The sequence below is a fragment of the Papio anubis genome, chromosome 13, assembly GCF_008728515.1.
Source record: "Papio anubis isolate 15944 chromosome 13, Panubis1.0, whole genome shotgun sequence".
Classification (NCBI taxonomy): domain Eukaryota; kingdom Metazoa; phylum Chordata; class Mammalia; order Primates; family Cercopithecidae; genus Papio; species Papio anubis.
In genome coordinates, this window is record NC_044988.1 from 50,318,975 (window position 1) to 50,440,870 (window position 121,896).

At 39.3% G+C, this 121,896-nt stretch overlaps 1 protein-coding gene and 1 long non-coding RNA gene across 8 annotated transcripts; one reads left to right on the top strand and one right to left on the bottom strand.

Moving 5' to 3' along the window:
- Positions 1 to 52,807: 52,807 nt before the first annotated feature.
- On the bottom strand, positions 52,808 to 62,318 carry LOC103878293. Of its 2 annotated transcripts, none has more exons than XR_638430.4 (3): positions 60,721 to 62,318; positions 58,072 to 58,154; positions 52,808 to 54,202 (listed from the first exon to the last, which is right to left on the bottom strand). It is a non-coding gene; the product is annotated as an uncharacterized LOC103878293 (long non-coding RNA). The 2 variants fall into 2 exon arrangements; XR_002517561.2 differs by having other exon boundaries at positions 52,808 to 54,364.
- A 53-nt stretch (positions 62,319 to 62,371) lies between these two features.
- Positions 62,372 to 112,567, top strand: MTAP (methylthioadenosine phosphorylase). Of its 6 annotated transcripts, XR_002517558.2 has the most exons (10): positions 62,376 to 62,517; positions 71,426 to 71,512; positions 72,700 to 72,758; positions 74,011 to 74,178; positions 86,901 to 87,003; positions 98,962 to 99,045; positions 103,846 to 104,085; positions 108,588 to 108,710; positions 109,336 to 109,504; positions 111,250 to 111,337. XR_002517558.2 is itself a non-coding variant. In XM_017949820.3 (9 exons), exons 1-9 carry the CDS (start codon positions 62,485 to 62,487, stop codon positions 111,286 to 111,288), a joined length of 936 nt encoding a protein of 311 aa, XP_017805309.2. In that variant the 5' UTR covers positions 62,376 to 62,484; the 3' UTR covers positions 111,289 to 112,567. The 6 variants fall into 6 exon arrangements, 4 of the variants coding, with proteins under 4 accessions (XP_003911701.2, XP_017805309.2, XP_017805311.2 ...); XR_002517559.2 differs by lacking the exon at positions 98,962 to 99,045 and having other exon boundaries at positions 62,372 to 62,517; XM_017949820.3 differs by lacking the exon at positions 109,336 to 109,504 and having other exon boundaries at positions 111,250 to 112,567.
- The last annotated feature ends 9,329 nt before the right edge of the window (positions 112,568 to 121,896 follow it).

Sequence of the window (121,896 nt, forward strand, 5' to 3'; positions counted from 1 at the left end):
CTAACATACAGACTTCTGCTTAGGGAAATCACAGTTTTACCTACATCTTACTCACATGCTATTGCATTGTCAGGGATGGTTTCTTCTCAGTTTCTCTAGATCTAAATCAGATGCCCAGTGTTTAATACCACCTTTGAATCAGTGCCATCAGTGACCAGTTGATTGCTTAGTACAAAAATAGTTCTCCAAAGACAGAGATATGGCTAAATCCATTTAAATTTTAAACTCATTGTCTTTCATGATCTGATTAAAGCCATTAATCTAACCATCCAACTCATAAATGCATTGCAGAGATGGGACGACAGGGTGCAGATGGACTAGTATAATTTCTCCCACAAGTGTTCCTGAGTGTTTGTTGTCCTGCTCTAGAATACCACACTGGACCTTCCCACACCACATCATGTCATATTCAGTCAGTTTCCTTGCTAGTCCAGGGGAGATGGGAGGAAGCTTATTTTAATCTCTGGCTTTATTCCAAAATAAATATTCACTTCAGGTGTCTTAATTGCAGTGGGAAGTAACTCTTGTCTGAAAGGCATTCAATTTAGCGGGCATTTGTTGAGAGCCTACTATACGTCCAGCACAATCCTAGGCACTTTGGATACAACAATGAACATAAACAAAAAGTCCCTGTCCTCATGAAGCCTATGTTCCAGAGGAAGAAGAAAGATGTTTTAAAAAATACTTAGAATAGGTCAAGTATATAAAATGATGACCAGAGTAATGAAAATAAAGTAGAAAAAGGAGTATCAGGGAGACAGGTAGGGGTCAGTTTTAAATAAGGTGGTCAAGGAAAACTTTATAGAAAAGAAGTCAGCATTTGAGCAACAACCTGAAGAAGGTGAGGGAAAGGGTTGCATGGAGATCAGGGAGGCCAGTATAGCTGGAGCATAGAGAGGAGCTCAAAGAGATAAACAGGAGCCACTGCTTTGTTGAAATTAACTGCAAGGAGGCAAAGGCAGAGGCAGAGAATTCAGTCAGGAGTCATTGCAATGACCCAAATGAGAGATGATGGTGACTTGGGCCAAAAGAGAAGCAGCTAAGTGATGAGAAATGGTCAAATTTCAAATATATTTTTCAGCTAAAGCTGACAGGATATGCTGATAGATAGGACATAGCATGGAAGAGAATAAAAGGAATAAAGCTGGATCCTGATGCTTTTGGACCGAGAAACTGTAGGACTGTAAGTAGAATCACCTAGCAAAGAAACTAAGGCAGATACAAGATGGATTTATACATTTATGCTCACATGCAAACGGAAGGTGACATGTGGCTATTTTCTTACGTCTTTCATACATCAGCATGAATTAACTACTGGAGTGTGTCATTTAAAGGACAGGATATGGTCTGCACACATTTAAGTTTAACAACAGTAAATATTATTCCTGTCTGGTTAATTGGGAGTTGACATCACCCTCAGTCAGACTGTGGTTGAGTTTTGCAGGGAAAATGTCACTGAGTTTTCTCAGTCTTAAAAAAATAATATATGCTTTTATCTGACCTAAAGTCAGGAACTATAAAAGAAGAAATGCAAACTTGGACGCATGAGCTGAAATGAAATAGCATAGCAGATTACTTTGAAGTTGAGGATTTAGTGCAAAAGTAAGTTTATCCTGTTGTAAAATTTTAGCCATAAGTATCTTTTTTTTCAGAGTGTGTTTTTTTTTTCTTCCTCACAGTTCTTGGCAGTTTTTTGCTCTCAAAATGTGGGCAAGGTAACAAAAATTTGGTTTAAAAATTTGGGCAAAAGTAACAAAATATATAAATTGTGTTATTCTTTTTTCCCCAACAATTAGCCTTATGCTTTTCAAAAACAATCCCAATGTTTATCTCTATTTCCAAGGAAATACAAATCTCTGAGAACTTCAAGGATCACTATTTTGCTTTACTGTTCTCATGTCCTTAGTTCCTTGTTGTAACTACCTGGTACAACAGTTTTGAAATCATGTGAAAGAGGTATGGAAAAGTAGGAAAAAACCCAACCTGAAGCAGGTCAGATTTGGAAGTGTAACCATGGGGAAGTGACTAGAACCCTTTAAGCCTCAATTTACATAAAGGATAGTAATAGATAATATTATTGGATAATTATGGATAATGATACCTGGTTGGGTTGTTGTAAGGGTCAAAATAATTAACATGTACAAACCACCTATGCAAAAATGTGGAATGAATATCAATAATTATTACTTTCAGCATTTTCAGGAGATATAGAAACAAACCTTCAGTGGACATTGCCAAATTTTTAAAGAAATACAATTTTGAGATTAGTCCAAATTTACAAAAACAATTTTACTGTATCATAAAATAAGGCCTAGCTTTTAAGAACAAATGAGTAGCATTATTCCATTTCTCCTGGGTTTTTCCCGCTCATTTTTAAGACCCACGCAGGACATCACATGTTTCACAAATGTAATCTGTCCATGCTTTGTTTCCTAGATCACAATGCCAAACACAGAAGTCTAGTCATCACTAATCATTTGATCAAGCCCTTGAATCTGACAATCTCAAACTATGTTATCATGCAGAAAATAAGCAGATGATTCTGTAACACTAAAGAAAAAAATAGTTTCTTTAAAAACTCTATTCTCCCCTAATGAAAGAAAGAACGTGGTGGACATTGTCTTAGCCTGCTAAGTGCGCCTGCCCTGTGTGCTTCCCCAGACAGACTCACCTGCCTCACTGATCAAAGGGTTGGGCACTGACAAACCGGTCACACTCCTTCCCCAGAATTTTTCAAAAGTTTTAAAAATTAGTTTGAGGGCATATTTGAGCTGAAGTCAAGGGACAGAGCTCACATTCATTGTGTAGATCAATGACACTCAAAGCATGGTCCCAAGCCAGCAGCATCAGCATCATCTAGAAACTTATTAAAAATGCAAATTTGGGGGCATCACCCTAAACCTAACTGTGTGGGAAATTCTGGGGACAGAGTCCAGGAATCTATTTTTAAAAACCTTTCAGGTGATGCTGGTGCACTTAACTTTGAAAACCCCCAGGGAAAACTAATCCTGATACGTAAGTCTTTTATCATATGAAATTTCTCTGTTGAAGAAAAATAATGGAACCCGTGGTATATCCAAATATTTGTAGCTCTACCACAACAAAGTCCTCTACTACTTGCTCATACATATGATTTATTAAACTACAGAAGGAAAATGTCTTGTATGTATGCTAGTTTCTCATTTTAAGGACCTTTAGAGTTACAGATTAAAGGATAATCATTTTCTTATGTCTGAAACCTCCAACTACCCAATTCTCCCTTCATAACTGAATTTTTTACAGATTTAGATCTTGCCTATATTTATAACTGCTGCATACAGTCCAACAAACATAATCCACACAATAAGTTTGAATCTGAACTCTTGTGCAAGTGTCCCTCTGCACTGTGACTTTTAATCAGGAAGTTACAAAACAGCCATTTTTAATAACAATGCTATGTGTTAAATGTGCCATGAGATGTAGTCTGTCAATGTGTTTGTTCCTGAGGCCTCAAGCTCAAATTTTCAGGCAGTTAACAAATGAGCAAAGCATGCTAAGTATGAGACAGTAGGCAATGGTGGGGACGGCAAGCTGGAATATGCCTGAATGCATTTAATCCAGAGATTATATTCAAAAATTGTGAAAATATGGTATAGGCCAAGTGAAATGTCAGTTATTGGATTCAAGTTACAGGCTGTATTTTATGAACTTTGGTTTATTCCTACTGCATTCTTGTAGTTGTACACTTTTGGACTTAGAAGTAAAGTGATCCCAGACCAATCACAGAAGCCACAAAGGACTGCTCTATGGAAAACAAGTGTGTTCCTTACTTCACTGCTTCTTATCCAGGTCAGTCCTATCTAAGAAGCAGGCTCAAAGTTTAGGTGAAATTTTCTTCTTTTTGTGGCAGTTTGATTGAGATATAATTCACATACTCTATGTTATAAGCTGAATTGTGTCCCTCTCCTCCCCACTCCATCAAATTTATATGCTAAAGTCCTAAGCCCCAGTAATTCAGAATGTAACTGTATTTGGAGATATGGTCTTTACAGAGGTAATTAAAATAGAATGAGGTTATTAGGGTGTTCTAATCCAATATGACTACTGTCCTTAGAAAAAAAGGAAATTTGAACACAGACATGTATAGAGAGAAGACAATGTGAAGGCAGGAAGAAGACAGCCAATGACAAGTCAAAAAGAAAGACCTGGAACAGGTCCTTCCCTCATAACCCTCAGAAGGAACCAACCTGGCCAACACCTAGATCTCAAAGTTCTAGCCTCCCATTCTGTGAGATAATACATTTCAGTTTTTTAATCCACCCACAGTCTATGGTACACTTTGTTATGGCAGCCCTTGCTAATGAATATGCCATACAATTTAACACCCCACTGTCAACATTAGACAGATCAACGAGACAGAAAGTTAACAAGGATATCCAGGTACTGAATTCAACTCTGCAGCAAGCAGACCTAATAGACATCTACAGAACTCTCCACCCCAAATCAACAGAATACACATTCTTCTCAGCACCACATCGCACTTATTCCAAAATTGACCACATAATTGGAAGTAAAGCACTCCTCAGCAAATGTACAAGAACAGAAATTATAACAAACTGTCTCTCAGACCACACTGCAATCAAACTAGAACTCAGGACTAAGAAACTCAATCAAAACTGCTCAATGACATGGAAATTGAACAACCTGCCCCTGAATGACTACTGGGTACATAACAAAATGAAGGCAGAAATAAAGATGTTCTTTGAAACCAATGAGAACAAAGATACAACATACCAGAATCTCTGGGACACATTTAAAGCAGTGTGTAGAGGGAAATTTATAGCACTAAATGCCCACAAGAGAAAGCAGGAAAGATCTAAAGTTGACACACTAACATCACAATTAAAAGAACTAGAGAAGCAAGAGCAAATACATTCAAAAGTTAGCAGAAGGCAAGAAATAACTAAGATCAGAGCAGAACTGAAGGAGATAGAGACACAGAAAAAAACCCTCCAAAAAATCAATGAATCCAGGAGCTGGTTTTTTGAAAAGATCAACAAAATTGATAGACTGCTAGCAAGACTAATAAAGAAGAAAAGAGAGAAGAATCAAATAGACGCAACAAAAAATGATAAAGGGGATATCACCACCGACCCCATGGAAATACAAACTACCATCAAAGAATACTATAAACACTTCTATGCAAATAAACTAGAAAACCTAGAAGAAATGGATAATTTCCTGGACACTTATACTCTCCCAAGACTAAACCAGGAAGAAGTTGAATCCCTGAATAGACTAATCGCGGGCTCTGAAATTGAGGCAATAATTAAGAGCCTACCAACCAAAAAAAGTCCAGGACCAGACAGATACACAGCCAAATTCTACCAGAGGTACAAGGAGGAGTTGGTACCATTCCTTCTGAAACTATTCCAATCAATAGAAAAAGAGGGAATCCTCCCTAACTCATTTTATGAGGCCAACATCATCCTGATACCAAAGCATGACAGAGATACAACAAAAAAAGAGAATTTTAGACCTATATCCCTGATGAACATCGATGCAAAAATCCTCAATAAAATACTGGCAAACCAAATCCAGCAGCACATCAAAAAGCTTATCCACCATGATCAAGTGGGCTTCATCCCTGGGATGCAAGGCTGGTTCAACATACGCAAATCAATAAACATAATCCAGCATATAAACAGAACCAAAGAAAAAAACCACATGATTATCTCAATAGATGCAGAAAAGGCCTTTGACAAATTCGACAGCCCTTCATGCTAAAAACTCTCAATAAATTCGGTATTGATGGAACGTATCTCAAAATAATAAGAGTTGTTTATGACAAACCCACAGGCAATATCATATTGAATGGGCAAAAACTGGAAGCATTCCCTTTGAAAACTGGCACAAGACAGGGATGACCTCTCTCACCACTCCTATTCAAAATAGTGTTGGAAGTTCTGGATAGGGTAATCGGCAAGAGAAAGAAATAAAGCGTATTCAGTTAGGAAAAGAAGAAGTCAAATTGTCCCTGTTTGCAGATGACATGATTGTATATTTAGAAAACCCCATTGTCTCAGTCCAAAATCTCCTTAAGCTGATAAGCAACTTCAGCAAAGGCTCAGGATACAAAATTAATGTGCAAAAATCACAAGCATTCTTATACACCAGTAACAGACAAACAGAGAGCCAAATCATGAATGAACTCCCATTCACAATAGCTTCAAAGAGAATAAAATACCTAGGAATCCAACTTACAAGGGATGTAAAGGACCTCTTCAAGGAGAACTACAAACCACTGCTCAGTGAAATAAAAAGAGGACAGAAACAAATGGAAGAACACACCATGCTCATGGATAGGAAGAATCAATATTGTGAAAATGGCCATACTGCCCAAGGTAATTTATAGATTCAATGCCATCCCCATTAAGCTACCAATGAGTTTCTTCACAGAATTGGAAAAAACTGCTTTAAAGTTCATATGGAACCAAAAAAGAGCCCGCATTGCCAAGACAATCCTAAGCCAAAAGAACAAAGCTGCACGCATCATGCTACCTGACTTCAAACTATACTACAAGGCTACAGTAACCAAAACAACATGGTACTGGTACCAAAACAGAGATATAGACCAATGGAACAGAACAGAGCCCTCAGAAATAATACCACACATCTACAGCCATCTGATCTTTGACAAACCTGACAAAAACAAGAAATGGTGAAATGATTCCCTATTTAATAAATGGTGCTGGGAAAATTGGCTAGCCATAAGTAGAAAGCTGAAACTGGATCCTTTCCTTACTCCTTATACGAAAATTAATTCAAGATGGATTAGAGACTTAAATGTTAGACCTAATACCATAAAAACCCTAGAAGAAAACCTAGGTAATACCATTCAGGACACAGGCATGGGCAAGGACTTCATGTCTAAAACACCAAAAGCAATGGCAACAAAAGCCAAAATTGACAAATAGGATCTCATTAAACTAAAGAGCTTCTGCACAGCAAAAGAAACTACCATCAGAGTGAACAGGCAACCTACAGAATGGGAGAACATTTTTGCAATCTACTTATCTGACAAAGGGCTAATATTCAGAACCTACAAAGAACTCAAACAAATTTACAAGAAAAAAACAAACAACCCCATCAAAAAGTGGGCAAAGGATATGAACAGACACTTCTCAAAAGAAGACATTCATACAGCCAACAAACACATGAAAAAAATGCTCATCATCACTCACCATCAGAGAAATGCAAATCAAAACCATAATGAGATACCATCTCACACCAGTTAGAATGGCAATCATTAAAAAATCAGGAAACAACAGGTGCTGGAGAGGATGTGGAGAAATAGGAACACTTTTACACTGATGGTGGGACTGTAAACTAGTTCAACCATTGTGGAAAACAGTGTGGTGATTCCTCAAGGATCTAGAACTAGAAATACCATTTGACCCAGCCATCCCATTACTGGGGATATACCCAAAGGATTATAAGTCATGCTGCTATAAAGACACATGCACACGTATGTTTATTGCGGCACTATTCACAATAGTAAAGACTTGGAATCAACCCAAATGTCCATCAGTGACAGACTGGATTAAGAAAATGTGGCACATATACACCATGGAATACTATGCAGCCATAAAAAAGGATGTGTTCGTGTCCTTTGTAGGGACATGGATGCAGCTGGAAACCATCATTCTCAGCAAACTCATAGGTGGGAATTGAACAATGAGATCACTTGGACACAGGAAGGGGAGCATCACACACTGGGTCCTATTGTGGGGAGGGGGTAGGGGGGAGGGATAGCATTAGGAGATATACCTAATGTAAATGACGAGTTAATGGGTGCAGTACACCAACATGGCACACGTATACATATGTAACAAACCTGCATGTTGTGCACATGTACCCTAGAACTTAAAGTATAATAAAACAAACAAACAAACAAAGTGTCTAATTCAATAGTTTTAGTATATTCACAAATAGGTGCAACCGTCACCATTAGTCAATTTTAGAACATTTTCATCACTCAAGAGAAAACCCTGTGCCTATAGCTATCAACATCCTATCACCCCATCCTTCCCAGCACTAGTCTAGTTTATTTTCTTTATAGATTTGCCTGTTCTGGTTCTGGATGTTTCATATAAATGGAATCATATAACGTGTGGTGTGTTCTTGGTTTTCTTCATTAGCGTGATTTCAGGATTCCTCATTGTCATCGTATGTATTAGTCAAGAAGTAATGCATTCCTTTTCATGCCCAATTACTACTCCATTGTATGAATATACCACATTTTGTTTATCCATTAATCGTTTAATGGATATTTAGGTTATCTCCACCTCTTGGCTATTATGAACAATGTTGCTATAAATATTCATGTAGAAAATTACTTTATAAAGAGAAAAGCTGTATGTTTTGAGGGGAAGCTAAAACCTGTACTAAAAGAACATAGTGATGAAAACTCCAATTTTTTTCAGTTGACTTCTGGCAAATTTCTACCTTTCTTATTTTCTCTGGGGCCCTTCCATCATTCTCACTTTAAACAAGCTATCATCATCTACACTTGCAGGCTGATTCATGACCTATTTGTTCAACAATTACATGGCACTGAGTTTACTGAAGGATATATGAGGACCCTCAGGGGAGAAGGAAAGGGTCATTGTAGATGTGGCATCACATCCATTATGAAGCTCAGGCTGGGAAAAGACATGGGTGAATGAGTGGGTGGGTGTGGGTATAAAGGGTTGAATTTGTGTTCAGAAGCATAAAAAGACTCCCCAGCTGTGGAGGGCTGGCCAAATTACGTTCAATTTGAATGTACTGGTGGAAGAGCTGCCAGACAAGAAGAGGTATTTCAGTGAGATACAGTAAACCTACCCCATTAGTTCATTAGGCTATTCTTCAGTGCTCACATAAAGGTGTGATTTACAAGAACTCTATTTTACAATTAGTTGTAATAAGAGGCAATAAAGAATGGGAGATTGGAAAAGTCATGGAAATCTTGATTGTTGCAAAATTATATCATGGAGAGTCTGAAAAAAGAAATTTGTGTGTACATTGATATAGCAGGTTGCCAAGTCGATGTCTCAACTAAGAGTTTCTCCCAATTAGTTTGGCATGGGAATGTAACTTCTAAAATAAAAGCATTCTCATAGTAATAATATACTGGTGGGAGTGTACATAGTGTGTGTATGGCAGCATTGTGAAAATAATAGTTTCATAGCGTTGGATCAGCAACTTACTATGTGCCAGATATGACACTAGAAGCTGGAGATGCTGTTGTGAAATAAGATAGACACGGTCCCTGCCCTCACATTGTCCCAGAAAAAATTATTTACCGACTTGTGGTTAGTGAATTGTTCCTGACATGCCTATTGGAAATTCCAGTCCCATAGAATGTGGTTAGATAGGTAATGTTTCTCTTGTGCCTTTGAATATTCTGATTCTTAAATAACAATGGAACAATCTGAGCACCCATATGTACCAGATATTACACTAGGCACAGCAAGTTCAAGAATCATTAAAATACTTGGCTCTTGCCTTCAAAGAACCAACAATGAAAGATGAACATATACCATATACATAATGAAAGATTCTGTAATAGAGGTATAAAAAAGTGAAAGCACAGAAGTTACTCATTCTTGCAAAGAGTATGGTTAGTCGCAGTCCAGAGGAAAAGGGTTGGGAATTTTTCACAGGAAAAAGTAAGGGTTGAGCCAGATCTTTAAGACTCAAAAGGATTTAGTCAGATAGTGAAACGAGCGAAAATAATTCCAGTAAAAGGGAATAGCTTGAGGAATGGCCCAGAGACATGACAGTGGTGTTTGGAGAAACAGCAATTAGACAGACATTCTGTCTACTCGTTTCCTTGTTACATCCCAAAGAGGAAAGACTCAGACCCAGAGACTGTTCTGGTTAAATGTTTCAGTGGAAAGTTAAGACCGGTCTACCGGTCTTAACTATCATTTGAACACCTGGAAAATCTCTAAGCATATCAAAGCATGCACGGCTTTCTGAGGCTTACCACATATTAAACTTGAATTTCTATAAAAGCAGATGACAAGTTTAATAGGCAAATAATCTTGACGTATAGGATCCCCCATGTCAACACTAAGTTGAGACTCAAGTTAAGGAAGTACAGTATGTCCTTTAGCAAAATTGATAGGCAGTTCTCAGTTTTACTGTGGATGACTTTAACTTGAGTATAACCAATAATGCTCATACCATGGATTTCTGTAAGATAGATTACTGCAGGTCAAGGGCAAACTATTTACATCTGATGGAGACAGCATAGAATAGTGATAAGCTCTGAAACAAAATTGTCTTGGTTTTGAACCCCAACTCTTTTACCTGTTAGGCTTGACCTTCCTGAGTCATACAAAGTCGTTTGGCCTCAATTGTGGATAACAACTGCACGTGCTCCAAGGGGCTGTCATAAGGATTAAATAGTATATGTAGTGTTCAGCCTGATGCATGTACAACATTGGCATTTGCAAGCTGTTGTCATAAAGTAATGGTGAAGAATTTGAGCTTCCTAGATCTTACCTAGATCTAAATCCTGCCTCTGTCAGATCTTTGACAATTTTCTCAGTTTCTGTGCCTTGATTTTCTTGTCTAAACCAAGAGAAAATAGCACAGAGTTATTGCAAAGATTAAATAAGAAAGTATATATGATATGATTACCACAATACCTAGCACATAGTAGGTCTTCAAAAAGGCAGTTCTTGTTAATATTATATAATTTACAATAAGAAAAATTTTGTTTTCTCATAGTCATATTTTCTAAGCTTTTTAAAATTAATTTTGAATACATTATTGGTATCTAATAAGAACCTATGGTTGGCCCTTTTGTATAGTAAATATACACTGATGACTATTCATTTGTATTAAAAATTTTCCCAGGTAGCTTCTGCTTGACTAAAGTATTTCCTCCTTTCTATTTTAGGATTTAGCCTTCATATAATTAATATCTATTAATACATGTGTTTGCTTTAGGGAAGTGTTGGGATTGGCCTCCCTGGAAAGCAGACCCTGTGATGTACCAAGAAATGTGAAAGGTATATTTATTGGGAAGTAAAATGAAAGAAAAGAAGGCAGGATTGGGCAGAGATAGCCATCAAACCTGTTGCAGGCTGACAAGGTCTAGGCCAAAGTGGAGATGTAGAGCAAGATTTGCTTGGTAATGTCATCAAGAGCTTGGTGGAAAAGGCTAAGTCCTTGTTACCCCTGCCTTGTTCAATTTCTGGCCAGAGCCATCCTGAGAAGTATAAAACCTTGGCCACCAATACCTTGCTTATTCCAGAGTTCCCCAGATGGATTTGCCCTTTACTTGAAAACTAAGATGGATTGTGAAGGTGATCATAGCTGAAGGCCTTCAGCTAATGGAGTTCATCATAGCAGCAAGTCCCTTCTTGAAGGGACATCCGAACAGTGGGTGTCTGTGTCTACTACAGAAGATTTCAGGAGGTAATGGTAGTAACGGACCTAATTTAGTACTTCCCTACATTTTCTTAGCCTCACCTGTCCCTGGACTTTAGCCACTTTCTCAATGAAGAGTCCCAGCCACCTTCAATACCCCTGTACCTCTTAACACTAGCAACTGCTTCAGCTCCCCTGGGATGAGATATAGGTTCATATTCAGCATTTACTGCACTCCCCATGGCAGAAATTGCAGCAGCTCTGATGCTCATCCTAGGCAGCCAAACTTACAAAGGCTTTGGTTCTTCACACTTCTGAGCTCAGATGAGGCCCATGCTACATCTGAGGACATGGGATCTGGCCAGGTAACACGACCTGCTAGAAGTAGAGGAGAGTTAATGTCCCACGGACTGAACTTTGATCAATGAGAAACAGAAGATAAGGATTAAGCAAAAAAAAAAAAAAAAAAAAAAAACCTCTTCTACTCCCTTGTGCTCAATGGACTGTCCCTGAATGCAGTGATTCCATATAGCCTACATGGATGAAGTCCCACAAGATTGAGCATTCATCTTTGTTTTCTTATGACATCATGGCCAGCTTAAAAACATACTATCTTGCATTTTCTTTACTTTTATCCCAACTTCATTTCTCTTTTATTCTTCTCTCTTGCTTCCCAGTTGCAAATAACTATGTTATATTTTAGTACACAAGCTGAGGTTTGGCTCATTTCCCTGGGACCTGGCCTAAGAAAACAATTAACAATTGTTCAGTGCCTACTATGTTTCCAGTACTGTTCTAGGAGCTTTAAATGTATCCTCTCATTGTCTTCTCCAAACAATCCAATGACCTAGGTATTCTTAGTATCTTCATTTCTGTTTTATAGATGATGTGAGAAACTAGGGCACAGAAATGTTGGGCAACTTTCATAGGCTTCTACAGCTAGTAATTAGCAGATCTAGGATTTGAACACAGACAGTCTTGACTCCAGAGCCCAGGCCCTATTCTGTTTCTGCAGTTGAATTTGATTCTCAAGTCTGTCTCTAAGTTAAATACGTATATATGGTGCAATTCCATGGCAAAAATGGAAGCCACATGTCATCCAATGGAAGTGCTGCTGAGCCAGACGTTATGTGAAAAATGTTTATCTAACCAGAAAAGTTGAGCCAAGTGAAGGAATATCAACCAAAAGTGAGATCTTTGGAGGAACAATTTGAAGGTCTGGATTCTCTCTGGCTTCCTCAGTTTAGTTAGCCATTTAAATTTGGGTAAAGCACATGATCATTCTATGCTTCAGTTTCCCTGGCTACAGTATGAAAATACAATTCCTAGGCTGCCTGTCTCTCATCACTTGTGTAAGAACTGAATACATTATGACTAGGAAAGCATTTCTAAATACTAAATTGTTATTATCATCTCCATAAGAGTAATTTTATTAATAAAAAGCTTACTAACTTTAATGTTACTAAAATTTAGATCAACTTTTACATCTCAGAAAAAAGGACTGAAGACACTAGACTGATATAACACGAATTTAAGACAATTAACAAAAGTAAGGCAAAGGGAAAAGAACAGTTGCAAAGCAAATACGTAGGGACAGATCAGTGCATAGCATAAACGCCATCCTTGCTAGTGATAGAACACACATTTTGTTCTATGCTTTCTGGCAGCTGACACAAGGAAAAAAACACCATCAGCTACTGGAGTTCCAGTATCCACAAATCGAAAATGAACCGATGGCCTGAAAATTTCTGAGACTGACAGCAGAGACAAATTTCACTATTGGTCTGCACAAAGAGGACATCACAAAAATAATGAATAATATCCTCAATAATATTCTAGCAATACATGCATTTTTCCCTCAGTATAGGCTGATGACAACACACCAGAGTGTGACTGTATAAAATAACCCTGAAAAGAGCCCACTCTGAAGCAGTCTGCGGCCTTCTGGCTCAATCCTGGGTTAGCTTTTAGAATTCCTAGACAAAACAGAAGCTTATACTAATAATAACAATAACAAAAATATTAATAGCTAATTCATTCATTTATTCAACTGATAGTGAGCAACTCCATGAGCTAGGCACTGAAGATACAACAGTGAACAAAACACATAAAAATCCCTGCTCCCATGGAGCTTCATTCTAGGCAGAGAAGATAGAAAATAACAAATAAATAAGTTAAATACACAGTACGTTGGTAATGATAAATAGAAAAGTGGAATATTTATCATTACCCATGTGGAAAAATAGAAAAGTGAGATAGAAAGGCAATACAAGAATTAAAAACAATTAAAGTCGTGGTATATGTTCTCATACAATATATACCCCAGAATGCATGCATAAACCTGAATCCTTTAGAGACTATAATATTATGAGGCATTAATGTTTTTTGTTTTTTCCAAGTGGCTTTCAATCAGTAACTGTATGTTAGCTATGTGAAGGTGAGTATACATATATATTGTGAAAGCAAAAATTGAATCTGACAAAGTTAAACAGCAAGGACAAACTTTATTCAAGGCAATTACAATAGGAGAGAGAGGCCAGAAATCAGCCTGCTCAACACCACTATAACAAGGGGTGGGAGGAACTTTGGGACTAGTATGAGCTAGTGGAAGGGAACTAGAGAACACTGGAGGATGGGGGCAGGTTGATCACTGGGGTGTGTGAAGCACACTGAGTTTGCAAAATACTTTTCTCTGTGATTAGGTCATCTCTGCTTGCTAATTGGCACCCACTGAAGTTAGGCTCCTACCCTCCCTTAGAGACTGGTAGACAGGGGTGCTATCTTTCATGATTATTACATTTCAAAGGGTTGGCTCACAGCTCCTTGAAAAAGACTTCCCTGAGTAGTACAACAGGCAAGAGGCTTTTAAAAATATTTACATCTCAAAAGGGTAGAGAAAGGATTTACAATTACAATTTTTTCTTGTGTAAATGCTCTAGAAAAAAAAGAGGTCAGGGGCTCAGAGTCTGGAAGAAGCCTGTCAAGTTTAGTCAAGCTGAGGGAAACATCAAGGCCTCCTTGATCAACAGGTATACACTCACATACACTTGCTTCTAATTTATCTTTAAAATATATGCTATGCTATCAGTGTTCAAAATGTTTTTTCTTTATTGTGCCATATTTATCTGACAGAACCTGCACAGTAAGCATTTTTAAAGTATGTTATAATTGCATGAAAATCACCTTACATCACAAATGATGATATAACCAACAGCAAAAATAATTCTTTGTACATAATCCATCATTGCTAATAGGATATAGGCAAGTCAATGGAAGTATGATACAGGTGTTCCATAAATGTATTTGTGTAGATTGATTATTGAAGTTTGCTTGATTTCATGCTCCATGCATTTCTTCTTAAAGTATCAGAATATGTTTATTAAATTATTTTTTGCATTTTAAGAGCTTCTGGGGAGTATGTCTGGATGTTCTTTTTTTTAAATTTATTTATTATTATTATACTTTAAGTTCTAGGTACATGTGCATAACGCAGGTTTGTTACATATGCATACTTGTGCTATGTTGTTGTGTTGCACTCCATCAACTCGTCAGCACCCATCAACTCGTCATTTATATCAGGTATAACTCCCAATGCAATCCCTCCCTCCCCTCCCCATGATGGTGCCCCCGCGTGATGTTCCCTTCCTGTCCGCTTATTCTCACTGTTCAGTTCCCACCTGTAAGTGAGAACATGCAGTGTTTGGTTTTCTGTTCTTGGTGGATAGTTTGCTAACAATGATGAGTTTCCCAGCTGCATCCATGTCCCTACAAAGGACACAAACTCATCCTTTTTATGGCTGCATAGTATTCCATGGTGTATATGTGCCACATTTTCTTAATCCAGTCTGTCAATGATGGACATTTGGGTTGATTCCAGTTCTTACAGGAACAGTGCCCAAACACAATGCCCTGTGAAGCATGATTTATAATCCTCAAAAGGCACCTCAGCAATGGATGGCTGGGTCATATGGTACATCTAGTTCTAGATCCTGGAGGAATCTTCTATACTGTTTTCCATAATGGTTGAACTAGTTTACAATCCCACCAACAATGTAAAAGTGTTCCTATTTCTCCACATCCTCTCCAGCACCTGTTGTTTCCTCGGACTTTTTAATGATCGCTTATTCTCAAACCAAGTATATGCACCCCACGTGTTTGACAAATTTCTATGCAAGCGGATGATGAGCATTTTTTTCACATGTGTCTGCCGCGTAAACGTTCTCCTCGGCGTTCCTGCCTCATATCCTTTGCCCACTTTTTTGATGGGGTTGTTTGTTTTTTCTCTTGTAAATTTGTTTGAGTTCTTGTAGGTTCTGGATATTAGCCCTCCGTCAGATGAGTAGATTGCAAGAATGTTCTCCCATTCTGTAGGTTGCCTGTTCACTCTGATGGTAGTTTCTTTGCTGTGCAGAAGCTCTTTAGTTTAATTAGATCCCATTTGTCAATTTTGGCTTTTGCTGGCCGTGTTGCTTTTGGTGTTTTAGACATGAAGTCTTTGCCCATGCCTATGTCCTGAATTTAGTTCTACCTAGGTTTGCTTTCTCTAGGTTTTATGGTATTAGGGTCTAACATTTAAGTCTCTAATCCATCTTGAATTAATTTTCGTGATAAGGAGTAAGGAAAAGGATCCAGTTTCAGCTTTCTACTTATGGCTAAAATAATTTTCCCAGCACTATTTATTAAATAGGGAATCCTTTTCCCACTTCTTGCCGCCTGTGGTTTGTCAAAGATCAGATGGCTGTAGATGTGTGGTATTATTTCTGAGGACTCTGTTCTGTTCCATTGGTCTTATTATCTCTTTGGTTTCTGTACCACAGTACCTGCTGCTGTTTTGGTTAGTGTAGCCTTGTAGTAGTCGAAGTCAGCATGATGTGTGCAGCTTTGTTCTTTGGCTTAGGGATTGTTTGGAGATGCGGGCTCTTTTTTGTTCCATATGAACTTTTGAAAGTTGCTTTTTCCAATTCTGTGGAAACTCATTGGTAGCTTGATGGGGATGGTAATTGAATCTATAAATAACCTTTGGGCAGTATGGCCATTTTCAATTTTATTATTGATTCTCCCAACCGCATACATGTCTACCTGGTTTCAGTCCCTTTGGCTCTCACCAAGCAAAGTGGCTTGTGGTTCTCCTTTGGAAAACCTTGACCTCTCGTCAGCTGGACTCCTAGGTATTTTATTGTCTTTAGCTAAATTGCATAAAGCCCATTCATGATTGGCTCTCTGCTTCGTTCTGTTACTTTAAAATGCTTTGTGACACTGCAGATGTCACATATGATTTAAAAATAATAATAATAATAATAGCCCTGAACATAACCCCCGTAGCCTAGAAAGAAATTTAATAGTATTTACATAGAAGTTATCTTGGCATCCATTTCTCTACCATGTGCAAGATTCAGTTTTCAATTCAAACTCAGTCTGGAAGCTTTTCTTCCTTCCAAAGGGAATAGAATTAACAATTCCCCCTAGTTCTACTATTACAGAGATTGTAGACAGAACAGACTGAATGAAAGATAGCAGTCAGATGATGCCCAACAGTGACAAAAAACAGTAGATCCAGACAAACAGAAAGGTAAATCATTCTGGAGGGGTCTTGAGGCCAACAGTGTGGGGGACCATCACCTTCCTTCAATACACTTCGAGATCTAAGTAAAATAATTCAATAACCAAGATTTTTTTTGCTATTACTAACAAACAGGTATAAAAAGAAATGATCATTTTAATGAAGGTCAGTTGGGAACAGCAAGAATCATAGAAATAAGTGGGCTATAGATAACAAATGAAAAGAAACACAAATGAAACCAAATTGGACATACACTTTGCTAACTGTTGGAAAGGAAGGATTACAAATTTTGACAGAAACCTACAATTATTTTACTTAGAGTTTATAAATAATTATGCTTAAGGTACTGTAACTTCTATACAGTTTCCATCCCAATGTGCTGTTTCAATTATTTCAACTAAAACTCCTGTATTGTTCATAAAGGCTAGAGTATAGGAGGTCCCTTTAGGCATCAAAGATGAGAATCCAAGTCAGAAAAATTCTAACTGACCCTTATGCTCAAGATTCCAGTGCTGAGCAGGACAGGGAAGATAAACAGAGCCATTTAAGCAAGTCTTATTCCTGTCTAGCATTGTTGCCATGACACAGTTTGGAAGGAGAAGGCCTATCAGCAACTTATTTCCCCTGTGTTTCAATGCGTGAAAGCATTTTCTCACAAGAAATACATGTGTAGTGTTTAAGGATCCTTGATAGAGCTCCTTGTAAACTGAACTCTCGGAGGTTGTCATTGGAGACCCACCATTTATTTTCTAAACAAAGGTCAAGATTAAACTTGAGGGATTTAGCCAAATCTCTAATACAAGAGAATTCAATTAAGACTAGAGTTCACATCCTTATGCCTAAACTTCACAAGAGAGAAAATCTTTCAGAGGCACTGGAGAGCAAGAGTGCCTGATTGATACACCCTTGTTATTTTAATATTGCCCTCTAGCACTTTTTGAAAATTAAGTCTCAGGAGGCAGTAAAACTCTCTTATTATTATTTTTTTTTTCTGTTTTCATTTACTTCAACCCAGGATCATCATGTGACTGAGATGATCAGGTTCAAAAGAGAAGGGGAAATGTGGTATGGGTTTGTATTAGTCCATTCTCACACTGCTATAAAGAACTACATGACACTGGGTAATTTATGAAGCAAAGAGGTTTAGTTGACTCACAGTTCTGCATGTTGTACAGGGAGCATGGCTGGGAGGCCTCAGGAAACCTACAATCATGGTGGAAGGGTGAAGAGGAAGCAAGCATGTACTACATGGAGGAGTAGGAGAGAGGGCACGAAAGAGTAAGTGCTACACAATTTTAAACAAATAGGTCTCATGAGAACTCACTCGCTGTCATGATAACAGCAAGGAGGAAATCCATCCCCATGATTCAATCACCTCCCACCAGGTTCCTCCCCAAACATTGGGAATTACAATTCTACATGAGATTTGGGTGGGGACACAGAACCAAGCCATATCAGGGTTTATGTTTCATTTTGTCTATCTGGCTTGATTGACCATTGTAGCAGGGATGGTATGTATATTGGAAAATGCATCAGGCAGGTGTAAGTAATCTCTATTTTCTTGGGATTTTAGTAGTTATTAAATAGAAGACATCATGCATCACTTTAGTCTGCAACAGTATTTTTTAAAGCAAAATGATCAGTTGAAAGTGGCACTAGGATTGTTCAAGTGTAGGTTCATTTATGGTTCATTTACAGTTTGTATGTAGTTTTGCCAATGTTTTGTATTCCTGACAGTCCCATGAGTCACTGACATCTTGTCAATTACAGTAGCCAACCTCCCTACCTGTATATCTGCAGAAAATTGGCTGAGATACAAATTTAGGAAATGTAAGGTGTCATTCTGTCAGTGAAAGTACAACAATGGCTCCAGGAAGTGGATAAAATTATCTCTCAAATGGAAAAAGGAGGTTTCAAGTTCCCTACCCCTCCTCCTTGGTTTTCATTATGTCCCCTCATTGTTTTTTATTTCAAACTTTGGATAGTGTGCAAGCTTCTTTACATCCAGGTTTTTAATCCTGCCAAGAAAACATTGTACTTTTGAGATAATCAAGCAGACAGCACTGCTCTTAATCTTGAGAAAAATAAAAGAAAAAAAAAATAAACCACAGAGCTGATGAGAAGACCCTAAAGGACTCAGAGCTTGTAATGAAACACATTATTTCCTTTAGTTTGAGTTTTTCCTTTCATGAGGAAAACTCTAAGATATACAAAAACAGTTCTTTATGGCTTGAGGCTCTTATATTGCTAATGGCTTTTGACAGTGGTATTACTGCTTGTTTAATCCAATTGAATTTGACTATTCATTCAGTAAGAAGATAAACTAGTTGACAGAGGAAATTTTTTTCAGTCACTGGTTCATATTAATGTCTGAAAATTCAATTGTCTAGAAAAGAAGAGATAGGGGTAGAAGAGAAGCCAGAGAGATGTAATTATAATCAAGGATTTTCCTGAAATTTGAACTTGACTATGAAGAAAGTATTGTTTGTGGGAAGAAATAATGTTAATTCCCTAAAACACAGGGTGAGAACTTTTTAATGGAGTACACATAACTCATCAAACTATATTATCAAATATGTCTAACCCACTTTACACACACACACACACACCACCCTATGCTGCAGGTATATCAATCTTTATTGTTAACTAAATATAACACATTTCCTCCTTCCCCACTTCCGTGCCTTTGCACATTGTATTCTTTGTATCCTTTTCCTAGAATGCTCTCCTTTAAATTGATAAACTTATGCTTCAAAATGCAACAAAATTACCACCTTTTCAATGAAGTCCTTCAGGATCCCCCCAGTGTCCCACAGAAATTTGTATATCCTCTTAATTCAATGTTCTGCAACCTTCTTTGCACATTAGCACCCCTGGGATTTGGCATGATCCTATCAGTTATGCTGTCTCAGTGGGGTTTTATATGAGAAGGGGCTTCCTATGGGTGAGGCAACAATGGTTCTCTCTTGTGAGGTTGAAATTTCCAGGGTATGAGTTTAACTTGAAACACCCACAACTCCCCTTCCCCACCCCTACCCCATCATAAACTCTGGTATATCCACTTCCTATTCCATGGACAATCACTGCTCCAGTTATTGCTGTTGTCATAACATCTTGTGAATATTTGTTTCAGCCTCTCTTTCTGATACTAGACGGTATTATTCATTTTTATGGTCAATGTTCTCCTTCTCACAGTAAAGTATTTCACATATAGGAGGTGCTCAGTAAACGTTTGTTCAAAGAACAAGGGCATGAATGAATGAGTAAATGCCTGAATAACAGAATGATTTCTAGGACACCAGAGGACTTGGCATCCTTAATTGGTGAAGAGATGAACCAAAATACAGTTATACTCTTGTGCATGGAGTGGTCTGGGTAGCTTTAATCTGTCAGTAACCCTCAGCCATATGTTGCTATTGTGCATATAAAGTGTGAATAATCTGAATTGAGATGTGCTGTGAGTGCAAAACTTCACACTGGATTTAGGAGATAGTACAAATATCTATATATATCTACATATATGTATAAAATACATCAGTATCAAAAAGCAAAACATCTCAATTTTATGTTGATTACTTGTTGAAATGATATTTTGATCTATTGAGTTGCAGTATATTAGTAAAATTAATTTCACCTGTTTCTTTTTATTTTTCTAATGTGAATGGTAAAAAAAAAAAAAAATGCATATGTAGCTGACATGGCATGCATTATATCTCTCTTGAACAGCACTGGTCTTAAGAAATGAATCTCAGGCCCTGAATGGTTGAGTCTAACTTTGGCCCACTCAGATGAAAGTGTCTGTGCAGGGAAAGGAAGGAAGTTGATATGCACACTTATTTCCTTGAAAGTGCGTTGATGCTATACTGAAGAGCACTGGGATCAACAGTAGTCTTTGAACAATTTCTGGTTCTCCATTACTTTCCAGGTATCTAATGTGATCCATACTTCTCACTGTGCCTTTCATTACTTATCATTAGGTATTAGTTGCGTGCACCCTTCACCCCAGTGCCAAGGCTGTGTTACCTTCACTCTTAAGGTCCTTCACCTACTAATAACTTTCCCTTTACCAGGACAACACAGATGCTGCCCAAGCTGCAGTCTTCCTATGCCCTACCCCCAAGTATCTTACTGAGGCACCCCTTGCTATGGGTTCCCACTGCACTGATAGCATTTTCCACATTACATTGTAATTTGCTGTGTGTCTCAGTAACTAGCCTGTAAGTTTTTTGAAGGCAGAGACTGTCACAATCAATATTTAAATGTTACACACCAAGAGAATGAATCAGTTCAGTGATTATCTAATTTGCCCATAAATTTCCATCAAACATCTGCCCTAGAGAAATCATACTTCTTTTTAAAAAAACATACAGTATCTGACATAAAGAAAATATATCAAAGCCCTACCTGGAATCAAGCTTGATGACTAAAATCTACTTAATCCCCAAAAAGCCTTGTGTCAGGACCCACCTTCTCCAAAAGCATTACAGTTTATTATGGAAAAGTGATTGCTAAAACATGTTGGCTTCCTTTTCCCCGTCAGGAGGGCTCATTGCCGTGTTAACCTGAGGAGCCTGTGTATATTTGCCTTTGTCCCAGAAATATGTGAGTGTTCCTGTGCTGTGGAGAATTAGGCACTGGGCAGTTAAGAGAGGGAGAGAGAGAGCCCAGGATTGGAGTCCCAGTCTTCTAAATGCAACCTATAGCTCGGAAATAAATTAGACTTTTAAAAACAGATATTTATTGGAGGTACTCCTAACAAATTTTTACCTACTCAAGAAACCTGAGTCATACTTCTCATATTCCATTCTGGTGTACCTAACCTCAGCACACTTATGTGAGTACTAAAAACTTTTTGATAGCAACAAAAAAAGAGTGGTAAAAAACTTAAAAACTTTTTTTAACTTAAAAACTTTTTAAAACTTAAAAACTTTCATTAACTTAAAAACTTTTTGATGACAACAAAAAAAAGTGGTAAAAAAAAAAAATGAGAAAACATTTACATTATAAATAAAATCCAAGACTGAGTGCAGTGGCTCATGCCTGTAATCCCAGCACTTTGGGAGGCCAAGGGGGGTGGATCACTTGAGGTCAGGAGTTTGAGAGCAGCTGGCCAACATGGTGAAACCCCATCTCTACTAAAAACACAAAAATTAGTCAGGCATGGTGGTGCACATCTGTATTCCCAGCTATTTGGGAGGCTGAGGCAGGAGAATCGCTTGAACCCAGAAGGCGGAGGTTGCAGTGAGCCAAGATTGCACCACTACACTCCAGCCTGGGCGACAGAGAGAGACTCCATCACAAAAAATAAATAAATAAAATAAAATAAAATCCAAAAATGGTTTATCATTTATTCCTTCACTCAGTTAACTCTAAAATTTATGTCTACACATGCCTCCCTAAGAAAGAGCTGATAAATCTTGACCACTGAGGTCAAGAAAATAGTTCTAGATTCATCTGTTCCCTCTTTTGCATAACCTAGTGTTTTCCTGTCTACACAGTCTAATCTGTGCTAGGTCACCCTCTTGTAATTCAGGAACCTTATTACTAATCACAGGTAGTTCTTGGCTTTTGTTTATGAACTTTCTCAAAGTATGGATTTAAAGAAGTGTGTTTTCTCAATGTATTTCTACAAGAGGCAAAAAAAATCATGTCAACAAGTTTTACAAATGGCTGCTTGCCCTTACTTGCCTTTACTGTGATGCTGCAGTTCTCTGATCTTCCCCTCTGTGAGGACATAGCAAGAAGGCACCTTCCACAAGCCAGGAGGAAATTCTTCACCAGAACCCAACTGCACTGGCACCGTGATCTTGAACTACCAGCCTCCAGAACTGTGAGAAAATACATTTCTGTTATTTAAGCCACCCAGTATAGGGTATTTTGTTATAGCAGGCCAGATAGCTTAATATAGCAGTTCATATTTGCAGAAGCTCCACCTAGATTATAGTGCTTGGACAAGAAAGAATAACTATGCTACCAAGATTTAACTACACCATTTCATTTCCTTTACACTTGATAGAATAGATTTCTAATTTAGGGCCCACCAGTGAATTTTAAGGGATCCCCTTTTTTTTCTGGGGAGAAGGTTTATTACATTTGTCAACTTTTCATAAGGGATCTCTGATCTAAACCTCTTTTTAAAAATTGCTGTATGAGATTTCCACTGGGAAACCCACAGCTCGTAAGCCAAATATCGGGATCAGGCTTCTGCTCCACAGACACATGATTAGACATCAGTAAATGAAGCATGAATATTTATCCCCTTCTACTTGTTTCTTTGGATACATTTCCCTTTCCAATACCAAGGTAAAAATCTTGCCTTTAATGTGGTCTCTAAATTGTATACCTTTCTTCAAGAGAACTACTAAAATCAGACATGAAAGCTGTATAAAATATGATAGCTAAAATAAAGCTCTAAAACAACCAATAGTGGAGAAAATATTTTGAATCCACTTTGAGTGGGTTAGTACTGAGTGATAGGAAGCATATCTTAGAAAAGCTCACTTGAACATCAAGGGGAGCAGTTCCTCTTTCATTAATTCACATGCTTTCAGCTATTCCCTATCCAGAGGGTCACCATGGTGAAAGGAAATCTGCTGAAAACAAGGACCAAGCACTCCCTACATGTAAAAAGCTGACAGAGCACATTCATTTCTAGCCACAGGACTCGCTTCTGCACTAGTCTCCAACCCTGAAAGGCACTTGTTTGTACTTCAGGGAGGTAAGGCTGGATGCCACCTGCAGATAGGTTCAGAGGGATAATTGTGTCTATTCAAGACGTCTGTCAGCCATCACCATTACTAGGACCCTGAGAATCTGTTTAAATATATATATATGTGTGTATTTATATCAACATAAATTTATATATATCAATATACATAGATATATAGATATGTCTATATAAATACATATATAGATATAAAATATATCATTGTACATAATGTATTTTACATACTATATATTATTATTTATATTATGACATATATAATTACATATAATATATTACACAATGTCTATATCTATATATCATGCATCCTACATGCTCCATTTTCCCAAGCAGATAGCCATCTTTTTCACTGCCTTAAAGGACTTTCAACAAGTTACTGTATATGTATATGTATACGTATATTTATATGTATATGTATTTGTGTATATGTATGTGTTTGTAGATATGTGTGTGTGTGTGTGTGTGTATATATATATATATATATATGCCAGCATTTTCTTGTACAGAGCAGTATTATGCCCATGTATTAGAGGAAACAAACTTTTAGAGGTAAGGTTTCATTGACAAACAATTTATTTAAAAAGCTTACGGAGAATTTCCCCGAAAACACTTCAGACTTTTTATTGTTTCATAAGGAATTAATGTTGTCCATCAGCAGGAAAAAAATGCAACACATTGCCTTAATTATTTAGAGGTTCCGCTTTTTTTGAGTAGTGGGAGGGATATGAATAAAACAAAAATATGCTTAAATTTTCCTAAATTTTTACCTTGGATTCCATTTACCACTACCTGTCAGAGAGACAGGTGGGAACGAGAGAGTGGCAGTGGTTGGGGTGGGGATGAAATGTGGGAACCAGGACTATGACTTTAGAGTTTTATTTCCACATCCAGTTTTCAAATCTGTCCTCGTTTTCATATTTTATTGGCAACTGGTTTGGAGTAAAGATGCTAAACATACCCATCTATGTGAAATACTTGAAAGACTATCAATTTAAATACAAAATCTGAAAGAAAACTGAAACAGTTCATCAATCTCAGAAAGTTTCAGGAATATCTAAATGCAATGAACATAATAAATTGATGACTGACTGGAGTTTTCTATTTTCTTCAAGACCATTGGAAATATTTTCATAAGAGCCTTTGAATTGTTTAAAGAGTCTATACTTCATATAGACTACTTACATAGTCTAAAAGTATATAACAAATTAAAAAGAAGTTATAAAATTATAACTGCTATATGCTCCGATATTAACAACCAATTCTTTTTCAAAAGTGTAGGTGATGTTCTTAAGCAGCTGTGGCCAGAGTAGGTATCTGTGTCAGTACTAGTCTGGATTTGCCCCTCCCTTGTGTCCTGAATTTTTATATTTCTAACCCTTGCTGTTGATTTTTACAATACCCTACACTGCTCTATACTTGACTAGTCAATTCTCTGGTAACAGGATAATCTAAGGTGAAGAGTTTTGTGCACTTTGCAACTGTTCTAAATTTGTAGCTGCAAATGCAAGCTTTCCATCTCAGCCATGCAGGCTTCATCAACTATATTTCTATTGCTCTTGTTATTTCTATCTGTTTTGAATTGCCCCTACCACAAGAAGCAGAGCTGTGATGACACTTTCATGTAACTAATGTCAAATCCACAAGGTTTCTTACCTGAATCATCATGAGTGAAAGTGTTGGGATATCATCGTGGCTTTCAGAATGAATAAACCCTGCTCTCATTCAGCTGTGGTTTTCAAAGTTGCTTTCGTGTTGAATTTTAAGTGGGATTCTTTCTGATTTTTCACTACAGACACAAGCTTGGTATTTTAAGCAGGTCATAATCCTCAACGGACGTTTTTGAAAGATGCTGATTAACTGCTCAAGGAGGAAAAATAGTCTACATACTCTCACTCGGCAAACATTCCCCAAGTTTTTCAGCCTCTTTAGATATAATTAAAAGAGATAATGATGGTAGGGTGTCAGAAGGCTCCCCTTTTCCCATTGAAACCAAGGGGATTCAGATGAGGCTCAAATCAGTACAAATGGGATTCAAGTTAAGTCTAAGAATCTAATTTCTGAACCTAAGCCTTTAAATCTGTTAGACTAGTAAAAGGTTTGTTGTCAAGAGATTTTAGAAAAGAGGAGATAATTTGCATACAGTATTTATTGAGAATCTGCTAAATACTAGATAACTAGAGCTGCTAAGACACTGTTTCTGCTCCCATGGAGCATGCAGTATTGAATCAGTCAGCTAATTAGAGAAGAAGTTATGACAAAGTTTGGGGTATATTATGACAGAGGAAATTCAGGATATTCTAGTATCAAGGAAAAGTAAAGAAAAGGACTTCTGGAAGAAGTGCTGCCTCAAAGGTACCCAAAGGGTGAGTTGGCATTAGTCATGAAAAGAAGGAGGTTTGAAGCACTCACCAAAGCGTTCATTTACTAGCGCAAATGAGAGCATGGTGGAAAAACATGGAACTGACAGCAACTTAGAATGGCTGGAATTCAAATGGAGAGAGTGAAATGATATGAGGTGAGTATGAAACCCAAGGTCATATTGGGGTGAAAATTGCAAGCCATGTTAAGGAATTCGTAATTTTTTTTCCCTAAGGAAAATATCCATTGAAGGTCTTCTTATTTTAGAAAGGACATCACTGGCAACGATTTGACCAATGAATTAGGGGCAAGTTAGGATGTAAGGAGACCAAGTAAGAGGCTAAGAAAAGTAGTTGCAACTTGTACTAGGATAGTAGCTGAGGAAACAGGGAAGACTGGATGGAGTTAGGAAATTTCTAAAGAGTCAATTACTGTAGATTGATTGAACGCAAACGGGAAGGAGAAAAAGGGAAGCTGGACAATGGATACAGGGGAATTAAGATGATAGCCTGAAAGTAAGGGAATTTACTGAAAATCAAAAATATAATCCAGGCTGGGCCTGGTGGCTCACGCCTATAATCTGAGCACTTTGGGAGGCTGAGGTGGGTAGATCACTTGAGCCTAGGAGTTCAAGGCCAGCCTGGGCAACAAAGTGAAATCCTGTCTCTACATAAAATACAAAGCTAGCCAGGCATAGTGGCATGCACCTGGAGTCCCAGATCCTTGAGAAGCTGAGGTGGAAGGATCACTTAAGCCGGGGAGATTGAGACTGCAGTGAGCCATGATGGTGCAACTGCACTCCAGCCTGAGCAACAGAGCAAGATGCTGTCTCAAAACAAAACAAAACAAAACAAACATGGTTCCAGGAATTTAAGCATAGAACTTTGTTTTTATCAAAGACTAAAAAATAAATCATTCAGAGTCTTTCTTGTTCAATGATTTTATAAGTATTAACTAGTCGTTCAGTGCTGAGAGGCCATTTAATTTTTTAAGTCACCTCCAGTTGTAAGCTCAATTCACAGTATTTTTTGTGAAATAACTATCTTCATTCAGAGTTTAGTTAGCCACCCCCACATGTAGGAAGAAATCCAAGGTTTATATATTTAATATTCTATAAAAGATCTGAGTATAAATATTAAACTCCTTAGCATAATTTGAAAAAGTTCAGATTCAGAAAATTTGAGTGCAAAGCAGTTTGAATTATACAGCAAAAGAATATACTCTATGTGACATACATTTTCTAAGAGGTATGAACAATTTATATATTTTATATAGTAAGAATTGAAACAAACAAAAAACTTAATGGATTTACATAGCTAAATTCTATCTTAAGAATTACCAAAAGAACATAGAATATTAATCTATTCATGGCATAGGAGAATTGTCTATGTTTATATGTGGTGCTTTAAAAATATGTAATATATGTTCTGTATCTATATAAATTATTGATAAGAGAAAGATAATGAAAAATGGTTCCATACCAACAATTCCTATCAGACCAATCTTACCTCATCATATAATGAATGTTACAGGGGATGAAAGGAAACAAAAATATTAAAAATGAATGTTGGAATTCTGTCCTGATCAGCATTAATATGCCAGGAATATATTTTAGAAACCCAACAGTACTAGGGGAAATGATAATGAATATGAAGCCCTAGTAATCAATACATTATTATGAAATACTATTTACAGTTTTGATTCATTTTTTCTAAAAATATTCAAAGCAAATCTACACTGAGTAGAGTTTGGCATCTGTCTTATTTATAGATCTACCCTAGATGTGTATGTGTAACACAATACAAATTTCTCACCTCTTCTGCCCCTAACCTTGTTTACCCTCCTATGTTCCCTGGGTCATTAATGGTTCGCCCTAGCTACTAGGCACCAAAACAAAATCTGGGAAGCATGCTAGACCTCACCCCTGACATCTAGTCAATCTCTGGATTCAGCCAATTGTAATTCCTAAATATTGCTCAAGTCCAAATTTTGTTATATAGATATATCTTCTAGCCCTTGATATCACTCAGCTGAATTATTGCAATGTTTCCCTAATTGGACTCTCTGAATTGAATTCTCACTTTTCTTTCAAATCATCATTCACCTTTCCACCAGACAGATGAATCTAAAACACTGTTCAGACCAGGTCACACTCTGTCTAAACCCCTTGATCATCATTCCTGCTTCTTTCAGTATATAGTTTTTATTCTTTCTTTGTAAAATTGTAATGGAAATTCAAATGTTATGATTGCAGAGACTTCCAGTATGACAGAATATCTTGTATCAGATGAACTCATCCTCAGAAAACAATTATAAATTGTGTACAAAGTACTTTAAAAACAAAAATTTAAAGGCACTAAAGAGTGATCAAAAGCAGACAGAAACTAGTGCTGAATTAATCCTGGAAATTAGAGAGTCACATGGGTTTTATAGTTTTTCCCCAAGAGGCCCTCTCTGGTCCCCGCAATGTTTAGAATATAGAACTAAAACAAAACAAAACTTGCCTTCTTATTGAAGTCAAATTAGGAATTTCCTTTTCAGGAAATGGAATCACAGAAGGGGAAGATGGAGTCACAGAAGGGGAAGCCTCAAAAGTTGCATAATAATATCCCCCTCAAATCCTTGGCTGACTGCTTGTGCATGGGGGAGACTCCAAGGAAGCTGGGAGGAAAACCACAGCTGAAACATTGAAAGGATGAAAAACCGATCATGTATTTCAGCTGCTACCTACTGCAGAGAAACAGTTTAGAGTTCAAGTTCAACTAAATTAGAGGGGCTTCAAAACACTGTAATTTTCCATTGAAATTCCAGAAAGGTTATACATATAAAGACAAGACTGCATTCCAGGACTAAGGGATTATTTGCTCTTCAACTCGAGGCAAAACTAAAACAGGTTTAATTTAGCAAATTATAAAACCAAACCCCACAAGTTCAAAATCATCTGCCTATAATTTAGCTATCTGCTAGAATAACACTACCTCTATTTAGCATGAGAGTTAGCAAACTAAAACCTATGGCCTCTTTTCGTATGACCCTCAAGATAAGAAAGGTTTTTACATTCTTAAAGGGTGGAGGAGGAAGAGGAAGGAAGGAGAGGAGGAAAGAGAAGAGGAAGAAGAAAAGAAAGAGGAAGGGTTGGGGAAGAAGAAAAGGAAGAGGAAGGGAAAGGCAAGAAATACCAATAACCAAAGGTGGCCTACAAGGCCTAAAATATTTACCCTTTATAGGTAAAATAATAATATATTAAATAATAAGAATATTATTATTATATTAAATAATATTATATTTAATAATAATATTTTATTATTTATATATTTATAAAATATATTTATAATATATGTATTATATATTACATGTATTATATATTACATATATTATATATTACATATATTACATATGTAATATATATTATATATATGTTATATTACATATATAATATATCACCTACAATGTATTATCTATGATATCCCAAATGCCATTAAAAATTACTGGTAATGTAAAGAAAAAGTAAATGTGTCCAAAAAATGAGAAAATTGGTTAACAGAAATAGGTCTACAATTGTGGTCAGTAAAAGAACCTTAAAATAATCATGACAATTATTTCAAATATGGTTTCAGTGGGCGAAAAGGGGAGAAATTCTAGGAGAGATTTGTAAACTGAAAAGAACAACAACAACAACCAAATGAAAAATTCTAGAACTGAAACAATTTAACATCTGAAATTTAAAAACCATTGAATTTGGTTTAAGTCTATCAGAAAATAACTTAAAACTGGAAACAAAATATGGATTTGTTGAGTTAAAGTGCTGTTTTCTGATGTGTACGGTATAAATTAGGTAGTTATATCTCTTTCAGTAAACTACTTCATAATAGTGTCTTTGGCATCATATAGCAGAGCTTTAGTGTTGATGCCAGATTCCTTAGGGGTGACAGACACATCACACTAGCATATTTCATGATAAGCCCCATGTGTGTTTTTGTTAAATATGACAGTAAAACCTCACCTGCATATTTTTAAAAGTTATTTCTGTGATAAATCCTTCACCAGGCAATGATCTACACTGAGACTAAAATTGCCTCAAGCACTTTCATTTTTAGTGCTTTGTTCCAGTGACTTTAATCTCTAGCTTACTTCATAAGCAAAGTATATACTGATAAATCCAATGAGGCCTAAGCCCTATTTGGCTGAATATACTATTCTATAGGGAAATTAAATGAAGTCAACTAGTAACACAAAAACTATGTTTAGCAATTTACTAATCTTATTTGTAAGGCAGTAGAGCAGAGAGCCAACACAACCACTGCCTTAATCCTTTGTTCCTTATCTTATTTCTACTGACAGGTAGCTTTTGTTTGTCTCCTAGGGCTAAGCTTAAGCGTCTGGCTGGGAAAGAGCTCTCACACCAACAGGTCTCCCCTCCACCTCTTACTCTGGAGCGACCCCAGTCCAGCAAATAAGCATTCAGGAACAGTCCTCTCATAGGTGCTCAGGCCATCTATTCAACTCTCTTAGTCACAGCCCTTCATTATTTTCCTGCCTTGGATGACTCAGAAATAATAAAGATATTTTTCTTCTTATATGTCTCCAGTAATTTTATGTGGACATCATGGTTATATAAGTTGCCTAGAGCCACAGTATTGCTGCATAAAAAATGATCCCCCAAACTCAGCATCTTACAACAACATTTATTCTTACACTTGTGGATCTGTAACTCATATGGTTTGGCTAATTGAAGCTGTCTTTCAAGCTGTGGGTTGGTTGGCCTTGGCTCTTGACTGCAGGTTCACTTCAAGTCTCCAAGTTTTTTGTTCAGGCTAGACTGCTGGGGAACCTGCCGTCCAGGGCAAGTGCTTCTCATGGTGAAATGCTTCAGCCCAGGAGACCAAGCAGAACCACTGAGGTACATTTCTGGTCTCTGTTTCACTAACATCCCAGTAGTCAAAGCAAGTTATATGTTTAAGCCCAAAGTCAAAGAGTAGGAAAAATACACTTCACTCACATGAGAGCAAGGCAAGAGAGGGAATAAGATAAACCTGTCATGGGACAATGAAGAATTGAGGCCAAAAATTCAATCTACAGTGGCCCATATCACAGAATAGATTAAGCTTCTTGGTGAACCAATTCCTGGAAGGAGTGAGGTAAAGGAGGGTGAAGAAAAAAAACTGCAGTTGGAAGAGCTATGAGTTCCCAGCAATAAATCAAATTAGGCAGTTCCAAATTTAGATCACATTAGATGGTTTTATTTGCCAGCATTTTTAATTCTTGCATTTTTAGCATAATTATAATACATTGGCACCTCCTTCTATCGTTATTCTCCTCATTTCCCACCTGTGTATATATTCTGCTACTAGTGAAGAATATATAAATTATGCTAGGTATAGAGTTTGAAAGACTTAGATTTAAATCACAGATCTGTAATGTACTTGCTAAGTAATCCTGAGCAAGTCCTTCAAAGTTTCTTGGCCTGTTTCCTCACCTTTAAATTACGACAATATCTGTGTGCAGAATTCTTGCAAATATTACATATTACACATGTAATACTGCTGGCACATAATAGTGGTCTGAAAACAATGGAAACTGATTTCCTTCTACACCCTTAGTCTTTCCCTTTCTCTCTGTCCTTTCACCCAGCATCCCGCCCTAGAAATGTTTCTATTTGTCTATTTAGAGCAGTCAGTAGGCATTAAGGGCATTTTGGAGCCATTACATTGGGGACTTTCTCATTGGTTGGCAAGTCCCTGACTTTGTCCTCATTCCTCTTCTTCAACTCAGTATTCTGTGCTATAGCATAAAGGAAATTGAAGTAAGAAATTTTGAGCATGTCAGTGTCTAATTGTACAATCAGTTTCCAACTAGGCTATGAAGAAAGAGATTTCACCCCCTGCCAGAGTGCTTTAGGTCAATAGGATTGAGAAGCTTTAAATATTACTAAGAAAAGATCCCTTGAGGCTCTACATCTCACCTCAGATGGGATGTTACCCCACTTCAGTGTTTTCATACGGATTATAATTAAAATTTTCTGAAAAATTGTGTAATTATTGACTAGCATACAGTCTATTTCAAAAAGGTAGGATGCATCTCTCTTTTTCACCACTGGAATCTTAGCAGTTGGCATAGCAGATGCTCTATACATATCTGTCAAATAAATGAACAAAAGAATTATGGCTGAGCCTGAATTTTAGAGAAACTGAAAGACTTCCTAATTAAATACAAACTGAGCCCATTACTTTTACTTCTCAACTCAAAATTTATGTTTATTATGCTCTTACACATCATCTTTAGGTTGTTCTTCCACATAATTATCAGTCCTGAGCCTCAATATTTGAATTCTAATACACTACTCTTAGAGACTTACTGTGTAATAGCTGACTTTTCTACTTTATATGCATGCAGTATTTAGAGGTTAAAGAGGACGTCATTATAATCTAACCAGGAATATGTTTGAATTTATAAAACGAATGATAATGTTACAATGAAGCTCTCATCACTCCACAGTTTGACTTTTAAACACTAGGCCTTTAACTTTTTAATTCTCATAAATTGATATAATTGCACTTAGACTTATTTATCTTTATTGTGGTTTCTTTAGAACAAAAGCAAATGTTTGGCAATTATTTAAAGGAATCACCATAAAACACTCTTCAGAATTTGAACTGAAGTAGTAGTTCAAGTGCTGCCAAATAATTCACTAATCTATGAAATTATGTGTGTGCAGAAATAATATATACAATCCATTCTAATCTGTTACTTGATATAAATATATAATGCATAACTAAATATAATACTTTACATAGTTTTATATGCAATGCACATATAATGCAAGAATACAAATTAGTTTTAAACAATGCATAAAATGTTAGCATGCTCTTTTTATGGAAAGTTTCTAAATAACATGATTTTTATTCTAATTAAATTAATTTGAAAGTATTTATAAGACTATATGGAAGAAATAAAACCACCTACAATGGGATGTTCCTACAATCCTCACTGGTAGCATCCAGGAAAAAAGAAGCCCTATTAAATTTTTGAGTTGTTTTTTTCTTTGCGAATATATATATACAAAGAGAAAAAATTAATAAAACCAAAGTCATACTGCATAAACAATTGTGCTCTCTGATTTTTTCACTCAAAATACACACTATATAGTAAGCATCTCATACTATGTATTTACCCAGTCCTCTTATATTGGACATTCAAGATAATTTAAGTTTTCTAATATTATAAATAAGACAGTAATGATAGTCAGTTGCTAGGTATTCCATCCTACCCAAAAGCATGCTTCAGCCTAACTAGGTAATAATGCATGTTTTGGCCAGTTTCAAACTCAGTCGATAATCAAACTATAATAAACTGGTTGTTTTTTGGCCAGGTACCCATGCCTGATTGAACCAATCAGGGCCAACAAACCCTGGGTTGAAATGTTCACAGGATAGAAAATAGTGCTAATCAAAGTGTTGTACCTGGAGTGGCATTCAAAAGTAGGCAAGATGGTTTTAAGTGGCACATGAACACATGAATAGTTTCATGTTTGTTTTCAACGAATAATGAGGTAACATCAGTAAGGTAATCTCTTTTCATGAATATTAACATCAGTTTTAGTGATAACATTTTATTAATTTATTGAACAAATACGTACTGAGGATCTCTCATGTAAGCATTGGGGATGCTACTATAAGCAAGACATAAAATTTCTAACCTCAGGAGGCTTACATTCTAGCAAGAGAAACAAATAATAAAGTAAACAAATAAATATTTAAGTTCAAGTACCAATGAGAATTATGGAGGAAATATCAGAAAGTAAGAGAATATAAAATGGGCGGCCTTAGCTTCACTTTAGATAATTGGAGATCTTCTAAGAAATAAGGGAATAAGCTGTGTAAGGATCAAGTACAAAGACCCAAAAGATGGAGCAAGCTTGGTGCCCTCCAGGAAGCAAATTCAGCCAGCCTGGAGTAAGGGAGGGCTGGTAGAGATGACATCAGGTAGAAAGGACCTCACACACCAGGGCCTGCTGTGGGGTGGGGGGAGGGGGGAGGGATAGCATTAAGAGATATACCTAATGTAAATGACGAGTTAATGGGTACAGCACACCAACATGGCACATATATACATATGTAACAAACCTGCACGTTGTGCACATGTACCCTAGAACTTAAAGTATAATAATAATAATAATAATAAAGAAAGGTGGGTCAGGGGCCAGATCACAAACAGCCTTGTGAGCATTAGTAAGGACTTACCCTGTTCTCAGTGTAACAGCAAACTATGGGATGGTTTAAGCCAGGTTAATTGAACAAATTTATATTTTGAAAACAATCTGCTGCCGTGTGAAGAATTGATTGAAAGGATGCAAGAACAGAAATAGGAAGACACGTTAGGAGATTAACACAACCGTCAGATATAATAATAGTGTGGACCAAAATGATAGAGGTGGAGACAGTGAGAATTCTCGAATTCAAGGCACTTTAAGTAGAGGTGACAAGACTTCTTGATGATAGAAATGCCAAATGTGAGCCAGGCAGCATGGCTCTTTCTTGCCTATGATCCCAGCACTTACAAAGGCTGAGGCAGGAAGATTGCTTGAGCCCAGGAGTTCAAGACCAGCCCAGGCAACACAGCAAGACACCCCATCTCTAAAATAGAAAATGGGGTGTTTCTATTTTAGAGACACCCCATCTCTAAAATAGAAAAAAATAACCAGGTGTGGTGGTGCATACCTGTAGTCTCAGCTACTTGGGAGTCTGACGTGGGAGGATTGCTTGAGCCCAGGAAGATAAAGCTGCAGTGGGCCATTACCATGCTACTGCACTCCACACTGGGTAACAAAGTAAAAGCCTTAAGAAAAAAAAAGAAAGAAAGAAGGGAGGGAGGGAAGGAAGGAAGGGAGGGAGGGAGGGAGGGAGGAAGAAAGGAAGGAAGGAAGGAAGGAAGGAAGGAAGGAAGGAAGGAAGGAAGGAAGGAAGGAAGGAAGGAAGGCAGGAAAAGAGAAGGAAAAAAGTCAAATTTGAGAAAATAAAGAAAAAGGATAGTGCCTAGATATTCGATTGTGCAATTTAGGGGATGGATATGCCAACAGGAATCCACATAAAGAGCAGATGTGAGAAGAAAAAAATAATTTTGGTTTTAACATGTTATGCTTTTTAGATAACACAAACGAATGTACCTACTAGGCAACTGGATATTTAAACCTAGAGCTTAGGAGAAAGGATGGAGGGGGATTATCACCAGCATGAAGATGCTATGTGAGGACATGTGCCTGGATGAAATGGTCTAGGAAGTGACTACAGGGAGTGAAGAAGGCAGGACCAAGCAAGAACATCAAGCGGGAGCGCTCTGATATTGAGAAAGGTAGAGTGTGCAAAGAAAACCAGGATGTAACAGCCGTGAGATGGAACAACAACTAGGAGATAGTGGTATCCAGAAGGGCTCGAGAAGAAAATGCTTCAGGGTGGATGATGATTGTGCCAAATCTGCTGTGAGGTTGCATAAAATGAAGATTGAAAATTAACTGGTGCTCTTAGCAACATGGAGATTGCTGGTGATTTTGACAGAGCAATTGCAGGAGAGTGATAAGGATTAAATCCCAACTGAAGTGGGCTAAAGAGATAAGTGAGAAAGTTAGAGTGAGTACAGAAAATTCTCAAGAAACTTGCTATGAAGAAAAGTTGAGGAATGCAACTGGAGCTAGAGTGCAACCGGAAGTCTAGGAAAGGATTGGGTTTGTTTTGCTGAGATGGGGGATCTATTTGTATGCTGATGGGAATGATCTACAGTAAGAGGGAAGAGTCATGTTCAGGAGAAAAAAGATGATTAGAGGAGTAAAGCCCTGGCACAGGTGGAAGGGGGTGAGGAGCCAGGCTGCAGGAGCTGTTTATCATCTGTGACCAAAGAGAAGATGGAGCACTTGGGTGAGGAGCAAGGAGGTTGATAGATTTGGTAAAGGGAAAGGGAAGTAGTTCTCTTCTGCTTACTTCTATTTTCTTATGAAATAAAAATCCAGGTTATCAGTTGAAAATGAAGACAAGGAGGGAATGTTGGAGGTTTAAAAAGGGGGGAAGATACCAAACAGTTATCTGGAAAAAGAACTGACCACAGAATTCTACAATAAAAAATTTCCTGAAGTGTTGAGGACCCACCAGAGATTTGTGGCCATAATGTAAAGTAAATGTGTGTGTTGTTCTCTTATCCCATTTAGCTGCTTGAATGCAGACATAGATTAAGCGAGTTAAATATAATCAGGGTTTGTATTTTGCTAGGCAAATATAATGGGGAGAGAGAAGGACAAAAGAGTTGAGGGTACCTGCAGAAGAGTTATAGTGACAAACCATGGAATCTAAGAAGAATAGGGAAAGAAGTAAAGACAAGCAAGGGAGATGATTAGGACAAAGGCTGGGAGTGAGTCCATAGATTACTGCAATGATGTACTTAAGTGAGGAGGCAGAAAGAGATGCTGTGAATATCTGAAAGTGGAATGATGAAAAACTAGATATTGGAGGTTACTGATAATGACAAACTCTAGGGTATGACTAGGGTGAACATGATGGGATTGGGGAAAGAAAGAGATATTGGAGTCAGAAGGTCAAATCATTGAAAAGGCTTACTGTAGAACTGATCTAAGTAAGTGGTGCTGAACCCTGCTGCATATTCAGATCATAGGAGTTGTGGGGTTTTTTGTTGTTTTGTTTTTTTAAAGCAAAACAAAATCTGGTGTCTAAATCCTACCTTGACTAAATTAAATCAGTACCTCTTTGGCTTGGGGGAGGAACTGAACACAGGTAGGATTTTTAAAACATCATGAGGTAACAAAAATGTGCAGTCAAATTTGAAAAATAATGACATACATAAATGTTGACATCATTAAATATAATGACAGGAGTTGTGGTACAAGGAAATGCAATGAGCCAGCTGCTAAAATCTTCCATCATTAAGTGGAATGGCTTGGAAAATAGGAGATGAAGGGTTTTTGAAAGAGGATAAACAATGAGAAACAAGGAGCATTCCTGTCCCCACCTCCAGGACCTGGAAGCATAGGGTGTGGGAGCAAAAACAACCACCCCTGAAAAGGCTGACGGTAAACAGGATATGGGTTGGGTTGGGTGGTGAGCCAGGGCTTAGAGCAAGAAGGTGAAGGTGTTGTTCAGAGAAGAGTTGGAAAATAAAAGAGTCTGTGCTTCCCAAGCCCTGAATTCCAGCAGCTGCATTGGAAGAGACTGCAGTTTTGGAAGGAATGGGAGATTGAGTCAGATCAAGGGATATACAGAAATATATGGAGGAGAGTTCCCGTGATGATCTGGAATGCTTGGACTTCTATGGTGACTGAGGCCAAAAGGAGTATGAAACATGATGATTAGTTCCATCACCACTGAAGGAAACGTGGAAAATTCATTCTAAGTATATCTTCCTTCTTGGGAATAGGATCCTTGGATGGTATGTGATGATGGAGCAGGTTGAGGAGCTAGGTGCTTGGGGTGGTGGGAAAGGAGACTGGGAGGTTCTGAAACCCTTTTAAGTCAAGCTGGGGGCAGTGTCAAAAGGGAGATAGGATAATAGCCCCGCTACTGTTAACTGTAAACTGTGAGTCTCCTTTAAAATCTTTGACAAAAGCAGTTAAATGGTCTGGTCCTTAAGATTTACCAAATTATGTTGCAATCAGTTTTCTGTATCTGTCTGCACTAGGCTTTAAATTGCCCCAGCAGAAACCTTTTCTTATTTATCTTTTAATTTTCAGCACCTAGATTAAGAAACATTTGATGTACTGAAGTTAACTGCTTAAAGAACCAAAGACAAGGTTTTGTTGTGCTAAAGTGAAGTAACCAAATAAGGAAAAATTTTTTGTTAGCATTTCTGGATTGTAATTTTACCAGGCCGGAAGTGTTACTAAATGCACTCATATTTTTAACCACAAACAGGACTTTCCTTTTTTACTAGTTCAAAGAATTAAAATAGTTTCTGCCAGGAATTGATGCAATAATATATGTGTTTAAGTGTTACATTAAGAAATCAATATTTCTAGCTTGCCCTAAGCACATTAAGCGTCCCTTAACTTAAAAGTGTGAACAGTGTGTTTGCTTGAGATTAATTTCATGAAAAGAAAAGATAAATTAGATCAGCTAACCTAAGCAGACAATGAGATGCCAGCATTGTCTTTAGTTCTAAACTCTGCTCTATTTGGGGCATAGATTTTTTTCCCTTTCTCAGAGCTTGTTGTTTGGATCAGGGAGATTTAAAGCAATGTGGAAAGTAAAGAGACCCTCTCTTCAAAAAATCTGCCTTCTGCTCTCAGCTTCAATAGTAAGTAGAATCCTGTTGTATTTCTCCCTTACTTATAATTATTATCTCATAAAACCAAATACCAGATGTTCGATGTGATGGTTTGCAGCAATGTTTTTTTTCAATCATTCTTATATGGTATATCACAATAAACCCCAAAGTTAACAATTTATTTATAAGAAAAAATAGAACAAGATAATTTTATCTAGATGAAACCAGATATAATAAAAAAGATTCAAAGACAAATTTTCAAATATGTAAAAATTTGAAAAATCACAATTATATAAATCAAAAAACTGCAATGGAAGGGAAAACCATTTCATCAGAAGTAAAAAAAAAAAAAAAGGATTCATATCTAAATTTAAGTGTATACGAAAATAATTCTGCCCAAGCCAGGTGGCTCACACCTTAATCTCCACACTTCGGGAAGCCAACCTGGGAGGATTACTTGGGCCCAGGAGTTCAAGACCAGCCTTGGCAATGTAGGGAGACCCCATCTCTACAGAAAATTTAAAAATTAGCTAGGTGTGGGTGCGCATGCCTGCAATCTCGGCCACCTGGAGGCTGAGGTGGGTGGATCGCCTGAACCCAGGAGATCAAGGCTGCAGTGATTCATGATTGCACCACTGCATTTCAGCCCAGATGACAGAGTGAGACTCTGTCTCAATATAAAAGAAAAGAAAAGAATTTCAAGAGTTTAGAGGTCAAATGATATGAACAAGACTTCACATAAGAAGAGATATAAACATTTGTTCATATCTATCAAATAATAACACAAATTCTAGTGAGGATATGCTGTAAAATATTCACATAATACTTATGATATTGTAACTTAGGGCAACCATTTTAGAAAGTTTTATTGAAATGTCATTCTTCTAAAAGTTCATATTTTATCTTTAGCAATTCTATTCCTTGAGCAAAAAATCAATAGAATTAATATAAATTTTCCAACATGTTCATTGTGATACTACTTTACAGTTATGAAATATAATTATATTTTGCCTCACTCAAAAACAAGGGTTAATCTGAGTGCTATCTCGCATATATAATAAAATAATAATAGGAACAACCTGTACATACTAAACAAAAGTATCATTATAATACTATAAAAGGTATGTGGCATTCTTGCACTATTGCAGGACATAATGACGCAACGACTTCATGGAGCTATTAAAAGTAACACTTATAAAGTCTATACAGCCACATCAAAAAGATATTTATGCAGAAAAAAGAAAAAATAAGTTTAAAATGGTATGCGTACTGAGATTACACCCCATAAACACATACAGAATTTGGACTAAGATTAAAAGGAGCTACATTCTTAATATATTCATTTCAAAATTGACAATAGTAGTAGCTAATATTTACTAAGCACTTACCATGTGTTAACACTGTTCTAAGTTCTTTGTATATTTAATCTAATATAATCCTGAAACAACCTCATTCGTTAGCTACTATTAATATCTCCATTTTATAGGTGAGGAAACTGAAGTGCAAAGAAGCTCAATAAATTCTTTCAAGTTCACTCAGCTACAAAAAGGGAATAGTGGAATTCAAACCTATGCAATGTGACCTCATGAAAGTAGAACTATAGATTATTTTTCTTTTTCATGCTGTCCTATATTATGATTGAAATATTGCTCAAATTATTTTTAAACAAAGGAATTTTCTGTCATCTTTTCCACTCCAAAAAAGCTAAATGTTTAGAAAACATATCTCTGTAGTGCTTTACCAAATTCTGTGGTGATTTCTCTAACTCTTTGAGGATTACTTAGTTTTAAAAGCACCTGGGAAAACAAGAATCAGCACTCCACATCCTAGTATCATTCCTAATAAACCAGTTTCAGCTATAACTTGATTAAAGAGAGTTAATGCCGGCAGCTTCCAGGAACAATCAGCTCTACCATGCCTGTTGGGACAAAGATTATTATCATATGTTCTCATTTACCTGGTGAACACACTGCACTCTACTGTAGGTGAACACTCCCACGCTAAAGAAACAACTACAATCAAATTATAGAAGATCATACTTTCCTTGATTGCAGAGGCACAGGTTAGAAAAAAATGTGTAATAACTTTTTTTTTTTTTTTTTTTACCTTTTCATAAGTAAAATCCTGCAGGGAATTCTCTAACTTGAGCATTGTTAACAGATGACATACCAATCTCTTTTGCTTTCACTCGAGAACAAAGGTAAATCTGAGTGTCATCGTGTATATACACTCAGTTTAGATTCCTTTTAGAGAAATAATATACTGGTTTGTCTTGCATAGCTTGGGGCCACTGGATTGTGGTGACATTTTCAGTAAACCCCAAATACTGATTAATCTCTCCAAATTAGTCCTCTTATCTAGCTCATTCCTAAGAATCAATATTCTTTAAAAAAAAATTCCAATATATAAACATTTAAATATTTTAGGGGCCTTTCCTACAAATCTTCAGCAATAATGAGAGAGACCTGAGACAGCAGAAGGAAACAACAAATACACAAAAACTAATTTCTACTTATGACAACTCCATTGATTTATCTTTGGAATAGAAACTGCTTTCATTCTCTTCAGAATGTGCTGAATTTTTTTTTTTCTTAGATTGTATCTCAGTGACCTGGGTCGTGTACAAGATATTCAGCAAGTTGTTCAGTAGGTAGAAGGAAGTCACTAATTTATCCCCTCTACCTATTGCCAAGCAAATTCACTTAGGGGTGAAGCTCCAGAAATGCTTTCTTCATGACTGACCAGCAGTTAGATGACATGGCTTCTGGGACAGAATGACGGTGTTAGCGGTCAGAGTCAGGGCTAAACTCTGTTAGTGCTTCTCACCTTTGCATAAGTCATTTCAACCAACAGTCTTGCTTTCACTTACTGTCCAGATGAAGAGAAGGGCAATGATTAAAACCTACTCCATGGCATATTTGTAAAACATTTTGAATTTCTCCTAATGGGATTTTTTTTTCTATGAAGTGCAAAACACTAGATTACATTAACCATCTTTAATGCTATGCTGAGAAAAATTATATATAATTTATAAAGGAATAATTTTAATATATTAAGAGGCATTGCTATGTTGGAGAAAATTTGTGTATTATATACATGACATTATATTTTATTTGATAATAGATATACATCTGCTAGTTGAGATTTCTCTTTAAGAAAACAGTGTTACAAATTTATTTTTAAGAAAGTGGGTCTACTTGGAAACGGCATAAAGAAAGATTTCATTGGGACACAGGATGTTTTTGTAAATAAAGTATGATTCAGCATCAAATTTATAACAATTTAAACAAAAATTTAGGAAAGATTTCACAGGTCTCAGCTTTAACAGCTGAAAGGGTTTTTTGTTGTTGTTTTTTGTTTGTTTGTTTTTGTTTTTTTCCCAGTCAGCTTTTTTGGCTTTCCTTAAAGTGATCATGATGTGAAATGACTAGGAAGTACCTGCTGTCTTTCATGGGAATAGAAATTTACTTCCTTAAACCTATAGAGGGTTTGCTAGGATTTAATTTCTATGTAAGGCAGAGGTTAGAATATATTCACCTTTAATTGGTCTGTCCGGCTGTAAGATCCCTTTTTAGGAATTATTTCTAGGACACACACAGAAAATTGGTGGGGAAAACTACATTCCCATTTATTTCTTCCCTAACACTGGTTGTTTAAACCCACCCACAAAGCAGAATTAAGTGCTTCTTCTCTGGGCCATAAACTTCCCACTTTGCCCCTTAAGTACACTCTCATGTCACTCTGCTTTGAATTAAAATTGTTTGCAGGTTGATTTCCTCCACTAGAGTATAAGCTCCTTAGAGGCCAAAATCTGTGTCTTATTCATTCAAGCGGACCCTACAGCTACGGTATCATATAATTTACTGTCCATCTTGGACAATAGCTACAAGTATACCTCTGGTCTCACACACACTTGGTCCAGACTTGATTCTTTTTTTTTTTTTTTTTTTTTATAAAGAAAAGGGGTTTATTTTGGTTCATCATTCTGCAGACAGTACAAGAAGCATGGCACCCACATCTGCTTCTGGTGAGGCCTCAAGATGCTTACAATCATGGCAGAAGTGAAGGGGGAGCAGGCATGTCACACGGTGTGAAAGGGAGCGCTAGAATTGGAGTAAGAGAGAGGAGAGGAGGTACCAGTCTCTTTTAAACAACTATAATAGCTCTCATGTGAACTAATAGAATGAGAACTCACTCATTACCCTGGGGAGGGCACCAAGCCGTTTATGAGAGAATCACTTCCCACAAGGCCCCACTTCCAACACTGGGGATCACATTTCAACATGAGATTTGGAGGGGACACACATCTGAATCATATAACCTGGCTAATTTTTTAATGTTATTTTTTTTTTTTTGTAGGACAGGGTTTTGCTATGTTGCTTAATTTGGTCTCAAATTCCTGTGCTTAAGCAATCTTTGTGCCTGGGCCTCCTAAAATGCTGGGATTCCAGGTATAAACCACTTTTATTAACCCTATTTTAAAAATATGTTAATTTATGCTAAATCCCAGACTTGATTCTGATCTCATCTGTACAATGGGCATAATATGAGTAGACATCTCATATTGCTTTGAGAAATAAAATAATTCATAAAATATACTTAGCTCTGTATCATGCCATTATATGTAGCAAGAATTTGGGGAGGAAAAGCTTGTTGAATCCTCCAATTGAATCAAACCTCTTCCTTTTCTTCCAATTTTTAAGCTTTTCTTTCTTTTTTTTTTTTTTTTTTTTGAGACGGAGTTTCGCTCTGTCGCCCAGGCTGGAGTGCAGTGGCCGGATCTCAGCTCACTACAAGCTCCGCCTCCCGGGTTCACGCCATTCTCCTGCCTCAGCCTCCCGAGTAGCTGGGACTACAGGCACTCGCCACCTCGCCCGGCTAGTTTTTTGTACTTTTTAGTAGAGACGGGGTTTCACCATATTAACCAGGATGGTCTCGATCTCCTGACCTCGTGATCCGCCCGTCTCGGCCTCCCAAAGTGCTGGGATTACAGGCTTGAGCCACCGCGCCCGGCAAGCTTTTCTTTCAACTGTTATTTCCCCTCTTATCTGAACTTCAGGTAACTTCTTTTCCTTTCTGTTTTTCTCTAGAATTGCTTGTAGGGCCTTGTGACTTTCGTCTTTCTGTTTTCTTTTCTTTTGGCAGGAGGAGAGGGATATCTTTCAATTCATTCATTCAATGAGCATCTGCAGAGGGCTTCTTGTATGCTCAAGGTGGTAATGGAAATGTGCCAAAAAGCCTTTTTTTTTTTTTTTTTACTTTATTTCTTACTGTACCTCCATCTTTATCAATCTCTAGTTTTTCCAATTCCTTCTCTAAGTACCTTGTTTTGAAGTCTGTATTTTCCACATATGATAGCCTGGAATTTATACAACTCTGACTCCCTTGAGTTGAATTCTTATGTTCTTGTTTGGAAATGGCCCCCAGATTGGCACAGCACCAGTAAGAGTGGGATGCCAGTTTAATCAGCTATGCATTTATCTGTGTGATCTGCATCCACAGTTATGAACAGCTGAGCTAACCAAATGTATATAATGTCATCCCTTCATAATTATTCTCTAATCATGACCTGGTCCTCTCCAGTCTCATGACCTTTGTGTCTCTGAGGATAAATGGAGATCTACTTGGGGGTAGAACTTGCTTTGGCTCACTTGCCCAAAACTCTAACAAAGTTACAGAGATACCAGTATCAGCTTTCCCGTTGTTATCTACCACTAGTGATAGTATGTGCAGGTACTATTAACTAGCAACCGATGGTCAAGTTAAAATAATAATGTCTACCTCAATCAAATCACAGGGTGAAGCAATGAATTCACCTTTGAAGGACTAAGATAAAGTATGTGATCCCCTTACCATCCCTTTTCCCATCTTATACAGACTAGAAAACCTATTGTGCATGTTTTTAATAAGGCATCAAAAACCATAAACTTTTCTTTTTCTTTTCACTGGACATCTGTGGACCAAATATAGGTATTCTGTAGAACACACACACGCCAGAGAATGCAGTGAGAGAAAAGCAACATGATGTTAGCCCAACCCACAAACTGGTGTGGGAGCCTATGGAAAAAGTAGAGCCTGTCACTTTCAGTTATCGAACTAAGAGACCATAACAAACATTTGAGCAGCTTTGAGTTTTCTGTTTTTGAACAAGACATTTCAGAGAGGTTGTGCAAAGTGTCTACTAAAATGCATGTATTTTAACTTGTCTAACATAATCTTGTGACTATTTTGGTGTAAAACACTCCTAGACTACTTGGGATTTTCTAAGAGTTGAACTTTGGAATTTTTAGAACATGGCTTAAAATTCAAAACTCAAAACTATAAATGGAGATTGCGGCATAAGGGATTGAAAAGGGTAAGAATCATTCTGAAATGTTTATAGTCATACCATCAGGATTCTAGATTTCAGGAACAGCACCTCATTTTTACCAAATAGTAGATAAATATGAAGCCTCACCTGCACCACAGACCTGCCCCATAGAGTCAGCTGGCCAGCTGACTATGGGGTACACCTGATTAAATGTTCCAATTTTCTGCCTCCAGTCTACCTTCAGACTCAAGGCTGCAACATCATGCCTGGTGCCATTTCCCTCACTCTGCCCCTCATCATAGTTTCTCACACCCCTTTTTACTTAGCAATGTGATAGAGAAGGAAGACAAAGAACTATTGTTGGTGACTTGTAATATATCAGAAATTGTTACATGTTTTATTCCATTAAATCCTGGGGCAATGCTGCTGCTGCTGCTGATGATGTTGATGATGGTTTTACAGATAAATATAAGGCTTAGACAGTTTGCAGATCTTGATAAAATGGAATCACCAATGAGTGTAGAAGTGTGAAAACTTGCACAAAGTCACACAGCCAAAACCGGTACTCTTGTCTCTACAACCCAGTGCCTTTCCACCATACTAAGTTGCTTCCCAGAGTGTCTGTCTGCATCTGTACTCTTCCTCCAATTTACAACAGCAAAAGACCTCCTAAAAGCAGAGAATAATTGGCAAAGAACTTTGCACATAGCAGGTTTTCCATGTTTGTTCAATGAGTATCAGATATAACGTGCAAGATAAAATTTGGTTTCTCAGAGACGGGCATAGCTCAGTAGCAGGGTCTTCCTCTCCTCTCCAGCCTAAATCATGCAGACCAGTCTGGACCCCAATGTGGTCATTAATTTTATGTATCATCTTGGCTAGGCTATGACAGTACTTTAGTTTGACCAGTACTTTGGTCAAACACCAGTCTAGATATTGTTGCAAAGGTTCTTTTTAGACATGATTAACATTTACATCAGTAGATTGAATAAAGCAGATTACCATCTATTACGTAAGTGGGCCTCATCCAATCAATTGAAGGCTTAAGAAAAAAGACTGAGGTCTCCTAAGAAAGCAGGAATTCTGCCACCAGACTGTCTTCAGACTCAAGACTGCAGCATCAACTCTTCCTGGAATCTCCAGACTGTAAACCTGCCCCACAATTTCAGACTTAGCTCCTACAACTATATAAATATAAATATATACATGCATATGTATATAAGTACATGCGTGTGACATATACTTACACACATACGTATGTATATGTGACATACACTTGACACATGCACACACACATCCTACTAGTTGTTTTTTTAGAGAATCCTGACTAATATAACCAGCATAACTTTCCTGCTAAAAACCAACCAGTGTTTTTACAGAAAGCCAGAGAATGAGTATAGGATTAGTTCATCCCCCTTCTCATAATTGACTTCCCTGTCCCCTTACTCCATGGATGGGAAAGGAAGTGGGTGTGAAATGATTCCTGAGGATGGGCATCATTCTGCATTCTGATGCAAGCATAGCTTCTTCTGCTGCCTTTGCTAACTTCACAGGGGCCTGACCCAAAAGCCAAAAAAGCCACGGGTTTATTTCATGTATCACTTCAATTTAAGTTATATGCCTTTCTTCCGGAAAGTCATGGAGTATCTGGAGATGAGAGGTTGTCTCTATTAGAAAAAGCAAGTTTTAGATAGCAAAACCCACTCTGCCAAAAATTCTTTGTTGCCTCTTGCTAACTGTTGTTTTGTACCAGTTCCTCCCCTATTGAAACGTATGCATTCCCTTTAGCCCTTTTCCAGGTATGTTAAGATTGGATTATATTTCATTATCAGTTCCAAGAGGACTATCTGTTGATCCTTCAAGGAGCTGCCAGAGAAGGATGGGCTTTCCTCTTAAAATTTTAGATCTTTTGCTTACTCTTGAAAATAAAAAGAATACAGGGTTGACTAGAAGATTGGTCAGTCTTCCATAAGAAGATTAAAGATTCCAATTTTCAAAGAACAGATTCTATTTTCTAAAGAAATTTAATAGTAAAATCCAATGATACTCAATTGCCCTCATATGTGTCCAGTCATTGCTTATGATAGAACTTTTGTTAAAAGATGAAAACAATTTAGCATCTTGTCCTTCAATCCCTCCTCCACACAAAAACATAAGTCAAATTACAGTAGAACCTCCTGCTTAAAACATTTCAATGCTCTGCATGCCCTGTAGAATAAAATCAGAAGTCTTTAGGGTGCTATGTAAAGGTCAGAAATACCAGTGCTCACAGGATTAGAGGCAAGGCTGGGACTGAATGTGAGAGGAAGAGGCCAGGGACAAACTGGGCAGTGCGCATGTCATCCACTGATACTGTGTTGGAATTAGAGAATGATATTGCAAGACACTCCAAATTTTCTAGAAAGCTTGGAAATTCCTATTTTTTTCACGTGGAGGTTCTAAGTTGTAAATGTTTACAGCTTATTTTTAAGAAACACTAGCCACACAGGGTGGCATATGTCTGTAATTCCAGCTACCTGGGAGGTTTACGTAGGAAGATTCCCAGAGCTCAGGAGTTTGAGGTCCCCCTGGGTAATACAGTGAGAACTTGTCTCTAATAAACAAATAAATTAATAATGAATGAGCCAAACAAACCTCATCTAATTTCCAAATTAACCCCTGGATTCCTGTTTCCAATGCTGGACTTTGACTTATGTCCACCCGAAGGGCTTCATCTTTCACTCTGCCCCCTTATACTCACACCCTGTGCTCTGACCATATTCCAAGAATGGCAGTTCTTTGAATGTACCACACTGGTTCCTACTTTGGTGCCCTTCAACATGTGTTGCCCAGCCCTGCCTTCACCACATGTCCAAAAGTCCTTCCTTGTTCCCTTTTCTTGCCTGCAAATACATATTGCACAGTTCCGCTGAAGGACCTTTCTTCAAGGCATCCCTCACCCCTACCCAGGCCAAACTCACCATACCCTCCCTTGTCACCCCCTATCCCAAAACTCTATATAACCTCCTTATTATATCTATAACATTTTGCTCTTATTTATTTTCTTGATTCCTCCTAAAAGACTCTAAGTTCCCCAAAGGCAGAGATGGTATCTTTTCAATCTCTGTATTCTCAGCACCTCATGCAGTAGCTAGTATACCATCATCATCATCATAATTAACACATTCAGTGCTTACCATGTTCCAAGTGCTTTACAAGTATTAACTTGAATTCTCACACAAACCCTGGATAATTACCCTAATTTTACAGATGAAGGAACTGAAGCAGAGTGTCATAAGCTTCAACACCAAATAGTGTAGAGTCAGAGAGTATGGGTCTAGACAATGTTTTCTCTCATATGGCACAGTGTTATTTTTTGGAAATAAAATTAAACCTAAGGGTCATTTCCTACTAGTTGATCACTTCAGTATTTCCAATCTCTTTCTTACGTATCTTTCCGTTGCTAACAAAATAGAAGGGCTCACAGATAGCTTTGCCAAGAAGAATTTTATTAAAATACTGGTGCTTAAAGACTCTAATCCCACCCAGCCCTCCTGAATTCATCTGGTCTTGATTCAGCGTTGGTGAAAACAGAGTGCAGTCTGACCCAGTGATAACCCCATTAGGCAGTTTCTTTTGATGCAAACAGCAATTTAAGCAAATATGCCCTTTTGTTTTTTCTAGTGCTCTTTGTTATTGTAGTAATATCCAAGCTGAGCTTCATGTGGGAAGTCAAAGAGTCAAAGACGGGGACTTTTCATTATACACAGAAATCCAACGGAATGCTTTTTATTCCTATTCAAGCAGTTACTACTTATCTGCATGACTAAGGCATGGAAGATCTAAAAAGAAACTAAGTGCTAGTCTGGTCTCTGCTCCTTCACCCACATGGAAGTTTCACAAGCATGTTTAAAGTTTTGGGTCAAGTGCTGTCACTCTCAAAAACCAGTGGGTCTGCATTTTCCTTTGCACTACAGGTACTCTACGGACATTGCTGCGGTTTTTATCTGATTAGAAATATCCAACTAAAGTAGTTAAATGTTGAGAAAAGGTAAATAACTGATAGTACATAAGAGAACCTGAAGTACTCTGTTGACACTTAAATTATACAGCCAAGGACAATGGAGGAAATCATTTAGTGCTATTAATCAGTAATCCAACAGTATTGTGTCTGTGTGCAACTGTCTTTCTTTTGGCTAATATCTGTGAATTAATTGGTCATTGAAAAATCTGATAAAGGAATATTCTAAAAGTACACAGTGAAATCCAAATTATTTCTATCAATTACAGCTCACCTTTTCTGAGGCTTAAACTTGACATTTAAAAACATTTTAGTTATTACTTTGTTTTAAAATGAACAATATACCTCTGGTTAAAATTCTACCTTTTAAAAATTAAGGTATTTGAGACCTGGAGGGCTTAATCCTCTACTTAATATTTATTTTACTTTAGTAGTTTTTGTACAGAAAGTTTGTGAAAGATTTCATCCCCTATATATAGTTTTTTTATCCTCCAAAATCTGGTCCTACACTATATTCCTTGACCCATGAGGTCAAGTGGTGCCATCTGCTGGTCATAAGAAGTGGTGTCATCTGTTGGTCATTGGTATATAACTGTATGAGAAAAACCACATGCACTGCTCTAGAAGTAACTTAAGTAAACTGCAGTAGAGTACACTTACCACTTTAGAATTAACCTTTAAGTTATAACTTCTCTCTTCCTCTTCCACCTTTCTCTCTCGTGTTTTCTCTTATGAAGCCAATATGACTCAAGCTTTAGACTATTTTAAACGGCAGATTTGAGAAAAAAAAAAAAAGCAAACTTTTGATGCCCCCTGGTGTTCAGATTCCTTAGTACTTCTGAACTTTCTCTTTTGCTAAAACTAAAAACATAATAATATGTTCTTCATTCATTCATTCATTCACTTATTTATTCATCTAATGAACATAACTATATCATGAATCTATGAATTACGCTCTATTTGAGATAACTGGATACCAAGTTGTGACCAACATGACAAGGAAAGAAAAAGGAAGAATCTCAAGACAAAGTTAAACTGAAATCTGTTTTTAAGTGTCCTTCGAGTTTCTCAGTTCAGTTGTACCAAATCTATGATGGCTGGCCTCATAAGCAACCTGAGGAAGAGAGGAAAAGAGGGTAGAAGGCGAAGGGGAGAGAGGGGAGGAAGGAGAGGGGGCGCTGGCTCAGTGAACGTGACATAATCCACTCATGACACACAGAACAGACAACTTGTTGCTTCCTCTTTAAGTGCATTATAAATGTAACACTTTTTATTTTTGGGGGAGGGAATTTCACTCTTGCTGCTCAGGCTGGAGTGCAATGACCCAGTCTCGGCTCACCGCAACCTCTGCCTCCCGTGTTCAAGCGATTCTCCTGCCTCAGCCTCCTGAGTAGCTCGGATTACCAGCATGTGCCACCACACCCAGCTAATTTTTGTATTTTTTAGTAGAGACGGGGTTTCTCCATGTTGGTCAGGTTGGTCTAGAACTCCCAACCTCAGGTGATCCACCTGCCTCGGCCTCCCAAAGTGTTGGGATTATAGGCGGGAGCCACCACGCCCGGCCAACACTTTTAAATAAAGAGATAAATGAGGTTAATGGGAATATATTACTTTACAAGCAAGATTTGTGTCTAATGCTTTAATTTAATTGTGGCAATTATTGTCAGATGGTCTAGGATAAAATTTTGTATCCAGTACATGACCTTTGGGAAGCTCTAGGAAGCCCTCAGCAACATCATATTTCCCTTCGCACACCTCTGCTCCATTAGCCAGCAAGAGAGATTTTCACGGTTGGATAAGAAGTTTCTTAGATGATCACCAATACTCCATGACTACTCATCAATCTAGCCACCTGAAACAATCACCAGTACAACAGGACTGCCATTATCTCCACGTGCCAGGAAAGTGGTGCACCCCAGCTGCATAGGAACAGAAGCTCCTGTGCTCAGGACCCTTCTAGGCCTCACTTTATGTATCTCTTTATCTGGATGTTTATTCATATCCTTTCAAATACCCTTTGTAATAAATCAGTAAACGTGTTTCCCTGAGTGCTGTGAGCCACTCTAGCAAATTAATCGAACCCAAAGAAGGGGTCATGGGAACCCCAACTTGAAGCCCGTCAGTCCGAAGTTCCAGAAGCCCGGACTTGCAACGCGGGGGAAGGAGGGGATAGTCTTGTGGGAGTAAGCTCCTAACCTGTGGGATCTGATGCTATATCTGGGCAGATAGTTGGAATTAAATTAGAGGACACCCAATTGGGTCCTGCTGCAAAATTGACTGCTTGCTTGCTGGAGGGGGAAAATAAGCACATATTTTGGGATCACAGAAGTCTCCTGTGCGATTGTTATGGTGTGAGAGCACAGGAAAAATGGTTTAAGAGTTTTTCCCAAACAACATGATATACATGTACCAAAATATTGCTGTATCCCACAATACATAAAATTATTTTGTGCCAACTAAAAAGAAAAGGAAAAACAAGAATTTAAAAATCCTAGAATGGTATTGGCATAGAAACAGACATATAGAACAGTGGAACACAACAGAAATTCCAGAAATAAACTCGTATTTGTGGTCAATTTAGTTTTGACAAAGATGTCAAGAACAAACAATAGGTACAATGACAGTCTCTTCAGTAAGTGGTGTTGGAAAAACTGGATATTCACCCACAGAAGAATGAAATTACACCCTCATCTCACTCCATATACAAAAATCAACTCAAAATAGATTGCAGATTTAAATGTAAAGCCCAAAACTGTAAAATTTATAAAAGAAAACATACAGGAAAAGCCCTGTGACACTGGTCTGGACGATGGTTTCTTGGATACACTCTGAAAAGCATAGGCAATAAAAGAAAAAATAGACAAATGGGACTGTATCAAACAGAAAAAGCTTCTGGACAGCAAAATAAATAATAAAGAAACAACCCATGAATTGGGATAAAATATTTGCAAACCTTACTTCTGATAAGGACCTAATATCCAAAATATATAAGGAACTAAAACAATTCAGTGGCAAGAAAACAAATAACCTGATTTTTAAAAATGGGCAAAGGACCAAAGCTGACATTTCTCAAAAGAAGACAAATGGCCAGCAGATACATGAAAAACTATTCAACATCATCAATCATCAGGGAAATGCAAATTAAAATCACAATGAGATATCAAATCATGTCTATTAGAATGGCTATTATCAAAAAGATGAAAGAGAACAAGTGTTGGAGGGGAATGCAGAGAAAAGGGAACCCTTGTACACAGTTGGTAGGAAGGTAAATTAGTACAACCACTTCAGAAAACAGTACAAAGTTTCCTCAAACAAATAAAAATACAATTACCATATGATCCAGAAATTCCACTTCTGGGCATATACCCAAAGAAAATGAAATGAGTATGTAAAGGAGATATGTGCACTTCCATGTTTATTGAAGCCTTATTCACAACAGCCAAGATATGAAAGCAACGTAAGTGTCCATTATGAATAAATGGATAAAGATGATACACATTGAATATTATTCAACCTTTAGAAAAAGAAAGAAATTCTGCCCTTTGTGACAATGAGGATGAACTGGGAGAAAATTATGCCTAAGTGGAATAGGCCATGTAGAGAAACACAAATACTGTACTGCATGATCTTACTTATACATGGAATCTAAAAAAGTCAAACTCACAGATGTAGAGAGTAGAAGAATGGTGCCTACCAGAGGCTGGGGATTTGGAGGTAGTGATTATTTAGATGGGGAAAGGGAAGATGTTGATCAAAGGGCACAAAGTTTCAGTTAACACAGAAGAAATAAGTCTGTGATCTATTGCACAGCATGGTGACTATAATTAAGAATAATGTTTTATATATTTCAAAATTGCTAAAAGAGATTTTAAATGTTCTTACATAAAGAAATGCTAAGGGCCGGGCTCGGTGGCTCAAGCCTGTAATCCCAGCACTTTGGGAGGCCGAGACGGGTGGATCACTTAGGTCAGGAGATCGAGACCATCCTGGTTAACACGGTGAAACCCCCGCCTCTACTAAAAATACAAAAACCAGCGTCATGTATGTGGCGGACTGTAGTCCCAGCTACCTCGGGAGGCTGAGGCGGAGAATGGCGCGAACCCGGAGGCATGGAGCTTGCAGTGAGCCGAGATCAGGCCACTGCACTCCAGCCTGGGAGACACAGCAAGACCACCTCAAAAAAAAAAAAAAAAAAAAAAAGAAATGCTAAGTATCTGAGGTAGAAAATATGTCACTTTGATGTAATTATTCTACAATGTGCATATATGTTCATATATATTATTACATCACACCTCCTGAGTATATACAATTATTTGTCAATTACAATAAATTAAGAAAAATACAGTAAGCAAAAACCCCTCTTCCACTTTCCCTCAGTACTTTACAAATCATTTCCCATTACATTCTTATGAAGTGCTAGTTTAGTAATTAGCAAGCCTCTGTACCACTTCACCCCTATTTTAAGTCACCCTTTCCATCTCTTTTCTTTTATTAAAATCTAGTCTATCCTTTTACTCCACAGCTTTCTCTTAAGGAAGTTGATATTCTTCCATTCCCTACATACTAGGGGACTGTGATGAAGGGTAGCATTCTCCTGGTTTCTCATTGCCAACTCCAGGTTGGCTTGCTTCCATGGCCTCTAGAAAAACAAATCTCTTAGAAGGCAGTCTCTTCCATCTAGCTCTACCATCCTCTGATCATCCCTGTGGCTTTGATTTACCAGTCCCTCCAACAGCTAGACCTTGTATCATGGTCTTGCCCTTACCCCAAGTCCTATCTGCCACAGTTCCAGGAGATGCAATATGAATGTAGACAATACATACACAGAGATTTAAAAAAACAAAAAAAAACCTTCCCCCTTTCACCCTATCTGACTAATTGAATTGCTCACTTCCTGGATCTTGCCATAACCTTTAGAACTTACTACTCTTCTAAAACCTTGAGCTCTGATATTTCCCTCCAGGACCTCCTCTCCTTCCCTCTTTCACATTCCTTCACCCTACCCTCATGGCTCTTAGACACCTTTAAGCCCTCCAGTCCCTTGATCCTCCACCCCCTTGATCCTCCACCTTCATCCATCATCCAGGTCCTTCATGGCTTCATTGTTCCCCACAGGGGCTGGATTTCTTTGATTGATAAGATAAACTCATACCTCCCCAACATCCTCAATTCCTTGAGGTCCTATCTGATCAGACAAGATTGAGGGGCTGTCAGAAAAAAATTATACACCCTTGCAGATTGGTACCATTTCTAATTCATGGTCCCTATTTCTCATATGGTCAAATCTTTGTCATCTTTTCTCAAACTCATTATGCAACCCTTATCTCTTATTTTATTGAGAAAATGATACCATCAAGAGTGGTCTTCCTTAGGTTCACAGCATCTATTCTTACATTATCTAGAGGCCCCATTCTTACCTCCTTTCTTCCAGCCCCATGTCTCCATTCTAATAGAGGACTATGATTTCTGTCAGAGCTTCTGATCCCATTCCTCTGGGATCTTGTGCCATTAGCTATATCTTTCTTAGTGTCTTCCATGTGAACTTCTTTTCACCTGCTGACAAACATGCTCAAAACTCTCTCACTAGTAAAAGAAAAAAAAATACCCCATTGATTACCTATCCTCTGCTGTTCATCTCCCAGTATCTCCTCCCTCTTCATCCAGACTTTATGAAGGACAGGTTTGTTGTTTATTTTCCTCATCCACAGGCTGCTCACCCTCTCTCCAATTTGCCAGAGTTTCGTTCTTGAGGCAATAGTCCATGTGAGTTTTGTATTGGATATTTGAAAAAAAAAAGTCCAGGGTAAAATAAGGGTGAGAGCTCTGTGTGTGAAGAAGTATTTAAAAGCTATTTGGGTTTTGAATTATATTAAAAGTCAGAAAATTTAAAAACAAGTCTTCCTTAAGCATTTCTGTTCAACTTACAAATCTTGTTATCCTGTTTACAAGTTGAGTACAATGAGAAATATCACCTTCACTTTTTTATTGATTACTGTATTAGCTATTTTTGGATTAACATTTCTATATTGAACAGAATAATTTTCCTCAGTACTTTAATTATATTCAATTAAATATTTTAAATAGTTTTTCAAAAATTTGACTTTAATTTTTAAGCATTTCAAATATCTGACAGGGCAAATTTATAATACCTATAAACAAAATGTTTCCAAGAACTCAGATAATGCTTGAAATAAAATTATTTATACTCAGGAAATATAACAAATCAAAGTATCTTATATAATCTGATAATATACAGAAACTTTGTCAAATTATTTTTGCCTTTTGGCTTAAAATCATACTTAAAATCAATTGCACATTCAACTGGACTTATGAGGATAACCTCTGAAATTCTATGTATTTTATATACTGTATAAAGTTTTAAATAAGAAACAGAGTTTTTCTTTAAATTTAGCACAAATGTATTAATGCTACGTTGGCTTTATTTCAACATTTCTATATTTAATTCAAAACCATCCTATGGTGGAAAAGCACTTACCTAGAGTGAGCATAAAATTTATTTTCTAAACTGGGACATATTTGAGAGGGAAAAGGGAAACACAAAAAATAATTAAAACTTGTTAATTGATCTTCAATAGGTATAAACCAGGACTATCCCAGCCAAACCAGGCTGATGGTCACTCCTTCCTGATCCAAGTGTAGGGAATCATTTATAATTTGGATGAGCAGAGCTTTGTGGTCAAGTGTTTATGCTCACACTATGGCTATATAGGTCAGAGATGTGAGCGAGACCAGATACAGGTCCTGAGAGTGATCTGCTTCCTCAGTGATTCCATCTGTGTTGCAAGGGGACCTCTGAGGTTTTTTATAACTGTTGCATCAACCAGGGACCTCAAGTTTATACCATCGAAGTGATTTTGTGATTCTTTCTCACTTTCTTTATTGCCTGATTTGGGTAGATACAAGTCACCACCACCAACATCATGGGTTGCTTTTAATGTTTCCAAGAGGTCACAACTCTAAAGTCATTTTAATGGCATCTCATTGGCTTTGGCATTTCCTTCATACTATTTTTCTGGCTCTGAAACAAATGCTTGTTTTCGCTCAGGATAAAGGTCACTAACTACTTCCTAATAATCAAATCTAATCAAATTTATTTTTCTTAATATTAATGGACCACATGATTAATTATCTAAATGCCTGTCTCCTACACTTCAATTTCCTTCATATCCAACTTCCCCGCCAGCAACACACACACACACCCCTCACCTTTCTAATTTCTTAGTTCATCCCTTAAGGCTCACTTTCTCCAGGAAAACTCTAAAAGGTGCCCAGCTCTGTGTTTTCACAGTATCTAACCTCACCCTTATCACATTGTTTTATAATATTTGACTTCTCTTTCTGACTCCTCTCACCAGATCAGGAGTTTATTAAGGGCTCAGAGAGTATATAGATCATACATCTTTCTCTCTTAGCACTAAGTTTAAGGACCAGCACATGACAGTGTAGAGAAACTTTCCCGTTGGAGAAAAGGCATAAAAATTTCACACGGAGCCTTCAGAATGAAGACCCAAAGATGCAGGGAAAATTTTCCATTTTTACGATTAGCTTTGTTAACCCAAAATATCTGAGACAGGTCTCAGTCAATTTCAAAAGATTATTTTGCCCAAGGTTAAGGATGCGCCAGTGACACAGCCTCAGGTCCATGATCAGCCTTCCACTGCATACACAATTTAGTCTGGTTCAATGAATTTGCATTTTTACATAAACAATAGGGCAGAGGAAGCAATCAGATATGCAGTTGTCTCAGGTGAGCCTCAGAGGGATGACTTTGAGTTCTGTCTGTCTTTCGTCCACAACGAATTTCCTTGGGCAAACCGTGAGGGAGGTATGTAGCTTCTTATATTTGTAGCTATCTTATCCAGGAATAAAATGGGAAGCAGGTTTTCCTAACATAGTTCCTGGCTTGGCTTTTCCCTTGGCTTACTCATTTTTTCCCTTGGCTAAATGATTTGTACTTCTTTCACAGGTTCAACAAAGTATGGACAGCCACGTAGAAATATGATTGGACAAAAAGGGGATGACATACTGCTAACAGACTGAGTAGGGAAACCCAGCAAAGCTGTCTGTCTAGATTCTTCTTGGCCTCTCTGTGTAGCATTCCTTCCTTATGGGTGTGGGGCAGGTCTCTCTCTGGAATGGGGGTCTTATAACCCACAGTCAAACAAGATAGGTCAGATAATTTCTTCATGGCCATATTTGCATATTTTTTGGTTCTTATCTTTTACACAGAAAGGCAGAGGGAAGGTTAGAGAAATATGTTTAAGTTTTATGGCTGGCTTTAGGGAAAAAGTCTTCTGGTTTCTATTATCCACCTTGGGGAAGAAGGATTCTAGTTTCTATGGTAGCATCAGGGGGAGAATGGGAGTGAAAGACAGGCAGGAGAAGGTCAGAGAAAAACTCTTGCTTCTGAGGCTGCTTCTGAGGCCTTCATTTTTGGGGTGTTATTTTCTGAATCTCAACACTGGAAAAAATAATAATTAATCAAGAGTTCAGACTTTGCAATTAGGACAGATTCAGGGCTGAATCTCAATTACTTTAGTTACATAAATTTGAGAAGACTTCTTAAATGCTCTGAGCCTCATGTTCCTCATGCAATGATAGTGATAATAAAACCTACACTTGTCCTTTCTCAAACATCACATCTGACTTAGAATTTTATCATCTCAGTTTAAGGCTTAATAGTGTAAAATTCATAAACCCCTGGGTGAGGTAACATTTTAAGCTGATTTTGGCAACTTAACAGGTTTGACAGGTTGGATTGGCATTTTGATGGGCTAGAGAGAGGGAAGTCCTGAAGATTCCAAACAGACAAGGAAGCTTTGGGGAGAGGCAAATAAGCAGAAAAGATGAAGTTATAGCAATTCAACTTATCTCTCTCCCCTCCTCTGTAAAATGGAAATTATAATAGCAACCACATTAATAGCTGTGAGGATTAAATGAAGAATATGTGGCTCTTAATAAGTATTAGCTGTTTTGTTGTTGCTATTGAAGATGCTGGGAAGACAAACATGACTTTGTTCCCGATTTGTTTTTAGGATTGTATGTACAGACGGCATATGGATTTGGCAGAGAAGAAAAGCAACGCTCTTAGATTTATTTCCTACATTTTAATGTTTTTCACTGTATACAGGTGTGCCTTAAGTTTTTAAAGTGGAATAAAGAGCAGTGGGTCACATAAGAGCTCATTATATGGGTCTCTCATCATAGCTTAGATCCTGACATGCTAAGGAGAGATTATGTTGCATCTGTGATATTAAAATACATCTGGGTATCTATTACTTTTTGGCCCTTTTCTATAAAAGGCACAGAAACTGAGAATCATATCTCTTTAGAGCAAGATTGAACATACTCTGTCTTTCACTGAGGGAGGTACAGGGTTCAGGGCTTAATCTTGCACTTTGCTTATCCTTAATAGAAATAATAAAACCTACCTTATAGGATGTGAAGATCCTGGGATTCCAGGGTAGATGGCCATTCTGTTGATCTGAATATGCTTTTAATGTGCAGAATTAATCTAAGAAAAGTGAAAAACTGGTAAGATTTTACTTCAAAAAATCCAAATTATATGCAACTGAAGTCATCTTCAGTAGAGTTTCAGAAATGATAGGGGAGATACAATTTGAAGTGAACTTTGAAAACAAGACAAGGTGACTTGCAATGAAGGCTATTTCTAGGGTAAAAGGGACTTCAAATAGAAGGAATGAATAAAGAAAACTGAAGGAGAACTTGATTCTATTGCAACAAGAAACATATGGGAAATTCCAACTATCTGGAGCAAACCAACTTTAAAGCAGACTGTCAAAACTGACCCTGCTTATCTCATTTTAAAGCATGGGGTTCTTTCCTCAACCAAAAACACAGATGCCAGGTTACACTTTATAATTTCCACTTTCATTAAAGGTCATTATAAGGACTTGCCACCTAAAATGTGACGTAAATATTTTTTGAGAAAGCTACTATATCACTTGTAATTCCCTCTATAAAGTACCTGCAATAAATGCATTTTTAAAATCAGATTTCAGTAATATTTTCTTCACCTGTGACATACTACTTATTTTGTTTATCATTATGATAATGGGAGAATGGAACACTTTTCTTTGTTTTTTGTTCTTATTTCCTTAAAATTTTAGAGTAATAGTCACGTACTAACCTATAAGAAATTTAGAAAGGTTCAATTAGTTAGGCTTTCTATGACAAAAATATCTAAGTCTCTAGTTACTAAAATGTTAATGTTTATGTGGCATCATGGTCTATACTGTAGAATCAGAGTAAAGACACATAGCTATATTTTTTAGATCAAGAATTTGTTCAGTTATTTACAATCAAGAGTGTTAAGAGAACTTGGATTGCAGACAAAATTATATTCTGCAATTATATTCAATTTTTTTCAGAATGTTACCTTAGGACTGGCCTGGTACATACTTGCACATCTTTTGCTTCTTATCTTAATAAACACTAGCCACTATTTTCTTTTCAGTACATTTTTTTTTTCCTTCTTGGGTGGGGTAAAGAGAAGTTGATTATTCTGATAATTGCCTGTGGAGAAGCTTCTCTGGACACAATTTTATTAAGGGCATTGAGTCTCTTTGGGGTTTTTTTCTTCCCAATGACCACACTGTGCACAATGGTGATGTTGTGAATTTTGAACCTGAATTTATACCAGTTCAGACATCTTTGGCTTCTCACGCTGACATAGGCTTGCCCGGCTGAGAATTTGAAGATGCAATAATTTTTAAAATGTCTTACCATCATTATTACAATTAGTTTACTTATTGTTCCCCCAGATATTTTTTCAACAATGTTCTGCTAAATCTAGAGTGGCTGCTTGCTAATAGAATTTTAGTTTTTTCACTAAGCTGCCAGGATGGGACTCTAATCCATTGTCAAAAGTAGTGGCCAAAATGTCCCTACTCATTGTGGCTGTGATACAGGTGTATTGTAAAAAGATCTGATTAACACATAATTGGGGATCTCTAAGTACACTTCCATGTTATTTAGAATTTTTATTTTGGCCCAAATATCTATAAGGTAGTGGGGAGCTATGTGAGTTTCTTAGGCCATGGAAACTTGCCAGCTTTAATACCTCCAGATGAGGATGGGTTACCAGCCAGCTTGGGCCCATTTTGTAGTACCCATCCAGGACAGACACAATGGCCAGGCGCAGAAATATAACAATTCAGTGGGAAAGCTGATGCAGTTGGTTGAGGTGATACATTTCATGCATTTGTATGAATACTTCCTCTTGAATATTTGATGATTCTGGAATGGTTTGGAGAAGACTTCAAAAATAACATGTTTAGTAAAAGGGAACTGTAGGACACTGAAGAACCATTGCTCAAGACCCAGTATAGTCAGCTACTGGTGATAACCATTTCAGTACTTTGTTGGCTAGGACCTAGAAGCTGGGAAGACATTTATGAGAGATTATCAAAAAGGGGAGAAGCTGTTGAAACCTTCATACTGTTTCATAATCAGAATTATTGTAAGATGACCTAGTTCTTTATAATTATCTTCAGAAAAGCAAGGGTACAGGTTAACAGAGGGGGATTTATAGGATAAGAACAGAAGGGCAGGGCAAAATCTATGCTCCTAGACAGACCGACTCTCCTTGTCTTGTTGACATAGTAATCAAAAAGGGAGACCACTGAAAATGTTTGCGTATTGAAAATTAATGAAAATTTTGTCTTCCTTTTTAGGACTTGTTAAGAAAAAACATGACCCAAAACTTGGAAATAAGGCAAAAATATTACCGCCTACCTTTTCAAAGATACTGCACTAAAGAAAGCACTGTCTCACAAGCCTGTCCAAGGGTTATCCAAGTCTGGGTAGCAAGGGGTCATGTGATTCAGGCACTACCCTGAGCAGAAAACAATGGCCCAAGACCTCAGCCAAACCCAGCTCTCCACCTGTTTTTGTACAACTTTGAACTGAGAATGCTTTTTTACAATCTTAAGTGGTTGGAAAAATATCAAAAGTAGAATAATATTTTGTCACATGTAAGTGTATATGAAACTCAAACTTTAGAAGAATTTCCTCTTCACAGACATCACATCTTCAAGAGCAAATGCTTGAGCCCTTACCTGCAAGTTATAGTAGAAAAGTCCAGAAGTCCAGCCTGGTCCTCTCCAAGTTTCCAACTCCTATGCCTAGGGGTATTTTAAGCTTACAAGCTCTAACTTGGTTACAGCGTCTAACTTTTAGCAGAGAGGCAGTGCTGAGTAGAAACTGGACTTGCTAATCATATTAAGTCACTTAAATTGGCTAGAACCCCCTACTTAGGTAGCAGCCATAAAGCCCAGGGCATCCTTGTGTCCTCAATGGTTCACTTCTGAGTGGTGGGCTTCCTGCCCCTCAATAGAGCAATCAGCAGAAAGGCCCCTAGAAAGCTACATTGTCTTCATCCACCAAGGACTCCCTGTCTCCTGTTTCTCAAAGGAGCATCCGAATTCTACTTTCATTCCTCTTTTACCATTGCATTTTATAACTTAAAATAAATAGATGATTGTAACAGAATAAAGAAAACTTTACATTGTGAGAAAATTTAGACCTAAAGCATATAGTAATAAGAGGACGAAAGTCTATACTGTTTAAGTAAACAGGTTCTATGAGGCTAACATCACACAGTGGTATTTTGAATTAAATTGTACTTGTGTTTCGTTTCCGTGTTTTGCTGCTGTAAGAGGAAAGCATCCCCTTTCTCGGCCCGCCTCCCACCTCCAGGCTAATTTGCAGCATTTCTACATCTCAGAGTCCACCCTTAAGATCCTTGTCAACCATTGTTTTGTTGCAGAACGCTTAATCCATCAAGGAAGGTTAAATTGGATTATCCCAGTAGGGAAGGGATGGGGGCTTTGAGCATGAGGGATTATCCCTGTAAAGGGTTGGTGGTGGTGGTGGTGTGTGTGTGTGTGTGTGTGTGTGTGTGTGTCCTGCTAGTGTTGAATGATGGAGACCTTAGTCTGGATTCTGAATCCAGGTGTACTGGATACCGCTCCGGCGTAGAAAGGGTTAAAGATGCCCCCAGTCGGGTAGAGCAGACTGGGAGTTGCGCACAGTCTCAAACGCCTTAAAGCCGCTCCTCACATTGAAGATAAGTAAATCATAGTTCGTAAATCAGAAAGATTATCCAGTAGTACGTTACTCTGTTTATTTCCCTTTCGTCATCCCTGAGTCTTGGGTCAAGTCCATCCCAGCTGTGTCCTCCAGGAATCAAGGGAAATACGCAAACCCCCGGTGGGTTCGCAGCCGTAGGAAGTGCAAACCACGCCCCCGCCACGGCAGCCGCCCCGCGTTAACTGCCTGAGAGAATCTCTGGCCGGCCAGTTCCGTCCTTGGTGAGGATTTTCCCTTGCGCGAGAACTTGTGGAACGCCGCCGGGCCAGATTTTGCTGCTGAGGCCTCTGACGCCACAAATATCGGGCCAAGCAGGGAGTGCTGCTGTTCCTTACAGGGTTTTTGTGAATGTTAAGTAAGCCAATTAAAGTCCAAAACACGCAGTCTGGAACAATACAGCGCTCGATAAATTGTCTCCATTATTATCATTATCCGTTAGTTACAACTGGGGATAAAAAAAAAAAAAACCGACAAAAACCCGGAGAACCGGAAAGGTCTGCAAAAGGGGCGGAACGCGGGAACTTCGATTTGGGGAAGGGGTGGCGGGGGAGATCCCACTCAAGCAGCCAATCCAGCTGTCCCGGGGAGGAAGAGGAGGAGTCAAGGCCCGCCCCGGGTCTCCGCACTGCTCAGTCCCGCTCTGTGAGGTTGGCACGGTTGCAGCTCTTCGGTCCCTTTGGTTCTCTTAGTCCCGAGCGCTCGCCCACTGCAGCTTCCTTTCCCGTGCAGATATGGCCTCTGGCACCACCACCACCGCCGTGAAGGTGAGATGAGCCCTCCCAGCCGCAGCGGTTCGCCCTGCCGGGTGCCTTCTCGCCCCCTCTTCGGCGTACCGCGCCTCCCGGGGCCATACGCCCGGCCCGCGCGCCCCTGCCGCGGCGGGGAGGGACTGGGGCTGGGCACTCGGGACTCACTTGCCGCTCGAGGAGAGGGTACGCTTGCGAATGATCCCCTCCCCGATACACACACACATACACATACACACACACACCACCTTTTGGCTCATCTGCACCCGCTGCCCGTAGGGCGTAGGCACCCCTTTAGAGAGAGGTGTCGTGGATGGGAGAGGCTGCGCCCAGGCCGCCACCATTCCTGAGCACCACTGTTCTCCCGAGAAAGACACCCGGCTAGAGCCAGCAGGTGTCCGGGCGCCTGCAGCTTCTGTGACCATCTCCTAGTGCCTTGCGGGACTCCAGCTTCCGCTCTCTGACTCTGCTTGCTGCCTGTGGCCCACGTGGGAGAACTGCTTACTTGCTCTTTTGCATGCTTCCGGCTTCTTCCTCCGAACGTAGGCCTCCGTGCTGAAGTTTTCCCCAGCAGCGCAATGCTGTAGGGGTTCTGAGACTTTCTTCGAAAAGTACAGGCGTCCCTTTTTAGGGCTGCACCGTTTGGAGGCGTCTGGCTTCAAACTGCTTTGTTTTGCAGCCTTGCAAGTTAGAGTTCAATTTCCTTGTGCCCTAGGCCCTGAGAGGTCTCGATACAAGGAATCATTGTGCGGTGGGAAGCTTTGTGCTGGAGAGGGCACAAGTTCTGAGAGTAGCAGCTGGCTTCCCTGGGGTTTTAAATACTTCTCTCCTGGTTAGTATTCCGAGAGAGAATTACAGCACATAAAGAAAAATTGATGCTAAAACTTAAGACCTCTTCTAGGGAGTTTATTACTGGCTAAGAACGCAGTTAACTTGTTTGATTTTTAGAAATTTTTGACCTATGGGATAGGAAGGTCTGCGATCTTCTCCAGAGCATCTCGATACCCTACACTCGACTGCAGTTTTCCCGGGAGAAGGCGAATCTCTGCGGTCAGTGTGTAATCAGCCAGATTAGTTTATTAAGCCCTTGCAGGTTTAAATGAGCCACTTAGAATGGGAGGAATGGTGAAGGGTGTTGCATCCAGACTTACATATGAAACTTATTTTGTCATTTTGAGAAGAATCTTGCATCCAGCAACTATAGAAGGCCTCGCCCCTGCCTTCATGGTTTGGCGGAAACAAGGCAGAAATGGTTTTCATGAAACTCGTGTGAAGTATGTGACTACTCTTGGGTGCTCATCTATAAACTGAGAATTTTACTGCCGAATTTGCTAGAACTAAATTGTCTATGTTGCACATGGTTGAAGCTTATTAAGTGGTAGTGCTTATAAGTGGGGGAACTGAGATTAATTTTGAATGACCTTTTCCCCAACAATTATTAAGTTATTGTGTTAGGTATCATTAGGCCACAACATTTCACCTTACCCTTGCAGGAATACACTTCGAATGCCATTAAAAATAGAGAGATGGTGTTTGAAACAGTCTTACTTCAATCTGATTAGCATTCTCCCTGCCACACGGTTTCCCTTCAAATTAATGCAGTGCATTTAAGTGCAGAATGGGCAGTGTGATTCTCAAAGACCTGATGTAAATATTGAATAATGTGTATTTTTGATCTTGGCAAGCTTCTGGATATAAAATTAAGAGATACATATGGTGCTAGGACTGCCTGCTGATTTCTCTTTCAGTTTAGAACAGATGACAGCTTTGCTGTTGAGATTCCATGATGCCAGCACCATATTCCCCAGACTTCTAAGGCAACATTCTGTACAGAAAATGTGAGGTGCCAGTGTCCAGAGCAAAATAGGTTAAAAAAAACCACATCCTATTCCCAAATTATAGAATAATGGGACTGGAAAATGTTCCTTCAAGACCATCCGTATAACCACACAAATCCCTTTTGCAGGTGTAAAGTTGAGACCCAGAAAGGTCAGCTAAGGTGTCCAGAATTACACAGCTGGACCTAGATAAGGACACAATTGGGCCTAGAGCCTGGCATTCCACCAACTAGATGTGAGGCATTTCTGAAATCTGAAGTGTGTTCTCTTTGCCCTGTTTTCTTGTGACTTAATGCACAATTAAAATGAGCACTTGATAGAATGTCCATCTTGAAGAGGGAGGCAGAGTGCGAGCAGAAAGCAGGCTGTCTCCAGTGCCCGCTGGACACCACCCAGATAGAGGTGTAGGAGGCACATGTGTGTCTGAGCCCCATTGGTGTCGCTGGCAGGTCCTTTGAGAGGTGGCTGGATTTAAATACAGTAACGTGTAACACATTCAGTCCAGTTCTAGGTACTCCTTTAATGTCAGCCCAAGTACCTCTCTTTTTAAAATAGAGATATGAACAGGGAATGGATCTTAAATTCATTCTCAATTTAAGAGGTGCAGTTAACTCATGCAAGTGAAAGATTCCACTGAGTTTCGGATTGACAGTATAATAGTTGGCGAATCTTTCAAATCTAGCCATCTACTGGTGGAATCCTATTGAAAAATATTTATTGAATACCTGCCAGACACTGGGGATGCATCTTTGAGTAAGCAAGGCCTTATTTTCTTCAAGTTTATATTCTAGTCAGGGCGGAAAACCAACTGACATGAAAGTGAAACAGCAATAAGATTCCATTGGGTGAGGAGTGTCGGAAAAGACTCCTAGGGAGGTGGATTTTAAGCTGTGCAGTAGTCTGCCTCCAAAATCTGTATGTTGAAACCTAATCGCCAATGTGATGGTATTAGAAGATGGGGCCTTTGGGCATGATTGGGTCATAAAGATGGAGCCCTCATGAATGGAATCAGTGCCCTAGAGAGCTGCCTTATTCCCTCCACTAAGTGAGAGGACACCATCTATGAGCCAAAACGTGGGCCTTCCCCAGACACTGAATCTGCTGTGACCTTAGACTTGCTAAGCCTCCAGACTGTGAGAAATTTCTGCTGTTTATAAGCCACGCAGTCCTAAGATACCTTGTTATAGCAGCCTGAATGGACTTAAACAAGCTGATAGTGAAAATAAGGATAAAGATCCAAGTGAAGACCTGAGGAGAGAGATGGGGGTAGGAGAGCAAAAACCAAGGTGTCGCAGCAGTGAGCTCAGTGTAGTGAGAATGGAAATTACGGATGCACAGTGAGAATTGGGTGGATGCAGCTCATAAGGCCATCCTTATAGACCACAATCAAGAATTTTGATTTTAAATGTTTTGGAAACTGTTGAAGAGCAGCAGGTGGCATTTGATTTACATTTTAAAATGGTTACCCTGGCTGTTGTGTACAGAATAGCCAGTGGGCAGGGGAAGAGCTAAGAGATCAGGCCAGAAGTCTTGGTGTTGGTGCTGAAGTCTAGGGTGGGAGCCATGGAGATGGTGAGGAATAATGAGATTGGGGATAGAATTTGCAGGTAAGATGTGGGGAGTGCGGGAAGAAGAACAGGATGATTTCTGCTTTTGACCTGGAAAAGCAAAAAGATGGTGGTACTGGTGGGTCATTTCAAAGTGGGCGATAAGGGGCCATGAGTGACTCCTTGGAGCCAAGGAGGGTGAGTGTAGGATTCCTTCCTCCCAGATACTGCTGGTTAGGGGGCCAGAGGCTGAGATGCTGAGGGGCCTCTTTGCTGTTGGAGCAGAGTGGGTGGCAGGTTGAGGGAAGGAGAAAACCACCTGGAGTGAGAGTAATTGAAACAGGCTTTTTTGTGGTTCACTGCAGTGAGAGGTGGTCCAGGCAGGGAGTAAGGCTATTACTTGGGGGGTAGCCATGGAGAGAGGCAGCAGGAGCCAGAGGCTATGGGATTAACACCGCTATTGTCTGAGAGGACCTCAGGGAGACATTGTCCTCCAGCATCAGCCAAGGGCAGGTAGTATTCCTGAGAGAGGGCCAAACTAGTCTTTGGCACCCAAATAGAGGGCATTCTGGAGGGCTCTAGCAGTGTACCATGACTCCCCTGGGCAGCCTCCCAGCTTTCACTCTGGGAGATTAAAAATAAGACTTGGCCAGGCGCAGCGGCTCATGCGTGTAATCCCAACACTTTGGGAGGCCCAGATGGGCAGATCACCTGAGCTCAGAAGTTCAGGACCAGCCTGGGCAACATGATGAAACCCCATCTCTACAAAAAATACAAAAATTAACTCGGCATGGTGCTGCACGCCTGTAATCCCAGCTACTCAGGCGGCCAAGGTGGGCGAATCCCTTAAACCCAGAAGGCAGAGGTTGCCGTGAGCAGAGATTGCGCCATTGCACTCCAGCCTGGGCGACAGGAGTAAGATCCTGCCTCAAAATAATAATGATAATAATAATAATAACAACAACTTGTTAATCATGGTTGCTGTGACAAGGAGGGGATATGGTCCCATTGTGGGTTGGTAGTGAGCTATAAACATAATGATATTAATGGAGATGGACAAGTCATGGTTTGTAGACTGTGGAACATGGGCCTTTACACTCTCCGCTTGGCTGTCTCGAGTGTGGCCTACAAGGGCCTTCAGCCTGAAAGTCCTAGTGTGGCCATCTGAAACTGAGGACAACCCGTAGGCCCCAGTTGAAAATCAGATGACCAACGAGCCTCCATTTTTTTGCCTAGGGACACAAGGGCATTTTGGGCAGGACAATTACTTCTTTTGTAGGACTGTCCCAAGCATTGCCGGACATGGAGTACAACCCTTAACCCCCTCCGCAGAAATGCCATTAGCACTCCCCGTAGTCATGACAACAGCCAGAAATAGCCCTGTTTCCAGACACCCCCAGGAGAGCTGTTTGACATTTAGTTGAGGACCCTAAGGCAAAATCACAAAAAGACTACCTGCCGAAGAGAGGTAGGAGCAGCCAGGTTTTGTACTGCTCAGCGGAATAAAAGGAGGAAATAAGGGCTTTTTTTGTTGCTTTGAGGAAGTTTATTTTGATTTTTTATTTTTGCCAGGAGTGGTAGGGCATACAGAAACAGTGACTGATATTAATACATTATTTCCCTTTATTCTCTTGATAATTGTATGGATTAAGTAAAAATCTTACCTCTATAGGTGCAGTTGAGGAAGCAGTTAAGGAAAATGTTTGTATGCAGTGGATCCTGGATCCTTACCTGTGGTTGTTGTCATGGCATTCCAGTCTGTGCCTCGAAAGCATCTAAAGCAGTGGTTCTCAAAGTGTGTCATGCATTCATATCACCTGGTCATTTGCTAGAAATGCAAGTTCATAGGCCCCACCCTAGTCCCAGTGAATCAGAAACTCTGGGGCTGGGGCCCAGCAATCTAGGTTTTGACAAGCCTTAGAATATTCAGATGTCCACTGAAGTTTGACAGCCACTGACCTAGAGAGCTTTGGAAAGGGTGACCATCTGCATTTTTAACAAGCTCTTCCCTTAGTGTAATAGTTTCATGTTGCTGCTCTAACAATTTTCACAAATGGAGTGGCTTAAGACAACGCAAATGAGGCCGGGCGCGGTGGCTCATGCCTGTAATCATGGCGGTTTGGGAGGCTGAGGTGGGTAGGTCGCTTGAGCTAGGTAGCAGCCATGGCAGAGGTTGCAGGCAGCCATCATGTTCTTGGCATCAAACATCTGCCAGGTGGGCTCATGCACCATCAGGGCCTGGTACTGCTGGTTGTCCTGGCTGGTCAGCAGGGCGAAACCAAACATGAAGTGCAAGTTGGGGAATAGGACCATGTTCACGGCCAGCTTCTGCAAGTCAGCATTGAGTTGGCCAGGGAAGTGCAGACAGATGGTGACCCCACTCATGGTTGCAGACACCAGGTGGTTCAAGTCACTGTAGGTAGGTGTGGGCAGCTTTAGGGTTCTGAAGCAGATGTCATAGAGAGCTTTATTACCAATGCAGAAAGTCTAGTTTTGAGAAGTTTGGTTTGATGGTCAGTCAGTGGAAAAGTGTGGCATGAGCCACTAGCTTTTAAAATCTTTCAAGGACCTTGATTGACTCCATATTTCAGAACTCTATCTTGTGTAATAAAGAAGTCCTGGCTGGGCAGAAATTCCATCTCAGGTCTTGAACACATTTCTTACACAGTCTAGAATTAACTGAACTGGGGACTGACGCTTCCGGCCCAGGAGGCCTGGCAGGGTCTTGTCATTGTTTCCTGAGCGTGGATGAAGTCATTGAGAGTTTTCCTCCCCTCTGAGACGATTCACTCAGATACCTGGAGTCACTGTTTCTGTGCTTGTTCTGTGACCTTCGTCATGAACTTGATCTCTCTGAGCATGTTGCCTCATAACATGGAGACCAAAAAAACTTTTCTAATAAGGTGTAATGTTATGAAGGACTCCAGGGGATATTGGGAGAGGGCAGATCATAGTGGTTAAGCTTGAAAGACCTGGATTTCTATCCCAGCTTTGCTCCTTATGATTTGCTCTTGGATGTTTTTAGTTTTTATGCTTCTCTTTCTTCGTTTGTTAAATGGGTAGCCTTCTATAGGGCCCATCTTATGGTCGTGATGATGAAATAAGGTAAGACCACTGAAGCACTTAGCACAGTGCCTATAACATGTAAGTCCACAGACACAGTTACTTTATTACTAAGGCAGTACTGAGTTGACACAAACTTAGAGACTCAAGGGAATGTGGATAGCATTGGGCCATCAGTGCTTGGGTACTTCATCCCAGTTGTACTTTGCTGTGGAGCCAGCAGGTGGCGATATTGGCCACATCTTGGCCCTGCTGGCCTCCATCTTAGAGGTCCAGTTTCCTGGGATGGCGTGACTCAGTTGCTACGCTTGTCCCTGTATCCCTCGCACAATGTAGGTTTCCATAAACAACTGGACCTAGTTAAGTGAATGGATGGGCTTGCCAGCAGATCATTCCAGAGCAGTAGCCACTCTTGCTTTCATGTCCAGGGCTACTACACGTTCCTTGCTGAGGGCTGAGTTGCCAGCTACCTAGTGCAGAGTCATTATGCAGTCAGGTGGTGCAGACTGAAGCTTGGGGCTGCTGAGAGTGAGCTCAGGGGCTCTGAATTTCAGCAGGATACCTGGTTAGCATTTCTCAACAACTGCTACAATGCTGGGCAAGTTCACGTAAACTCAGAGGGTGGCTCCAAACAAAGCCCAACTTGATTTGTGTATTTGATCCCGAGCATCCAGTGTTGAATCCAGAATCTGAGATGCCATGGCTCAGGGAACACCCAGAGACAGCCAGGTCAAAGTAGTGATAAGTTAAAATCTAGTAACTGAATCCCAGGGAGTTGGCCGAGAGTAATTTCAGAGTCAGCAGTTCATATCTGTGTCCCAGGTGAGGATGGGAGCTGGATGGTTTCTTAGCTTCCTCATGACCTGTGGTGCTTCAGAGGTCCATGGAATGAAGGATAAGTTGGAGAAGCCAGGCTAAGGAAGGGTTGGGATTTCCTAAAACAGTATGAATTTTTGTTATTTTCTATTGAAGTGCCGTTATTTAAATTTATTGACTTAAGTGAACACTTCTGTTGATTTGAAAGCTATTATACTGGTTACCCTTTAACAATAATGTTAAGTTCATTGACATAAAGTACGTTAACCTGTTGTGGTTTTAATAATATACCTCCACAAGATGGCGCCAACATCAAAACCTGGCTTTGCCACTTATGGAAATTGTGGTGGACAGTCACAAATTATGTAACCATGTCACGGGAAACAGGCAGAGTTCTTCAGTAAAAACTTCACTAAATTGTCCTTATTTTCTTGTTTGTTTTTTGTTGTTGTTGCTTTTGTTTTTTTGTTGTTTTTTTCAGGAAACTGAGGCAGCAAGGTAACCATTTTTTTACGTGTTGATAGGACTCAACTTGTGTAACCTGACCTGAAAATTATTTAATTCATATGTTCACTGAATTCTTAACTCTGGAATTTTTTCTTGAGGCCTAATTTATTTAGTTACCCAAGTGACAATAGATTTAAAGCTTTTCATTGAAAAACAACAATGCTCAGGTCACTTCGCATTAATTAGGTTTCTATAAAGTTAGCCTGGCACTATTTACTTTGTCCTTTAGGAAGTACCAGCCCAAGGAAATTTCCCTAATGATTTGTTACTTAATTTTTAGTTTTAACAGTTTAGTTAGTATTTATTTATTTTTATAATTGTTCTTGTTTCTGTTTCTTAATCATCAAATTAGATCAACTCTCAGGTTTCTTTAACTCAGACAAGGACTTTCAAGATAATCTCTGAAAAATGCAATACAATTCATGAACTTAAAAAAAACTTATAACTACCTTTTGAATTACTTATGTTTACATAAATGTATTTACTGAGTAGTATACATGAGTATCCTATATGTATATCTACAATATGTAAATACGAATTTGCATACATATATGAATGATTGTTTTCATAAATGTGTATGCGGGTACTTTTCATGCTATTTCAGTCTCCTCTGTCTGCATTCTCTCCTAGCTCTGTGATTCTAATGGCGTGGGAAAGATAATCTCTCATTTCTTTATCAAATAGAACAGTGAGGAGAAATCACTACCAAGTGGAATACCTAATATTTTATATCGCAGCAGTCTTCTGGACATTCTTTACTCTGTAGTCCATTTGACAGAGAAACAAAATTGATTAGAAGGTACTTTCCACTACCATATTTGCCTACTTTTAGGTTTGACTTTCTAACTTGAGTTGGTTAAAGTACCTGTCTGTGCTGACTTGTAATTTAGACAGTCACAAGTAAATGTGATGTAGTCCAAAAAGGTACCCTACATTTTGGTTATTTCTAGAATATAGAAGGCCTTCAAATATTTGTTGGTTTTTATAGAAGGCGTTGAAATATTTGTGGATTGTTGTTCAGTAATTTTCAGATTTCAAAAAAATAGGGCTTGGCAGGAATGGAGAAGAGCATATGAATAAATGAATTTGCTTAGAATTTTATTTCTAATAAAAATTACCAAATACAATAATCTTCTCTGTCTTTTTCTCTCTTAGATTGGAATAATTGGTGGAACAGGCCTGGATGATCCAGAAATTTTAGAAGGAAGAACTGAAAAATATGTGGATACTCCATTTGGCAAGGTTAATATGTCCAATTAGTGGAGACATGTTAGTTTTTTCATTTCTCCTTGCTGGCTTGATTTTTAAATTTAAAAAAAAAAATTGCTTTTGTTTTGGCAGCCCAGGGCTGTCTGCTCACAGCAGAGAGGGCCAGAAGTTCTGCTGTTGGGTTCCGTCAGCTGAGAAGGTATCTGACGGATGCCTCAGACTTTGATGTTTTGAGAAAATGGCTACTGGATATGTACATCACTTCTCAAATTCTGTTGCTAGAAATCGGATACTCATTTCAGACCACAGACTCATTCCAGACTGTACTTTTCAAATCTACATTCAAATCACCTAATATGGGGCCAATAGGTCACACAACACTAATTAGGGGACAGGCCGATGACTAATAGGATGAATTATTATGAAGTGGCATTTGAGTGAAAAGAACTGTTTTGGGGAATGAGAACATACCTCATGTTAGTTGAATGCATAACTGAGCTAGAAATAAAACGTTCCTCCTTTTATAGGAGAGGTTGCTTGTTCTCCAATCCCGTGTCACTTAGCCTATGCCAGGGTGAGGGTGTCTGCATTCTCCTAATTTCATATTACTACGTCCTCTGGTCCTTCTGTAAGATCTCTCTATCTGGCTGTCCCAACCAAACCCTCCTTTTCAGCTAAATTCTTAGGTTGACCTTGCGTGCTCCCAGTCCTGCAGTCATCTTGGTTCATTTTCTTAAACCCCTTGGTTCTAAGGGTCTTTCCAGCCTTTGTTACCTCAAGTCATTTCCAGGATCATCTTAGACCTGGTTAACACAAGCAGACATTTCCAGTGCTGAGTTCTTAGTGTCATGACAGCGACTTCTTATCCTTTCTGCCTTTCACCCACATACCTGTTCTTGAACCTGCCCAATAATCTTGACACATCTAAGTTTGACCAGTCTACCGTCATAGTCCCCTGGGGTACTTGTTACGAATAGATCTGACTAAATGGTACCTACACAGGTACTCATGGTAACCTTGAGTCCTGTGAATCTATGCTTGCAAGAGGGATCAATAAGTGATTGACTAAATGATTATATTGATGATCAGATCTTGCCTCTTCTCTAAGTTGTATCCTCAGACTCTTCAGATTCCATGAGTACTGTTGTGGTTGAATAATTTTAATTTACATACCTGTTTTTAAATCACTGAATTAATTGACATTTTTTCATTGCATGCAGCCATCTGATGCCTTAATTTTGGGGAAGATAAAAAATGTTGATTGCGTCCTTCTTGCAAGGTATGGTATTTTAAGCTTTTTGGATGTTACTACTAAAGGATAATTTAAACTTAAATTCTGGAAAGAGTAAAGATACAGGTATGAGTTTTTATATGTTGACAGAATCAGAACATCTTAGTAACCTTTATTTACAATGTTTCATTTTTGGTTAAGTTATATTGACTTAGGAGATCAAAGATCTCATGCCCTTGCCCCTTAGATTGGGAAAGTAGATCAGATGACTAAAATCAAAGCTCTGGTTTTAGTTCTAAAGGCAAGAAGAAATGTTTTGTTCATTTTTTCCCCTTTCTTATAAAGATAAAGAAAAACAATCCATCATTAATGACCTCTTGCTAGTAGTAGTTACATATCTGTGGAGAGTGGGCTTAGGGCTTCTGAAGTGGGTTACTTGTGTCTGTGCTGTTGTTTCCTTAAGGAGGCTGGTGCTGCTCCGTATTACAGAGGAGGCCAAGTCATTTTTATCCCATTGTTAGAAATTAGTCAAGATATATGTATGAGTTCTCTACTGTTGTGTAACAAATTACTACAAATTTAGCAGCTTAAAAGAGCACACATGATCTCCTGGTTCCTGTCGGTCAGAAGTCTGGCACAGCTTAGCAGGTCCTCTGCTTGCGGTTGCACAAGGCCCCACAAGGCATATTCAAGGGCTGAGTTCCCATCTGGAGCTTGAGGTCCTTGTTCAAGCTCATGTGGTTGTAGGAGAATTCACTTCCTAGAAGTTACAGGCAGAGACCTTTGGCTCCTAGAGGTGGTTCACATTCCGTCGTGTGGCCTGCTCCACAGGCTGTTCATTTGGCAGCAGCTTGCTGCTTGCTATTAGGGTATGGCAAAGGTGCTAGAAGTCACCTCCATGGCTAGGCTGTACCTTGCAAGCATGCAGGAGGCCAGTAGGAGAATCTCACATGCATGCTTGCAAGGTAGAGCCTAATCATGGGAGTGACTTATAGCCCATTTGCCATTTTCTAATGGCCGGATGCAAGTCCCAGGTTCACTGACACTTTATACAGAGCATGACAGTGGGAACCACACTATGCTCTGTCTGCCAGTCTACATTTTTGAAACAGAAGTGGCTTCTCAGAATCCAGGGAACCTAAATTTTAGTTTTAGTTGGTCACTGGAGTGGGTTCTAGGAGACCCCCTGTGTTAGTCTGTGGTCATTGCTAGAGAATCACTTAATCTTTTCTGGACTCTAGGAGAAAACAGTTGGTGGTGTGTTCATCACGGGTTGACGATTTCTTCTGTCCTTCCTTAGGCATGGAAGGCAGCACACCATCATGCCTTCAAAGGTCAACTACCAGGCGAACATCTGGGCTTTGAAGGAAGAGGGCTGTACACATGTCATAGTGACCACAGCCTGTGGCTCCTTGAGGGAGGAGATTCAGCCCGGTGATATTGTCATTATTGATCAATTCATTGACAGGTAAGCAGTCATACAAAATGCTTTAGGCTATTGTAGCTTGTAGCTGGTCATTTCCAGCTCAAATGGACGATGTTTGGGAACCAGCAGGGAAACCAGGAGGGCAGGGCCACAGACTTTCTTGCCATTTTTTTTTTCTTTTTTTTTTTTGGGCGGGGGGACAGAGCCTCATCACCCAGGCTGGAGTGCAATGGCATGAACTCGGCTCACTGCAACCTCCGCCTCCCAGGTTCAAGCTATTCTTCTGTCTTAGCCTCCCGAGTAGCTGGGACTACAGGCGCCTGCCATAATGCCCAGCTAATTTTTGTGTTTTTAGTAGAGATGGAGTTTCACCATATTGGTCAGGCTGGTCTTGAACTCCTGACCTCAGGAAATCACTTACCTCGACCTCCCAAAGTGCAAAGTGCTGGGATTACAGGCGTGAGCCACCGCACCCAGCCTGCTTTAAGCTTTTCATTGTGAGTTTTTGTTTTTGAATTTTAATTGACAAATGATAAATGTATATATGAGGTATAACATTATGTTTTGATACATGTATACATTGTACAATGATTAGCAAAGCTAATTAACATATTACCCCACATATCATCTTTGGTGCTGAGAACATTTGATTTTTACTTTAACAATTTTGAAATACATAATACGTTGTCATTAGTTATAATCACCCTGCAGTATAATCTCAAAAACTTATTCCTCCTGTCTAACTGAAATTTTGTGCTTTGATCAACATCTCCCAAAACCCCAGCCCCTGGTAACCTTTCTACTCTTTACTTCCATGAGTTTGACTTAGTTAGATTCCACATATACGTGAGATCATGCAGTATTTGTCTTTCTGTGAATGGTTTATTTCACTTAACATAATGTCCTGCAGGTTCACCCATGTTGTGGCAATTGACAGAATTGCCTTCTCTTTTAAGGCTAAATGGTATTTCGTTGTATATATAGACCACCTCTTCTTTATCTGTCCATCTGTTGTTGGACATTTATGATGCTTCCATGTCTTGGCTATTGTGAATAATGCTGCAGGGACCATAGAAGGGCTGATGTCTTTCTTGACATAAAATTTGATTTCCTTATACACCCTGAGATGGGATTGTTGGATCATGTGGTAGTTGATGTTTTTAGTTTTTTGGGGAATTTTAGTAATGGCTGTATTTATATTCCTACCAGCAGTATACAAAGGTTCTGTTTTTGTCACATCCTCATCAACACTTACTATGTTTTGTCTTTTCGATAAAGGTCATTTGTGGCCTGGCACAGTGGTTCACAACTGTAATCCTAGCACTTCAAGAGGTTGAAGCAAGAGGATAGCTTGAGCCCAGGAGTTTGAAACCAGCTTGGGCAACATAATGGGACCTTGTCTCTATAAAAAATAAAACAAAAATTAGCCAGGTGTGTTGGTATACACCTGTTGTCCCAGCTACTTAGGAGACTGAGGTGGGCGGATCGCTTGAGCCTGGGAGGTCAAGGCTAGAATGATTCATGAATGCACCACTGCACTCCAGCCTGGATGACAGCAAAAAAAAAGCCATTCAAACAGGTGTGAGGTGATACCTTATTGTGGTTTTTATTTGCATTTTCCTAATGACTAGTGATGTTGAGCATTTTTCATACAGCTGTTGTCCATTTATGTGTCTTCTTTTGAGGAATGTCTATTCAAGTCCTTTGCCTACTTTTTTAATCAGGTTGTGTTTTTGGAACTTTCTTTCAGTTAGTTTCCTTACGTGGTGCCAAAAAGGTTGGGGGCCGCTGTACTAGGGCCACCCCCTCCCCTATTCCTAGTAGAAATAATTGCCTCTCAAAATGCTCTGGATGAAGACAGGAGCCTCCTGGGCTGGGTGGAGAGTGGGGAGTAGCACAGAGTTAAATCATTTGGGGATCCTTCCACAGTCCCCCATCCAATCACCCTGCCTACCACCTCAGTCCATGCTGCTCCTCCCGTCAGTTATCTCTGAGCTTACGGCACTCACAGCCCTCTCCTAGAGCTTCTGCTGTGGGAGAGAGGGTTGTCCAGTCCAGGCCACTGTGTCTTCTGCCTTTCAGGGATTCATCATAATTTCTGTTCCATCAGAAGCATTCTTGGTTGTTTCCTGACGGAATGAAACTGTTTTGAAATTGCCCATCCCGTTGGTCAGAAATGGTTGAATATCAGCAGTTTCATGTGGTTCAACCTAATAAATAATGGGTTTAGACTAAAGTGGTTACATGTCTCTTACCCTGAGTTATGTCCTTATCATGTATTTATACCTGACACTATATATTTATGACCTGTTTCCCTCTAGAATATAAGCCATGTGAGATAAGAGGCCCTGTCTGCCCTGTTTGCACCATATCACCAACGCCCACAGTTCCTGGCCCATCTTTGCTCTGTCAGTATTTTTTGAGGGCTTGAACATAGTCATTTGAATAGAGGGATAGGCTGGAGTTTGTATTTTGGAAACATCTTGATCATAATCTCAATGGCTGTGAACGTCCATGTGTTTGGAGGTAATAGTTTAAGAAAATGATTATAATATGATTGCTAAATAGAGCAGAATACAAAACTCCATATTCAGGATGATCCAGATTTATGAAGTATTACAGACGATACTGTAAAGTCCGAATTGGGCACTGAGCCTTGGGTTAATTTGTTAGTTAAATGATATAACTATATGCTGTTGCATTTCCCAGATCTTTTACTCACATACTGGCTCTTTCAAGAAAGCAGTTGGGTCAGAAGATGGAGACTAGAAAGAGAACAGGTATTGCCATCAGATCTGGTTTCATTCTATCTTAGCGCATCTTGGCCAGGTAACCTTAAGATCTTCTAGTATTTTTCTGTTTATGAGACATATGGATAACCTGCCTTCTTAATGTTTCCTTGGAAGTTCAAAGTCTCTAACAAGTGCCTTTTGTGGGATCTTGCATGTGTTAACCTTCTGAATAACTGAGTGCCATTATTGAGAGTGTGGGCGGACTGGCTGGAGGGTCCACTAGTTGATACTACTTTACAACAGCAGGAGAAAAGAATCTGTTAAAAGAAGGATCCCTGGTAGGGCGCAGTGGCTCACGCCTGTAATCCCAACATTTTGAGGAGGCTGAGGCAGGCAGATCACCTGAGGTCAGGAGTTCATCAACATGGTGAAACCCCGTCTTTACTAAAAATACAAAAAAAAATTAGCCAGGTGTGGTGGTGAGCACCTATAATCCCAGCTACTCGGGAGCCTGAGGCAGGAGAATCGCTTGAACCTGGGAGGCAGAGGTTACAGTGAGCCGAGATTACTCCATTGCACTCCAGCCTAGGCAACAAGAGTGAAACTCCGTCTCAAAAAAAAAAGAAGGATCCCTAAGAGAATATAATTTAGCATGAAATCTCAATTTTTACATTGATTACTTATTTGCAGTGATAACGTTTTGAATATATTAGGTTAGACAAGATTTTAAAGTTAATTTTACCTGTTTCTCTTTTACTTTTTCAGTGACCACTAGACATTTTTAAATTACCTAGGTGGCTAACATCATATTGCTGTTGGATGCATCTTTTAAGTGCTACTGCCTTTGATTGAGCTGAGTGGGTTCCAGTTAACCAGGCTTGAGCACGTATATGATTCATTATGTGTTTGAACATCTTATAGCAGAAGAGAATCAGAACTTTTTGCCTTGTGGGTAATGCCCTCTATGTGTTTTACTGATAGCACATTTCTTAGTAAAGTGAATCTTGGTGTGTTGAGACAGGCATCTCCTACCTCCACTTGCTGATGGCATCAGATACAAATAGCTACAGGCTGTGCCATTTTTAGCCTGGGGTTTCCCAGAGACATACCCACAGCCTCAACTTGTTTAACAGAATTGTAACATCCTGTAAAGCCACCCAGTGGATTATAGATTCCAGGGCAGCTGGGGCAGGAGCATTGAATCAGGAGGTTTCATCTTGACTCTGTTTGGCCCTGGGCAAATCACTTTACCCACTGCATGTTGGTTCTTTCTTCCAAATGGAGGGCTGAATTGTACCATCTCTCTCTCTCTCTCTCTCTCTCTCTCTCTCTCTCTCTCACATTCACTCTTGTGTGTGTGTGTGTGTGTGTGTGTGTTTTGTTTTTTTTGTTTGTTGTTTTTTGTTTTTTGTTTTTTTTTTGAGACAGTCCCACTCTGTCGCCCAGGCTAGACTGCAGTGATGCAATCTCAGCTCACTGCAACCTCGCCTCCTGGGTTCAAGCAATTCTCATGCCTCAACCTCCTGAGTAGCTGGGATTACAGGTATACACTACCATACCTGGCTAATTTTTGTACTTTTAGTAAGGATGGGGTCTCACCATGTTGGCTAAGCTGGTCTTGTACTTCTTGCCTCAAGTGATCCACTCATCTTGGCCTCCCAAAGTGCTGGGGTTACAATTGTGAGCCACTGTGCCTGGCCCAGGCTCCTTTTCCCTACACTGCCCTTGTATTCTCTCCAGGGACTTATCTAGAACCACACACATTGACCTATTGCCATAACTTTGTCAGCATGTTGTCTCAGAAAAAAAAAAAAAAAAAAAAATCCTCATCCTAAAGTGTGCTTCAAAGGCTATCGAGATTGTTTAATAATATGGCTATTCTTATTTTATAGATGGCCAAGCTAAAGCACATCACTTTCTTTTCCTTCAGTGCCAGCATGAGCAGGGCAGAGGGACCAACCTCAGACTTAAGAAAGACATGTGGCTGATTTTTAGGGTTGTTTTTAGAAACATTAGATTTCTGCTCTGATAATGAAATATACTCTTGAAGGACTCTGACAATGCTGGAAGCTCTTTTAAGAAAAACATCATTCTTTTCTGAAAATATTTTTTCTTCTCTTTCTCATGCTACATTACAGCTGATGAAGTTAAAAAGCCTGGACATGAGAAAAGGGGAACTCTGGTTATGACTGTCCTGGAAAGAGAGAGAGAGAGTGTAGTAGGCTCAAGTATGTTTGCGTATGTGCAGTCAGTCTTTGTGTCTTTCTCATTCGAGGAAATTCCATAGCAATTAAAGTAAAAATAATAATCTTTCATTTGTGGAAGAGCATCCGTAGAAAGCAACATATATCTTGCTCTGGAACCCAAAAGAATGGGTTATATTTTTCATTTTCCCATTTTTGTTGCACAGGGACGAGTTTCCTGATGCTTCCTTGCCATCGGTACTGGCCTCTGTGTGTAGTGTTCTTCCCAAACCAAAAATTAAAAATAGGAAAATCAGAATCTCTACCAAGCACTTTGTCTAGAAGGCTTGTCTGCAGTAGGTTTCTTCAGTGCCTATGCCTCCTGCTGGATTGTGTTTGATTAATCCATTTCTTTCAACTTGTACAAGGTCCCCATTGTTAGAGCCACAAGTCATTTGGCCACTGAGGGTAAAAGATGGTTAGGAGTGGGATTTGTTCCACTTCTTTGCAGCGATTAAACAGTCTGTTTGAACTGGGGAAAGTATTTGACCTTTGGTCTGTCCTGAAAGGAAGTCATCAGGCTATTTATACATTAAAAGGCTCTCATAAGATATGTACTCCAAGTTCATAATTTTGGAACTTCTCTCCTGTGGTACACACCCTTGTATGTATGCACACCTGGCTCTCACTGAGTCACTTATGGGAAACTGAAGCAAGATATTCTGTTTATGGAGGAAAAAAGACCTCATAAAAGAGTCAAAGTAAATGAGACTTAGAGAAATTTAGAAGCATGACTACGCATCACTGGCCTTTGCTTAGTTTTTATTCATCAGCCATGGAGAAGAAAGGCATGACTCTTTCCTGCCTCCTGCACCCACCCGACTTCTAAAGCTCAACTTCGATGATGCATTATAAAGTGGTGCACAGGATTGGTTTTTAATGAGATTTTTGCCATTGGAGCAAAGCAAGACTGTTTCCCTGCCAGCTGCTTTATTCAAATCATGAGACATTTTGTTGTTTCCTCCTGTACTTGTGGTACATGGGCCCTCCATTTTCTAGCCCAGTTCTTGTGAGATACCTCTACACAATCATTTGTATGTGTGGGGGAACTGGTGATATGGCCCTTCTTTCACCCCCAACTACTAACTGTCCATGCCATTAAAGATACATGGGCAGAGGATTCCAACAATTTCTACACTTGCTCTTCTTTCTCTTTACCATTAATCCTGATGATTGTAGGAAATCAGTACACCATTTTTATTATGCAAATCTAAGAAAAACAAGATCTATAAACTGTTTGAAAAGATGCCCACATTGTATTTTTTTGTTGTTTTTTTAGATAGGATCTTGCCCGGGTTAGAGTGCAGTGGCCTGATCAAGGCCCACTGCAGCCTCGACCTCCTGGGCTTAAGCAATCCACACACCTCAGCCCCTCTAGTAGCTAGGATTACAGGAATTTGCCACTATGCTTGGCTAATTTTTTTTTTTTTTTAAGGAGATGGGGGTCTCACTATGTTGCCCAGGCTGGTTTCAAACTCCTGGCCTCAAGCAATCTTCCTGCTTTGGCCTCCCCAAAGTGCTGGGATTATAGGCATGAGCCACTGCACCCAGCTACATATTTTTTAAAAAAGGATCAGATGAGTAGGACTTGCTCAACTGCTGTCACTGTCAGAAGTATCTCAAGATGAAACTTGCAAACATATCAGTAAGGAGAAGGATGAGATTTCTTTTTTAATAGTCTTCTTTATCAGGAATGTTTTGCAGACATTGTTTTTTTTTTTTTTTTTTTTACAATGAGAAAAATATGACCAAAAACTGAATATTAAAGGAAGCACAGTGTGATTCCTGGAGCTAAGTAGTTTCTGTAAAATGTGGCTAATAACATATTGGCCTGTTGTGCCCAAGGCCCGTGTTTGGATTCTACCTTCTCAAAGAATGCAGTGAAAGAATCCCAGCTTAGAAGTGAGGACATCCAGAATTCTTTCCTGGCTGTGCTGTGAAATTCATTTGTCACTTAATGTCCTCATCTGCTAAATGAGAGTGTTGAATTGATTCCTAAAAGTTCTGGTATCCTCCCCTCTTCAGATGATTTCTTCAACTTATTTTCTTGCTAGAACTGGGAGGGGTTCAACTTCGCTTTTGTCACGCATTCTTACTCATCAGGAAAGCCCCGCTGTAAACACAGTGCTGAGGGATCAGTTATGTCAGTCTTGTTTTCTTCTCCCAGAGACCAGCCCTGCCTGGGCTTCCCCTAGAACTTTATGTCATAGCATAAAGCTCTGGTCCCTGAGGTTGGGAGTATGCTCTGATGTCAAGTATTTTGTCATTCTCTTTCTGTCTCTTGATGACTAGAAAGTGTTTTACGGTAAAGAGTTATGCAAGAAGCCTTTATTTAGCTCCTTCTCTCATTCCTGTCAACAGCTATTTTTAACCCTTACTGTTCTTACTGCTTCTGCCTCATTTCCCTCACTCTTTAGCTGAGAATGTCACCTCCACCTTTATAGAGAAGACAGAAACTTAAGCATGAACTCATCATCTTCCTTCACCTTCCCTTTCCCCAGTTACTTGCATCCCCATTCTTTGCCATCCTCTTGTCTGTAGCTGTCCTTGAAGTGGTGTCCACTGTTCCCCTGGATGAGGTTCATTCTTACATTCTATTCCATAACCTAGTTGTGTTATTAACTTCCCATAATATATCCTGTTATTAAAAATCCTACACTACCAATTTTTGAGTTCCTATTAGGTGTCACAATCAGTTAATCCCACTTATGGCATACAGCAGTCATTCCAGTTTATAGTTGAGGAAACTTAGGCCCTTACTATGTTTCTGACACTGCTTATTATCATAGCTGTAGAAGACATCTTCTGTCTACCTTATCCTTCCCTTTTACAAAAAGTGAGAAAACTGAGGCCCAAAGAGATTGTTGTCACCACCTGTGTAGAGTGAGGATTTTTATTTTTGTGCTACTGTTTAGCATGAGCTCATGAAATATAATAGAAAATAAGGGAAAACTTACCTGTTTATTAAGCAGCCTTGCTTGACTGGGATATAAACATCCATTGGTTTTCCTCCTTTTTTATGCCACCATCAGCACTCAGGGGCACTGTTGATATTAGAACAGTAGGAGGATCTTAATGATATTGCTCCAAATTCATAAGTTTTCACTTCTCTTTTTTTGAGACAAGATCTCACTCTGTTGCCCATGCTGGAGTACCGTGGCGCCACAGCTCACTACAGCCTCTCGACCTCCCAGGCTCAGGTGATCTTGCCACCTCAGGCCCCCAAGTACTGGGACTACAAGCGTGTGACGCCACTCCCAGCTAATTTTTCGTATGTTTTTGTAGAGACAGGGTTTCACTATGTTGCCTGGGCTGGTCCTGAACGTCTAAACTCAAAGGCTGCAACCACCTTGGCCCCCTGTAGTGCTGGGATTACATGTGTGAACCTCACTTACTTCTGGTTATTAAGACAGAATTGTTCCACTTCTTAGTCTGATGTTGTTTCTGTCCGAATTTTTTCTCATGACTGCCTATTCACGCTGCTGTTTGATTCTTGGGATATATTTTAAATGATGGGTAGATGCACTTCCCCTAAACCATCCTCCTTATGAGCAGCCGTTATTCTGCTCTGCCGGTAAATTAATTGACTCATGATTCTGCATGTTGGGGCTTGTTGTGGATACAGACCATATTCTGAAACGTCCTCAGAGGTCGATGATTGTGTTTGCTTCTGCTGGGGGATGGGTGTTTGCCCTCAGCTTGTTTGCAACACCACATTTCCTCAAAGGAAACATATTAACCAACGGCTATCTTCAAGCCAATGTAAGAGTCTTGATTCAAGAAACAACCTACCAGTCAGTCTATGTCTAGGCTTTTCTCCCTCTCTTTGAAAGTGCCAGTGTTCTCTCTTTAACTGTCTTGAACTCATTTTTCTTGCCAGCACACATCATTTTGTCTCCTTTACTTTTCCATAGGCAGGTTTTTTTTTTTAAATTTGTCGGCTAACTTCTTATCATATATCCCTGCTTGACAACCTTAAGCAATTTGTTGGATACCCTTGACTTGAGGCCCATCAATATGTCATACTTTGGGATTGGCAGAAGAAATGTTCAGAAGCATATTTTCCATAAATGATAGTGACAAATGCCAAGCACTTGCTTCATGTAGTCTCATTCGGTTCTCACGGGGACTTTATAGGTCAGTGGGATTGCGCCCGTTTAAGGAAACTGATACAACTGAGGTGCAGAGAGACGAGAGTGACTTTCCCAGAGGCACACAGCTAGTGAGTGGTAAAGCCAGTGGATAAGTCAGTCCCTGAAATCCATGTTTTCCAGTAGGAGCCCAAGCTAATTGGGAGATAAAAATTAGTCCCCTTGCCTAGCTAGAGGGGTTTACTGGTTAAAGCAAGAGTAAGAAGCAGACCTTACCTTTTAGTTTTGTAAATTAGGAGTGTATCATGGGTCTCACTGAAACTAAAAAAATTGTCAGCAGGGCTGCATTCCTTTCTGGAGGCTTAGGGGAGAATCCCTTTCCCTGCCCTTTGCCACTCACGTTCCTTAGCTTATGGCCCTCATCCATCTTCAGAGCCAGCAATGGCAGTGGAGTCCTCACCTGTCATCATGCTGACATTGACTCCTCTGCCTCCATCTTCCACATGTGAGGACTCATGTGAAGACATGCCACACACCTAGTTAATCCAGAATAACCTTTCTATTTTAAAGTCAGCTTGTTAGCAACCTTAATTCCATTTGCTCTCTTAGTTCCCCTTTGCCATCTAAAGTAATATACTCATAAGTTCTAAAGGTTAGCATGTGGACATCTTTGGAGGGGCCATTATTTGAAATCTAAAATGGAGATGTTATTGCATCATCATCTATTGAAGGTAGCCACTGGAGGTTTTTGCAGCCTTGTTTTTATATTTAAGCAAGGGTGTAAATGTGTGTCTTAGTCTGTTCAGGTTGATATAACGGAATACCATAGACTGGGTAGCTTCTAAACAACAGAAATTTCTCACAGTCCTGGAGGCTGGGAAGTTGCCAGCAGATTTGGTGTCTGGTGAGGACCCTCTTTCTCACAAATGGCACCTTCTCATTGTGTCCTTACATGGTGGTAGAAGGACGACCTAGCTCTCTGGGATCTCTTTTATAAGATAAGGGGTCTGATCCCAATCATGAGAGAGCTGCCTAATCACCTCCAAAAGGCTCCATCTCCTAATACCATCACATCTTGGAAGTTTGGATTTCAGCATAGGAATTTTGGGAGGACACAAAACTTCAGACTGTAGCAATAGGGATGTTGCTAATACCTCATGAAGAAAGAACTTGAAGAAGCTCAGTAATTTGCCCAAGACCACACAAAAATTCATTTGAATCCAGGGACAAAACTATGTTTCCTGTGTTTTCTCCGTGTCACTCAGAAAATTCAGCATGAGGGAGAAATATGATTCTTAATATAGAAGAGCTGTTTTGGCTGCAACTTGGAAGTGAACAGGCAGGCTTAATTGGGCAACAGTCCCCATTTTGTGGGGTGTGACTGGCAGACTTATTCCAGGCTTCTTGCTAAGTTGTAAAACTTCCGATTTCTCTGATAGAGACCTTCAGAAGGAGGACTGGTGCTATTAAAGTTATACACATTTCATTCTAGAATTTCTTTTGAGGGCATCATCCACTCCCCTCAGCTGTGATTGTAAACCCCATTGCTCTTGGTCAGAATTTCATTCAGCATTAACAATGACACATCCTGTTATGCTGTGCAGGTGTGTTGCTGTTTATAGGAATTTAAGTGTAGATCATTAAACGTTTCAATACTGGATGTATTGACAATTAAGTTGATGACACAGAAAACTGCAAATAGGTGGGCAAACTATAAGAGGTGTTCCTCATTTGCACATTCCCTTCTAGTGTCTTGATAGTATAGCCCAAAAATGGTTTTAAGGCCTTGCTTCTTCCCCAGAGCTAAACTCTTTGCTTGCACCTTACAAGGTTGAGTGTTGTGAGGCCCCATCTGGTGCTGACTCCAATTCTGTCTCTAGCCCAGACCCACACTTGTGAGCTGCTATGAGTTATCTGGACATCTTGGTTGACTTAATCTTCCTAACATCCTTGTAAATAGGTGGATGAATACTATGTTTTACAATTGGAAAATGAAGACTCAAAAAGATATGGCAATTTGGTTTAAGTCCACATAGCTAGTAGTTAGGGAGCTTTGTTGAGAAAGAAAAATGCATGAGAGGAAATTAAGACTGTAGTTAATAATTATCAGGTGCATGTTAACGTCGCATGAAGTTTAACATAAATACTTGTTATTCTTAACGTTAAAAAGTTCAAAACAAAGGCGGGGGTTCCAAGGCAAGTGGGTGGGGATAGACAAGAGATGGGCAGAGGTAGATGAGATGTGAGTGTTATGGTGTGGAAGTCAGTTGGAGTATAGCCACTGGAGGCTTTTGTGGCCCTGTTTTCATATCATAGTTATAAGTGGGGATGTTGCTAATGCTTGACTCATCAAAGGCTGAAACAAAGCCAGAGCTGAAGTTGAGTACGTGGCACTGTTTTATTGGTTAATCTTTCAAAAAGAGAAAAGCCTCTGTTTATACAGGCTGAAACAGTCATTTGACCTGTTCTTCAACTCCATCTGGAATTGCTTTGGGGTTAACTTAGCATTTCCCCTAAAGCACATATGACAGAGGGTTGGGAGGAGCTCGGATGGGGTTTTCATTCCTCCAGAGCACTGAAGCCTTATTTCTGAGTGAGGTGGCCTTGGTGCCAGCTAATGCCACTGTTTAGTGTGTGATGGACTAGAAGTAACAGGTTAATTTTGGCCAGTAGACATGCCAGCTGTGTAAACGGAACCAGCGAAACTATTTCTCAGTGCTGCCTCCCACCCCTGGAAGAGGACATCATGTTATCTACCTGCCCCTGTTGGCTTCCCTTGACCCATCTTTCCCATGCTGTCCCCTCCTCCCTGTGTTACTCATCAGTTCAAATTTAGAATAATTGAATGCACAGAGAAAGTGGCTTGTTCTGAAAACTTCTGACAAGAAATTTCCAGGTGACTTGGTGCTAGATTAATTTTAGCCTCTCATGGATTCACAACTGTTTTGTTATAGGACTTGAACTAAGACACTTTAGAATTAATTACGGCTGGGAAAAAGAACAATCCAAATGAGGCAGCAGATTCCTAAATATGGAGCAAGACAAGTGGCTGTTTATTTCAGTGGGTCACTGGCATGAAACAGTGTAGTTGGCGTTACAGGCAGGAATTACTCTTAGAGACATGGGAATTAAATGCAAGGTAAGTATTTGTTTGGACCCTGAAACTAACAAAGCAACTGTTTAAAAACAAATTTTCTTAAGACATTGGGGAAATTTGCATCTGCTCTGAGTCAAAGCCTGAGATTTGTGTCTGTGAAAAAGCTAATAGAGGAAGCAAGTTGGACAAAATTTAAGAAATTGTTGAATCTGGCTGATGTGTATATGGTGTTAACTATATGATTTTCCACATCTGTGATGATGAAACATTTTCGTATTGACTTCTTAAGTGTTTTACCTGGCCTTTCTGAGCCCACAGTTGAGTTGCACCTGCAATCCAAAGTGGTTACCCCATCACGGCTGCCAGACCACAGACACTTTAATTCCTGCTGTGTGGTGTGTTGCTGCCAGCCCAGAGCCAAAAAAGCTGAATACCACCCTGAAGCTTTTGTAAACAATTGTCTTCAGCTTATCCAGAGGAATTGAGTCTAGAGTAAAGACCAAAATATTGACCTAGATAAAGTTGACTCACCAGCCCTTGGAGGATGGAAAGATGGCCTTAAAGTAAAACAAACAAAAACCTTTTTTGCTTTATTTTGTAGGACCACTATGAGACCTCAGTCCTTCTATGATGGAAGTCATTCTTGTGCCAGAGGAGTGTGCCATATTCCAATGGCTGAGCCGTTTTGCCCCAAAACGAGAGAGGTGTGTAGTCTTTCTGCAAGGTGTACCAGAATAAATCATATGGGCTTGGGGTGGCATCTGGCATCTGGTTAATTGGCAGAGCAGGTGGCCCCATACCCTCACTCAAGTTTGCTTTATATTATGCAAAGTTTTATGAAAAGTTATTTCCTGTTGCTCATAATGCCTCTGTTACTCTCATTTTAAGCTAAACCACTCAAAGTTGCAACCTACCTTTTTAATAAGTTTTGATTTTGCTATCTGGATAAGTTTTAAATGATTTAACATAGAATATCACATTACTCAAGAGTATGCAGTCTGGAGCCAGATTACTTGGGATCAAATCTCTGCTCTTCAACAAAGTAGCTGTGTCCAAGAGGACAAATTATTTGACATCTGTGGGTTTCAGTTATCTTCTAAAATGAAGATAATTATAGCATGTACCTTATAAGACTGTGTGAGGGATGAGAGAGTTAATACTTAATGAAGTCTCTGAACCATGCCTGTCAGTTGTGGAACATCCAATGGCTGGTAACTGCTTTTATGAATTAAATTACTGTTATTGATCTTCTAAAAATGGTCAGATTGGCAGCTGTTGCCTTTGACCTGAGTTTGGTCATTACTGCCCAGCCTTCTGTCTACCATTATAGCCAAATCAGAACTATGGGGACAGCCCCACAAGGGCCAGTGGTGGTATAAGGTGTGGAATCATAGTTTTAGTTCCCAAGGAACAAAAATGGCTACCATGACTAAGAAGTCCGTGGCTTGGTCCACATGTGCTACTTCTCTTATAATCCCAGGTTTGAAAGTCAGGTACAACTCAAAAGATCAGAAGTATTGTTAGAGATTAACTGCTTCAAAAAATCTCCCTTATAAGTTAACTTAGAGAATATAAATACCTAAACATGTTAGTCATTCAGATAATGTTAACACCTGCATATAGAGAGGAGATGATTTCTTTTAGCATTTATGTTTTATCCTACATAATCACAGAAAACCCATTTCCTTATAATTAACAGCAAGGGCACCTAAACTGAGGACACAGGGATGGGAGAAATATTTCTAGTCTCAAACAAGAATTTGGAATATAAAACTGAGTACTGAGTGAAGCCATTTCAGAGTTACCACTGCACATGGATTTTCTCTGACTTCTAGGAAAGTATGTTTTTTACTTGTTTTTTTAAAAAAAAAAAAGTGGCAGGCAAAGTTTGTATATGTATATATAGCATGTTTCTGGATAGTTATCCACAGAATGTATCAGAATGCTGCTAGTCTTCCTCTGAAGCACAGATCAGTCCACATAATAAATTTGCTATCCTGGGGGAAATGGAGTATGGATAAAATTCTTGTCCACTTCAAAATGGGGGCAGCTTGGGAAGAAAAAGTCTAAGGAGACAGTATGCATGCTGGTATGAATCTGAGTCAGTTCTCAGGCAAAATACAGTGATTTGGGGAACTAGGAGTAGAGGTAGGTGGGGGAAGCACAATGGAACTATAGAGAGCACATGTAAATGTGAGTCTGTGGTGATAATTTCCAGTAATCCAAGTTAGCCTCCCTTGAAGCCAAATTAATTCAGCTAAAGAACCCTACATAAAGACTGAGAGAATACTGGGGAAAACAATTTAAGAAAATGGCAAAATAAGCATTCAGAAAGAAATTTTTAAATATTGTCCAAAAACATGAAGAGTAAATAGTGCTGCCAGTTGGTAATTTTCACTTTTAACATCCACATGATCTTTCATGTACTGATGGAATAGGACTGTCATGATGAATTGTCAAGTGGCAAGTAAGATACTCAGTGGTTGTACCATATTCTACCATTTATGTTAAAGTATGTATATATACAAAGAAGTAAGTATGTAAATATTTATATGCAAATAAAATATTTTTGGAAAGTTAACCAAAAAAGTTGGTAACAGGAAATGGGGAAGATGGCAGATAAGAGACAGGGCTGGCCACCACGGTGGCTCACGCCTGTGATCCCAGCACTTTGGGAGGCCAAGGCAGGCAGATCACGAAGTCAGGAAATCAAGAACTTCCTGGCTAACATGGTGAAACCCTGTCTCTACTAAAAATACGAAAAATTAGCCAGGCATGGTGGCAGGCGCCTATAGTCCCAGCTACTTGGGAGGCTGAGGCAGGAGAATCGCTTGAACCCGGGAGGCAGAGGTTGCGGTGAGCCAAGATCATGCCACTGCACTCCAGCCTGGGTGACAGAAACTCCAACTCCATTTCAAAAAAAAAGAAAAGACAGGGCTAACATGCAGCTCCACATGGATGGACAGAATGGCATATAGAGACACTATGATCTTCTGTTCCAAGAACCAGGAACTTACCAGGAAAACCAAAAGAATTCAAAGATCCTTTGAAAGAAGTGGCACACCACTGCAAATTCTGCAAAACAGGCAAAAAAACTGAGTTCCCAAAGTGTGAGTCGGGGAGAACCTACCTCTGAATACACATCCCCACTGGGGAAATCTAAAAATCCAGATCATGGAAGAAGAATTTAACCTTACCTAAAGATGAAACGGATTTAGGGGATTATGTGAAATATGAAAGTAGAAGTAGCAGCGGGAAGTGCTTTGGATGTACTCCTAGTCTCCAGCTTGAGTCCAGGGAAGCCAACCCTGACTATATCTCACAATGGCCCTCAGGAAAGGCAGCCAGTGGAGTTGGAGAGTGGTGGCAGGGCAAAGGAAGCTCCCAAATGAAATCAGTAGTGGTTTCAGCTGGGCACAAATTTTCTTGGGCAGAGTCCAGGGGACTAGTGGGAGCCGTGGCAGATACAAGTGAGTATGGGAGCTGCTGCCAATGGAGTGGGCAGACAGGAAGGGGTGAGGTCCAAAGGCCATGCTTGCTTTCCCAGTGGGGTAACTCACATCCTGGGGCAAGGTCTAAGCAGGGCACTGCAGGAGTGAAACTAGCCTCACCAATTGCATAGTAGCTGGATGAGGCCTCTTGTTGCTGGCTATCCCCCATTACCCTGGTGAAGTTTATGATACAGCAGAGGCAGTCAAGATCCCCTCTGGAACATAAACCCAGTGGCCTGACAAACCATCCCCAACCCTTAATTTCCCACAGTGGCTACAGCAAGCCCTGACCAAGAAGAGTCTGAGCCCAGAACCACCTAACCCTGCCCCCACCTGATAATATTTCCCTACCCACCCTGGAAGCCAAACACAAAACATAGAAACTCTTTGGAGCTTTATTGCCCTGCCTATTGCCTGAGAAACCAAAATAGTTACCTTGGGCATCTTAGGGCAAGCTTAGAGCCCACTGCAACTACTGCAGCTGGTGCCCTCTTGAAAACACCACCTCCTGGCTGGCTGTCAACTCAGGCCATTACAGCAACTCGTGAAAGAATAACCCTGATCCCAGGACAGAAAAGACAACACCTAATTTCACTGCCTGCAACATCCTAGCTAACCAGAGATCCTGAATGTGTCCACATGACAACTTCACTGCTAGCATAAGCAGCATTCAAGAGAGCCAGCACACTAAATATACCTACAACCAATGAGTCTTGCAGTTTACTTCACTTCCCTGCCACCTCTACCAGAACAGGTGCTGGTAGCCACAGCTTGGAGACCTGAAGATGGATCACATCACAGTACTCATTGCAGACATCCCCCAGCACCAGTCCAGAGCCTGGTAACCTCAATGGGTGGCTAAACCCAGAAGAGCAGTAACAGTCACTGCAGTCCAGCTCTCAGGAAGCCCCATCCCTAGGGGAAAGGGGAGAGCCCACATCAAGGGATCACCCCATGGGACAAGAAAATCTGAACAGCAGGCCTTGAGTTTCAGCCTCTCCACTGAAATAGTCTACCAAAATGACAAGGAACCAGAAAAGCAATTCTGGTAATATGACAAAATGGGATTCTGTAACATCCTCAAAAGATCACACCAGCTCCCTAGCAAGGGATCCAAACCAAGAAGAAATCTCTGAATTGCCAGATAAGGAATTCAGAAGGTTGGTTATTAAGCTACTCAAGGAAATAGCAGAGAAAGGTGAAAACCAGCATAAAGAAATTTTAAAAAACAATACAGGATATGGATGAAAACTTCTCCAGAGAAATATAAAGAAAAAATAAATCACAGCTTCAGGAAATGAAAGACACACTTAGAGAAATACAAAATGCAGTGGAAAGCTTCAACAACAGACTAGAACAAGTAGAAGAAAGAACTTCAGAGCTTGAAGACAAGGCTCTTGAATTAACTGAATCAGACAAAGAAAAAGAATTTTAAAATGAATAAAGCCTTCAAGAAATTTGGGTTTATGTTAAACGGCAAAACCTAAGAATAATTGATACTCCTGCAGAAGAAGATAAATCTAAAAGTTTGGAAAACTTATTTGAGGAAAACTTTGTTGGCCTTGCTAAAGATCTTGACATCCAAATACAAGAAGATCAAAGAACACCTGAGAAATTATTGCAAAAAGATAATCAGCTAGGCACATATTTATCAGGCTATCTAAAGTCAAGATGAAAGAATTTTAAGAGCTGTGAGACAAGAACATCAGATAACCTATAAAGGAAAACATATCAGGTTAATAGCAGATTTCTCACAGAAATCTTAGAAGCCAGAAGGGATTGGAGTCCCATTTTTAACCTCTTGAAACAAAATTATTCTCAGCCAAGAATTTTGTATCCAGTAAAACTAAGCTTCATAAGCTTCATAATTGAAGGAGAGATAGTCTTTTTCAGACAAAAAAAATGCTGAGAGAATTTGCCACTATTGAGCCAGCACTACAGGAAATGCTTAAGGGAGTTCTAAATCTTGAAACAAAACCTCAGAATACACCAAAATAGAACCTCATTGAATCATAAATCTCACAAGACCTATAAAACAATAATACAATGGCAAAAGAACAACATCTTTGGGCAAAAACTAGCATGATGAATAGAACAGTACCTCACATCCCAATACTGATGTCGAATGTAAATGACCTAAATGCTCCACTTACAAAAAGGTACGCAATGGCAGAATGGATAAAAATCTACCAACTAAGTATCTGCATTCTTCAAGAGAGTCACCTAGCACATGTGAACTCACATAAACTTAAGGTAAAAGGATGGAAAAAGATATTCCATGCAAATGGAAACCAAAAGCAAGAAGGAATAGCTATTTTTATATTTTAAAAAAACAGACTTTAAAGCAACAACAGTTAAAGAGGGACATTATATAATGATAAAAGGAGTAGTCCAACAGGAAAGTATCACAGTTCTAAATATATATGCACTTAACACTTGAGCTCCCAAATATATCAGACAATTACTAATAGATCTAAGAAATGAGATAGATGGCAACACAATAATAGTGGGGGACTTAAGTACCCCACTGACGGCACTAGACAGGTCATCAAGACAGAAAGTCAACAAAGAAATAATGGATTTAAACTATAACCTAGAACAAATGGACTTGATAGATATGTATAGAACATTCTACCCAACAACTGCAGAATATACATTCTTTTCATCAGCACATGGAACATTCTTCAATATAGAACATATGCCACAAAAGAAGTCTCAACAAATTCAAGAAAATCAAAATTATTTCAAGTAATCTCTCAGATCACAGTGAAATAATATTGGAAATTAACTCCACTCAAGAGGAATCCTCAAAACTATACAAATACATGAAAATTAAATAATCTGCTCCTGAATGATCATTAGGTCAACAATAAAGTCAAGATGGAAATTAAAATATTCTTTGAGCTGAATGATTATAGTGACACAACCTATCAAAACCTCTGGGATACAGAAAAAGTGGTGCTAATGGGAAAGTTCATAGCATTAAATTCCTACATCAAAAAGTCTGAAGGAGGACAAATCAACAATCTAAGGTCACATCTCAAGGAACTAGAAAAACAAGAACAAACCAAACCCAAACCTGGCAGAATAAAAGAAACAGCAGAGATCAGAGCAGAACTAAATGAAATTGAAACAAAAAAATACAAAAGATAAATGAAACATAAATATTTGAAAATTTAAAATTGATAGACCATTAGTGAAATTAACCAAGAAGAGACAAGATCCAAATAAGCTCAATGAGAAATGAAACAGGAGATATTACAGCCAATACCACAGAATATAAAAGACTATTTAAGGCTACTATGAACACCTTTATGCACACAAACTAGAAAATCTAGAAGAGATGAGTAAATTCTTGGAAATATACAACCCTCCCCAATTAAATCAGGAAGAAACAGAAACTCTGAACAGACTAATAACAAGTAGCAAAATTTAAACAGTAATTTTTAAAAATTGCCAGCAAAGAAAGCATCTAAGACCGGAGGGATTCACTGCTGAATTCTATCAGACATTCAAAGAAGAACTGGTACCAATCTTACTGAAACTATTCCAAAAGACAGAGAAAGCAGGAATCCTTTCTAATTCATTCCATGAAGCCAGTATCCCCCTAACTACAAAATCAGAAAAGAACATAACAAAAAGACAACTACAGACCAATATCCCTGATGTACATTGATGCAGAAATCCTCAACAAATTACTAGCTAGCCAAATCCAACAGCATATGAAAAAGATAATACACCATGAGCAAGTGGGTTTCATACCAGCGATGAAAGGATGGTTTAACATAGGCAGGTCAATAAATGTGATACATCACATAAACAGAATTTAAAACAAAAATCATATGGTCATCTCAATAGATGCAGAAAAAGCATTTGACACAATCCTGCATCTAGTTATAATTAAAACCCTCAGCAAAATTGGCATAGAAGGGACATACCTCAAGGTAATAAAAGCCATCTATGGGCCAGGCACAGTGGCTCACGCCTGTAGTCCCAGCACTTTGGGAGACCGAGGCAGGCAGATCACGAGGTCAGGAGATCAAGACCATCCTGGCTAACATGGTGAAACCCTGTCTGTACTGAAAATACAAAAAATTAGCCGGGTGTGGTGGCGGGCACCTGTAGTCCTAGCTACTTGGGAGGTTGAGGCAGGAGAATGGCGTGAACCCAGGAGGCAGAGCTTGCAGTGAGCCAAGATCATGTCATGCACTCCAGCCTGGGCGACAGAGTGAGACTCTGTCTCAAAAAAAAAAAAAAGCCATCTATGACAAACCCACAGCCAATGTTATATGGAACAGGGAAAAGTTGAAAGCATTCCCTCTGAGAACTGAAACAAGACAAGATTCACACTTTCACCACTTCTCTTCAGCATAGTACGGGAAGTCCTAGCCAGAGCAATCAGACAAGAGAAAGAAATAAAGGGTAAAAAATCGGTAAAGAGGAAGTCAAACTGTTGCTGTTCACCAATGATACGGTCATATACCTGGAAAACCCTAAAGACTCATCCAAAAAGCTCCTAGATAAATGAATTCAGCAAAGTTTCAAGATACAAAACCAATATACTCAAATCAATAGCACTTTTATACACCAACAGCAACCAAGCTGAGAATCAAATCAAGAACTCAACCTGTTCTATAACAGTTGCAGGAAAAAAAAAGTAAAATGCCTAGCCAACGACATGAAAGATCTCTACAAGGAAAACTACAGAACACTGCTGAAAGAAATTATAGATAATACAAAAAAATGGAAACATCCCATGCTCATGGATGGGTAGAATTAATATTGTAAGAATGACCATACTGCCAAAAGCAATCCACAAATTCGATGCAATTTCCTTCAGAGTAGTACCATCGTTCTTCACAGAAATATTAAAAAAAAAAAAATCCTAAAATTTATATGAGACCAAAAAAGAGCCCACATAGCCAAAGCAAGACTAAGCAAAAAGAACAATCTGGAGGTATCACATTACCTGACAACAAACTATGCTACAAGGCTATAGTTACCAAAACAGCATGGTACTGGTATAAAAGTAGGCATATAGACCAGTGGAAGAGAATAGTGTACCCAAAAATAAGGCCAAATATTTACAGCCAACTGATCTTTGAAAAAGCAAAACAAAAACATACACTGGGGAAAGGGCACCCTGTTTAACAAAGGGTGCAGGATAATTGGCAAGCCAGATGTAGAAGAATGAAACTGGATCTTCATCTCTCATCTTATATAAAAATCAATTCAAGATGGATCAAAAACTTTAAGATCTGAAACCATAAAAGTGCTAGAAGATAACATTGGAAAAACCTATCTAGGCCTTGGCTTAGGCAAGGAGTTCATGATCAACAACCCAAAAGCAAATGCAACAAAAACTAAGACAAATAGATGCAATTTAATTAATCTAAAATGCTTTGGCACAACAACAAAAAATAATAATCAGCAGAATAAACTGACCACCCACAGAAAGGGATAAAATATTCACAAACTATGCATTCAACAGAGGACCGGTATCCAGAATCTACAGGGAACTGAAACAAATCAGCAAGGAAAAAAAAAAAACAAAACCATTAAAAAGTGGGCTGAGTACATGAATAGGCAATTTTCAAAACACATGGTCAATAAACATATGAAAAAATGCTCAAAATCACTAATCCAGGAAATGCAGTTTAAAACCACAATGCGATACCACCTTACTCCTGCAAGAATGGCCATAATTTGAAAATCAAAAAATAATAGATGTTGGTGTAGATGTGGTGTAAAGGGAACACTTTTACACTGCTGGTATGAATGTAAACTAGTACATTGGAAAACCATATAGAGATTCCTTACAAAACTGAAAGTAGAACTACCATGTGGATCCAGCAATCCCACTCCTGTGCGTCTACCCAGAGGAAAATAAGTCATTATATTAAAAAGACACTTGCACACAGATGTTTGTGCAGCACAGCTTGCAATTGTAAAAACTATGGAACCAACCTAAATGCCCATTGACCAATGAGTGAATGAAGAAAATGTGGTATATATACAGCACGGGTGTGATGATTAATACTGAGTGTCAACTTGATTGGATTGAAGGATACAGAGTATTGATCCTGGTTGTGCCTGTGAAGGTGTTGCCAAAGGAGAGTAACATTTGAGTCAGTGGGCTGGGAAAGGCAGACCCACCCTTAATGTGGGTGGGCACAGACTAATCAGCTGCCAGCATGGCTAGAATATAAGCAGGCAGAAAAATGTGAAAAAAGAGACTGGCCTAGCCTCCCAGCCTATATCTTTCTCCTGTGCTGGATACTTCCTGTGCTCAAACATCAGACTCCAAGTTCTTCATTTTTGGAACTTGGACTGGCTCTCCTTGCTCCTCAGCCTGCAGATGGCCTATTGTGGGACCTTGTGATAATGTGAGTTAATACTTAATAAACTCCCCTTTCTCTATCTGCCCCATTAGTTCTGTCCCTCTAGAGAATCCTGACCTATACAGATTTTAGTACCAGGACTGGTTATAGAGGAACAGAATATTAATGATGGAGTTCTTTTGTTGGTATGGGGGTTTCTGGAGTTGGCTGCTTAATATGATTAGACCCAAAGATGCTAAGGACTCTACTTATAATATGGAGAACACCAATAGTCCTTGGCATGAACTGTTTAGAGAGTTATGCAAAATAAATACATTTGAGACTCCTGATTCATCACTCGTGAGAGGCAAGGACTCTACATAATACCTTTGACCATGTGTGGAATCACCCTTAGTGACTCTGTACATAATAACTTTGACCATGTGTGGAGAACCAGGGAACATAATGAAGCTGGTTGGTTCTCCTAAGTTCAGTGGACAAAGTGATGAAAGAAAATAATGAACTCAGGGATTCTGTCTCTCAGCTCCAGAAGCAGATACTGAACCTCAAATCTGGTAAGATTGCTCTGAATGAGAGTCCTATCTCCTGTAGAGAAAGAGCTGAAATTGTGGAAAAACAGACATAAGCTCTTATCATGTGCGTGGCCGACCTGCAGTGAAAGGTAGATGCACAGCCTCGCCAGGTGTCTACTGTTAAACTGAGAGCATTGATTGAAAACGAAAGGACCCTGCAACTTGGAACTGGGATGTGTGGTAGGACCCTGATGAAGCTGGGGACCCTAAGTTTGAAAAAACTGATGTACCTTATTTTCCAGAAGAAGCAGCTTTCCCATCCCCAGAAGTGGCAACATTCCCTCGCTGACCTATGCTGCCATCAGCCTTTTCACCTTTGTCTGAGGAGATAAACCCTGTGCGGCCTGAGGCAAGAGTGATGGCCTCCCCTGAGGCAGTTGCCAGGCAAGATAATGTTGATTCTTCTCAGGAGCCACCCCTAAAACCACCATTTGCTTCTAGATCTATAACTGGACTGAAGTCTCAGCAGGCCCCTAGTGGTGAGGTTGAGATTGTGACCCATGAGGTGGTGCGCTACATTCAAAAAGAACCGCTTGAGTTTTCTGATTTATATAAACAGAAATCTGGAGAACAGGCATGGGAATGGATACTAATGGTGTGGGATAATGGTCGAAGGAAAAATGGAGTTGGATCAGGCTGAATTTATTGATTTGGGCCCACTAAGTAGGGACTCTGCATTTAATGTTGCAGCTCTGGGAGTTAAAAAAGGTTCTAATTGTTTACTTGCTTGGTTAGCTGAAATGTGGATTAAAAGGTGGCCCACTGTGAACAAGCTGGAAATGCCTGATCTCCCTTGGTTTAATTTAGAGGAGGGGATCCAAAGGCTTATGGAAATTCAGATGGTGGAGTGGATTAGTCACTTTAGACCTATTCATCCCTGGTGGTCCAGAAAATATGTCCTTGACCAATGCCTTGCAGAAAGATTTGTGAGGGCAGCACTGGGATCTTTGAAGAGCCCTGTAATTGCTCTTCTCTGTATGTCAGATCTAACTGTGGGAACCACAGTCACTCAACTATAAAACTTAAATACAGTGGGAATAATTGGATTCCAAGGTGGCAGGGGCCATGGCAGCACTCAACCGTCAAAGGCAAAGTGGGCATAGCTACCATAATGGGCGGCAGAGGCAAAACGGCAATCAGAATAGTCTGACTTGTGTAAAGCTCTGGCATTGGCTAATTAATTACAGCATTCCTAGAAGTAAAATTGATAGGAGGCCTACTGATTCCTACTTAATTTATATAAGCAGAAACTTCTAGGTCAAATGGACCAAAGACTAATTTGAATTATAAAAACAGAATCACAGCTCCTCAACCAATTTCCAGACTTGAGCTAGTTTACAGACCCAGAACCCCTTGAATGAAGGGGAGGCTGGGTCCCCTTGAGGAAGAACCCCACTATATTACCAGCAATTTATGCTGTGAATCTTTCTCCCATCCTTCCCCAAGCAGACCTCCGACCTTTTACTAGGGTAACTGTGCATTGGGGAAAGGGAAATAATCAGACATTTCAGGGACTACTGGACACTGGCTGTGAGCTGACGTTGATTCCAGGGAACCCAAAACGTAATGTGGTCCTCCAGTTAAAGTAGGGGCTTATGGAAGTCAGGTAATTAATGGAGTTTTAGCTCAGGTCTGACTTGCAGTGGGTATTATGGGTGCCCAGACTCATCCTGTGGTCATTTCCCCAGTGCCAGAATGCATAACTGGCATAGACATACTTAGCAGGTGGCAGAACCCCCACATTGGCTCCCTGACTGGTAAGGTAATGGCTATTATGGTGGGAAAGGCCAAATGGCAGCCCTTCGAGCTGCCTCTACCTAGAAAAATAGTAAAACAAAAACAATAGCACATCCCTGGAGGGATTGCAGAGATTAGTACCACCATTAAGGACTTGAAAAACTCAGGGGTGGTGATTCCTACCACATCCCCATTTAGCTCTCCCATTTGGCCCATACAGAAGACAGATGGATCTTGGGGAGAGTGACAGTGGATTATAATAAGCTTAACCAAGTGATGACTCCAGTTGCAGCTGTTGTACCAGATGTGGTTTCATTACTTGAGCAAATTAACACTTCTCCTGGTACCTGGTATGTAGCCTTTGATTTGGAAATGCCTTTTCCTCCATTCCTGTCCATAAGGCCCACCAGAAGCAAGGCCAGCAGTATACCTTTACTGTCCTACCTCAGGGGTATATCAACTCTCCAGTTTTGTGTCATCATCTTATTCAGAGAGATCTTGACCGCTTTTTGCTTCCACAGGATATCACAATGGTCCATTACATTGATGACAGTATGCTGATTGGATCCGGTGAGAAAGAAGTAGCAAACACACTGGACTTACTGGTGAGGCCTTTACATGCCAGAGGACAGGAAATAAATCTGACTAAAAATCAGAGACTTTCTACCTTAGTAAAATTTCTAGGGGGTCCAGTGGTGTGGGGCCTGTCGAGATACTCCTTCTAAGGTGAAGGATAAGTTGCTACATTTGTCCCCTCCTACAACCAAGAAAGAGGCACAAGAAAGAGGCCTAGTGAGCCTATTTGGATTTTAGAGGCAACACATTCCTCATTTGAGTGTGTTACTCTGGCCCATCTATCGAGTGACCCAAAAGGCTGCCAATTTTGAGTGGGTCCAGAACAGGAGAAGGCTCTGCAACAGTTCCAGGCTGCTGTGCAAACTGTTGTGCCATTTGGGCCGTATGACCCCGCAAATCCAATGGTGCTTGAGGTGTCAGTGGCAGATAGGGATGCTGTTTGGAGCCTTTGGCAGACCCCCATAGGTGAATTACAGTGAGGCCCTCTAGGATTTTGGAGCAAGGTCCTGCAAATAAATATCTTCTGCAGATAACTACTCTCCTTTTGAGAGACTGCCCTTGGCCTGTTACTGGACTTTGGTGGAAAGTGAACATTTGACTATGGGTCATCAAATCACCATGCCACCTGAACTGCCTATCATGAACTGGGGGCTTTCTCAGTCATCTAGCCATAAAGTGGGTTGTGCACAGCAGCATTCAGTTATCAAATGAAAATGGTATATATATATATATATGACTAGGCTCAAGCAGGTCCTGAAGGCACGTTGCTGTGCCCATGCATAGCCTCCATCCTTGCCACCTGGATACTTGGGGCTCCTCCTACCTTTAAGTCAACAGGCTAAGAAGGGAATTACAGTGCTGGCTGGAGTGATTGACCCGGACTATCAAGATGAAATCAGTCTACTAATCCCCAATGGAGGTAAAGAAGAGTATGCATGGAATACAGGAGATCCATTAGGGTGTCTCTTAGTATTACCCTGCCCTGTAATTAAGGTCATTGGGAAACTACAACAGCGCAATCCAGGCAGGACTACAAATGACCCAGTTTCTTCAGGAATGAAGATTTCAGTCACTCCACCAGGAAAAAAACCACAACCTACTGAGGTGCTTGCTGAAGGCAAAGGGAATACAGAATGGGTAGTAGAAGAAGGTAGTCATCGATACCAGCTGCAACCCTGTGACCAGCTATGGAAATGAGGACTGTAATTGTCATGAGTATTTCCTCCTCCTCTTGTTAAACACACGTTTGTGCATGTATACAATTGTACTAAGAAAATATCTTCATTTTATTTTCTTTCTCCTTTATCATATGACATAAGATTTATTGACTTCACATCAACGTTTAAATATTGCTAACTTTATGTAGTAGTATTTGAATTGGTGTTTGGTGCATTTCTAGTTGCACAAAGGATAGTTGTATTATGTTAGGTGTAATTATGACCTTATTGTCTTTATTTGAAGATTATTATCTCAGGAGATGTATATGGATTCATGTGGACTTGTGATGGTTAATACCGAGTGTCAACTTGATTGGATTGAAGGATACAAAGTATTGATCCTGGATGTGTCTGTGAGGGTGTTGCCAAAGGAGAGTAACATTTGAGTCAGTGGGCTGGGAAAGGCAGACCCACCGTTAATCTGGTGGGCACAATCTAATCAGCTGCCAGCATGGCTAGAATATAAGCAGGCAGAAGAATGTTAAAAGAGAGACTAGCCTAGTCCCCCAGTCTACATCTTTCTCCCATGCTTTATGCTTCCTGCCCTCCAACATCAAACTCCAAGTTCTTCGTTTTGGAACTTGGACTGGCTCTCCTTGCTCCTCAGCCTGCAAATGGCCCATTGTGGGACCTTGTGATCACATGAGTTAATACTTAATAAACTCCCTTTTATTAGTTATGTCCCTCTAGAGAACTCTAATACAATGGAATACCACTTAGCCATAAAAAAGGAACAAAATTATGGCATTTGCAGCAACCTGGATGGAGTTGGAGACCATTATTCTCAGTGAAGTAACTCAGGAATGGAAAACCAAATATCATTATGTTCTCATTTGTAAGTGGGAGCTAAGCTATGGGGATGCAAAGGCATAAGAATGATATAATGGGGCCGGGTGCGAATGGGGCCGGACGCGGTGGCTCATGCCTGTAATCCCACCACTTTGGGAGGCCGAGGTGGGTGGCTCAGGAGGTCAGGAATTCAAGACCAGCCTGGCCAAGATGGTGAAAGGGGTCTCTACTAAAATACAAAAAAATAAAATAAAATTAGCTGCCCGTGGTGGCGGGCACCTGTAATCCCAGCTAATCAGGAGGCTGAGGCAGAGAACTGCTTGAACCTGAGAGGTGGAGGTTGCAGTGAGCCAAGATCGCGCTAATGCACTCCAGCGTGGGCAACAGAGTGAAACTCCGTCTCAAAAAAAAAAAAAGATATAATGGACTTTGGGGCCTCGTGGGGAAGTGGGAGGGGAGGATCAGTGATAAAAGACTACACGTTGGGTACAATGTACATTTCTTGGGTGACAGGTGCATCAAAATCCCAGAAGTCACTACTAAAGAACTTATACATATCACAATAAACCACCTGCTCCCCAAAAACTATCGAAATGAAAAAAAAGCCTGGTAATAGTGGTTTCCCTTGGGAAGGGACAGTGGTTTGTTTTGTACCATGTACAAATATGTGTTCCAAAAGCAGTGTTACTTCTATTCATTTTAGGAGTTAATATGAAAGTCCTGACATTAAATCTATTCAGGCTGGTGATCTAATACTGCTAGTTCCTTGGTGAGGGTTGTGGTAGTTTCACTACCACATCCGTCTTTTTAGTAGTTCACAGTGATTACACGAAGTAAGAAAATGAAATCATCTTAACCTCAGACCTGGACCTTGACCCTGTATTTGATATTTTTTGCTACCTTAAGATAGTGTTAGCTGTTCTTAAAGGAGTGCAAAATGCTCATTCAGGTGGCTGACACATATTAATAGCCTCCATTTCTTCCTCCTCCTCACAAGCATGGTACCTATCTCCCAAAGTGCCAGAGTGATGATGAGGACTTGTCAAGAGCCATTCATCTCTAGAAGCACTCTGAACTTTAGCCAAGGCATACAACTCAGTTATTCGGGATCTTTAAAGACATTATTGAACCAGCAGGAGTGGGCTTGGTATGTCTTAATTTTGGGGGGAAAATGGGGTGGGGGAGAGATTTAGACTTTTGCATTTGTAACATACACTTTTTAGGGAAAAGTGTTAATTAAGCATAATTGTATTTTCAGCATTTATAAGATAAACATGATGTAGCATCAACTGTTCATTGTCCATAGCTTGCTAAATTTTGAGTTGCCAAGACTCTTGTTAAAATTCTGTTTCCCGGCCGGGCGCGGTGGCTCACGCCTGTAATCCCAGCACTTTGGGAGGCCGAGACGGGCGGATCACAAGGTCAGGAGATCGAGACCATCCTGGCTGACATGGTGAAACCCCGTCTCTACTAAAAGTACAAAAAACCAGCCGGGCGAGGTGGCGGGCGCCTGTAGTCCCAGCTAATCGGGAGGCTGAGGTAGGAGAATGGCGTAAACCCAGGAGGCGGAGCTTGTAGTGAGCCGAGTGGGCGCCACTGCACTCCAGCCTGGGCGACAGAGCAAAGACTCCGTCTCAAAAAAATAAAAAAAAAAATAAAAAATAAAAATAAAAATTCTGTTTCCCATTGCAGTGGCATAGTGTAAGTTATTTTTTAAGGAAATAAGTTAATTTGTTTATGTGATGAGCACACGTGCAGGTGAGACTTTGCCCAGATTGGAGACTTTGACTTTGAGTCACTCCACTTTATTTATAGAGTATCCCAGGAAGGTTAGCCAAATATGTGTAGAAGCTGCCAGTATTAATAATTGTTAGAAGACCAGCTTAGTGCATACAGCGTACCTGGCATGCTTCTCTGCTTGTGTATACCTTAGTTCATTTCATCTTCCTCATACATTTGAGTTATGTGATATCATTATTCTCAGTTTACACTTGAGAAAACTAAGGCATACAGAGATGATTTTTCAACAGTGCTTCAGTAAGTTAACAGTTAAGTTGAAAAGACTTTTTTTAATTTAAAGGGAATATTGAAGCATAAGCTAAGAAAAAATGAAGGTAATTAATAACTTGAAGATTAGATGTGAAGTATTAAATAAAACACTGGAGAAAACCATCAAACTTTTCAATGATGTTTCTAAAAACCCATGCCTAACCTTGCTGCTAAAGGAATTCCAAGATGTTTATCCCTGGATAGAAAAACAGTCAGCACAAGTCTGTGGAAAGGCAGTAGGCAAAAGAGAAATCACTTTCTAACCAGAAAAAGCTTTTACAGAAGTCTTCAGATTCTGTGTTTTTAAAAGTAATGAGAATTAACTTTTCAGGAACCTGGAAGTAGAACTCAACACACCTGTTTGAGAAGATGAGCAATGAGAGGCATCTTAGCTTAGCCTGCAAGGTTGAAAGTTAAGACTCAAGTCTGTATTCTCAAACCAGCTTAGTCTCTTAAAGTTGTTAAGAAGCAGATGAGATTAAAGCATATAAACAAATGTCTGGTGAGTAGAAAGAGCTGGGTGCTCACTTGTGTAGCTATTAGTTTCTATATGCAAAGGATGGGGAAACAAGAGGATTATGTAAATGAGAAAGGGTCCAGGAAACACCCTTCTGTGGTCCTCTATGTTGTTTCTGAGAGCCTGGCAGATAGTAGGCATTTATTATGGTGACAAATCGTCTTTAAGAAATCAACTTGTTAAACACTGGGGGGAAATGCAGCCTTAAGTTGTGCATGTGCTTGTATGTTTTGAAGTTTCTGGTTTTTCTTTTCTAGGTTCTTATAGAGACTGCTAAGAAGCTAGGACTCCGGTGCCACTGCAAGGGGACAATGGTCACAATCGAGGGACCTCGTTTTAGCTCCCGGGCAGAAAGCTTCATGTTCCGCACCTGGGGGGCGGATGTAATCAACATGACCACAGTTCCAGAGGTGGTTCTTGCTAAGGAGGCTGGAATCTGTTACGCAAGTATCGCCATGGCGACAGATTATGACTGCTGGAAGGAGCATGAGGAAGCAGTAGGTGGAATTCTCTTCTGAGCACATATAGCATGGGTTTCTGGGTGCCAATAAGAGGATGTCTTAACTGTTTGTTTCTATTACATTAGTTTCAGAAAGTGCCTTTCCAGAAGGTTTTAAGTTGTCAACATTTTCTATAGTTCCTATTGGAAGGTAAGAACAAAGATCATAGGAAAGAAAGAGACACTTTTACCCAAGGATTAACAGTGAATAGTACATTGTAGGCATGTAGATGTGTTGAGAATCATGCTATGACCTGGTCCTTATTTTAAGGATAAAGGTGTATTTTGATTGCCAATTTCTTCTGCTGTGCTACTGTTTGTTTTCAAGAAGGAAAAAATCTATAACTTAACCCTTTCCTCGTGAGAGGGCTGTATGTTCACATCCATCTATTTAACCTACCGTGGCTGGATACTATGTTCAGCATAGAAATGTGACAGCAAATAGACAAGTCCTTAAGGAGACAACATTCTGTTAATGGAGACAGAAGTTAAGCAAACCAATATAAGAAAGCTAATGGTTATAAAGAAATAGAATGGCGAGGTACAAGGGCACAGTAGGTCAACTGAATAGAGTTGACCAGACTAAATATTTGAAGTATGAGAAGCCTTCCTGTTTTAAGTGTGATGGGCAAGAAGGGCATGATTGAGTAGAGTGGAAAGGAGGGAGACCGGGGAGAAGGGAGAGAGAGGAGGGATGCGATACAGCCAGGCCAGGCCTTATAGACCATGGTAAGGGTTTCAGATGGAAGTTCAGTGAGGGGTTCAGGCAGAGAAGGCAGCAGGATCCAGCTGGAATTTGAGGACACTGAAACAATGTCAGCTTCCAAAACAAAACAAAACTTTAAACATCTGTGTAAGTACAGGGTGGAATATAATGAATTCCAGGTACCCATCACTTAGGTTCCACAATTAGCCATGGCCAATCTTGTGTCATAGGTACGTCCCTACCTAATTCCCTCTCCCCTGCCCTCATTGTGAAGTAAATATTTTCCTAAAAGGTCTTTTTAAAATTAAGTTATAACCATGCCATCATTGTACAAAAATAGTGATATTAATTTCTTAATATAATCAACTATTCAGACTATTCCTTTTTCCTTCAGTCTCATAATTTTTAACAATTTGATCAAATCAGAATCCCTTACAATCCATACATTGTATTTTAATGATATACCTCTTGTCTTTTTTAATCTGATTTTCACCTCTTTCTCTTTTTATTCCTTGTATTACTTGAAGAAACCAGATCATTTGTCCTGTCATTTATCTCATTTTAAGATAAAGAAAGGGACAAAACTGCAGTCACTTTTGAAGTAGGGAAAAAATTTAGGGGTGACCTTTCTGAGCACATTTAGGGTAAGTGACGTCTCCAAAGAGGACTAATATTGTACCACTGTTTTAGAGAGTTGTTTGTTTTACTATCTCATTTCACGTAAAATGGGGTTAGATCTTTTTGCCATCTGTCCATCCATGTGTACAGTATTTTGGGTCGTAGATGAACACAGGTTCTTTGTTTTTCATGAATTCTTATGATGACTCCTCAGTGTAATAGACTGTTTTCTTAGTACTAGAATGCCTTTTATGTAAGAGATTTGCAAATTATTACATTAAGTCACAACGTAGTATCTTATTTGGCAGCTTTGGTAACCTAAGGAACAACTCAGCCTCCTAATGTCAAGAAGCTGCTTCCAATTAATAGGAAACTCCAGCCCCTGCCACACCCTGAGAGCGGTTTGCTTCCTGCCTATGGCTTTCTGCTCAGTCTAATAACATATGTCTCCTCCTTTGTAGAACCAGCAGTGATTTCCTTTAGTAGCCAAAGGAGGTTGGGGGAAATAGTCAGCTGGAGCTACTTTTGAAAAGCAGAGAAATTAAGCTCTGTAAGTGGAAAGGCTTGAAGACAGTGTTAAATGCCACAAGGAGGGCCCACATAAAGATGGCATTATTTCAGCCAATCGTGTGTATCGTTGTGCTTTGTGCAGATGTGCAGCCTGGCGTGGCAAGAAGGATTTGGAGTTTTCTAAACCCATCTTCAGATTCTAGTTGCTCCATTTGCTTGTCACATTGGGCGAGTTACTTCACTTGTTTACTCTTCTGTAGAATGAAGCCAGGGCTCTGGGTGAGGAGTGGAGGTTGTTTAGTCATTGTTTAGTCAGTTAGACCTTGAAGGATTACTGGAAGAATTAAACCAAATGATATATGTAAAACAACTGGTATAATGCTGGCTCATAAGAGGGTGGTCATCAGACGGTGACTCTGATGGAGTAGGGGGGCTTGAGAGGTGGGTAGTATCGGGGAAAAGCATTTGAACTGCACCTTGAACAGAGGGTTTATTGTGGAAAGGATGTTTTGGGTGAAGCCCAACAGCTGGAACAAAGAAAAGGGAGGTCAGTATCTATACAGAAATAACCAGTCACAGGAAAAATATATAAGGAAATAAGTAAATACAAGGCAAATTTCTTGGATGCTTCATGTCTCTGCATCCAAAGACTCAGCTTAAAATACATCATTTACATGTACCTGGCAGATACCCAGCCTGTCACTGCTTTGTGTTCCCATAGTGGTGCAGACTCCCCTCTGCTGCAGTCTTCATCATTTTTTCCTACACACATCTTGGTGTTGCTGGGTAGGGTCTGGACTATACTTAAGGAAATAGAAAGGTGTAATCCTTGTGTCCCTGAATGTTGGATTTCTTCGAAGCGTAGGAAGGAATGTCAAGTACTCTATCTTTGATGGTAATTTTATATTCACTTTCTTCAACTTTTTCTTATGAAGCTATTTTAGTCATATACAGAAGTAGCCAATAGCACGAGCTTCCATGAATTCAGCATCTAGCTTCAACCATTATATTAACTTACAACCAACATGATTATTGCTCCCATCAATAATTTTATCCATAAACACTTCAGGAGGTATCTAACATGAGCACATTATCATTTTCATTCTCCAATAATAATTCTTTAATATACCCAGCCAAAATTTAAATTTCTTGTTAAATGCCTTAAATTATTTTTTTGGTTGCAAGCTTTTATGAAGGAACCAGATCATTTGTCCTGTTGAGTTTCCCACAGTCTGAATTGCTGAAATCGTCTCCTTGGAGTAGTTTAATAGGCTTCTCTGTCCTCTGTGTTGTCTATAAATTGGTAGCTAGATTTAGATATTTAATCAGATTCAGGTGTGTTAAGGTAGCATTTTATTTTTTCATCAGGAAGCACATAATGAGTGGTTTATTTGGGATTTTGTTTGTTTGGTTCTGTTTGTGATGTTAGCAGCCAATCCATTAATTCACTGGGAGCCATAAAAATGGTGGTATTTTAATTCCATAATATTTTTCTTTATTAGCTGGAATAATTTTCTAAGGAGAAACATACTTCTGTTGGATTATCCAGTGTAGCAACAGTTTTAACATTGTAATCCATTCGACTGTGGACATGAAGAGAACAGCCACATCTTTCTAGACCATACTAACCCATTATACATCTGAGATATTTTCTCAGATACCATATTGAAATCTGTATTAGTCTGTTATCACATTGCTATGGAGAAATACCTAAAACTGGGTAATTTATAAAGAAAAGAGGTTTAATTGGCTTATGGTTCTACAGGCTGTACGGGAAGTGTGATGGTGGCATCTGCTCAGCTTCTTGGGAGCCCTCAGGAAACTTCCAATCATGGTGGAAGGCAAAAGGAGAGTGAGGCATCTCACATGGTGGGAGCAGGAGCAAGAGAGAGAGAGAGAGGGGAGAGGTGCTGTACACTTTTCAACAATCAGATCTCACAAGAACCCACTGTCAGTAGAACAGCACCTGAGGATGCTGCTAAACCATGAGAAATCCAACCCCATGATCCAACCGCCTCCCACCAGGCCCCACCTCCAACAGTTCGACATAAGATTTGGTGAGGACACAGATCCAAATCATATCAAAATTCATCAGTGCTTTTCAGAGATGTCACTGAGTTTCTCCGGGACCTCCCTAGGTTTCCTAGGACTAAGACCATCTTGATAAATGCAGAACTTGAACTCAGGGGTTTAAATGTAGAATAAAAAGCCTTCACAAGTCATGTTTTTCTTACTCTGGACTGTTGTAACAAAATACCATAACATGGGTGGCTTCTGAATAACAGAAGTTTATTTTTCACATTTCTGGAAGTTGAGAAGTCCAAGATCAAGGGACTGGCACATTTGGTGTCTAGTGAGAGCCCACTTTCTCATAGACAGCCATCTTCTCACTGGAACCTCACACGGTGGAAGGGGCCCTCGAAGAATGGCACTGGGGCCTCTTTTGTAAGGTCATTAATCCTATCCACGAGGACTCTGCCTTCATGACCTAATTGCCTCCCAAGTGCCCAACCTCCAAATCTCCTACATTGAGGATTAGGTTTCAACAGATAAATTGAGGGGACACAAACATTTAGACTATAGCAAGGCTGGAACTCAGAAAAATGTTTTATGACAAGCAGTGGAATTTTAAGTTCTAGTAACCTCCAGTGCTATTGTTTCTCTAGGTTTCGGTGGACCGGGTCTTAAAGACCCTGAAAGAAAATGCTAATAAAGCCAAAAGCTTACTGCTGACTACTATACCTCAGATAGGGTCCACGGAATGGTCAGAAACCCTCCATAACCTGAAGGTAAGTGTCAGCCATGTACAATCAGGCATGTCTGTAGACTCTCTATTCTTTTCTTACATGCATTTCACCTTTGGTCCTCATGTATTTTATGCCCTAGATGTTTTCAACAAGTTTTTGTGACATCTACTACCATACTAACCACTTGTGAAATTGAGTAGTCATATTTTCTGGCTGGTAATGCAAGACCATTGAGAGAGTTTTATTATCTAGTGTACCAGATTTTCACATTATCCTGCTCTGTAATATCCCTAAGTCTTACTTCAGAAGACTGATAGTGCTTTCTCTGCATATTGCTTACATTGTTGACAAAGCTATTTTCTCTTTGGCAGATCCATTCAAATTTGTGGCAATCCTTTAAAGCCAAAATTCTGACAATAGTACCAAAATGGTGCCAGAAAATATCTGCTTAAGGTTAATCATGCATCAAACTAAACAGTAATTAATGATACCTCTGGGATGTTTGTAGATTGGTAGCTTTCCAACTCTAGTATTAATTCTCAGAATATAAACTAACTGATAAACTCAGAGTTGCATGATTTTTGTTTGGGCACTTTGTGACTCTTAACCACATAGGGAAAGACTTGTCTCAAACTGATCAGATATTGCATTCCCCTACTATGCAAAGAGGACCATACCTCGAAGTCTCCTAGAATACACCTGTACTTTTGGGTCTTCTGGCGGTGGTGGAGAGAGGATTTGAAAGGTTGATCTAAGCCCTCCCTACCTGAATTACCACCTAGGAGCTCTGGAATAAGAGAGCCACAGTTTTAGTATAATGAGGACGTTGTATGGTGGTAAGTGACTGCCAATCACTGGGCATGGCAGACCCTTGATTTGTAATATTTGCTGATTTACATAGTACAAGTGCTCCAGTACGGCCAATTTCACACTACTAATGTGAAGCCACTGACAAGTTGAGAAGTGATACACACAGTCAGCTCTTGCAAGCTGGTACGAACAGGATCCAGCACACCACTGTAACTAAGGTGTCTCTCAGCAGTTAGGACTGACAGTCAGGAATGTTGGAATTTGTAGTTTATCTTTCCTACTAAGAAACAAATCTATTGGTTTCAACACTGTATACCTAGGAGCTAAATGTTATTTAATGAATAAATGATATCCCCTTTCCCCCATGAAGTGTTTTATCATAATAGAGATGCAGGAAACCCTTATTATTAGAATTAAAAGGGAAAAAATACATTTGAGTGCAGTCAAGTGGCACAACTGGAGCTTGCATAAAAAACACATGTTGGTTTGCCAGAAATGTGACTCGTACTATTATTAGCAAAATGTCATAAAAGTTTGCTTGTTTGTTTGTTAGAGACGGAGTCTCATTCTGTCACCCAGGCTGGAGTGCAGTGGCACGATCTCAGCTCACTGCAACCTCCGCCTCCCAGGTTCAAGCGATTCTCCTGCTTCAGCCTCCTGAGTAGCTAGGATTACAGGCACGCGCCACCATGCCCAGCTAATTTTTGTGTTTTTAGTAGAGACGGGGTTTCATCATGTTGATCAGGCTGGTCTCAAACTCCTGACCTCGTGATCCACCCACTTCGGCCCCCCAAAGTGCTGGGATTACAGGCGCGAGCCACTGCGCCCAGCCAAGTTCATTTATTTAAGTCTCCCAACTGACCCCACTTTGACCATAGTCTTTCAAAAGCTTGAAGTTAATTTCTCAAGTAATATATTTACTGTTTTAGCTTTATTTTTAAGTAAAAATGCTTGGAGAGTAGAAATCAGTGTTCTCCTTTCCTGGAGCTTCTGAAATTGTGTGGTTTTATTTGTATGCATTTTTAAAGAGGCTTAGTTTACGTAACTTTCATCAGATTTCAAGAAATATATGTATTAGATACGGATAGATGTGATGATGACAGATACATGATAGATAGAAGGATAGATAGATAGATAGATAGACAGATGATAGAGCAGGAAAATTCAGGAATCTCCGGCTCCAGACAAAACTGAGGAATCCCACTCCCATCTGGTACATTACAAACACTCATACTAATAATCCCTATTCCTGGGGTGATGGCATTTCCTAGTCCCCCAAGCACCGAAACATATATCATCTTATCCACCCACCAAGCCACTTCCCAGAAACACTTTAGCAACCTACTATATGTCAAGGTCTGGTTTGCAAAGTTAAAGACTTGTGATGATGATCCTATGGTGTTTGGAGATACAGACACATAAAAATTTCAATGATTTCTTACAGTGGGATAAGGATAAGGGATAGAGGTTGCATAAACAATAATCCAGGCTGGGGGTTGGTGTGGCAGTAAGTGATTATCAGAACAATGCTCTGAGATAAGCATTATTAACCTCACTTAACAGGAAAGGGAGGTGAGGAACCAAGAGTTTAGAGTACCTAAAGTTCCACATCTGGTTAGTGAACTTGAAAGTTATCTGTAGAATTTATTTAAAGTGTATGTTTCCTGAGTCCTCACTTTGATCTAGAAAATCAAAATCTGTTTTTTTTTTAACAAACATCTCAGTAATTACGCCTACATGTGAATATCACTGCCTCCTTTCTTCCTTTCAGAATATGGCCCAGTTTTCTGTTTTATTACCAAGACATTAAAGTAGCATGACTGCCCAGGAGAAAAGAAGACATTCTAATTCCAGTCATTTTGGAAATTCCTGCTTAACTTGAAAAAAATATGGGAAAGACATGCAGCTTTCATGCCCTTGCCTGTCAAAGAGCATGTTGTAAGAAAGACAAGACATTGTGTGTATTAGAGACTCCTCAATGACTTGGACAACTTCAAAATACAGAAGAAAAGCAAATGATCAGTAAACATGTGGGAAAAAATATTACATTTTAGAGGGAAAAAAAAACCACCATTATCTTCTCCCCCTATTAAATTTGCAACAATAAAGATTGGAGGGTAATCTCTACTTTCCTATACTGCCAAAGAATATGAGGAAGAAATGGGACTCTTTGGTTATTTATTGATGTGACTATAAATTGGTACAGTATTTCTGGAGGACGATTTGGTAAAATGCATCAAAAGACTTAAAAATACTGATGTACTTTGTGCTGGGAACTCTACATCTAGGAATTTCTCTTTAAAACCGTATCAGAGATACATACAAAGAATTACATATAAAGAAGGGTGTTTAATAATGATAGTTATAATAACAAATAATTAAAACAATCTGAATACCCAGCAATTGGAGGCAAATTATGTCTTAGTTATAATTAGATTGTGAATCAGCCAACTGAAAATCCTTTTTGCATATTTTAATGTCCTAAAAAGACATGGTTGCTCTATATATGAAGTGAAAAAAGGATGCAGTAGCATTTTATAGTACTAGTTTTGCTTTTAAATGCTGTGTAAATATACAACAAAACTAGAAAGAAATATATATATAATCTTGTTATTGTATTTAGGGGAGGGATACTGGGATCATTTTTATTTTCTTTGAATCTTTCTGTGTCTTCACATTTTTCTACAATGAATATAATCAAATAGTAAAGTTGTTGTAAAAATAAAAATGGATTTAGAAAGATCCAGTTCTTGAAAACATTGTTTCTGGTAATGAAGCAGAATTTAAGACGGTAATATTAAGGTGAATGTCATTTAAGGGAGTTACATCTTTATTCTGCAAAAGAAGAGGATCATTGATTTCTGTACAGTCAGAACAATACTTGGGTTTGCAACAGCTTTCTGAGAAGAGCTAGGTGTTTAATAGTGAGGTAGTCTAAAAGCAAACTGTTTAAAAGACTAAAGGCACATTTTATGGTGTCTGATATTTTAAGAAGTAATGTTTGATTCTCCTTTTTATGAGTTAAATTATTTTACACGAGTTGGTGATTTTTGCTTTTTAATAAAGTGGAAGCTTGCTTTTTTAACTCTTTTTTATTGTTAATTTTATAAAAATGGCTTTTTGTTTTCTTCAGGTTTTTATCATGGGGAGATATTTTTCCTCAGAATTATTTTCTTTTCACTGTAGACTATTACAGGATACTTAAGGATCAGGATACAGAACCTTTTATTTAAAGAGTTTGTAAAGTCAATGTGTTTGTTTGTGTCTGTGAGATTGACTTCAAGATAATAAGCTGCTGATTGTAAACAAAACAGTTACTCTCCATTATTAATCTGAGTCATTAGTGTGAGCCATTTGGGTCAAGTATGATTATGACCCTTGGAATCCCTCATGTAGTATTAAATTTCAACTCTGGTTATCCATTAGCAATCCGTAGAGAACTTAATGAACCTGAACCCAGGCTTCTCTAGCTCTGTAACCTGTGATTGTTTTCGCTACAATATGGTACATAGATGGTACCTTACTTTTCCTCATTCTTAGTAGGTGTCTGAATGTCAGGGCAAAAATATGGGCATTTTTCCTGCTGTGTTCAGAAAGTACAGTTCTCTCCAACTTGCAGAGGTACTTTTCTTGATTAAATAGCCTTCTCTAGCAACATCATTTTCAGACTAACCAAATGAATGCAGTATACTCTTTTCTTTCACCCAATCATTCATGCCTTACACAAAGCCAATATACTTTTCCTCATACCTTATGCTTGAGGATATTGTTGAAGAACACTTCCTGGAACACTTCTCACTTGTGATGCTGTACTAGTTTTTTTTTTTAATTATTATTTAAGCTAGTATATTAAGTGAACACCATGGTCAGTTGTGAGCATTTTGGTTTCCCCAAAGGATGAATGGTGAGCATCATGAGAAGCTGTAGTTTAGTGACTTAGCCCTTACTGATTAATAGAGTTGCATGTACATAGAAGTCTTTGTTGGCATAATCTGCTGTTGTGTTTGGCATTGATTTTCATGGTTTTGAGAGTGACATCCTGGCCCTGTGGTCCCCGAGGGTCATGGTCCTTATGACCTGTACCCTGTTCACTGCCCCCTTCATTAGCATGAGTCGCTGTGCAGGGCCAGAGGTAGCTACCATGGCTTGGTTCAAGGAAGAAAACTCCGGGACAGTGGCACCCTCAGGAGCAGAGGACAGCGAACTTCCTTGAAGAGGGAGTGACTAAGGTGACCCCCAACCTGCCCTGAGCCAGCCACCCTGCAAGTGCCATGTGAGCCTGCTCTGGCATCCACAGGATGCTCCTGGAGCCTCTTCTCTGGCTGTTACTTCAGGGGCATGGTTGTGACCACAGCAACACGTATTTTCCAAATAATTATTCATTCTTGTGACAGTGGCCTGAACATGTTTTTAATTTTCTCAACAAGCATTTAGCCAGCACTTATCCAGTGAAACAATTTGATAAGGTTTCGAGGAGCATCTGCTGGGTTAGGAAGTCACGGACTGAGGAGTTTGTGCCACAATTTCTAGAGTGCCTCCTTGATGTGTTTTGGCTGTGTCCCCACCCAAATATCATCTTGAATTGTAGTTCCCATAATCCCCACATGTTGTGGGAGGGACCCAGTGGGAGGTAGTTGAATCATGGGGGTGGTTACCCCCACGCTGCTGTTCTCATGATAATGAGTTCTCACAAGACCTGTTGGTTTTATAAGGGGCTTTTCCCCCTTTTGCTCAGCACTTCTTCCTGCCATCATGTGAAGAAGGACGTGTTTGTTTCGCCTTCCACCAAGGTTGTAAGTTTCCTGAGGCTTTCCCAGCCATGTGGAACTGTGAGTTAATTAAACCTCTTTCCATTATAAATTACCCCGTCTTGGGTAGTCCTTTACAGCAGTGTGAGAACAGACTAATACACTCCTCAAATGTTTTGAAGATTGTTGCACCTTGGAACACGAGTGTGCATGGAATCCGGCTCAATATATGTATTGGCCCAGCAAGGCAAAGAACTGAAGTTTCAACATGGAAGAACCTGTGTTGTCCTCATAATAGTATAGAATAATTCAAGATAGGCAAGAAGGACAGCAGTGAATGAAGACCGTGGAAGAAAAAAAGGAATGCCAAAGATAGAGGAAATCTACCAAGACTAGTAGGGTAGTCCAGAGGAAGCCGTTTCAGGGCCTGTTGCCAGCTATGCCTTTGAGAACCTTGGGATCCAGAAGAATGAGGGGAATTTCTTCAGAAAGACAATTTCAGCATGCATTATTTCTTTGTTTTGGAGATTCACTCATGTTGTTGCATGCATCTCTAGCTTGTGCCCTTTTGTGCCTAGTAGTATTCTGTCATATGCCTATCTTACAATTTGATTATCTGTTCACCTGTTGATGAATGTTTGAATTGTTTCCATTTGAGGAATTTTACCAATAAAGCTGCTATAAGCATGAAATTACAAGTCTTTTTGTGAACATATTTTCACTTGTGCAAATGCCTACACTCCCACCAGTAATTTTTTTTTTTTGAGACGGAGTCTCGCTCTGTCGCCCAGGCTGGAGTGCAGTGGCCGGATCTCGGCTCACTGCAAGCTCCGCCTCCTGGGTTTACGCCATTCTCCTGCCTCAGCCTCCCGAGTAGCTGGGACTACAGGCACCTGCCACCTCGCCCGGCTAGTTTTTTGTATTTTTTAGTAGAGACAGGGTTTCACAGTCCCACCAGTAATTTACAAGAATTCTTGACAAAGCTTGGTATTGTCAGCGTTTTTAATTTTAGCCATTCTGTTGGGTCTATTTTGATATCTCACTGTGGTTTTGATTTGCACTTTTCTGATTGAAAATGTTGAACTTCTTTTCATGTGCTTATTGGCCATTCACATATTTTGTGAACTATCTGTACAAATATTTTTATTTAAAAATTAGATTGTTTTGCTTTATTATTGAATTGTAAGAATTGTTTATTCTGGATGTACTCTTTTTCAGATATACGTATTGTGACTATTCTTAGTCTTTAGCTTGCCCTTTCATTTTCTTAATGATATCTTTCAAAGAACAAGTGTTTCATTTTGACAAAGCCTAGTTTATCAATTTTTTTTTATGGTTGGTACTTTTTGTGTATTCCAAGAAATCTTCGCCTACTGATTGAATTACCTGTGTGCCCTTGTCAAAATCAATTTACCATTTATCTATGGATCTGGATGATCTATTTATGTCATTTATCTGTGTCTCTTCTTATGCCAATACTCTACTGTCTTGATTATTGTGGCTTTATGGTGTCTTGAAATTAAGTATTGTTAAGCCTTGCAGTCTTTTCCAAGATTGTTTTGGCTATCAGGTCCTTTCTTTATAAAGTTTATATTAAGCTTGTCCATTTTTCTTTAAGAAAAAAAATCTGCTGGAATTGCTATTGGGATTGCACTGAATTTTTAGGTCGATTTGGGAAGAATTTACAATATTGAACCTTTCAATCCATGAACATGGTATGTTTCTGCAGTTATTTGGGTCTTTTAAAATTTAAAATTTATCTCAGCAATGTTTTGTAATTTTAGTGAAGAAGTCTTGTATATCTTTTGTTAAATGTATTCCTAAATATTTTGTGGAAATGTCATTGTAAATAGTACTTTAATTTCATTTTTAAGTTTATTGCTGGTATACAGAAATACGTTTTATTTTTTTATATTGACTTTATATTCTGTAATCTTATTAAATTCAGTTAGTTCAGTAGTAGTTCTTATTTTTATTTTATTGCAAGTGCCTTAGGGATACCTTGTGTACACAATCATTTCATATATGATTAACAACAGTTTACTTCTTCTTTCCAGTCTTTACCTTTTATTTCTTTTTGCTTTGTTGTATTGGCTAGGACCTTCAACCTAATGTTGAATAGAAGTGGTGTGAGTTGTTATTCTTGTCTTACTCTCAACAGCAGGGGACAGCGTCTAATTTTTCACTATTAAAATATGTTAGCTATAAGTTTTTTCTGTTTCATGTTTTTATCAGATTGAAGATCTCTTTTATTCCTATTTTGCCAAGAGTGTCATGAGTGCGCTTGAATTTCGCCAAGAACTTTTTCCTGCATCTACTGAAAAAATCTTGATTTTTTTCTTTTATCTCGTTAATGTAGATTCTTTAATGTTAAACTGATCTTGCATTCCTGGTACAAACCTTACTTAGTAATGATATGTTATCCCTTTTATATAATGCTGGATTTGGTTTGCAAATATTTTGTTTGATTTTTACATCTATGCTCATGAGACAGATTGGTCTGTGATTTTCCTTTCTTGTAAGTCTTGTCAGGTGTCAGGGCTTGGTTAATTTTGACATTTACAAACATATATTTTTAACATAAAAATAAACTTAAAAAAAAGATGACAGCCTGAATTGTTTATATACAGAATGTTAACCAAAAAGATTGAAAAAGGCTGGAACAGCAGGTTACATTTGATACCTAAAAATATTTTGCAGATATAAGTGCATCTTGGAACTGTTCTAGGCAAAAGCTTGGGAATGACTAAAATTCTCAGGGTCATAGGATGTTCTGAATAAACTAAGGTACATCAATTCAAATAAGTAATGTGAAGTTGTCAAAAAGAATAGATATCTGTTTATGCACCAGTATGGAACAATGTTCATGACAAAAGTGGAAATCAAAAATACATAGAGTAAAATAAGTATAAGTTTGTGGTGATGTATAGATAGGATGTTTATATTTACCGAAAGTTTCTGGAAAGAAACTTATTGATAGATTCTGAGGGATGAATCAAGAGACTTAAACTGTCGACTTCATACCTTTCTATAGTGGTTGAACTTTTCACCGTAGGCAACTGTTCCTTTAATGTATATATTTTAAGGAGTGGATACTAGAGGAGACCTAGCTTCATAGCAGTTCATGTAACATGAGATAAAATATATGATTCTTGGCCTTAACTTCTGATAGGTTATGCTTGAGGCACTGTATCCAGTTCTGGGCACCATGCTTTCAGGAGGATGACTATCTAAAAAGCACCAAGAGAAGGGTGAAGGGACTGAAAAAAAAAACCATGCCACATATGTAATACTTAAATGGGTTAAGTATATCTAACTATTTAGGAGAAAGCCTTGAATGATAACTTTGTTTAGGGGCTGTCATTCTCTTACAGACATGTGCCTCCCTCACTGTTCTGTAAGCTTTTGTAAAGACAGGAAGTTGTTTTTTTAACTCATCAGTTTAGGAGCCTCTTTTCCTTGTATTTAGCACAAGCTCAACAAATATTTGTGTAAATAAAAATCTGATTATATTTCTTTCCTACTTAAAACCCTTCATCAGCTCTCCCAAACACCTCCCCATTTTCACTTTCAGCAGGTGACTTTAGTTCCCTCTTCACAGACAGAACTGAAACATCAGCAGCACACTTTCAAGACCCCCTCTCTGTTCTCTCCCAAACTGTTTTCCCTCTTGTTACCATCTGTGACAGTTCTTCTCAAACGGGAGCATGCATCATCATCACCTGGAGGGCTTATTAAAACAGGTTGCATGGCGCCATCCCAGAGTTGCCGATTCAGGACATCTGGGGCATGGCCTGATAATTTGCATTTCCAACAAGTTCCAGATGATGCTGGTCCCACTTAGAACTACTGTCATAGGTGTTTCTCCCTAATCATTCTCTTATGCACCACCAGACCCCATGCTTCTCACCTAGTAAGGACATCAGTCTAGTAACTACCCCTTTCATAATCATTTTTCTCCTTATTATTGAATCACTTTTTCAGCACACAAATATGCTTATTTCTCCCATTGAATTCTTGACCCCAGTTCTATGTGCTGTCTCATTTTTAAGCTTTTCATTGGCATAAAGTCCCTTGAGTTGATTCTCCTGCCTGCAATTCCTCTTCTCCAGACTTTCCTTAGTCCTCTTCATTTCAGATTTTGCCAGCGCACCACCTTCAGCACCACCAAGATTCTCAAGGTCGCCGATTTACTAATTGTCAATTTTCACACTTAACCCTTCATTTCCTATCAGCCACATTTGATACACTTGACCCCTTCCTCTTCTTTGGAAGCTTTCTTTACTTCACTTCCAAGGACACCACACTCTTTTCTTCCTTCATTGATGGTTGTTGCTTCTTAGTCTCCTTTGCTGGTTTCTCCCTGATCTTTTAACGTTGCCTGCCCTAGGGCTCAATCCTTGGACTTCTCCATCTTCACTTGTTCCTTCGTGGTCACTCCTCAACTTCCCCTACACCTGCTTTCCCATCTCAGTCTAGCAGTTCCATCCTTCTAGTTCTTCAGACTAAAAACTTGAAGTCCTTGACTCTTCTTTTCAAAACCCACATTCAAACCAGGAAAAATTTATTTACCATCCAAATGTGTCAAGATACTGACTATTCCTCACCACAGCTACTGCTTCCAACCTAGTCTGAGCCACTCTCATCTCACCTGGATACTGTAATAACCCCTAACAGGTCCTGCATCTACTTTTGTTCCCTAGATCAAGCAACCCAGGAGGCAGAATGATCTGCTCAAAATGCTATTTCACTTGTATTAAAATCCCACATCTTTATGATAGCCTATGAATCCTCATGTGATTTGCACTTGCCCTCCTACCTCTCTGACTTCCTCTCACTACTGTCTTCTCGCTCACTCTGCTCCAGCCCTTTTCCAAGAACACACAAGGCCTCCTCCTGCCTTTAACATTAGAGTATTTGGTTTGTGTTCCTTCTACCTGGAAAACTCTCCCAGCAGATAACCACCTGGCCTCACTACAGCACCTCCTTCAAATCTTTGCTCCAGAATCACCTTAGTGGGTCAACCCCAAATATCGTATTTTAACAGATGATAATACCCCTCACTCCGTGCCCAAAGTACTCCTAAGGACTCTTACAAGCACAACCTTTCAATTTTCCCATAGCTCTTAACTTCTCCCTACATACTCTAGTGTTTGTATATATTTGTTTATTGTTTTGTGACTCCCAACACACACAGTTCCTCCAAAATATAGAACCTCTGTGACAGCAGTAAACTTGTCATTTACTGATATCCCAAATGACCAGACTAGTGCTTGGGATTTAGTAGGCTTCCAGCCAATACTATCTTGAATGTACAGCTTCCCAATACATATGACTTGCAAAGCCCTGCATGTTCTGACTTACTCCAGCCTGTTTCTCACCTCCTACACCTCATGGCACTCTAAATCAGTGCTGTCTGATAGAAATATGTGAGCCAATATGTAATTTTAAATTTTCTAGGAGCCATATTTACAAATTAAAAAACAGTTGAAATTATTTGTACTATATTTTAATATATCCAAAATGTTATGGAGACATGTAATATTTTAAAATTATGAAATGTTATATTATTCAAATACTAAACCTTTGGAATCAGATATTTTAATACTAACAGTACATCCTCAACTAGAGGTTAATTTTTTTAGATGAGTCTCTGTCTCCCATACAAGGCAGTGGCTGGTTCTCGGCTTTACTGCAACTCCACTCCGGTTCAAGCACCCTTCTGGCCTCAGTTTCCCTGAGTAGCTGGGATCACAGGTGCCTGCCACCATGCCTAGCTGGTTTTGTATTTTTAGGAAAGTGATAGGAGTTTTCACTATGCTGGCGGGCTGGTCTCTAAACTCCCTCTGATCTTCAAGTGGATCCAGCCCCTAGTCTTGTATAAAGTGCTAGGATTTGCAGCCAGCCACCATGCCTGGCTATAAGGCTAAATTTTTATAAGAAATGTTCTATCTGTGCTTCAAAATCTGCAAAACTTCCACTTTCTGGAAAAAATAGACTCACATATCTAAGTTGTTCCAGTTATATTGAAGTGGCTATCAACTTTTAAATTTAACTTAATTAAAACTAAATAAAATTAATTTCATTTGCTCAGTTGCACTAGCTACATTTCAAGTGTTCAACAGGCACACTTGGCTAGTGATGTATTAGCATGACTCTTTGATTCCATCTCCAAGCAGGCCAGCCTCCTTGTCTCTAGCCTTTTGTAAGTTGTCCCTCCACTTGGAAGACTCTTCTTTGCTCCACCATCATCTCTTTTTATCTGACTCACTGTCTGAATTAGCCCTTTCTCTGCACTTTGCAAACACCCTGCTCTGTTACGTTACTAGTCATACTGTATTATAATTGTCTGATTCATTGTCTGATGGTTCAGGAATTATTTCTACCTTGTTTACTTTTGTGTCCCCAGACTCTTCAGACAGTACCTGTCATTTAAGTGATACTATGTGTGTCTATATATATATATATATATAACATATATATGTTAAATAAATTTATAAATCTATGAAATTTATGCCTATAGAAGTTTTAGCCATCCTTCTGTTTCCAACTCAAATTGCTTCTTCCCAGGATTCTTGTCAGAGCAGTCTACAGCAAATATTTCCTCTTTTGTACTCCCAAACCACCTGGAGCTCATATTACTCATAGGCCATTTGTAATACATAATTTTACTGTGTAAAATTCTACCTCCCCAGATAGTGAGCACTCCCTTGCGGGAGGAGTGTGATTCTGGGGTCTGGCGCTCTCTAACAGTTCATGCCTGGTAAGGATCATGGTGTCCTGGCATGACAGACACCAAAGTCCACATTTTCCAAGGGAATGAATGTTTATAAATACATTGGTTCCTTAACATTACTAGAGCCCTCTTCCTATTCTCTCCTCTTTTCCTAATTCATGCCCCCTTATTACCTTAACAAATGTGAGAGTTAATCAGGATGTAATTAAGTTGAAAAAGTACCTAGGATGGAAGGAATTTGGAATTCTGAATACTGTGTTTTAAGTTGGAAAAAAATTATATAAAATGTATTCTGTTGTCTTGACAGTTACTTACTTTGTTTTTTATCTTATAGTTTGTCTTCTTGAGACTGTAGGCTTCTATTAAATTGTGAACTAATTTAGATGCCACTCCTGAGGGCCTGGCACATGATTTGCACTTAATGAACAGCTGCTGTGGTCTGAATTTCTGTGTCCTCATAAAATCCATATATTGAAATCTAATCTCCAATGCAGTCGTATCAAGAGGTAGAGCCTTTGGTGGTGATTAGGTGGTGATAGTTTTTCCTTCATGAATGAGATTAGTTCATAAATGAGGCCTGAGGGAGCTCTTTTGCCCCTTCTGCCATGTGAGAACACGTCTAGAAGGTGGCATCTATGAAGTAGAGTGGGCCGTCATCAGACACTGAATCTGCTGGTGCCTTGATCTTGGACTTCCACCCCCCAGAACTGTAAGAAACAACTTTCTATTGTTTTTAAGTTACTCAGTCTAAGATACTTTGTTATAGCCACCCAAAAGGACTAAGACAGCAATGTTCATTTTATCTCAATCAGCAATTTAAAAGGAACAGCTATAGAAGTTGAACAACAGTCATACTAATTGGATCCTAAGGAAGTTATTTTTGAAAAAGTATAAATATCAAAATGAAAATGTTTCAGAATTCAGCATATAAGTG

Excerpts from the sequence above, each read along its gene's own strand:
- MTAP (XM_017949820.3), top strand. The coding sequence starts at position 62,485 with ATGGCCTCTGGCACCACCACCACCGCCGTGAAG. Across the intron at positions 62,518-71,425 it reads CCACCACCACCGCCGTGAAG|ATTGGAATAATTGGTGGAAC; the intron begins GTGAGATGAGCC and ends TTTCTCTCTTAG. Across the intron at positions 74,179-86,900 it reads ATTGATCAATTCATTGACAG|GACCACTATGAGACCTCAGT; the intron begins GTAAGCAGTCAT and ends TTTATTTTGTAG.